This window comes from Haemaphysalis longicornis, unplaced genomic scaffold (assembly GCF_048455015.1).
Source record: "Haemaphysalis longicornis isolate Haplotype H1 unplaced genomic scaffold, Haemaphysalis longicornis Haplotype H1 scaffold_6, whole genome shotgun sequence".
NCBI classification, from domain to species: domain Eukaryota; kingdom Metazoa; phylum Arthropoda; class Arachnida; order Ixodida; family Ixodidae; genus Haemaphysalis; species Haemaphysalis longicornis.
Window position 1 is genome coordinate 51,297,279 of NW_027526407.1, and position 134,038 is coordinate 51,431,316.

A 134,038-nucleotide genomic window follows, 5' to 3' on the forward strand; every position below is an offset into this window, starting at 1 on the left:
ATGCCGGGGCCGAGGTATCTTCCCCGGGGCCGGGGAAGATACGTACGGCTTTTTGTACCGTCCCAGTTCCCCAGATTTCCTTGGTTTTCCCCAGCCCGTAGACGCAGTCGAAGTTGCGTCGCAGCACACGTGGACAATTGCGTACATGTCATTTGTCGATGTCGTGTTGCGCGCCCGACACAGTTTTCTCTTGTCGGGAGACAGGAAACAAAAGCAGAGCCTTTTCTATACTCTCTGACGAGAGAAGTCCAAGAAAGCTGGAGATCCGGTCGGATTTGGTATGTTGCGGTTTAGCTATTCCGTCATCTGGTGTACTGGATGAGAACCCCGGTTTTTAACACAGTGGGTAATGGAGGCTTTCGCTTTATAACCAACTTTTGAAATGCCTAAGCACTCCTGCCGCAGTTTGTAATAATTAACAGCAATGGGGTGATGCGGGGGGATTCAGATACAGAACAGAGGGAAAAAGCAGAAAAGTCTGAACAGAACGAGGAAATGAGCGATTTCCAACTACAACAGGCCTCCCCACTCATGCTCTGACCCGTGCAACTACAAATTGAGATTATTTATAGAACAGATAGAAGTGCCGCTATCAGCTACGTCCTTGGGACCTGCTCGAGATGTACATGCAGTGGTGGACAGGTACATCGGTGATTATCGTCCGAGGATTGCAGAAACCAATTAGGCTGCAACAAGTGAGGTGCACACATAAAACCCCGCAGTGGGGCTGGATGAATGACTTCAGGCATGCTCGCCGTGGAGCTGCAGAAAGAAATAAACAGAACATGATAGCAGAAAAATTTTCAAGCAGAAGTAGAGAGAAAAAAAAAATTAAGAAATCTGAGGACGCCTAAGCACTTCTTGAGGGTTCTGAATGCGAAAGCAGTTTTTTCCGATTGAACGTCTGAGACACTTTGCTTCCGCCATGCATTCTCGAAGGACTTCGTCCTCTTGCTCTGTTTCCTACCTGTAGACGCGTTGCGCCGCTTCTTTTTCCTGCCGCGACGTATGTGGGTTGTTACCGACGATGGTTTTCGTTTAAGTTAAGTGACAATGCGGTAAGCACGATTTTTTGTCTAGAAAAAAAATTAAAGGATGCTCAGGCGTAATTTGGGGCAGTGTAAAGATTTCTAAAGCCAGCGGCCACCAGATCCCCTTAACAAAACTTGGCTCAATAAAGTTTACCTCTCCCTCTCTCTCTCTCTCTTAAGCAGGTCAATGCAGTTTTATAACATGGTGTTCTAACATCTTCTAGCATCTTTGAAGATGAAAAAAAGAATGCTATATTCCAGATTCGGCGTAAATCGACGATGAAATGCATGTTCGGGAGAAGTTTGCGTGCGAACGAGTGAGAAACTTAGTCGGAACGCTTTCTTTTCCTTATGGAAGCGGTGCAACAAACAGTAGCGAGACACTGCACCTGATGTGTGGGCTGAAGAGCAGCGACGATGCAAGGCGTGCGCAACGTGTCGTTACTAATTCCGAAAGCGTCGTAATTTGAACTGTCGCGACCAAAGCAGTAGACATCACAAGCTGAGACAAGTCTGCAAAAAATCCGGATTAGGTAGCGCGCGCACTGGGGACGAGATTTTCTTTTTTGTTAGTACTTGCTGGTCTTGCTTTATTAAAACAACAATACAAAACAGAAAATATAAGTTTACTAACAGTTTTTAGAAACTGTATTCTTTGGCTTGTTACTGAATTTTCCTGTCTAGGGACGCGCTACTGCTGTCGAGGCTTTAGAAACTGCCCGCTGTCCTCACTCTTATCTAGCACGTGAAAGACGAGTTTTCCCTTCTTGCAACTCGCAGCGAAATGTCCCGTCTCGCCGCAGTTCTAACTCGCAGCCCGTTTGCGCGCTTCAAAAGCTTTCTTTCTGCGCTGCTCCTCAGCGTCTGCTCTCTTTTAGTTTTCGTGGCTAGTTTCCCTATCCACGACAACGACTTCCCTTACTCCACCGTCTTCCTGGGGAGCTCTGCCTTTGGGCACTGACTTATCAGGCCTCGGCCTGAACTCTTTTTGGCCGTCTTTCGGCCCCTGCGCACGTCGACGTGTGACGAACTCGTCGGCTAGCTGAGCTGCCTGATCCACAGTATTTACCCCTGGCCTATCTTGCACCCAGAGTCTCAGGTTTTCTGGTAGACGGCGGAAAAACTGCTCAAGACCGAAGCACTCAACTACCTTGTCGTGCTCTCCGAAAGCCTTTGCATCTTTGAGCCACTCTTCCATATTTGCCCTCAGCTTGTAGGCGAACTCCGAGTACGACTCGCCCTTAGCTTTCTCGGCTTCACGGAATTTCTGGCGAAACGCCTCTGCTGACAGCCTGTACTTACGCAGGAGGCTCGACTTGACTTTCTCGCAGTCCTCCGCCTCCTCCTTTGGCAAGCGGGCCATCACGTCGGATGCCTCACCTGGCAAAAGCGCAAGCAGCCTTTGCGGTTATGAGTCTCGGCTAAACTGGGCCCTCTCGCACGTACGCTCGAAGTTGACAAAAAAAAAAAAAAAAACTGATGTCTTCTCCTACCTTGTAGGGCCGCATTAGGTCACACATTCGCAACGTAGGTCACTCAGTTGCCGCAGACTGTACACTTGGCGCGCTGCTGTCACTCTCACGCCTAGATCGAGATGCCTCGATGTCTAGACGCTTCATTTCCAGCTCATGCTGTCGCTCCTATTCCCTCTCTTGCCTTTTTTCCTCGCGTTCCTGTTCTTGTTTTTTCTCCTCGCTTTCCAGTTTCTGCCTCGAGTTCCTGTTCTCGTTCCTGTTTCTACCTCTCGCGTTCCTCACGCTGGCAATCAGCCTCTGCCTCTGCAGCCTGACGCATAGCGGTCTCCCTGCCATTGATCAGCTCAATGCATTCCGACAGCTCGTCATCGTCAGCGCCAACAGCGAGTATAGCCTGTATCAGCTATGGCTTTCTCAGCGTGTCCGAAACATCCAAGCGCAACCAACTCTTTTGCAAGCTCCAACAACTGCGGTTTTTTCAACGCCTTCAAATTCATGGCCGGTCTAGACTACTGCTTCCCACTGGTCCAAAAATGTTTTGCGCGAATAACCCACGAGACAAAAACACGCGCCCTACCAGCTATCCTCAGAAGCCTGGTAAAACTCAGTGAAGAAAAAGCCCGCACTCACCACTGACCGCCGTGAATTCTGCGAAGTCCGAAGCCGCCTTGACGTCCGTGGTGTTGGATCTCGCACCGCTGGCTCCAGGTGTTACGAAGTTGCCATCCGACCACTGCCAACCACTTGTTGCGACCGGGTGGGCCGACCCGAGCCGAGCTCCGTCGCCTCCGACATACGTGTGGTAGCGTGGTGTGAAGAGTGGCCAGCCGCTGTTGCAGCCGTGAAGTCCAGAATCCGTAGGCTAACGTAACTGTTTACTTCATTGCGAGAGATGAACCGAAGCCAAGGAACAACGCCCCGACGGGCGAGGTAACAGTACAGGACTCGAGCAGAGTGACAGCAATGATTCACTGCTCAAACAGGAATAAATCTACAGCGCTTGGGCGGCTCGTATTTATACCCAAACGCGCAACGGTCAAAACAGCGTTCCCTCTAGATTTTTGCATACGCTACGAACGTCACACACACACAACGCTCTTTCCAGAGTTCGTGAGCAGTCGGTATCATCGGCACACGTTGAGTCCGAGAGAGGGGAGAGAGGAGGACTCCGCTGCGATCTCGGGGCCTCTGTGTCCTTGAACAAGTCTCGGCGCGCCTCGCCGGCAACTGCCGAAGTTTGAAACGCCCCGAAAGCGAAGCGTCTGACCCCAGCTTGTCGAAATTTTAAAACATGAGTCACCGACATGGTGGGGCTTGTTTGGAAGGCGCACGTAGTGGCTTCGCCGCATAGCCGAGGAGTGCTGAAAGAAAGCCCGTCGGCGGGCCGGTACGTAACAGGCCGTAATGCACTTTTCGCCGTAGTGAGACTCTCCGCCGTGTTGCGACGCCCAGCCGTAATGCGACTGTCCGCCGCAGCGAGATAGAACCGCAACGATTACCGCTAATTACAGCAGGGGTCTGCGCACTTCCCGCTTTCAACGCACGCCGACTGCGAATGGAATACTCAACGATTGATTGATTGATTGATTGATTGATTGATTGATTGATTGATTGATTGATTGGTTGTGGTATTCCCTTTGAAACGGGGTGATGACGTGTCATCTTACCAAGAAAAAACTAATATATCTATTTTTATGCTATTCGTTTAATACTAGCGCTGCTGTTAGAGGAGGCACAAAATACTTGTTTTTTTGGTTACTAGCGGTAGGTGTCCTAGACAATATTCCCCTCTCTGCTTTTCACCCACCATCATTCTATCTTTTCGTCCCCTCGACAGCCTTGAAGTTAACTCCGTCTGTGCTTCCGGAAGCCGAATATTTCTCTCATGTAGCTTTGGATGGATACCCTCGCATTCTAACACCATGTGCCGCATAGTTTGTTTCCTTTCTGCAGACCACGCATACCCAATCATTTTGTGTCTACTTCCCATCAAAGCTCTTAGTTCTCAAGCAACATTATTTACCCTCAAAAAGCAAAGCACTGCCCTCGGAATTTGAAACGGAAGTTGTCCTTGCGCCTCATCACCGTAGCCGGCCGTTCTTCCGCGTGGCGCAAAAAGTGCCTTGTCGATTATTTTAAACGTGACACGAATCGCTTCCGTGATTTTTCGGACATCAACTGCATTTAAACCACTGCAGCGCGCAGCAGTTTATAAGCAGTTTCCCGCAGTGCATTAGTATTAACGCCGCAATCTCGCTTCAAAACGCGCGCGCGCGTTGACGTTTGGCTCCGTGGCTTGGGCGGAGTGATACACTACACGAGGTATTGCCGTCCTTAACTTGCACACTATACTCGGGAACAAGTTAAGAACGGCAATAGCTCATGTACGGTATCACTCCGCGGCTCCGCCTAAGCGACGGAACCCGGATGTCAACGGGCGCGCGTTTTGAAAGGAGATTGTTTTACTGCGTGACATCGTCTGCCTTTTCTCACATAGTTTGTTATTCGTCGCTGCAGTAGTTTATAAGCACATCAAGTCCAAAAAAATCTTGGAAATGGCTCGAGCCATGTTCAAAATATTCCCAGTAACGCACTAGTTGTGCCGCGCGGGGTAACATCCGGCTGCGGTGATTAGGCCCAGCGGCAACTTCCGTTTGGCGAGAATCGCAGAGTAAAATGTTTCGAGAGGAGGTTGACAGCAATGGATCAGCGTAGGTGGGCAGCTAAGGTGTTTAGGTATACGTATACTTGAAAAGCGTGGACACGCAGTGGTTAAGGAAGACTAAAAGGCTAACGATGAAATACGGGAATTCAAAACAGCCAAGGTAACCAAAAAAGAGGCAAGGCAGATAGAAACGGATAAATGGAGAGAAAAAATGGAAGCTAAAACGTCGTTAGAGATGTACAGGGCTGAGAAATTGGACATCAGAAAGGAAAATTTGTACGACAATTCCCAGGGCAGTGCTTTGCTTTTTGAGGCTAGAGCTGAGGTTGCTTGCGAACTAAGAGCTTTGTGGGGAATTATTCACAAAATGATGGGGTATGTGTGGTCTGCGGAAAAGAAACAGAAACTATGCGACACATAGTATTAGAATGCGAGGGTATCCATCCAAATCTACGCGAGGGAAATATTCGGCTTCCAGAAGCCCTAGGATTTACGGGTAGCACAGAAGTTAACTTCAAGGCTGTCGAGGGGCCGAAAAGAAGATTAGAATGGTGGTGGGCGAAAAGCAGAGAGGGGAATACTGCCTAGGACAGTTACCGCCTGTAACAAGAAAAAAAAAGTTTGTGCCTAATAATTTTTTTGTGCCTGCCCTAAGCAGCGGTAGTATTAAACCAAGAGTGTAAAACATGGGTATTGTTAAGAAATAAAGATGAGCAGGCAGGGGGCGACAGTAGGGGGAGTAGAAGGGGAGGAAGAGGAGGATCAGGGGCACTGCCTCGCTAATCGACTTCATCACCGTATCGGAAGCCAGACGCTGGTCCTCCTTCGCTACAGGTATATTAGTCCTTTTTGGTAAGACGACACGTCATCACCCCGCTACAAAGGGGAAACCAATAGCAATCATCATCATCATCGTTGTCTTTCTTTAAGTTGCACCCGAGTATAGTATAATTCCTCCTCGAATCCCCTTCACACGTACATAACGCGGCTAATGCACGGCGGACAGTTTGGGACTATGGCCCAAATCAACATTCCAGTCTACGCAAACGAGAGTCACTTCGCTTCCGGGCGACGTGTCGGACAACTCGAGCAAGGGCTTACTTAGATCTAACTCCCAGAGTTGTTTATGCGTGATTTTGAAATGCGCGAGCGTTACTATATATAGGTGGCCTTACACGAGGAAACCCGTCTGTCCATCTGTAACGCTTGATGGGTCACACTTCTACCGCATACAAATATGTAATAAAAGGGACCCTGAAACACTTTTCTCAACTTTTCTTTAAATTTTAAACGCGTTGAGACTGTAGTCTCACATCTAATCTCATATATTGCCCCTAAAACATCTTTGTATTTGTATGTACAGTCGAACACGCATATATCTAACTCTAAGGGGATCGCGAAAAAGTTCGATATATCAATAATTCGAAAAATACAATATGCCCATCTAAAGCTTATCTGAAAGCTTCGCACATCACAGAGCTCTTCACAGTTGCGACAAGAGGTAACTTGAGGCGCAGCGTTCTATATATCGAATGTGCCCGTGATCGGGAGCTCTATACACGCGTACAACGCCGATATGCTATTGCAGGGGATTTCGAAGGGGATTTTCAGACTGTTCAATATAGACAATAATTCGATATAGGCGTGTTCGATATATCCGTGTTCGACTGTATTTGTATGTAATAATAAAGGGGCTCGGTGTATAGCGCTCCATTGGTATGGCCGGTATTCAATAGCGAGGCGCGCATGCAGGCAACCATGTGAATGCGCCGTCACTGGTTACGTCGGGCTCCGCGAGATGGCGGTACTTGTCCGTGTCCGTGCTAAGCGCATGATATGGGTTGGACATTCCAACGTCTAGCCTGCCGAACGCAAATTAATGCCTCGACTCAAATGTGAGTGCGATAAATAATAACTCTGTTGGCGCCACCATTGAGAATCGGGTTGAAACGGAGCAGACGACGCACGCCGGTGTTATTTTTGTTCTTCGGCGTGCGGCCGCAGTGGCATAAGCCGCGCCATGTTTGTGGCGCTTCGACCATGGCCGTGGCCATTTCAGTGTTGCCGAATGAAGAAATTGATAGCTAAACTTTTCAATGAATACCGGCTTATGGTGCCCCTAGCAAGATATCTTGCCAGCAGTGCATTCGGGCATAATATATTGAGGCTGACTTTACTTGGGCACTTGTAGCGTGCTCTATAAGGATACAAGGGATCTTATGGAGACATTTAATAACACAAAATAACAAAACTTTATTATATAGGGTGGACACGTCTGTCGACTTGAGAAATAAAGGAATTTGCAGGGGGGGGGGGGTGGTTTGTATTGTCCCCGAAAAAAAAAATTTTAGTAACGCATTTTCTTTCTTTCATCATTGTATTTTCTTCATGTTCCTGCTCCCGGGGAGAAACGGGTTAGTTTTCCCTCCCTGCACAATCCCTTCCTTCCTGCCTAAAATTTTCTTGCGCAATACATTGTCTGTCATTTGTCCCGAAGTGTGACAGTATAAGTCATAACTGTAGCAGACTTCGGAATGAATTTTAACCGCTTTGGGTAATAATGACACTGATAATTAATGCTGTCTCTACTAACAGTTCGTTGAGTGCAGAATAATCGCGTGCGTTGGTGGTCTCGTCTGCCTATTCCCGAGGTCATCGAGTTGATGCCGTTCACCCCTTTTTACGTCAGTCACAGTGACAGAGGGTGCTGGCAACCATGCCCCGGGCTTTCGTGTGGCATTCCCATGATCATGAAACCGACTTCGTGCACTAATTGGAATAATTTTCGAACCGAGCGCATTCACCCTCCGAGCAGCTGTTCCTGTCGCCGGCTCGACCCAGTGACTCGGGCTGTCACAAAAGTTTTGCTGTGCGCGTTGTGCTTTTGCGTTCGAGGCAAAGACGCGGCGGCTCTATTAGAACCCTTCCTCGCTGCGTCTAGGCCCGCTGTAGTTGACGCTTGCTTTTAGGGAACTTCATTCGCACATATGCACTAACCTCTTCGGTTTTGGGGTCCGTTTGCGAAATATAACCGTCACCAGGGGAGATTTATACATGTTCCACCGCCTTGTGGAAAATGTAGGTATCCTATTTTGATGCTATTTTGGCCGCCTTTGACAATCCTACTGAAACTGCAGGATAATTCGAGTGACGTTTATAGTCTGTGTCCTCAGTTCCCATTCCAGTTGACGTTGACCCCTGTGACTCCTCCCTAACTCATTACGAATTGCAATCAACGCGAACGTTCAAGTTCTCCCAGCTCGACTCGTGCTGGACGTGTTTACAGCAGCGCTTTCTCCACTGTTCAAATTTCCCGCTTCATTTTGTCTTTACCAGGAAGCTTCCTTGGCGAGCTTCCTGGTTACGCACGTTATGTAACGACATAACGTAACCCGTGGTTGAGTGTGCTCTGTTGTTTGTTGCAGCCCAAACCTCTTCTGGCCGCTGAAGAAGAGGCCGCCATGATGGATTCGCTGCGCGCGCCAAGTCCAGTATGCAGTATGACCCTCCGCCATCGATTGACCATCACCACCACTGTCACCTTTGCCACCACCACCACAACCAACACCACCATCACCTCCACTGCCACCACCACTACCACCACCACTGCTATACCACCACTATCTTCCTTTGCTTATTAGCAATAAATCAACTGCCACCACCACCACCACCACCACCACCACCACCACCACCACTGCAACCACCACTGTCACCACCACTGTCTTCCTTTGCTTGTTAGCAATAAACCAACCGCCACCACCACTGCCACCACCACTGCCGCTACCACTGTCTTCCTTTGCTTGTTAGCAATAAACCAACTGCACCAAGCCGAAGCGCTGCTTTGGTATTTTGTCGCAGTCTCGAGCGCGTTTTGCGACAGGACGTGGTGCAAGCTTTGTTCCAAATCCGTCCTTGTAAAACGCCGTCTGTTAGGGTTTCAGAGTATCGGCACTCTTTTCTCCTATTTTTCCGTGCCGCCGCCTTGATCACTGGGCAGATCGCATCACGTGACAATTGTTTACACTGCGATGGTTCATGGGCGCCGCCATTTTGTTTATGCGTTTTAGTCAACTCTGGTAGACTTAGCTTGTGCCACCTGCTCTGCGGCTGCGCGCAACTGGCTCCGTTCCGAACGCGAATCAAAGATAACGCGTGTAGCACCATTTCAGCAGAAGTGTGTCCGAATATACCGTTTTGCTGCATCTTCGGCCATGTTATTAAACGACCCGGTCGAAGTTAGCGGTGAGGCCGTAGAAGCGCCAGTCTAGCAACACTGATAAACGCCAAAATGGCCGCCGTTGCTGACTTGCGTGCGTCAGTGGCGGTACCCTGCAGATACCCTGTCTAGTGACACTAGTCTAAGCCTAAGATGAAATCACTTGTCTCGTTATTAGATGCAAAGCATCTCTTGCTCGGGGCTATGTCCCGCGTCCGTCCGTTGTCCGCACCTCTCCCCCTACACTATAAAAAAAAGAAATAGCGGCGCCCGGTTTCAATCCCACGACTCTGTGGCCGCAACGGGAGGTACGCGGCGCTTTCCCCACTGCGCTACAAAACCGAGACAGGAGCAAGTGCTACGAACGCGCGTTATGTCCTTGACTCATCAGCTACTGAGCTGGCTGGGCTGCACGCGGCTTTTCAGTACATTCTAAAGCAACCGGACAATCAATGGGCTGTATTTACAGACTCCTGGTCAGCACTCGAAAGCTTGAAGTCGCTTCCAAAAGAACAGCTGGCTTGGGAAATCAATATTTTGCACTTGCAAGCCATACAAAGGGGACACAGCGTAGGTCTGCATTTCTGCCCACTGCGGAGTTGCCGGCAACGACGCAGCTGACATAGCCGCCTCATCTGCCCACAGTCTCTGCACTGAAGCTGTGCCGATCCCATTCACGAGAAAGGATGCGGCAATACTCGCCCCATCTACCGCATGGAATGCGCAGATGTCTATCTGGACGGATGCAAGGCAGCAATACGCACCTCTTCATGAGATTGATCCCAAGTGCACCTTCAGAATGCCACCTGGACTTAGCAAGCGCGAGGAAGCCATTCTGCATAGGCTGCGCTTGAGTGTGGCCTACACGGGACATTACCTGTACAAAATCCAGCAGGCATCTTCACCTCTTTGTTCTAGATGTGACTCACGAGAAGACATCCATCATGTTATATGCGTGTGTCCAAAGTACACCGTGCACAGACAGAAACTCATATTGTCTTTGTGCAGGCAGCTTGGTCCGGGACCTGAGCTGAGGGCTGTTTTGGGTCCATGGTCGGGTCCCAGTCAGGCTGCACGTGCAATCAAAGCGCTTTTCCAGTTTCTTCGGAGCACAGAACTGGACAAAGTTTTGTGATTGAAAATTTTCGCCGCATCAAATGACATCTTTTCGCCTTCACGTTTTTTTTTCTCTTTTTTCTTTTTGTTTTTCTTCTCTCATTTAGCGTAGCAAGCCAGCCCGACGGCTCGGCTAACATCGCTGGTCTCCATTAAAGTAATTCTCTCTCTCTCTCTCTCTCTCTCTCTCTCTCTCTCTCTCTCTCTCTCTCTCTCTCTCTCTCTCTCTCTCTCTCTCTCTCTCTCTCTCTCTCTCTCTCTCTCTCTCTCTCTCTCTCTCTCTCTCAAACTACGTCAAGAAGCTACTGATACAACGAAGGCACGCGAAGCTGAACGTCAACGGAAACGACGAACGGAAACTTCAGAGGACGGGGGAATGTCCCGCGTCCGTGCCCCGTCCGCAGCGCTTCTGATGATGATTTTGGCAGGATGCCCCTAGGGATTGGCCAACCAAAGAATCCATCACGAGATAGCTTCGCGTTCAACCACCGTCGTCATCTTCCCGCAGGGGAACCGCTGAATAATAATAAGAAGAAAACAAGGCTGCGAAGACGAGGACGTGTACGTTGCTCTCAGCCGGTGCACCAACGTCAACAACCTTTACCTCACCAACACTGACGGAGACTACCGATTCTACCACAGAGACGGCAACATCGACAAGAACATGATGGACGAGTTTCGGCGCCTCGAGCACCACCGCCTACTCACCGTAACACAACAGCACTTGCGTGCCTTTGCCACCGGTGTGGACCCGAACGTGGAATTCCCTCTGGTGCTACTAAACACCAGATCACTCAACATAACGGCAACACGCCAGCTGCACGATAAGCGCGCATGCGCGTCTGCTCTCTCATCTCCCCCTCTCCACTCCATCTGCTCTATATAATAAACCCGGTCCGCGCGCCGCTTCCTCAGTTGCTGCTTCGGTTGAGACACGCTGCACCGTCCGATGAGCTGAATGGACGCCAACAATTCTGCTTTGTGTCACCACATAGTTCCCTTCGGGGAGATGGTGTAATTTTTTTTTTGGTGCCTGGTTCTGTCTCGCCCGTAACGAATGGTTAGTGACAAATACCGAAGAGACGTGGGGTAGGGAAAGGAAAGGGAGGTGTTTATGCACGACTCGGTACTGTTAGAGATGAGGTGCCCTTGGGTTGTCTGACTCGTTCAGGCCCGCAGGTCCCGGCTCGGCATGGTGTCGGACTACTCGAGATGACTGCTTAGGAGGAAACTGTACAGGAGGTTTATTCTACATGATGACAGTCGAGACAGGAGAACAAGAATAACACGAATACAGTCGTTTAAGTTCGTATTCCCCAGATCCCTGGCTAGGGAATTTAACTTCACACAGGTTGTCCAATCAGGTGGGCAGTGGACGACACTTGATGTACCACCCACGACATAAGGCGTGGCTGATGCACACGGACCACTCGGTCGATGGAAAGGGTGAATATCCACGTCATCGATCGTGTCTTGTGCCGGAGTTGCACCACTTCGCGCAAGTCTTCATTTTGGAGGCCCCGTGAGAACGGAATTTCAACTCGGCTCCCAGCACGTGAAGACGAGTGACCTCCTGCTCTCGCCGACGGTTAGAAACCGAAGAGCTTGGGCACTTGAAACCGCAGCTTCCATTCGGTGGACCCTTCTTTCATACGTGTATGAAGGAAAGAAGTGGCCCGCAGCGTCCGGTGAACCGAGGATATAGGAGCCACCTCTTGAAACCGCCGCCGTTGGCGCCAGGGTTTCTTTCCTCCTCGTGCCTCTGGGTGATTCATCCACGAACACCTTGCTCTAGGGCTTGCGAGGAATTCCTGTGTTGGCCGATCCTAACAGTACGCACGGTCACCGGTGACTCGTATCGTCTGATATCGACATCTGGCTATTTAAATTTCAGTTCCGGTTTGTGCGTGCAACGAAACTCCTGCAACCAGCTGCGTTGTAAAACGAAGTTGACAACTCTCTGTTCATGTCACTGACAGCATGGCTTCAATAAGAAAACAGGTAATTCATGTAAAATTAAAAAAAAAAAAAGTTTTCGGCGTTGACAGAAGGCACGTGTTCGCTTTTTTAAATTGGTGTCCATGTACACTTCTTAATCGTAAAGAAAACCCTTCGGTAGTAACTTCTATTTCAATCGTTTTTTTTTTTTAACTTCTCCTCTACATTGTTTTTATTACCAACCACTTGCGCCACTAGGACAATGTATACGTGCTGACGTGCCGACTCTCTTGTTCAATTTTACGCAACACCGCACTGACCGCACCCACGTCGTGCTCTTGCGGAGAGGAAAGTGCACTCAACCTCAAATTTGATTCGTTGTCAGCTAAAACTTCGTTCCGCCGTAATACCGGGTAACTTTTCACAGTGTGTCGCAATCGACCGGAACGGATGCTGTGATGTCGCAGGGCAGTCACGACAGCGAACTTGGTCCGCGCTGTCAGAAAAATAAAAGTGGATCCGTACGAACCTTCTGCTTCAGACAGCGACCGAAGGACGCGCCGTGATTGGCTAGCGCGCGCGTGACGTCACGTTCGTTCGAACGAGTGGCTCCGCCCCCCGCGCGCCGCGGCCGATAAAAGGAAGCCCCGGCTCGGGTGCGCGGTTTCGACCACCTGTTGCCTCTTCTTCCGTCGCTGCCAGCCATGGCCGCGCCGACGCTTGCCGCCACCAGCCGCGCCCGGTTCGCTATCAAGAGCTACAGTGTCGAGGTGAGATGAGTGTACAGTCAGCTCCACGCTAAACGCGAACAGGAAAGTGTCAACTTAAAGGGACAGACAACCGTTTTTTGTGGAGTCAAGGCATCTAGCTCGTATGAAAGCCAGTGTTTTGTACATTGGGGTAACCGCATGAAATTTCTAAATAAACAGGAGGAAATAATCTTAATGTTACACTAAAATTTCTGAAGTCTGAAAGCTGGCAACGCGTACTGTCTAAACGTCACCATACGTTACGTGTCCAAACGAGTCAGTCGATTTCAACGCGTGATTCGAAAACCACATGAAAGAATAGGAAAGGTTGCACGTTGTTGTTGTTTTAGCCGAGAACAAATTTTTAAAATACCTCTTATAATATCACATGCCGTTGAAAGTTTGTTGCCGCACTGTCATGGTTGCTAGCATTTCTTTTGGCCGGACACGTATGGCTGGTATATTTAAAAATTCCGATTTCAAACGTTCAAGGGTGCTATCAGCAAAACCGTTTCGAGTTAGAGTGTTTTAATTGATGGTCTTTCGTTTTAGACAAAGAAAATATACTCGACAAAAATCGGTTCTGTCCCTTTAAATGCGCAACGCTGGGGATTTGGCGTTCAGGCGCAGTTACAGCTGCTGCGAAGGGCGTAAATGCGCCGTATCATTCATTGCCTTTTCCCAGCGATATATCGCAAATGACGTTTTCGGGCTCGTATTCTCGCTGCCACGTTATGAAGTGTGAAAAGCGGGAAACGGGTTTGATACAAATTCCCTGGTTATTCGAAATGCAATTACGATTCTCTGAACCGGTGGAAAAAGGTACCGTGCGGCAGCTTTTTTTTTTTTTTCGGATAATAAAGGGCGTGCCAATTCAGACATTTTATATCGTCTGACATGTTTGGAGTTATAGACAATAAAAATGCATCATCCTCATTTTTTGAATATGTCCCTCTTGTAGTCAGCCTGATAAAAGCAAGAATAAAACGAAGATCACGGCTTGTAAAAGAACGTTCTGATATCTCGGAAAAAAAAAAAAAGACCCTGACAACGTTTCCGACTTATCTAAACCTTATTTGGTATAAATTGCGAAAAAAATTTAATCAAACTTTTTTTTAAAGCCTAGAGGCAAGGGCGTATTTTTTTCGGTTGCTTCCCGAGTTTTAAAGGTTTATTACTTTACTATTAAATTAAAAGCAGGGTTTCGCGGTGTCTGTGATGTAACCACAGCGGCTGCAGGTTTCCGCATTAATTTGAGATGTCTGGTGGCCTTCAATGCTGCTGTCCTTCTCACGCAAGAAAACGACCCGAATCAACAGCATTTCTAGCCAGGCTATCAACCATTTACAAGCCCCTCATTACACAATTCGTCCTAAGTGTCGGCCGAGATCTCCGTTCAAAAGAGGGTGCCAGCTTCTCAGCTGAATTCTTCGAGCCTCGCATCACCCGACCGCGAAATTGTTTAGCCTTAAAAAAAAGAACAGACAACTGATGTTTGAGAAGTGCATACTCTCTATATTCGGTTACAACTCAAGAACGGCACCACCTCATGTAGTGTATCACTCCGCCAAAGCGCCGGACCCGTGACGTCAGTGCGCGCGCGTTTTGAAAGGGGTTTGCTATGAATGCGTGATATCGTCTGCCTTGTCTCACGCAGTTTGTTTGTCGTCACTGGAGTCGTTTATAAGCATATTAAGTCCAAAAAATCACGGGAACGGCTCCCGCCATGTTCAAAATATTCCCAGTAACGCCCTACTTGCACCGCGCGGAGAAACATCCAGCCACGGTGATAAGGCACAGCGGCAACTTCCGGTGCCGTTCTTAAGTTGTCACCGAGTATAGCTCATGCGAAAGCCAGCTTTTTATATAGTGGGGCAGCCACAAGAAATATCGAATACATTTGGCGCTAGGCTTCCTGAAGTGTGAAAGGTGGCGCCGTGTACTGTCAAACCTTGCAGCGCTAATTTTTTTTTATTTCCAGCAAAAAGATTTTTTTTGCTAGATTTTTAGCTCCGTGTGTGCGTCTTCTACTCTGCTTCCCGTTAATTCGCGCTGTTTTCCACGTTTTTAACGTGCACCAACCAGTCCACTTGCTTCCATTCCAATGTTTCTTGTATGCTTTCCTTATTACTGTGATTCTATAAGCTCAGAAACGAAAAATTGAGCTTGTGGTGCAAATAATCAGCGGTTTATAGGCCATACACCTAATTAGGTCATTAGGCAGTTAAAATTTTAAAATCTAGCAAAAAATATTTTTTGCTCGTTTTCCTAAATTTTAAAAATCAGTGAGCCTACATACAAAAAATAAAGCTGGTGTTGAAAGTATTTTTTGCAGTTACAACCACGTAATCAAACTAGGACTTCGGTCCCTGGGGTCACCCCGATGTCAGTTAGGTATCCATTGCAATGTCTTTCTCTATCGTTCAGCTGTAGCAAAAAAAAAAAAAAACCATCTGGTGGAGTTAGATTTTGCCTCTCCATCTTCTTGGCGAACTGATGGAGGCGAAATAGGGATGTTCTTTTGATGCGCGAGCCGAGAGGACGATCTCGACTCGCTCCGATGACCGACGACCGATGCTTGGAGCGGGTGAGGGATGAGGACTGCCTTCCTTGCTAGATATTAGGTTTATTTACATTATTTACATGACTCCACGTTTGCATCACGTCAGAGTGACGGCTACATTGTCACTCTGACAGCAGCAGCCTGTTCGGCCGAGATCTATCCTGAAATAGATCCCCTCTCGACCGACCCCCGACAAAACCCAACACTCCGGTTTTGATAGCAAAAACCCCGCCTCCAAAAAAAGGGGCGTTCAAGAAAGAGAGAAAAACCTTTCAAAACAATTATTACAAACCATTGATTGGCCACAGGAACCAGCCAATCACACACATGTCCCCACCTGCGGTCACGTGACCCAACTCTCTCTCTTATGCACTCAAAGTGCGTTTCCTACGCACGCTGTTACACCCGGCCAGAAAATACAGGACATCTGCGGCCTAAAGTGAACCATCCATTACGTTCAGCGGGCGGCATCTGCACAAACAACAGCCAAGCTCAGGGCCCGGAGGCTGACCTCCCTCCGCGCGACGCCTCCCACGACGTCGGGCGTCTGCGCGCGCGGCGTGACAATGAGGGTTGCTAATTCCCTCCCAGACTAAAGGGGCGCCGCCGGCCACCTGAACAGACCACGGGGAGAGACGCTGCCAGCCGAGGCGACCATCGTCGAGGCGAACGACCCGTCGACGAAGAGCGCCCGCCGCCGGAGTCGAATATTTTCCAAACTTACACCGCGCGCGCTTTCAACACTAAGAGATACGATCATCTGGCCTCCCGTCAGCTTGTTATGCCGAATGACCCTGCCACCTTCGACGCGACAGAGGCACTCAGGCTAATCGCCCCCATCCTTTGACACACAAAAGGACGGGCACAACAGCTCTCCGCGGCTCCGAACTTGGAGTCCGCGCGGCTACATGAAAGGGACACGGGAAAGTAGCTACCAGCGGAGGCGACGCCAATACATGGGCCACCGGCGGCCTTCATTAATTACATGCGGAGCCCGAACTTAACACCTCCGCACTAAGAATGTTGTCCGTACACTAGCTGTACGTACAACATTAACTCTCCTGCAGGTTATGTCTTACGGCAGAGTCAGAACTAAAAAAAAAACACACTCAAGCCGTTACGCAAGTACAATACAACGCGGGTACAATACAGTACAACAACAAAAAAATTAACCCGCTACACACCAACCCAAACAGCACAACGCGCCGGCCAACTGCACCAAAAACGGATACAACACGGCATACTCAGTGCCTTTGCCTAGCCATGGCTTGCGCAACATCAAACAATAAACGAAGGCGCTCAACTACAGGGCCCGTGAGAACAAACTCGTGGCACTTTCTACCATTAAAGGCAACCAACCCCACGAAGGGTATAAATGTTACAACTTGACAACTGGATGAATAACACCATCCATCCTTAACCGTTCAGCGCATGTAGGAACATTCTTTCACTCTAATGAAAGAAAAAAACAACAACACCCGAACAAAACCCAAACGCTCAAAATGAGGCTACTCCTGTACCAATAACAAAACGTTTAAAGAAAGTTCAGCGTTTCTTCACGCACTCGCGGACGCGTGTTCTTTCGGAATGCGACACAGATTGTTCGTCCCGGTTGCGGTTCACTTGTTGTCCACATGCGATACACTGAAAGTTCATTTCTCAGTACTTCAAACACTAGTTCGCACACACGCGCCACAGGGGGGCCCTACCTGTACATTCCATGGCCCACCATGACCACATGCCAACGAGCGCAAATAAAGAAAGGCACTCGCCATTGTACCCAGAGGTAAACTCCCTGTGCTGTAACAGCGGCTCTACTCCTCAGGAAGACCGCGTCAAGACCGCCAGGCTGCGCTTCTCGCAAATCACACGACTTACGACAGCTGAACGCAACCAACATATGCACAAACAAAAAAAATACTAACAACAAGGGGGAGAACTACAGTACAGGTAAAACTAACAATAACGCTCGTCTGGGCGATCCTTACGCACACACAGCAAAACCCGCTAACAACAAAGTGTGCGCCAAACAACACTGAACTGTTCTATCTAGCACTGTACACTATTCAGCGCAAACACCCCTTTCCACGGCGGCACGCACCGACCGTCGCACGGAAGCTGGTTCCGTTTCATGCACCACCAGCTGATTCTAAGCAAACCCTGGTGTGGCTCGCCGTGTCCCGTGCTCCCGGGAGAAAAGGAACAGCCTACGCGGCGGTAACGCGTACGACGTTGTCGCACCTGCGCCGTCACACCTGCCGCCGCCTTCCGCGTTCTCGGGCCTGTCGGAATCGACCTACGCGCACGACGCCGCGGACCCCCTGCGCATTCATGCTTCCCGCACGCAAGCTCCACAATTAGGCGCGCCTTGCATGGCCCCTGCACTTCCTCTGACTCCTCTGAGATTAGCATGCTTTCTGCAGCTTCTCTCGATCTGTGCACTGGCTCATCCACGCGGGGCTCCTCGCGGTCGGCCGCGGAATCTATGTCAGCGCATGGGGCGGTGCTACTCTCGACACCTCCCTGCGCGGCCACGGCAACATTGCCCGCCGCCACAGAAAGAATCGCTGCAGCTAAGACATTTGTCTCACGCGATTCCAAGATCTCATCTGCAACAGTGGGAACGCCAACGTGTTGCCCAACAACTGGGGTGGCTTCGGCCACCTCCACGACATTCCCACTCTCCTTCTCCCTTGGCGCTCGAAGCGCCCACGAGGGAACAAACACCGTGAAAAGATTGGCGTCCTGTTCGAGTTCGCCGATCCTGCGGAGCTTCGCTTTCTCGTAAGCGATCTCCGCCCTCCCTTGGGCTAGTTGAGCACTGAGCTCCTCAGCCGTCCATACGGACGGGCTATCCGCGCCCCGCCTACCCGCTAGCCTAGCTTTTTCCAAAGCGTGCTGGGCATTTTTGAGAGCTAATTCAGCTCTCAACTCCTCGATCTCGAGCACAATGGCACTAACCTTCCGGTCGGTGCCGCGACATCCCGTTAGCATAGTGGCCATGGTGAACCCGGAGAAAACAAATCAGGGCCCACCTGTGCTCGCTCCGGGTTCGGTCGGGTCGCAGTGTCGCTGGCGCAGCAGCTCGTGGACCCGATGCGCCGCTCTCGCCGCTGGGATGGGGCCGTGCTCCCTGGGCCAGAGCCCACGAGGCCTCCCGCTGAGGTGTCGCCCCGTTGAACCGCGGCTTACGCCGCCCTGGGCCGAAGCCCCCGAGGCCTCCCGCTGAGGTGTCGCCCCGTTGAACCGCGGCTTACGCCGCCCTGGGCCAGAGCCCACGAGGCCTCCCGCTGAGGTGTCGCCCCGTTGAACCGCGGCTTACGCCGCCCTGGGCCAAAGCCCCCGAGGCCTCCCGCTGAGGTGTCGCCCCGTTGAACCGTGGCTTACGCCGCCCTGGGCCGAAGCCCCCGAGGCCTCCCGCTGAGGTGTCGCCCCGTTGAAGCGCGGCTTACGCCGCCCTGGGCCAGAGCCCACGAGGCCTCCCGCTGAGGTGTCGCCCCGTTGAACCGCGGCTTACGCCGCCCTGGGCCGAAGCCCCCGAGGCCTCCCGCTGAGGTGTCGCCCCGTTGCCGTTGAATCGCGGCTGCTGCCGCACTGAGCCGAAACTCACGAGGCCTCCCGCTGAGGTGTCGCCCCGTCGATGCTTGGAGTCTGGCTCGTCGCTGGTCGGAGCCGAACCTTGCGTTGAAGGAGTCTCTCCGCAATTCCCCACCAGCTCCAGCCGATGGTCGTGGTCATCCTGTCGACTGCGCCAGTTAGATTTTGCCTCTCCATCTTCTTGGCGAACTGATGGAGGCGAAATAGGGATGTTCTTTTGATGCGCGAGCCGAGAGGACGATCTCGACTCGCTCCGATGACCGACGACCGATGCTTGGAGCGGGTGAGGGATGAGGACTGCCTTCCTTGCTAGATATTAGGTTTATTTACATTATTTACATGACTCCACGTTTACATCACGTCAGAGTGACGGCTACATTGTCACTCTGACAGCAGCAGCCTGTTCGGCCGAGATCTATCCTGAAATAGATCCCCTCTCGACCGACCCCCGACAAAACCCAACACTCCGGTTTTGATAGCAAAAACCCCGCCTCCAAAAAAAGGGGCGTTCAAGAAAGAGAGAAAAACCTTTCAAAACAATTATTACAAACCATTGATTGGCCACAGGAACCAGCCAATCACACACATGTCCCCACCTGCGGTCACGTGACCCAACTCTCTCTCTTATGCACTCAAAGTGCGTTTCCTACGCACGCTGTTACACCCGGCCAGAAAATACAGGACATCTGCGGCCTAAAGTGAACCATCCATTACGTTCAGCGGGCGGCATCTGCACAAACAACAGCCAAGCTCAGGGCCCGGAGGCTGACCTCCCTCCGCGCGACGCCTCCCACGACGTCGGGCGTCTGCGCGCGCGGCGTGACAATGAGGGTTACTAATTCCCTCCCAGACTAAAGGGGCGCCGCCGGCCACCTGAACAGACCACGGGGAGAGACGCTGCCAGCCGAGGCGACCATCGTCGAGGCGAACGACCCGTCGACGAAGAGCGCCCGCCGCCGGAGTCGAAGATTTTCCAAACTTACACCGCGCGCGCTTTCAACACTAAGAGATACGATCATCTGGCCTCCCGTCAGCTTGTTATGCCGAATGACCCTGCCACCTTCGACGCGACAGAGGCACTCAGGCTAATCGCCCCCATCCTTTGACACACAAAAGGACGGGCACAACAGCTCTCCGCGGCTCCGAACTTGGAGTCCGCGCGGCTACATGAAAGGGACACGGGAAAGTAGCTACCAGCGGAGGCGACGCCAATACATGGGCCACCGGCGGCCTTCATTAATTACATGCGGAGCCCGAACTTAACAGGTGGTATGTATCGAAAGTGGAATAATTGAAAAACTATTTCCCAGAAAACTAGCTGTTCTGATTTTGTTCTGAAATTGCTAGAAGAATTTCGGTTAATGTCCTAAATATAGGGCACCCGGGCCGGAAGCGCTAAACGTGACACTACCGTACGTATCCAAAGAGCTCCGTAGTTTTCAGTGCGTGATTCAAAACCACATAAAGGAATATTAAAGACTGCGTTTTATTAGATGCGAAGCATCTCATGCTCGGGGCTGTGTCCCTCCCTCCCTCGTTGTCATTGTCCGCCGTCCGCACTCTACTGCGCATGCGCGTCAGCGTTTGGGCTGACGTCAGCGCAGTCCACTATAAAAAGAAATAGGCGGCGCCCGGTTTCGATCCCACGACTCTCTGGCCGCAACGGGAGGTACGTGGCGCTCTTCCCACTGCGCTACAAACCGAGACGAAGCATGTGCTACGAACGCGCCTTATGTCCTTCACTCATTCACACTACGTCAAGCAGGACTGATACAACGAAGGCACGCGAAGCTGAACGTCAACGGAAACGGCGAACTGAAAACTAATGGGAACTTAGTCGACCCCATGGCTGCTTCGCATACTACTCAGGGTTCCCCAACGGGAAGATGGTGTAATTTTTGTGTCAGCTGGGGACAAGCCCTAAGATACCCCTTTGCGGCTCACGTACGGTTTAAATTGCTGGGCGGCTTTTTGTTATGGTTGCCAGCACTCATTTATGGCCGCGTACCTAAGGCTGGTAGATTTATAAATTCCGTTTTCAAATGTTGTACGGCCCGATCAGGGAAACCGTTTCAGTTCGAATCGTTTTCAGTGATGTCCATTCGTTTGGGACAGAGAGCATATACTCCACAAAAATCGCTTGTCTGTCCCTTTGAACAAGATACTTCTTATGGTTGTGCAAGAGACTTGTTATGGTTGCGTCTGTTAACGCTCAAACAGTCAAACGCCTGTTGCTGGCGATCGGCGAGGCGGTGCGAATGGGCTTGATACATGTCCTTCAGCGCCTCACCAAAACCATACTCCTCATGCACGACATTACAAATGGGGCTACCCGGATCAATCCCCCCGCAGGAAAAAAAGATTAAGGAAAAGCTGACTCGACACACCCCGTATTGCTCAACGACGGCACACCCACCATACTCGGTGGCAACTTAAGAACGGCACCGGAGTTGCCGCTGTGCCTTATCACCGTAGCCGGATGTTTCTCCGCGTGGCGCAAGTAGGGCTTTCCTGGGAATATTTTGAACGTGGCGTGAGCCGTTTCCGTGATTTTTTGGACTTAATATGCTTATAAATGACTCCAGTGACGACAAAAAAACTGCGTGAGACAAGGCAGACGATATCACGCATTCATAGCTCACCCCTTTCAAAACGCGCGCGCACTGACGTCATGGGACCGGCGCTTTGGCGGAGTGATACACTACATGAGGTGGTGCCGTTCTTGAGTTGTAACCGAGTATAGAACCGTGCCACATCTGGCAGTCGTCAACCAAGACCTTACATTGGCCCCAAAGAGGCCGGCGCCTCTTGTCTGCACACCCGAATCTCACGGGAAGTGGTAATCACCATTTAATCATTTCGCTATAGACTCATACACGAAACGCCAAAAAAAAAGAGAGAAAAAAAAATACCGGGTGATCTCCAGTCTCAACTAACCTGAAACCTGTGGAGGGGCGAAGGTGAAACCGTTGGGGGTGGAGGTATACAGCTTTGTGTGAAAGTCTCTTGTCTTTGAAGCACGAAACTCTCTAGCGCGAGGTGCAAATGAGTGTCCGGGTGTTTTTTTTTTGTTTGTTTTTAAGTACGCGTTACGAAGCGCTCCAGCGCGAGGCGTAAAAGAGTGCCCGGTGTGTTCTTTTAATACGCGTTACGTTCTAGCGCGAGGCGTGAATGAGTTTCCCGGTGTTTTAGTACCGTGAATGCATGAAGCGACGATTACGACGACGACAGGAGACGCCAACAGCCCCAGCCCCTAAGGGGTTTCGCCCCTAATAAGTCGATAAGTGGCAAATTAGGACATGTGCGGAGAAAATTTTGCAAATGCGAGTGGATCTTTCATTGATAGGCTTGTTGAGGCGAAATGTACAGCCACAAGAATGATCAAGCTTCGCCACCAGGACCCTGTTCCCGATTTACGCTATCTAGGACTTCGGGCGGCACCTCTTGAAATCAACTCCAGCTGATCCTGCCAAGCGTACTGAACAAAACAAACTTTGCGCTAAGCTACAGCAGTATTCTAGGGGCCTGAAACAGTAGCAATGTACTTCTCTGGGTTGGATGCTACTACGAGCGTAACCAAAACATGGAAAGTTGTAAATACAAATGGCGGGTGGTAAGACATCATGGGAAGCTATAGGCTCCCTTTTCGTTTTAATGGTTGTAGCATCTGAAGAAATTTCGGCGGACATCTTCATTCCAAAAGCAGGCCAAGCGAACATTTCACACCAACGCACATCACGAAGAAGTCCTGTTCATGCTTGCTGAATTGTACGAAGTGCTCGTTGCGTGTAATGCTCGGAGTTCCTTCGGTCCAGGCAGAATTTCATACAGCGCACCTCGGAATCTGTCACGATGGGAAGTTTGCATACCTTGCATATTAAAGGGACGTATGGAGCTCAGGTGACGTCCTAGTAACTTGGGAGTAGACATGTCATTCCGATTCACAAGCCGACCAAAGTTCTTGACGGTGTTCTTGAAGCCCTTCGCCCAATCTCTCTTACCTCTGATAATAGCAAATGTTTTCGAGCGCATTGGTTCCACACCGCCTGAGTTAGAAAATTAAACATGACCACGTTTTCACGTTGGCTCAAACAGGTTTCCGACGACACGTTTCGGGCTCGGGCAGCCTGCTCATGATCCCGCATGACCTGGAAGCGGCGAAACAACCTGGATACTTCGGTACTCTAATTGTAATGGACGTCAAGAAGGCATACGACAACGCCTCAGTGACGACCCTCATCAGGCTTTTTCGTGAAAGAGGTCTGGCGGTCGGCTAACCCGTTTCTTAGAAAATTTTCTGCTCGGGCGCGCTTACAAAATTGGAGTAGGAGGAGTCTTTTCGACTTCAGGAATACCCGAGTGTGGAGTGCCACAGGGAGCCATGTTAAGCTCTCTTCTCTTCAACGTACTTATGGCTCATTTCCGCCGAAAGCTTCGCAGTATCCCGGGGATACGAACTATCATCTATGCTGATGACGTTACTCTTTGGGCTACAAAGGAGGCAGCAAAACGCAGCAAGCAACCATTCAACGAGCCGTGGCTATCGCTGTTAGTTCCCCTGTGACGGAGTCCTGAGGCGTCTTTTGAGAAAACAACGCGCATTATCTGCACGCGCAAGCGTTCACCACCTGACATCCTGTTGAGTCTTGATGGACGTCGCTTAGAAATAGTCAATCAAGACCGGATAGTTGGCCTCGTTCTGGACTCCAACCTGCGTAACCGTGCACATCCATGTCAACGCAGACTGCGATAAATGCTTGCGGCTTCTTGACGCTATCAAGCGGTGTGCGGTATTTGACTGGACTTCCTATCGAGACCTTCCTTCGTCTTCACCAAGACCTCATTAAGTCAAGGCTGCTTTACGTCACGCCTTTCCTATCCCTGACAAAGACCCAAGAAGCCAAGATGGAAGTGTTTAGCAAACACGGCACTAAAAAATGGCGCTGGGTTTTACTACACGGGTGACCTGGATGAAGACTCTTTTTGAGGACCTCGTTCGCACCAGGCTTCAAGCACAGCAACACCACCTCTCTCTAACTCCCTCAGGACGTTGCATAATTAAAGAGCACTTGGAAATTATATTCAGGATGCTCGCTAGGACCACGGAAGCTAATCTCACCGGCCCCATGGACAGTACAGGATCTGTCTTGAGCTCCATTTCCTGGTCGCAGTACTGGACTGAATAGGCGGCGCGCTGGGCACAGAAGAAGGTCCAGAGCATAGAGCATTTCTTGCAATGAAGAAGCTATCGGATAACAGTGCAATAGCGGTCAGCATTTTCACCGACGCCTGGCTATGGACCCTAACACATGAATAACAGGCACAGCATGCGTTGGTCCCGGGGATAATTTCTAACTGAGGATATCTCTCGGCGTGACAGCCGAGTTTTCGAAAATTATCGCAATCCAACAGGCTCTACGGAGGCTTCAGACCAGAAAAAGGTTAAGGAAATTCGTGGTTATCACTGGCTTTGTGAGTGTGCACCGACGGCTTAAACGCGCCGACGAGACGTAACAACATAGGTCTAAATATCCATCGTTGGGCCAGCGCCCAGTTAAATGCCTGTGACCGCCGCTTAACGCCTTCCTGGGTACCTGCGCACCTAAAGGGCAGACCAAGAACACCGTGTGGCAAATCCCATCATGATGGGCGCTTTCGTTACCGATAACGAAGAAAACCTTGACTCTTTCAGTTGCGGCCCCGCTGAGCCAGGACTTAAGCACTGAGCCTGATGACGCTTGTCGTACAGGCGATAGTGAGAGACGAGTTTTTTTACCCGCCGGAAAGGGGACAAAGTCCAGGTTACGGGCGCCATTTGGGGAAAAGTGTTGTTGCTGTTGCTACTGTTGCTTTTGTTGTTGTTGTTGTTGATGATGATGATGATGATGATTGTGGTGAGGACAGGGATGATGACGAAGTCTGTCCAGACCGCGTGTTTGTTTCTGCCAGAACATCACCGCTCGGATCTGTTCTTTTCCTTTCTCGTTCTTTTTGGCAACACTGGACCAAGTACCCGGATGTCGGCCCGAGAGGCCGAGTCTGCGTACGCCAGTGGGCAGCGCGCGACTTGTCTGCCTGCTCAATGATTGATCTCTGTTCACGTGCGGCGCTCCCGAGTTCCGCTTCAGCGCGCTAATATGCACGCAAGGAAAGGACGGAAAGGTGGTTCCCGAATAGAAATAGAGGGAGGGAGACAGGGAGGGAGAAAGAGGGGGAGGGAGGGATAAATGGAGAGAAAAAATGGAAGCTAAACCGTCGTTAGAAATGTACAGGGCGGAGACATCGGACATCAGAAAGGAAAAATTCTACGATAATTCCCAGGGCAGTCCTTTGCTTTTTGAGCCTAGAGCAGGTTGCTTGCGAACTAAGAGCTATGTGGGGAAGTATACTCAAAGTGGTGGGGTATGCGTTGTCTCCGGAAAATAAACAGAAACTATGCGGCACATAGTGTTATAATGCGAGGGTATCCATCCAAATCTACATGAGCGAAACATTCGGCTTCTCTACGATTTAAGGGTAGCACAGAGGAAGTTAACTTCAAGGCTGTCGAGGCGACAAAAAGAAGATTAGAATGCTGGTGGACGAAAAGCAGAATATTGCCTAGGACAGTTACCACCTGTACCAGAAAAAAAAAGTATTTTGTGCCTAATAAGCTTTTTGGGCTTGTCCTAAGCAGCGCTAGTATTGAACCAAGAGTGGACAACATAGGTATATTAGTCCTTTTTGGTAAGATGACACGTCATCACCCCGCTACAAATGGGAAACCAATAGCAATCATCAATCATCGGGGTGCAAAAATAAAAATTCAAACTTCCAAAGTCCAAAGCCAAAGTTCACTCCAACTCGGACTTCGGATGAGTTGGAGTGGACTTTCAACGCCCGCTCAACAAACCCGAAGGAAACGCTTAGCGACGCGAATACGACGATGGCGCAATTGAATAGACGCCGGCTTCAAAACCGCCAAGGACCCGGGTTCGATTTCGACCGCGGGAAGCGTGTTTTTCTCGTCATCCTAATGTGCCCTCCCATTGTGTAAAGTTGGCTTTTATGTAGTGCGTAGTGTTGTCCGCACGCACGCCATCAGTGAGACTAAGAAAGCTTCGCTTTAAAAATTTGCTTGGTGTTGCGAAGCTAATTACGTACTATTGTAGAGTTAGGTTTTAAATGCAGAGCATTTCTTTAACTCACGATGTCACCCGGCGTTGTCGGCGTGCCTCGGCGTCCGCAACAGCCATTCCAGGTGCGCCCTCTCCCCCACTCCTCCTCTCCCGCATCACGCTACCCTCCTCGCTCTCAACAACAGGTCCGCACCCCTCCCCCTACACTATATAAAAAAATAATACTTACTGGCGCCTGGTTTCGATCCCACGACCCTGCGGGCGGAACGCAAGGTACATGGTGCTCTACCCACTGCGCCACAAAGCCGACACATAATGGAAGGCTACGAACGCGCCTTATATCCTTGACTCATTCAAACTACGTCAAGAAGCTGCTGATACAACGCATTCACTACCTGTGGGCGGAACGCGAAGTACATGGTGCTCTTCCCACTGCGCCACAAAACCGACACACAATCAAAGGCTACGAACGCGCCTTATATCCTTGACTCATTCAAACTACGTCAAGAAGCTGCTGATACAACGCATTCACTACCACCAACTCCCCAAACACTAAACGTTAACGCAATACACCCACCCCCTATGCGACGCATTTACTCGAGTCCCCCTCGCGGGGAGATGGGCCCTTTTTGTACTACAGCTCTATCGTTATTTCACGCTCTCTCTGTATATCCTTCACAGGAGTGGCTATCTCGAACCACACGGTTTAGCTAGGTGTCTTCTCTCAAAATTAGTGTGTATGCACTGAGAATTTACCTCGCCTTGCTCTTGAGAAGCCTGCGTAACCTATCTGATGTTTTGAAAAAAAGCGACGATTTGGATCGGCGTCAGTTTGTTTCTTTTCTTTTGCCTTTTTTTTTAACTTTCAGCGTCATAGCCCTCACTTTCTCAAAATTCAGCTGTCTCAAATTACCCGGGGAACTTAGTTCATCCGGTTATAATCGTTTCGCCGCAGCTCCTCCAAAATAGAGGCTTAAAACCTTGCCTTTTGAACTGCTGAGAGCTCTCCCGCATATTCTTTCAATCCGTGGCCTTTTCTCGTCTAACGGCAGCAGGTAACACCTCCAAGCTGTGATGCCCCGTAACTTAAAACAATTACCACCGCTTACACCCCCAAGCAACTGTCAAAACTAGCCTTGATAACGCCGATGCATTGCTCGACCTTGGTTTCTCAAAGCCGTGCAACGAAAAAAAATAACACTACAAGACAACAACCTAGTGCTCAGGCATTCTCACCTAGATGATGGTAGCTACATTTTCAGCTTTTAGAGGGATTAGAGAAAGACGAGAGCACAAAAAAAAAAAGGGGGGGGGGGGGGGGCGACTTCGCGCGAGTGCCTCCACTGCACCAAAAGGGTGCCTGTTGCGAGGGTAACTTTCCGCTCTTCCAAAAGCAACAGTAGAAAGATAAGAAAAAAGAAAAGATAGACAGGGTAGAGCACCAGTTGCGGCAGGTCAGCGTGAGTGGTTCTCTTTCACGCATTCTCGTCGACGGAGTATCCATCGCCGCCCGCCCAGGGTCGGAAACGTCCGGCCAGAAAGCGACACATACGCCAACGCAGACGCGTGGATGATGGGGATGCGGAAGAGAGAGTCTGAAGGAGAGGATGAAAGAGGCTGGGGATGTGGAAGAGGAGAAGGAGGGGGGGGATCGGGGTGGGCAGCCGAGCGTAACCGGAAGGCGACTTTCGCTTCCCGCGGAAGATGGACGGCGGAAGGACCCCGCTGCCGCCACCAGAACCGGCGGCCAGCGGGGCCGGCCATTTCCCCCCATCCCCCGTCTTCCTTTTTTTCCCCTGGTCGATTCGAGGGCAGCCGTACGGACGGCGGCTTAAGCGTGGGGAGATTTTTCTTCTTCGCCAACTGGCAGCTGGCAGGGAAGTTGGTGGACCCCGACCCTTGTGCAACAGGTTGCTTCTCAGACCACGAAACGGATGGCAAGTTGCGTGGGAGGATCGTAATCGATGGCGTAAAGCAGACAAAATTCAAGTTTGGTTCATTCCAAAGACAGCCTTGGTGTGATAACAATAATGGTCATTTTGACGTTAAATTCCAACAACAAAGCTATATATTAAAGGACCATGCATGCAATTTACAATCTTTTTTTTTAATAAAAAAGAACAACAAAAAACTAGCCTTTGGTAGACAACTCACCTCTATTCCAACGGGGATATTGAACCCTTTCAGTCCTGAAATTATTCTTTTGAGCGAAAATTGTTTTTCTGTGTGTTCTCGTGGAGTTTTTTACCTCAGAAGTAGGGAAACCAAAAATTGATCTTAAAGTGTCAATATTTAATAATTTACAGGCATGACAATTATTTAAGTTATTAGGCAATCAACATTTTTATTTCTAGTAGACAAAATTTCTTTCCTTGTTTTTCTAAAAGCTGCCACACCCTGAGCCTACAGGCAAATATAAGGTTGGTAGGGCAAGTATTTATAGATTAATGAACATTTTGACAAACGTGGATCTCAGTTTTCTTGCCCGCCCCATCGCCACACCCTGTGTCCACTGGAGCTTCTTGTTTTCATAGCCTCCATCTCTGCAAAAACTCAACAATGGGATTTCTCTCGAAAGATTCATCCTTAAATAACTCTTTCCCAGAAAACTACTAGTTTTGGTTTTATTTTCAACACGTTATATGATACTTTTTCTGGTGTCGTCGAATGACAACACCAAAGCCGAAATGGTTAAGCAGAACAAACGCAAAGAAGGTCATAAATGTTCAAATTTCGCGCTACATGACGTCAGCCGTGACGCAACAGAGGGAACATTAAAAACATAGATATGCAGTGCGTTAAGTGCTTGTTGGCTGTCAAGCAGTACCGTCAAACGGAATGGAAATCGCGCAGTGAGGTTTCTTGGCGGTGGATTTGGTCGGCCGCCAGTTGCACCCACAAGATTCGGTGACTTCGTAACAACTTGGGGGGAGAGTGGCTTCTGAATCCCCACCTCTTCATACGTTTCCCTTAATATCCATATGTTTGTTTGTCGAGTGCGATAAAACGAGGGTCATTTTTATCGGGGAAATGTAGTATTCTAAAGACGATAGCTTTTCTTGGGCTACTATACACAAAAATTTTGATCTGTCTGTATGTCTGTCTGTATGTCTGTCCATCTGTTACTCGATTCAGCCACCCGGCCAAACTGAAACAGAACCTGCGCAATAGCTTTATATACCCACAGCCAAATCGGGGCAATGTAGTATTCTAAAGACGATAGTATTTCTTGGGCTAATAATACACAAAAAATTTTGATCTGTCTGTATGTCTGTCTGTATGTCTGTCCATCTGTTACTCGATTCAGCCACCCGGCCAAACTGAAACAGAACCTGCGCAATAGCTTTATATACCCACAGCCAAATCGGGGCGATGTAGTATTCTAGAGACGATAGTCTTTCTTGGGCTACTAATACACAAAAATTTTGATCTGTCGGTATGTCTGTCTGTATGTCTCTCTGTCTGTCTGTGACTCGATTCAGCCGCCTGGCCAAACTGAAACAGAACCTGCGAAATAGTTCTATATACCCACAGCCAAATCTAAACGTCTAAGTCGGGTGTTAGTGTTCGCACTTGTCAACAATGTTGTGCAAGATTAAGACATTACGCAAATATAGGACAGAAAATCAATACATGAGTGATATTTGCAGTGTTCCTTCGTTTAAAAATTCATGGATGCTTAGTTTTTGCGATAGCAAGTGAAATACTACATTAACTGCGGAAAACCGCCGCCTGCTGCTGCCCGCGCTCCTGGCGGCGTTTAAGAAATCAAACGGCAATAGCCACGAAGGTTCCACCTTCCACTTGGAACGCTCGTGGAGCAGGGCAATCTGCTTCTATAAACGTTGAAGTAGGGTGCCTCGATTCACTCGTGTCCCCGCTGTACGGCAGCGCTGACATCAAGGCACCCGACCTGGAGCAATAGAACGCGGTAAATTTAAATTGACTTGAGCAAACCCTTAGCGTGTCACCTTGGGAGGAACGAGACGGAAGAGGAACAGAGGCGAGCGGGAAAGAAAATGGAGGCATTTACTTGGCAGGGGCTCCAGTCGATTTCGTTTTTCGTCGACATTTGCAACGAAAGGAGAAGATACGCGGACAATTTTTTTGTGCGCCTGGAGGCCACAGACCTAAGGTTGTGCGATTCTAAGAAGAGCCTTTAGTTGCGTTTGATCGTATCACTTCAAGGCTAACGCGCAGTTAACGCACTAGCACCTCTTGTTTTTAGCACGCTTACGACGTGATGCACTATGGGTAAAGCGCCATCTGAACCTTCTTCCGAAACAGGCGGCTAGCGAAGTCAACGACGCTGACGAGATTCGCACGTGCTGTCTTCTCTAGTCGCCTCCGGCAACAGCTGTACCACGGAAGGGAAGTCAGGCGATGACGCTACTGACGCCAAGCAGGAACATACCCGCGTTCCCACTGCCAAGCAAAGATGACATTTCGAGAAAACGCATTTCTCCGCTCACCTAACCGCTACTTCTGCCGTCAGCATGCTTACATTACTCACGCAAGCCTCACTACATGTCCCGAACCCTCGTTTCTAAGTCGAAGACTACAACGTATTCACGATCTCCACATACAGTCAGCTAGGGACACCTATCGGTAGTGGCGTTGGGAGGTGTGTTGGTCTTGCCTTCCAGAGATCCTAGGTTCGATTCCCACGCAGATACACATTTACCCAGTTTTATTTTCAAACAAAGTTGCTTCTATTTTCATTACAGAACGCGTTGCAGCAGATGGAAGGTTTAGGAGCTGTTTCGCTGTTACGGATGCTGGACGCCTTCTTTTTCGCTTAATTGGCCATTCAATGCGGTCGCGTTAAAAAATTACGACACGAGTACGTTACTGTAAAGCGTGCTCCACCGCAGTGTGATGCTTAATGTGGAGAAGCCAACTTTACCACCTGTTGTATTTCATTTCATTTCATTTATTTCATTTATTCGTCCTTAAGGGCCAGGAGGCATTACATAAGGGGGGGCGTACATCAAGGTTGTAACATCTTCGCAAAAATGTAACAAGGAATAACAAAAAAGAGGAAATAAAAAGACAGAAATCAGCACTCAAGTGATGGCATACATCGGGTTTTCAACAACTGCGTAAAAAAGTGAAAATGATCACAAGTTAACAAGGGACAACAAAAGAGGAAATAAAAAGGAAGGAAATTAACACTCAAATGACAAGGCGTACATCGAGGTTGTAACATACAAAAAAGCGACAATGGTCACACATAGTAACTAGAAACAACACTAGAAGGAAATAAAAGCAGGAATGAACATTCAAGTGACAACAGCAAGACTAAGAATAAATTTTACAGGAGTGTAATAACAGACAAAGAAAGAAGAGTAAAAAAGAGATACGAAGAAGGCAGGTGGGGTCTTTAGGTAGCATCGTTTGGGTAGCTGATATACGTTAGTTTTTCGCGAAATTTTGTGTGATCGCTGCACGAAGCAATGTTGTCCGGCAGCGCGTTCCAAAGCGTGACGGTGTGGGGAAAGAATGAGCTGCTCATCGCCGTCGTGCGGCCCTTTATCGCCGCCAAGGGGCGAGTGTGAGATATACGGGACGATGTCCGAAACGGGCGTTTCAGGAGGGCGTGTCCTGACCGAGTAAAGTAAAAGGTGTGCAGGAGGCAGAGGCGAGAAATTATGCGCCGCGAAGCAAGCGGTTGAAGAGACAGAGTTTGTTTTAGGGCGGTTATGCTGGTTCGTCTTGAATATTCTGAAGCAATGAAACAAGCAGCGCGGTTTTGCACGGCTTCTAAGTCATCGCTGAGATAAGCTTGGAATGGGTGCCAAATGGATGATGCGTACTCAAGTTTCGGTCGAACGTATGTTAAATATGCAAGTTTTTTTTTATTTCGGAAGATGCGGATGCCTACAAAAACGGGTCGTTTGTCCTAATATACATCGGGGCTATAAATGTCTGTGTAGAAAACCACACAGCAGTTGAACCTCGTAACAACTCAAGTGGCGACCCGAAAAGGCGTTGGTAATATAACTAAACCTGCAAACAAGCGAACTCGTAGACGGTAGACGGACAGAAGAGGTACCAACAGCCTTACATTTTTTTAAAAAGAAGCTTTCTATGTATTATTTGTAACGGTGTCAAAAAAAGGAGCGCGCTGCAGAGCTTCACAAAACGATGATGACGATAAGCGAAGGCACATCAAGCGCCTCAAGAAAAAAGCAAATCGCTTCCCGTGGTCCTAATCGAATCTGGGTCCTTCGCGTTATTATAAAGCCGACGTCTAACCATCTCTACCTTAAGAAGGGGGCTTCGATTATTTTAGGGGCGAAACACCATAGGGGCTCGAGCTGTCGTCGTCTCATGTCGTCGTCGTCTCATGTCGTCGTATTCTCATGTAGTCCCGCCACTAAAACACACCGACACTCGTTTTCCAACGCCTCGCACTAGAACGTAACGCGTACTAAAAGAATACACCCGGACAATCGCTTTCCAGCGCCTCGCGCTACTTCTTAGCATACTTCTTAGCTTGCTGCGGCGTGTGACACGGAGACAACTTACGGCCAGTCTGTCTCTGAGTTAATTGCTTAAATGCGGTTCAACGCAAGAGAGGGCGCCACCGCCTCAGCAAGCGCGCGATTGCTCCTCCAGTCGGCGCTTCTCCAGCGCCCAATCAGCGCGCGCCGTGTGGCAAGGGAGAGACTTACAATTTTTGAATACACATACACTGCATGCTTCGCCCTTCCCGAGGTTTCACGTTAGTGGAGATGGCCCGGGTTTTTTTTTTTTTTTACTTCAGCCACCTTACGGCAACTGACGGGCTATCTAGCCTTTTAAGCAGAGCCACGTAGCGCAGCAGCCGTTAGCGTAAGGAACGCTAACACACGCACCCACCCACACACGGGCTCGCACAAACACGCACACAAACACACGCACACGCAGTACGCAATTTCTTTCGTGCAATGATTGAGGAATCACTAGTTTTAAATGCCTGTGAGGTAATAGCAAGTGATTCTACCACGCAGAAGAATGCTTCTAATTTAAAGAGAATAATCGAGGACTTCAATTTTTTTAGACAACACAAGCAACATAAAGAAGTAGCTGTAATACTGTTTTTCTACTTGCAAACAAAACTTACCCGTGAAAAAGTCCCGATACTCTAACCGTTCCTCAAACTAATGGACTATGTTGCTACTGGAATACGTCATACGATGGAATCAGCCGTGGGGATCCAAAACTAGCGGCTGTAGTCAGCGCACTCCCGAGCCTTATCAAGCGTCTTCCCGCTATGGTGACGACACTTTGCACGCAGCCACCTTTGGCATCAACGCCTCATTTACTTCGTTTTGCTTCGCTTCAAACTCCCCGCATTTTGCCGACTGGAATTACCGCATTTCTCTTTCGTCTTCTGCTCGCAGAAGCCTCTCACCACTTACAGGTGCAGTGCCTGCTGCGAAAGGTTTTTAAAGCGGAACTTTTTATGCTTCACTGATGGCTTCGACGTCTGAGTAAAACACATTGCACGAAAGCCAACTTTACGCAGTGGGTTTCACAAAGGGTACGCCAATCATACATCACATAGCATAAAAAATTCCCCGCATTTCCCCGAGGGGAAGAATGTGAAAGTGCGAATGCACGAGTTGAATTTGCGCGGTTCGGTAATGTTCGCGAAAGAGAGATCACTCACACACACACAACTACAAAGAAAGAAAGATGCATTTATTCACAGACACCTATTTGTGTTGTCGTTGTACTTGATTGCTAGAGCGGATCTCAGCTTTGAAATTTCGTGTCAGTACTCCTTTAAGCGGGTGCATTAGCCCTTCTCACGCCCGATTCCTGGCCAATCCCCCACGTGGGTATGTGCCATGTCAGCGGCCAGGCAGCGCGCGCCCATCTCCCCCCGTTGCTAAGGAAGACGAGGAGCGCGCGCACCCGCAGCTGTTGCTATGCGGACTACGGCGGCGGACGATTCAGGCTCGCTTAAGAAGTGCATTCGCACTTAAAATGGGCACACCTAACGGACCTCTCGTAATACTTACAATATAGTCTAGCAGTACACATGGTAAGCAATGACGATGATGATGATGATGATGATGATGATGATGATGATGATGAAGTACATTTTCTAAACATTTCGGCTTTGGACTTTGGGGGTGTGGGGTTGGACGTCGGCTTTGGACTTCGGCTGAGTTGACGTGGGCTTTGGAAGTTTGAATTTTGAACTTTAGGAGATGGGATCTTGGAATTTGACTTTGACTCAGGTTTCACGGGAGAAAGCTTGGCGTTTTAACTCTCTTTCTTTTAAGAAAGGGTCTCTGATTCCTTTCTGTTCAAACTGCAGCGCGACAAAGACAGATTTTCCCCATCGAAAGCTTTTAATATCTTCAGCGGGCCGAAAATTCTCCGCATCAGATCTCTATCAAACATTCTGGCGCTGTACAGCGCAAGAACTTCGGCGCCAAGCGTGGGCCGTTCCATCAACATTAAGCGGCATCTATATGATATACTTCGCGTACGCTAAAACACTCCCACAGCGTACTAAAAAAACTCCAAAGTCCCTAGACGAAAATAAATACACCCGCCATTCAAGCCACGTTCCAATCCTATCATCAGCTATCATCTAAGTACGGCTTCTTCATTTTTGTTGATCCATCGTTCACTGTTACTTTCTACTCCTGAAACACCTGAACGGGATTTTCATCCAATTTTTTTAGGTTACAAATTTGTTTTGGGACCTTGAAAAATACCCCTCCCTTACTTTTTTTTTTTACAGTTGACTCCCATCCTGCACTTTACGGGGAACGCAGACAACACACTCTTCCCTGTCCGTCGATTTTTTCCGTGAGTAAGGCGGCAAGACGCAGCGTAGTCGCTTCTCTTGGCGGCGAAAGGCGCGAAATGGCCTTCTTAGCCGGTCTCCACAATGAACCGCTCCCCCGGGAACAAAAGAAGCCCGAGCTCTCCCGTAGAGAGACAGCCTTTGTGTTCCTCCTTCCGGAGCGCCGAATTAAGGGTCGCTCGGCTGGACACGTGCCGAGATTCTCCGGATTGTATCCCCTTCTCATCTTACTGCCTTGCCTTCATAGCAAACCTGTTTAGAGGCTGTACATCGCTCTCTCTACTATCACCACTACTCCAGCAATATGGTGTAGCCTTTTGACCCGCTCTCATCAACGGTGTCCTTTGAGGCGGAACTGTTTTTTATGGACGCCACTGGCTGTTTTTCGAGCCGGTTTAGTCTATTTCACGCGAGATTATTAGTTGCTTGACTGCCTCCGTCGCTAACCATTTATATCATAACGTTTCCTTTGTACGGGAGGGGGAAATGGGGTCAATACGCTTGAGTGGAGACGAAAGGTTGGCGTAGTGTCTTGGGGTTAATGAGGTCGAGCAGACGGAAAGAACAGCGAGGTTAGCGACTGTTCTCTCTTATCGCCGCCTCCTATCCTCTTTGTTTCTGTAGCTTTTGAGAGCTGCCGATAAGGGAGCGAGGCTAATGTTTAATGAGAGAATGCTTGAAGCATGAAGGACAGCATGTTAGGACAATCTTTTTTCAAAACGCCACTTTCTTAAGCGTTGCGTGTTATATAAATGGTGTCGGCTTACTACAATGTCCGCGCCAATATCATCATCAACAACGCTTGCCTTTAAAGGGCGCTATACAGCAATGACACTTGCGCCGCGGTGAAAGCAGCCTGCCAGGGAAAACTGTCATGGCGCTGGCTGGTCATTTTTACAGCTTATTGCTGGACAAGGCAGAAGCTACGAGTAGGCGCCCCAACAAATAATAGTTGTTTTACGTTTCTGTGATGGTCCGCCTATTTTAAGCACTGTATCGTTGTACGTATAGCCAGAACCTGGCGTGAGCACTATATAAACGAACAAAAAATATTAGCGCTCTCAACGAGAATCTGTGACAGCAATGCGCTATAATTAGAGCTTCCCTCGTTTCGCAATTTTCGCGCGTTGCCGCTTTGTGCATTACGATGAGGCACAAAGTGATTAAAGGTTTAAGACGCATCTTCACGAAAAAAGCATCACCACCAAGCGTCATTACTGCTGCTCGTTCGTTCGGCTTTATGTTTTCTTCGCATAGCCTCGGCATTCTTCCGTCTTCGCGTTTGTACAGGATTAGGCGTGCCACTCCCAGAAGGCGCAGCGCCAGTCGTTACTTCTGACGCCGCACGGCAGAACATAAACGCAGCCACTAACGTGCGATCGTGTCTGGGCTTTCCCGGGATCGCAGTGAATCTGCTGACGGCCGAGCTTACCGAGAGCCAATCCTGTGCGGGGTTGCGCCTCCGAATCTCTTTCATTGGCTCCGTGCAAGATGGCCGAAGTTCACGCATGGATGACTTACTAGACAGGTGTTGCATGCAGAGCATATCCGCTCGTTGACGTGGCTTTCTTGAAGTGACTTGTCCCACTTCCTCTCATTTCGCAGCATGGCTACCCGTCGCGGCGTCGTTCTCTGCTGGACGACGCCAAGTTTGAGACGCAGAAGCGCCGCGAAGCCCAGAAGCTGCAGTCCCAGGATGAAGACGCCCTGTTCGAAGACGTGAGTTCTGGTTCTTGAGCTGCCGCGACCTGTAGGGCGACCACCGTCAACTGGCCATCGTTGGCTTCAGTTCCCGAAGCTTGTGTAGTAGATTTAACGCGAGAGTCAGTATAACTAAATGAGTGTGAGTGTGTTTGGAAATCTAGTGAGCGATCATAAGGCAAGAGCGTGATGAGTGGGCTGATACGCGGCTCGAGCGTCTTTTGGGTTATTCGTTTGATTGATTGATTGATTGATTAATTGATTGATTGATTGATTGATTGATTGATTGATTGATTGATTGATTGATTGATTGATTGATTGATTGATTGATAGATCAATATATTGATCGATTGATTTACGGGAGGATTAATAAACAGAAGAATCGAATAATTAATAATTAACTGATTGATTGAATGGTTGCGCGATTGATGTATCGATTGATTTATTGATTGATTTGTTGAGTGAGTCAGTGAGCGAGGAAACTCAAGGGTTTGAAGTAAGGCACACGCCCTAGGAAGGCCGGTATGGGTCTTGGTAAAGGAATATAAAACCGCGACCAAAATATTTTTCCTAAATTAATCACGTCTCGGCTCCCCACGGCAGCTTTGTTCAAAATATCTTGGTAGGTGCTTTTATTCTTTCATCACAAGTGAGTGAGTGAGTGAGTGAGTGAGTGAGTGAGTGAGTGAGTGAGTGAGTGAGTGAGTGAGTGAGTGAGTGAGTGAGTGAGTGAGTGAGTGAGTGAGTGAGTGAGTGAGTGAGTGAGTGAGTGAGTGAGTGAGTGAGTGAGTGAGTGAGTGAGTGAGTGAGTGAGTGAGTGAGTGAGTGAGTGAGTGAGTGAGTGAGTGAGTGAGTGAGTGAGTGAGTGAGTGAGTGAGTGAGTGAGTGAGTGAGTGAGTGAGTGAGTGAGTGAGTGAGTGAGTGAGTGAGTGAGTGAGTGAGTGAGTGAGTGAGTGAGTGAGTGAGTGAGTGAGTGAGTGAGTGAGTGAGTGAGTGAGTGAGTGAGTGAGTGAGTGAGTGAGTGATTACGACATGCAGGTTCTGTCTCTTGGTGGAGAGGACGCGACCGTGAGCGTGGTGTTTGGTCTCAAGAAGGGTGTCCAGGGTCTGGCGGCCATTCTAAAGGAAGTCGAGGTGAGTGCGATCTGCAGCCGTGTTTTACCAAATGAGATCCCCTTGCTGGGCAGAGAATGTAGTTCTATCGCTTGAAATTAAGGCACATATGGCGGCAGATTTAAATTCTCGCCCGCCATTCTACCGGCTCATGGCGTCGTATCGCTCCACCGCGTGGGACGGCCCCCTTCCTACAAATTTGATTGATCACCAAAGTAAAACAAAAAAGAAACACTGGCAAATTAATGATAGTACCCGTAATTAGGAATAACCGAACAGTGAAATTTGTATCGATGGAAAGAGCGGAAATAAACTGCATTTACAAACTGTGTTGTTAAATACAGTTCATTTTAGCCAGCTTCTCTCCGACAATCAGTGCGGCTGCAGTATTCGCTGATATCGTTCGGTACCTTGATGAGTCAGCCGTGACATCCCGGTGTACAGCATTGATGCTCGGGGCAGGTTAGTGGGGTTTGTTTGAGCTGTGCAGTTTGTATGTTTCTCTCATGTTTGTCTGCCTTTAGTGCTATTTTGGAAGCCGTCGATGCTTTCGAAGGGCCACCCCTGGTGAGTAAGAGGTCCCGTAGACAAAATATTTTGCAAGGTTCGGGGACAGCGATTTTAAAGCGAAGCTTTAAGTTTCTCACTAATGTCGTCGTAGTCCACCCAAAACGCACTGCAGGAAAGCCAACTTTGACGACGATGATGATGATGACCGTATGTGAAGCGAATAAAAAAAATCCCAGTCCATCTCCACTAACGTGAAACCTAGGGAGGGGCGAAGCATGCAGTGTATAAGTGTATTCTTGGCGCCTCGGCGTTTCTGCCAACGGAGGTGGAACCGTTTGGGGGATACAGGTATACAGCTTTACTAGCGCGAGGCGTAAACGAGTGCCCCGGTGTTTTTCTTTTTATTACGCGTTACGAAGCGCCCCAGCGCGAGGCGTGAACGAGTTTCCCAAGTGTTTTAGTGCCGTGACTATCTTCTCTTTCGCACTGTGGCGTTCATCTATTTATTTTTCTTGGGTTGGTGTTGTTACTTTTTTTCCCGTCGTTTACTTTTCATTTTGTTTGAGCGTTTCCATTAACGATTTTCTTTTCAATTGTATTTATTTTTGTCCGGACTCTGTTGGCAACAATCTCTTGTTTTTCTTGTCCTTTTTTTTCATCTTTTTTTAACGCTTCATGTTTGTCTTCTTCCTACTGTAACCCTGATGTCTGATATGCACCACTCATCAACGTAGTCACCCCCCATCTGGTGTAGCAAGCCTTGTCCCTAGCAGGGCTGACCTCACCAGTTCACATTAAAGAGCATTCTCTCTCTCTCTCTACATGAGACGACTATTACGACGACGACGATGTGAGACGTCGATAGCCCCGGCCCCCAGCGTTGTGTAGGCAGGCCTCTCCACGTGCTCTGTCCGCTCTGTCATTCTCTGGCTCCTCTATTGCTCGCCCTGTAGACAGCGCACCGCGAAAACTTAGCCGACATGCCACATCCATTTCTGACCCAACAGAAGGGTATTGTCGCGCGGCCAAGGACGACGCAGGGTGCTTGAAGGAAAGGAATAAAGTTCGTGGGAGCGAACTTCTGCTCCGGAAAGAAACTTAAAGAATACACAAGCGTCGAAGAAGCAGTCAACAGAGAGTGACGTGCACAGACGATCGTCGGTGAAGCGAATGCCGCAGAGTTTGCACGACGGACATTTATCTCTCAGCGCGATTCTTTCCGAAAGCGTCGAATTAGATGGAGAACATTGTGGATCAAATAAGAACAGCCTAGGTTGGGGACAAGGTAGAAACCTTTCGCTTTCAAACCAGATTGCCCGACGTGGCGCACGACAATAAGAGAGAACCGCGCTCAGCTCGAAAAGGATAAGATAGCCGAGTGCTACGAGACGCTGGTAATAAAAACATGAACAAGGCATACTCGTTGCATATATCACATTCGTGAGAAATGCGCCCGCTTAAGGCGAAATCTTTCTTAGTTGGACTGATGACGTTCTGTCAAACGACTAAGGCATTTCCCTTTGACTGGTTGGTCGATCGAAAAGTTTTGATAAGATATCTGTACAGTCATGGACAATTCAAATACGAACCGCGGAGCGCACGGCTGAAGATACCGGTGCCGTCACCTGGCAGCGGCCGTGGAAAACGCACGGACATGCGCAGTTGAGATGACGGGAGCGAGGCTGCGTGTCCCACTGCGATATGCTGCCCTCTCCTCGCTCGCACGCTTGCCTTGTCGCCATGCCGCAAGAGCGCTGCAAGCACTTGAAGTACTACCGTCGGTGTAGCTGAAGGTGTTGGCCGCGTTGAGAGCAATGCGGCACGTAATTGCCAGCAGTTGTGGCCAGTGCTTGCGAGGGAAACGCGGGCACGCTCTTGTAAGGCATACTGTTGAGCTCATTATGCTTTCTAGAAGAAAACCAGCGCACAGAAATGGAGACAAAAGAAATACATGCCTCCTAACTTCTGATGGCACTGTAGTGTTTTACGTTCGTGGTGCAGTGACTCGGGAATTGAACAATGAGCTGGCCGCCACGAATGCGCCTTTGTTTAACGGAGTCATGGCTGAGTCACTTCGCAGGTTCGGTGCTTGTAGCGAACAATAGATATACCACCAGAATTCGTCTCCAATAATATACATGAACTGCAAGCATTGTGTGGGCTGAAAAAATGACTGGCAGCTGGATTCTAACTTTAACAAAAATGAAGAAGATAGTCAGGTCCAACCATTCTAAGGCCAGTTGCCAATGCTCAACCATTTTGGCGGCCCGATATTTTCTTTTTTTCTTTTTTGGCAAGCACCTCAGTGCTTGTAGAAATCTGCGTAGCGGGCAGCACTGATCATGGTTTGGGCCTGCACGACCCAGGAGACCATCGTTTTTTGCTCAAATTACAGCACCCCATACGCAAAGCGATGTCGGCAATGTGACGCTGGCACACACGGGGAGAAGGCACTCGTGTGAACTCAGCAGAGTCAGCACACAGTGGCCGCAGATACTATCTCGCGCCGCCATAGCATTGCTAACAATAGCTTTCAAGGCAAGCATGCGAGCGAGGAGAGGGCAGCATATCGCAGTGGGACACGCAGCTCGCTCCCGACATCTCAACTGCGCATGTCCGTGCGTTTTCCACGGCCGCTGCCAGAGGACGGCACCGGTATCTTCGGCTGTGCGCTCCGCGGTTCGTATTTGAATTCTCCATGACTGTGCACAGGACGCGTGCATGAAACCGGGCTTCCATTGTGTTAAAACGGTTACTTGAAAATCGCGATAAAGGGACGCTTCTAGATAAGGTAATACACGCATCGATCACGAAGAAGGAGTACATTACTAGTATGCCGTTATCTCATAAACCAGGGTGTCGAACCGGAACCGGAACCGAACCGAAAACCGGAACCGAACCCGAATTTTTGCCCGGAACCGGAACTGAACCGGAACCGTATTTTTTCCGCCATTTTGGAACTGAACCTGAACCGGAACGAATTGAAGGAACCGTTCCGAACCGGTTCCGGGGCCTCAAAACTGTGATTTCTAGTTTTCCATCCCGGTACCCTACCTTGCATCCGAAGATACTTTTACCATTCGCCAGACGGCACCACGCAATATTTTGCATAGTCTGCAGTTACGTCTGCAAGTCCGTATACACTATTAGTTTGCTTTAGGTATTGCCCATCTCCCCAAATTATCTTTTTGCATTTACAATAACTTAAGTTAGGACGCATATTCCGTGGCAACATATCATGGGGTATTCTTTATGGTTTCTATGTGCAGTGTGTTTAAAATCGTGTGAAGTTTTCATGTTGTTAATTCGAATGCATCCGTGTCCGCTTGTGAAGGCCTTCAGGGACACCATCAACAATAAATCCGTATCTTCCACTTATTTTAGTTTGAGTGGGCACTTATATAAAAACAGCACTGAGACACAAACACTCACAGTTCTCTACGTCACCATCACTTTTAAGTGCGAATGCACTTCTTAAGCGAGCCTGAAGCGTCCGCCGCCGTCCGCATTCCGCCGCCGTCCGCATAGCAACAGCTGCGGGTGCGCGCGCTCCTCGTCTTCCTTGGCAACGGGGGGAGATGGGCGCGCGCTGCCTGGCCGCTGACATGGCACATACCCACGTGGGGGATTGGCCAGGAATCTCCTCGTCTTCCTTGGCAACGGGGGGAGATGGGCGCGCGCTGCCTGGCCGCTGACATGGCACATACCCACGTGGGGGATTGGCCAGGAATCGGGCGTGAGAAGGGCTAATGCACCCGCTTAAAGGAGTACTGACACGAAATTTCAAAGCTGAGATCCGCTCTAGCAATCAAGTACAACGACAACACAAATAGGTGACTGTGCATGGCACATACCCACGTGGGGGATTGGCCAGGAATCGGGCGTGAGAAGGGCTAATGCACCCGCTTAAAGGAGTACTGACACGAAATTTCAAAGCTGAGATACGCTCTAGCAATCAAGTACAACGACAACACAAATAGGTGTCTGTGAATAAATGCATCTTTCTTTCTTTGTAGTTGTGTGTGTGTGTGTGATCTCTCTTTCGCGAACATTACCGAACCGCGCAAATTCAACTCCTGCATTCGCACTTTCACATTCTTCCCCTCGGGTAAATGCGGGGAATTTTTTTTCTTGTACAGTGCCGTTGTGTCCTTTGGTTACTGCCCTAGGAGAACATGAGAATTGAAAAAAAAATTGGGGCCTTCTCATTTTCACTTTTAATGTAAATGCGATAGCATTTCGATGCATGGATTTAAGTCAATTAACGCGGATTAGCGGGTAGACTAGGGTGGTTTAGTGAGATGAGTGAATGAACTAATGTGAATTAGTGGGACTGCGGTGTTGATTAATATGGATTAGAGGAATTAGCGGGTCAGTTAGGCGGATTAGAGGGTTGGACCTAACATGATAGATTTGGGGTCCTTGGCATTTGCAAATTTTGCACCGTTCTCTTTCTCGCCCAATCAGGAAATTTAGTTACGCACAAAATAGCCGGAAAGTTATGTGTCGACCACCTGAATGCTATAAAAGGCCTTTTTTATGCACGTATTACGCTCTTATGTTATTTCTCGCGTAAGATTTACATCTCGCAATGAAGTTAAAAACTAATTGCCTAATGCATGTCTTATATTCACCAAAAGGTTCTCAAAATGTGTATATATAGGAGGTAAGACTAAGAAGCAACTAAACTGAAAGAAAAAAAAAATGGAACGATCAACTGGTTTGATGCGAAAGACGCCCGATAGCAGGCTCCGATACCTTCTCTTTCTTCGTGCTACCGTTCTGCAGCCTTCCGCAGGTGTAGCATCTCAACCCCAGAACACAGCCCCTTCCAAGCTGAGGAAGAGGCGATAGCACGTGCGCTTAGCCAAAGGGCCGCAAGAAGTCTAATAACAGACTCTTATCAGGCGTGGCGCAACTTTGCCAACAGTCTATTGCATGTTACAACACTTCGAATGAACAAGCAGAGACCACCAACGAGACCAGCCAGGATTGTATGGGCACCAGCTCATACTGGCATCGCCGGCAGACAAGATCACCAACCTCGTGGCTGGACATTTGACCCGCTTAGCCAGCGCTGATGTAGCCGAGCCCGAGCGCATGCATCCACCAGGAAATTAATTAGCACTATAGGCTCTCCCGTAGAACGTATTCCTTCCCGCACAAATCGCTAGCGAATAATCAGGAAAGATTATTTCGTGCACTGCGGATTAACACCTTCCCAAACATCACCAGTCTTCACCTCTTTGACGGGACACAATTCTCTCCATTTCGTCACTTCCGTGGGGAGCCTGGGAACCTCACACACACAGTAGGCGGCTGCGACAAGTCCACCCTAGATCCATCCAACCTACACGTTTCCATAAAGATTTGGGAGAAAGCCTTGGCCAGCTCCGGCCTGGAAGATCAGTTTCTCTTGATGAAAACGACTGTGGACTCTACCTCTCGAATGAGGACGCCTCTCTGAAACTTTTCCTCGATTTATTTAAAGTTCATTTTCCCTCTCTCTGCGAGGGATATTTACTGCTGCTTGTGACTTCACTCAGCTATTATCTTTCGTAGAGCCCAACCGCTCTCACCTGTCGCTGAAGTGCCATTTAGTAAGTTCCTATCTCCGGTGGTTCCCTATCTAATGCCATCCTGTACACGGCGTCCAATGAGTCATTAAAGCCGTTCTTTCTTTCTAATTGGTACGTTAGCATACGAAAGATGAGCAGAAGGAAATCGCTTTAAACGCCACCAGCCACGCTTGACAGTCGGAGGTTGACGCCGACGCGGGACTGTTTTCGACTTCTAGCAGTGCTAATGATTTCGTGTTAAAGCTAAAGCGCCGTTGAAACAAGGGGTACATGAAAAGCGTAGCAGACCAATCAATTTATTTAAAGGCAAAATTATTTGCCTCATTGTGTGGAAACAGGGGTGCAAGCGCGCGTGCGTGCCTAGACATTTGGTAGAACCAAAAAAGATGTTGGGCACTCAGGCTCTCCTGCGCGCCAAAAAGATTTCCCGCTCGCCAGTAAACTACCTGCCTGCCTGGCTGCCTGCCAGGCAGGCGATTTCTGCGAGGATGCGTGATTTCGGGACGAGGGGCGGCCCGCCACGAGACGCCCGGGCGGAGGGGGGGAGGCGGCGGAGACGCAAAATACTGTACCATGGCGACACTCCAGGGTACTAAAAAATTTCTGCAGAAATTCAAACAATTATCTACTAATGCGTAGCATTCCTACGCCGCTTGTCCTCAGTGTGAGTTTCTACAGCCAATTTTTTGGTTTTTATAAATCCTGTCCGGCCAATTATCTGAATTGACGCTGCTATAATTACAAATATAATATTCGCGAAATATCCATTATTGTGGAAATGCAGGCAGTTATACGGCTTCCCATTTTCCTTAATTGCTTATATTTTTCTTATTTTATAGTTTTTCAAAATTTTGTTCGACCAATTATTTCTATTTGCGCCATTATAACGATTACATTTGTAACTCGCGAAATCTGCCTTATTGTGGAAATGCAGGGTGTTACACGGTTCACCAGTTCCCGCAATTATTTTACATTTTTTTATTTTTTACATTTATAAATTTTGTTCGACTAATTATATCCATTTACCCTATATAACGATTACAGGTGAAAATTTCCAATAATCGTCATTATTGTGTAAATGCAGGGTGTCACACAGTTTGCCAGTTTCGGTTATTACTTTTTTTATTTTTTAGTTTTTCAGAAATTTTGTGCGACCAGTTATCTCCATTTACGCTATTTAGCGATTACAGGTGGAACTCCCGCTGAAATCGGTATTTTTGTGGAAATGAAGGGGGTTACACAGTCCTTGCTGTGGGCAAAGAATGGTACGCGTTAAAACGATTGTGGACGGACGGGTCGTCTGCTTAGTAGGACGGGGCAGTAGGCAGTCTGCAGGGAGGCTGCCCATTACCAGAATATTCTGGCGAAGATGCATTGAGGGGGAGGCGTCGGAGGCACCAGTGTGCTGCCCACTGGTCAGGAGGCTACCTGTTTGCCTTCCAGAAGACTGTGGCGTGAACGTATTATTTGGAGACGATGTGCGGCCCGTCACATGTCGGCGAAGGGAGTGGATCACATGGCTGCACAGCGGCTACGTAGAGCCATGCGTTAGAGCGCAGCCCTTAAGCACCCGCTCCTGTGGTTTCGCGTAGTCCCTCAGCGTTGGACTCGTTGTAACCGAGAGAAAGAAGACGCCACCGAAGATAGAGCTGGCAGGAAAACGGAGGTTGCAAGTATGACGAAAGTGTAAGGGGGAGGGCGTAATTCTGTGACCGTGCGAGACGTGCTTCCCAGTGGCGACCCCTTACGAGATAACGACAGAGTATGCCGTGCGCCGTCGTGCATTAGCTGATGATGCGACCACTTCCTGAGGCACAGCATCTATGCGCCGTCGCCGAGAAGACTACAGTTCGCGCTGCACTCAAATTTCGCATTAGCGAGTGTCGTAATCGTCCGTCATTTTCTTCCTCAAGAAAACAACTGCGGGGTATAAAACTGCAGTGTTATGATCCAAGAATAAATTAAATTAAATTATAAAAATGAAAGAAACTAAATCAATAAAAATAAACTTGCGGCCATAAAAAGCAGGGCTTTCAAATTCATACAAATACGCAGTCTTATGTGTCCGAGCGAATTTTTCATTTCGCTTCAGTTAATGTTGTAATCGTAGACCTACTATTGAAAACATTTTGCAGTACATTTTACAGTTAAAGGAACTCTTCAATAGTTTAGATCAACGCTCTCACTCTTATCTTCGCATCTGGAAACACTGCAAAAGTTATAGCTATTGCCAGCACAGAGGAGCAGTGCGGGATTTGCTCGTCCCAGCAGATACGCCTTCCGTTTCTGCTTCGCTGTTGTGGTTTCATTTTAATGTCGCAACTTAAGGAAAGCCGGCAAATAGCCGCTACATCGCTGTAATGACGTCATTCCAGCGGTAGAAGAACGCCAAGACTGGGGAAGAAAGAAAAGTATTTCAAGCAAGTTTGTAAGTTATCTGACGGGGACAGAGCAGTACTTTTTGTCTGAGGGACTTTCCGACTCCCTGATCTAAGTACTGGATGTGTTGGTTGACTACTTTCTGCAAGCATTCAAGATTTCGAACAAAGTTGAAAAAAGTGTTGTAGGGTTACTTATTTTTGGTCAAAACAAAACACTTGCACAAAAACACCTACATTATGGCTTCGTTTTTGACAAGGAAACCTGACAAGGAAACAAAACACTAGCACAAAAAATGAACAGAAAAAAACACGCTTGCTTTTTTTTTCTCTGAACCCGTTCGAACCCGTTTGAACCGGTTCGAACCGGTTCGAACCGGAACAGAATGGTGCGCCGGAACTGAACCCGAACCGAACCCGAAAGGCCTGAACCCGAACCCGAACCGAACCCGAAAAAATACCGGTTCGACACCCTGTCATAAACCACGTATGCTCGTAGGCGCGTTGAGTTAGTTCGCGAAACATCGTCGGATGGGCTCGTTCCTCGTTTGCAATTTGGGTATTGGAAGGTTTGGCGAGCGATTGAACGCACTTTTAGCATTCGCGCTTCTCGGGTAAACTGTTGTTCATATCCTTGTGTGTGCCTGCAGGCTTGCGGAGGCCGCGTGTGCCACCTGGAGACCCGCACGGGACGCACGGCCGAGGCGCCGCTGGAGGCCTTCGCCTCTCTCCGAGGTCTGGGCCGCGATGCCCTGCTTCGGCTGGGGAAATCGCTCGCTCTGGGCTCGCTGGGAGACATGCGCGTCGTCAGGGACGTCACCGCCGCCCTCGCCGGAGGTAAGGCGCTTAAACTGGAGCCGCCGAATAAGGTACACTCACAAACATATACAAAACTTATATGACACCTGTACTCGTGCGTCCATTTTGACCTTCGACTTTTGTTGCGCTATCTATTCCTCAGATGAACCTGCTGTTGTGGTGCTGAATTTCACGGCCCCTTCTCCCTGACCGCTTATACTACGAATAATTCCAAAAATGGTTCATGTATATGAGGTGTTTTTTTGTTTTCTTTTCGAGATGAGCGAGATCCACCTATCGCGAATTTGAGAAACAAGCGAAAGTCTGTTGCCGGAACTAAATGCAGCGCCGTCAAAGCTATTATATGATATATTTTACACATCAGCTAGGGGACGTTTATGGCCACAAGTAATTAAAAATTAAGCGGGGAATTTGAGCAATACTGAGGGAATAAGTTTGTATTTTGCCTCATATCGCATGAATTGGAACACTCAAGTTGATCCGGCATTGTCATGAAAGCTTTATTTAAATTAACTTTCAAACATGGTGCGATTGAGTTTTGGTGGAAAAGGCATTAAAATATGCAACACGGCTTCAAGAACAGTAGAGCTATATACATGGAGAGCCGGTGAGTCCTCTTGGCATCATTAGCAGCTGTTTTCGAATTTTTCCCTAGGATAATTTTTTGGGGCACTCCTGAAGGCACTCACAAAGTAAGCAAGCTCTTCATTGCTTTGCCATGATTTCCCAAAACGCTTCACAAGACTGTTCATATCTTATTCTTCATTTTAATGAATTGAAGTGGTTCGCACTCTCAGATGGGGGTTGGGGGGGGGGGGATTTGATAGGGCTTCTACGCAGCGGCTATTGAGTTAAGTACTAAAATGGTAAATATGGGAGCAAAAACAAAAAAAAACAAATACAGAGTTATTTCGCAGGAACGGGTGAGATGAAACAAAATGATTGATTGACATGTCAGTTTCATTTCGTTAACTTTTTTCTTCCATTCACTTCGTCGTTGACATCTGGGGACAGATCTTTCGCCTATCTCGTAATTACCGTCTGAATTGGCTTTTCGGAGGCAGCTCCGAAAAGCTAAACAAAAATGTCCGACAACACCCACGAAACAGTCTGAACACTATGGGCAAATGCATTTGGCTCATTTTGATCCGGGATCTGGCTCATTTTTTATACGAACTACAATGTGCGTGCATGTTTTCAGGGCTTTATCCACACTATTTTCTAGCCACCCTTTTTTTGGGGGGGAAAGTTGCCGAGTTTTTCTTGTCACTGCAGTTTTATCCGACTCAGTTTCGTTTTCTGGATTTCGGGGAAAGAAACGCCTGATATGTACACTACTACAAGTCCCCGTAAATCGATTCACCACAGCGCTGTAGAATGACCAATCTAAATGATTAAGTGTGATAATTCTGCGAATGACAAAGTCTATGTGATTGGACTAAAGAAACTACATGTGCGCTGCAGGGACAACACGCAAGGCGTGCATGGCGTTTTGCATTGCGCAATGTCCTTGCGCAGATGCTCTTTTTCGCTCAAATTGAATGCTCGATGGTCCACGTCATCCGCCGAATTTGCACTCTAGGCCACTTCGACTGCTCCTTCATTCAACTGCATTAGGGTTAAGATGCCCTACGGGGACTTTTTAGCGTGTATTGCTTGCTTTTCCTTCCAACAATGTCATTCTGCAGCTGCAGGGTGATATGGACAAAGTAATAGTAGTAGAACCTAACTTGCAGTTGTGTAGAAGAATTAAATGAATAAATAAGCAGTAGAACCTGCTTCTAGTGGAACCGCTAATTGAGAGGGAGGATAGAAGGTACACTTAGCGAGTTTGGGTGGTTAGCAGTAGCCAAGGAAGGTTAAGGGTGAGTAACAAGTGGCCGCTTGTGTGCTGAGGTCGATGCCAAAAAGGGAGTCCCGGTGGGAGCACCGAATGAATAATCTCAATTACTTTTATTACCATTCATCGCCCTCTTTCTCCTTTTCAATAATTAGCCCCAAATAAAACCTTCACCTAAACGCAGCTTCGCTGTACTGCTAGTCTAATGCCTGTGCCACACGGTAACTTTCAATTGACAGTTGAACGCTCTCGTGAAGTGCACCTCATGTATTTGCAAAGGGGAATTCGATAGGTAATTTGTTCGGAGGCCTTCGGAAGGCCTTTGAAAAGGCCCTGTGGCACAGGTACAATAGAAACGCTCGCTGGGTGTGCCGGCCCACATTGAGTTATCTAATTAAGTCAGCCTGTACCTCCCGCTTCCGTGTCTCAGAAAGATTTCAGCGCTAACGTGCCACCGCGCCACCTGGCGCAGACATCTGGTTCCCGCTCCATATCTCTGACCTGGACTTCTGCACCCACGTCCTCACCAAGTTCGAGCCGGACCTGGACAGCGATCACCCGGTGAGGAGGAGGCTTCAGCCACCAAATATGGAAAACCATTTATGCATAAACAACAAAATGGCCGTCGTTGCTCACTTGCGTGCCCCAGTGACGGTATACTCTGTATCTTATCTATGGTGACACTAGCTTGGTGCTTGCTGGCGAGATGGGCGCCCTGAGAGAGCGGGCGAATCCCAAGCTTGTGCCAGTGTGTTTAAAATGCGCAGTATGGTGAGAGTGCGTGTCGATCGCCCTTGTGACGTGCGCATGCGTTGTATACGCAGGGCTTCTCGGATCCCGCGTACCGGCAGCGACGCAAGGAGATAGCCCAGATCGCCTTCGACTACAAGCAGTAGGTGGCTTGGTGTCTTCGCCACACTTACCGAGGGTGCCTCGATACCAGCTAGCCGTGCTTTACCGGATAGAGTACTTGCACCGATAGGGGGAGTCGCTTTAGCGGCGCTGGTATCGAAGCCTCTTACTCTCCGTTTGGGTGCCAAGGAGGTGAAAAGCGAACGAGGTTAACTAGGCGTGGACCCCGGTCTGCTACCCTGCAGTGGGGGACTGGGGCTCAGGGATAAAAGGGAGAATAGACAAAAAGGGGGGAGATAGGAGCGGAAATGCTCGCGCACAGCTGTTCTTTTGTCAGGCACCACAGGGTATCCTTCATATAAAATCGGGGACCCGGTTATTAAGCCAGCCAGTAAGTCAGCGAATTAAGTAGTTCAGTAATTAGATGGGTAATTAAATTAAATAAGGTGCGCATGCAAATAAATAAATAAATAAATAAATAAATAAATAAATAAATAAATCAGCCAGTCAATCAACCAATCAATCAATCAATCAATCAATCAATCAATCAATCTCTTTCCACTCTTTCGCAGGGGTCAGCCCATTCCGAGGGTCGAGTACACGCCCGATGAGGTGCGCACATGGTGAGTGCGGAATCACGTCACAAAGGGAAAGCCGCATGCTGAAAAAAGGCTATAATGTCATCACTGTAACGAATGTCACGAACGAAAGGCTTACTTAGTCAACGGATATAGGTCTATAAGAGCAGCGGAGCAGATGGACACAGAACGCGAAAACAGAAGCATACGAAAGAGCGCATAAACAAAAATCAACGACGACGATAGTTGAACGCGGAGCTTTCTCAGTACAGATTCTTTGGCTGTCGTCTGCAGTTACCCCTTCGACCGTGTCGAAATGAAGAATAAAATAGACGGCGGCCTCATAACACGAGGGACTCAGGTTCGAGTCGGGCCACGGGAAGCGTGTTTTTTTTTTTTTAACTTTCACTTCACCCACGATCATTCGTCATCATCTTCAGAGAACTTTGGCTTTCCTGCAGGGAGTCTTCGCGTTACAGACGCCATCAGTGAGACAGGAAGCTTCGCTTTAAAAAGCCACAGAGAAAATTAACAATAACTGCTCATTGAGTGGTTCTAACTATAACCATTACCGTGGTGTTAAAGAGGATTGCGTTTCCTCTCCCTCTGGTCTTTGTCACGGGGTCCTGGTTCGGTGTCGCGGAAAGTGTCGTAGTGTCGCGGAAAGTGTCGTAAGGTGTCGGAAAGTGTCGTAAGGTGTCGGAAGGTGTCGTAAGGTGTCGGAAGTGTCGGAAGGTGTCGCGGAAAGTGTCGTAAGCACAGCAGGACTTTGTTGACGGCTGTGATCAAAACTGGCTGCAAAACAAGGTCGCTGAACCGCTTGCGCGTCCTATAGAAAGAGCTCGGTGAGGTGCGACCTTTGTCACACTCGATCGCTCGCAGGGGTGTCGTGTACCGAGGCATGCGGGAGCTGGTGCCCACTCACGCCTGCAAGGAGTTTGGCGAAGCCATAGCCCGGCTCGAGAAGGAGCTCCAGTACGGACCCGACGCCATCCCGCAGTTGGACGACGTGTCCAACTTCCTCAAACGCAAGTCGGATGCGTGCATCCTTTCTTATATATAGCTGCTGCATGGTGCAGTATCGTTACACTTGCAAGCGTCCGCATTTTAGCTGCCGCTTGTTTTGTAGGAACTGGGGCTGTTGGCGTCTCCTGTCGTCGTCGTCGTAATCGTCGCCTCATGTAGTCACGGTACTAAAGCACCGGGAAATCCGTTTACGCCTCGCGCTAGAACGTAAAGCGTACTAAAAAAAAAAAAACACGGGGAAACTAGTTTACGCCTCGCGATGCAGCGCTTCGTAACGCGTACTAAAAAACACCGGGACACTCGTTTACGCCTCACTCTAGAGAGCTGCGTGCTTCAAAGACAAGAGACTTTTACAGCCAAGCTGTATACCTCTACCCTCCAACGGTTTCATCTTCCTTGGCAAAAAGCGCCAAGACGCAAAGAATACACTTACACACTGCATGCTTCACCCCTACCCAGGTTTCACGTTAGTGGAGATGGCCCGGGACTTTAGTGAGAGCTCTAATTGACTGAAATATTGCCTTATGTATTCATCGCTGTGATCAAAACACAAACACCCATTCCACACCCTTTCAACACTCTACTGAAAACCGAGGGTGTTTTGCATTCGCCCACCACCCTTTTTGCCACACAAAATTAGTGTAAAGCTACGAATTAGGGCGTTGAGACCTTAGAGAAAATGGATGTAATGACCTCCCGGCACCTTTATCACACATATATACTACACGTTTTTTAGAGGATTAGGGTGTAAAAACGTTTAGTGTGCATATCAGAGAGGAGAGTCGGCGCCGCTAGGCGTGCGCAGAGGGGGTGACCTGGGGGCTTCATGCTTTAATATCAGTGCTTACTAGTCCTTGAAAGAGCGTCTTCACAGCAATGTATTTGTGCTTAGTAATGAAGCCAACTTCAGAGAAAACTTAGTGTACACCAATTTAGAGGGATACACGTGGTCGCATGAAGGCGTGATGTTTCTCATGGAAAATGTCCTCCGTGAAATGCACTACTCTATATCAGTGAAGTCGACCTTAAAGGTCTTTATGTATGTCAGGGCAGTGCACGCTTACGCATTATCCGACAATTCTCGCTTTGGTGTTCCTGCAAGTATTAAGTGCGAATGCACTTCTTAAGCGACCCTGAACCTGCGTCCACCGGCGATGTCCGCATAGCATACCCACGTGGGGGATTGGCCAGGAATCTCCTCGTCTTCCTTGGCAACGGGGGGAGATGGGCGCGCGCTGCCTGGCCGCTGACATGGCACATACCCACGTGGGGGATTGGCCAAGAATCGGGCGTGAGAAGGGCTAATGCACCCGCTTAAAGGAGTACTGACACGAAATTTCAAAGCTGATATCCGCTCTAGCAATGAAGTACAACGACAACACAAATAGGTGTCTGTGAATAAATGCATCTTTCTTTCTTTGTAGTTGTGTGTGTGTGTGTGATCTCTCTTTCGCGAACATTACCGAACCGCGCAAATTCAACTCGTGCATTCGCACTTTCACATTCTTCCCCTCGGGGAAATGCGGGGAATTTTTTTTCTTAGATTTCAGACAACTTAGAAGAAAAGAAAAAAAAAAATCCCGGGCCATCTCCACTAACGCGAAACCTGGGGAAGAGCGAAGCATGCAGTGTATAAGTGGCGTTTTTGACGCCTTGATGTTTTTTTGCCAATGGAGATGAAACCGTTGGGAGGTAGAGGTATACAGCTTTGCTGTAAAAGTCTCGTGTCTTTGAAGCACGAAGCTCTTTAACGCAAGGCGTAAACCGATGTGTCCCGGTGTTTTTTTAGTACGTGTTACGTTCTAGTGCGAGGCGTAAACGAGTTTCCTCCGTTTTATCACCGTGACTACATGAGACGACGATTGCGACGACGACAGGAGACGCCAACAGCCCCGGGCTTTGCCCCTAAAAAAACGAAATCCGTGCGCGGGTCAGCCATTGTCAAGTATTCAAACCTAGGTGGTCCACTTGGTTGGCCAGGTTCCATACGGTCGTGAGTGGCCTTCACGCAGGTCGGAGCGGCTTCACCCTACGCCCGGCGTCTGGTCTGCTAACGGCACGTGACTTCCTGGCGTCGCTGGCGTTCCGGGTCTTCCAGTGCACGCAGTACGTGCGCCACAGCTCGTCGCCCCAGCATTCGCCGGAACCGTAAGTGGACAAGGCGGCTATAGGGCAACGCATGGATTCTCGAACTAGGGTTCCACTCTCACATTTGAGCTCATTAAAATGTTTTCTCTCCCTCTTCTTCGCGAGGGTCAATCGGTACATTTTCCAACGCTGAAAAAAACGAGTCCCAACGGAAGGGGTTCCGTAATCCCCCCAAAAAACTGGCGAAGATTGCACTAAGCCGCGCAAGGCCTGAACCATAGCGAAGCTGCGGGATTTCTTTCTACGTGAGCACTGAAGGACGCACTACCGCGCATTGCACTAAATTTGAAATTGTTTATTTACATGTTGCGTTGTCGCTTTGCACTGTGATATCACCGTCATGTGCATCGATGATCATCGTGTTCCTCACGGCAATCATTACACGCGCGGTAGCGATTTACGACAGCTTAAGTGGGCGCGGAGGCGACGCATACGTGCACGGCGCATGCGCGGCGTTCCTGGGGTCGCGTCGAGGTTCCGGGGGGCAGGTGTTGCGCCAGCTGTGGCGCTGTTGGTTGCTAGGCAACGTGAGGCGCTCCTCGAGGTTTTCGCCCGTTTTTTTTTTTTTTTTTTTTTGCCTAAACCTCTGCGCGAGCAGGGGACGCAGGGCGGTCGCCTCGAGGCACGCGCTTACGAGCGCTGGGCGTTTTCTTGGTATTTTTAATGCGTTACACGTTCCACACCCCACATTACGGCCAGCTACAACAGCTACGCTGTTAAAAACCGGTTATACAAAATAGAGGCTGAATTCGGTCGGGGAGCGACTTTCTAAGCCTAAAAGTTGGTATTCTACAATGCTTTCCGCGTAAAAACACGGACTATGCCCAGAGAGAGGCAAAGAAGGTTGTTTTCTTGTCTGTCCGTACTGGAAAAATAGGAAAAAAGGTCAATATTCGGGCAAGCTAGTATATTGGTTAAGCATCTTTAACTGCAGCGTAGTAGACACAGACACGAGGGAAAGATGACAAGACTTTCCCTGGTGTCTGTGTCTATATATATACGCTGCCGTTAAAGATGCTGTAAACACAGGCCCCATCTGAAAAAGCCCCCTCCCCCCCACCCCAGAAAAAAACGGTTAATATAGAAGGGAGGCCTAATAACTCGGCCGAACAGGTGGTTTTAAAACCTGCTTTGTGCTGTCTCCGTGCTGCGAAAAAAAAAAAAAAAATCCCGGGCCACCTCCATTAACGTGCAACCTGGGGAGGGGCGGAGCATGCAGTGTATGACTGTAGTCTTGGCGCCTTGGCGTTTTCGCCAACGGAGATGAAACCGTTGGGAGTAGAGGTATACACTTTGCTGTAAGAGTCTCTTGTCTTTGAAGCACGAAGCTCTCTAGCGCGAGGCGTATACGAGTGTCCCGGTATCTTTTTTAGTATGCGTTACGTTCTCGCGCGAGGGATAAACGAGGGCCCCGGAGTTTTAGTACCGTGGCTACATGAGACGACGCTTACGACGACGACGACAGGAGACGCGGACAGCCCCAGCCCCTAAAAAAACGGGGCCCAACGTAAATGGAGGGTTCCGTGCTACCAGAAACCGGTTATACGGATGAGAGGCCGAATCCAGGAGCGACTTTTTACAGAACACCTTCCGTTTGGGCCCGTTTTTGCATCCGCCGAGAGGAAAAATCAGACTTTACACGACGGCGCGGAAGCTCATCGTTACGCTGAGCTTGGGTCAGGTTTAAGATGGCCAAAAAGTGCCGGAAACACGTGCACGCACGCCTGCAGTATAGGTGAACGGTAAAAAGCGCAAAGGCTCATGGGTACGTCGTCTGTTACCGCCACTTCCGGTTCGAGATCTGTCCTGCGCACGCCGGAGGCTTTCAGGCGCGTGTGTGCGTGTTGTTTATTTGTCACAGGGTGCGTACCTGTCAGATAAACCCCTAGTAGGGTCAATCGTTATTATTTATGGAATGCCCCATGCATGAGCGTTTTTTTTCCCCGGTGGAAACAGATAAACAACCAGCACACACGCGCGTGAAAGCCGACGGCGTACGGGAGGCCAGGAGAGCTCCCGAACCGGAAGTGGCGGCTCTCCGCGGGAGAAAACAATGTACCCATGAGCCTTTGCGCTTTTTACCGGTTACCTATTCGTTACTTAGCCTACAATTCGTACTTAGCCTTCGGTGTTTTAAACACTGAATACATTAACCACGGACCGCGCCGACTTCTCTAAGAAAAGAAGTGGAATGGCCGTTCAACCGCTAATTTAGTGGGCAACTATTTCGTGATTGGAGTAGCGTCTCCACATATGGATGCGTTGCTTGAGGAGCAGATTAGAAGGCGCTCTTCGGGTGACTTTGTCAGTTTCGCCAGAGGTAAGTATCGTGATTGTACACGGCTGCGCCATGATCTGAAATTAACGGCACGGGAAGCTGTAGATTGTGCGTTCTCGTGCGCCATCACTGTCAAGCGCCCCTTTCCGGCACGTCGCATTATTTTCTTAGCTGAACAGTCAAACAGTCTCTGACTGCTCTGCAAAGCGTTCTGGCACAGTTAACGTTTAAGAAATTATTATACCATGGTTCTCGCGAGATGGGTATACGCTCTACGACAGAGGTTCTCAACCATGAGTGTGCCGGGGACTCTTTTCGGGCAGGCAAACAGTAATGAAGTTTGTCCGTATCATATCATTTGAACTGTGTTGGTCCGTATCATAATGTAAGCTGAAGATGAAGTCGCCAACGCATTCAGTGCCCGCTTTTTATGTCTGACTGTCACGCTTATGCGTGTCATATTGTCAAACAATTTGCTCTAGCAGATCCAACTCTCCGAGCCTTTTGTATGTCTAGCTTTTCTGCATAACTTATGTGTCGTGCAAAAAGCCAACGTAAAACTAGGACACGCAGAGAAACACGTTGAAGTCATGTAGCGAAGCCGCCTTCTTGCATTTCCTGCAAGGTTTACAAAAAAAAAAAAAAAAAAAGAGAGCGAGAGAGAGAAATGATCGGGGTTTGTGTAGGGGGGGGTGGGGGTGGAAACGCTACGGAGAGGGCTTCTCGGACCCTGGAAATGCCCTCGTGGACGCCCTGGGTTCCGCGGGCCCCCGTTTGATAACCACTGCTCTACAATAACGGCAGCTCCTTTCAGAAACTGATTACACAAATATTTACCACAGCGTTCTGCGAAAGGTTTATTTCAAGGACGGTATTTAAGGAGTCAGCTTGACCGAGTTTACACAAATCCCGGGCCATCTCCACTAACGTGAAACCTGGGGAGGGGCGAAGCATGCAGTGTATAAGTGTGTATTCCTGGCGCCTTGGCGTTTTTGCCCACGGAGGTGAAACCGTTGCGGGGTACACGTATACAGCTTTGCTGTAAAAGTCTCTTGTTATTGAAGCACTACGCCCTCTAGCGCGAGGCATAAACGAGTGTTTAGATGTTTTTTCTAGTACGTGTTACGAAGCACTCCAGCGCGAGGCGTAAACGAGTGTCCCGGTGTTTTTTTTTAGCAGCACGGTTTACGTTCCAGCGCGAGGCGTAAACGACTTTTCCGGTGTTTTGGTACCGTGACTACATGAGACGACGATTACGATGACGGCGACGGCAGGAGGCGCCAACAGCCCCAGCCCCTAAGGCCCTTCGCCCCTAAAATGCCTCGTCTAGGCTCAGAAAAATGCATCCGTGGAGAAAAATTCAGGGTCCGCCCTCGTTTGTATACGCTACACTTTATAAGAAGTGTTCGTAAAGCGTCTTCACCGCACCGCTCCAGAATGACCAATCGAAGTAATTTAGATTGCAAATTAGGCAAATGCCGTGGCCTAGCATACGGTTTGTCAAAAAAAAAATGGATGTGCGCAGGGAGGACACGCAAGGCGTGCGTGGAGTTTTTCAATGCGCAGTGTCCCTGCGCAGATGCCAGTTTTCAGTCAAATTAAGTGGAGGGCCTATAGTCATTCGCCAAATTCGCACACTATACTCGGGTACAACTTAAGAACGGCAACGGAAGTTGCCTCTGTGCTTCATGACCGCAGCCGGAAGTTACTCCGCGCGGTGCAAGTAGTGCGTTACTGGGAATATTTCGAACATGGCACGAGCCGTTCTGATGATTTTTTTTTACTTAATATGATTATAAACCACTTCAGCGACGACAAACAAACTACGTGAGAGAAGGCAGACGATATCACGCATTCATAGCAATCTCCTTTCAAAACGCGCGCGCCCGTTGAGACCCGAATCCGTCGCTTAGGCGTAGTGATACCGTACATGAGCTACTGCCGTTCTTAACCTGTTGGTTAGCCACCTCGATTGGTTATTCTTGAGCAGTGGGGTGAAGACGCCCTACGGTACATCGCATTCACGCTGAACGAAGGCAGTAATTAAGCGGCGGGAACGTGTGTCGATCTGCACCTCGCAGGGACTGCATCCACGAGCTCCTGGGTCACGTGCCCATGTTCGCCGATCCGCTGTTCGCCCAGTTCTCGCAGGACATCGGCCTGGCCTCGCTCGGCATCGCCGACGAAGACATCGAAAAGCTCGCCACGGTCCGTTACATGCGATGTATAGCTTGAGAGTACCGCTATGCGGGATAGGGTACGCACACTGAAAGACTTCCCCATGCCCTCTCGTGCTTGACGCAGCTCTACTGGTTCACCGTGGAGTTCGGGCTTTGCAAGGAGGGCAGCGAGATACGGGCGTACGGAGCCGGGCTGCTCTCGTCTGTTGGAGAAATAAAGGTATCGGTGCCGCTGCTGTTTGAACTGCACATTAGAGCTGTTGGTGCTGGCCTGATATAATCGAGCATTCGGGAACCTACAGGCCTACAGGCCACAGAAAAAAGGGCAGTGGGGTATAAGGGATAAGATTACTCTAGGAAGAGGCGGGAGAATTAGAGTGGAAAGGGTAATACACCGAGCCATCTCCAATAACGTGAAACTTGGTGAGGTGCGAAGCATGCAGTGTATAAGTGTGTTCTTGGAGCCTTGGCGTTTTTGCCAACGGAGATGAAACCGTTGGGGGGTACAGGTACACAGCTTGGCTGTAAAAGTCTCTTGTCTTTGAAGCACGAAGCTCTCCAGCGCGGGGCGTAAACCAGTTTCCCGGTGTTTTAGTACCGCGACTACATGAGACCAACTACGATTATGACGAGGACGACAGGAGACGCCAACAGCCCCGGCCCCTAAGGGGCTTCACCCTTAAAAGAAATGGCGGTAACTGTTTGCAACAGCTAAAGTTCCTTCAAGCCTTCTCAGTGACTCCAATTTTGTCCAAAAAAGGAAAAAAAATAAAAGGTTCGAAGCCTTATGTTCGGCGAATAAAAAAAACAATAAAAAGAGCAGGAATATTGAACCCTCAGTACTACAGTAAAGACTATATATTGTTTCTTTGTCTTTCCAACTATAGTGTAGCCGAAAGGCCTATTGCCGGTTAGAAAATACGGCGACTTTACCTTTAAAACGGCGCGAAAAATTTATGAGTGACGCTGTGTTATACAGAACAATTGAATACGGCGTGTAGTCTCTGAAGTACGTGTGCCACTTGATGCCACGCGCCGCATCGCGGGGGGTGAAGTGAACTATCTCGGGCGATGGGGGGCCACGTCGAAGGAATAGGGGCGCGCTCCGACAGATCAATAGTGTTCGGATAAAAGAAAAAAAAAAGCACTCTGTCTGAGAAAAGCGAAAAAGCAAACCCTCGCCCGCGTTTGTCACTTTATCACAATACGTGGACCAGGCCGGGAGTCCAAATTGTTTGCCCTCGAGAGCGGTCCGCGCAAACCCGCCTTTGGCTACGGCGATGTGTTGGGTTTGCGAAACTCTGAATGTGGCGTGACCTTCAAGCACAAAGATTTGTTTTGCTTACCGGTTTTTCCCTTCTTCACCGTACTGTGCAGCGACATTTTTCCGGCGAACACGCTGCTGGATTACATACTGGATTACGTCTTGTTGCTTATATTGCCGAAGGGATGAACGATGGATAGATCGACAAATTCATTTTCGAGGAATTTCGTATGATCCTGCAGTACGAATTGTTAGTAGTAAGATTCGAAGGGTACGTGTGTTCTAGATTTCGTCGCACGTTAAAGATCCCCAGGCGTTCAAAATTAATCCGGAGCCCTCCACTGCGGCGCGCCTCATCGCCTGTGTAGCGTCGGCGCGTTAGACATCGCAATCAATCAATCAATCAATCAATCAATCAATCAATCAATCAATCAATCAATCAATCAATCAATCAATCAATCAATCAATCAATCAATCAATCAATCAATCAATCAATCAATCAATATATCGATCGATCGATCAATCAATATATCGATCGATCGATCGATCGATCATTTGTATTACCAGACCAAATAACAGCCGAAGGAGGAACGCCGAGTCAGCTGACTGCCGACTCAAGCACAGTTCATGAATGTAATTCGTTTTTTTAGTCTATACAGCGCCACATCCTAAGGTGATGCATACGTCTCCGTGGGCTTGATCCTGGCGTCGTGTTGACATGTTGGCGGCGTGTTTTCTAACTATAAGTACACCATGCTGGCCAAACGGCGTACGGGTTGCATCTAAAACCTGCAGCCGGGCGTAATCTAAACGCATATCCTGCGGACATTTTTCTGGCGTGACCTTATAGAAAGTATTACTATTCGAAAACGTGCTGTGCCCAACGAGGCGAAAAACTCGGCTTTGTGAGCAGCAGATAGCCAAAAAAATCCCGGGCCATCTCCGCTAACGTGAAACCTGGCAAGGGGCGAAGCATGCAGTGTATAAGTGGATTCTTTGCGCCTTGGCGTTTTAGCCCACGGAGATGAACCGTTTGGGGGGGGGGGGGGGATGGAGGTATACAGCTTTGCTGTAAAAGCCTCATGTCTTTGAAGCACGAAGCGTTCTAGCGCGAGGCGTTGGAAAACGAGTATCCCGGTGTTTTAGCACCGTGACCACATGGGACGAGATACGACGACGACGACAGGAGACACCGACTGCCCGAGGCCAAAAAAATTTCACGTGTCTGTAATTAAAAAGAAAAAAAGAACCATGGCAGGAACGGAAATCGAAGCAATGGCAGACGCGCGGTGACAAGCGGGCGTCATGGAGTTAACTCATGCAATTTGAATGCGAAGGTAGTACGGCTTCGCCTGGCAATATCATGCTGGTTCAATGAAGCTATCATATAACAGATTCTTAGAAACTCAGCGCGGGCTTCTGAATGGTCTTCGAACTTCTTACACACCTACTCAAGAGAAAGTTGGTCAATGATAATGGCAGCTGCCGCCAGGAGCTGTCAGGAGCCTATCACAGGAGCCGTTCAACGCCGATGAACCAATTCCAAATGCTTTAATGCTTTCACATTCACACCACGTGAGCAGGTTCAGATGCCCCCGTTACTTTTCAGCACAGCGCTATTTTATGCGAAAGGCCTCATTCGAGTTAGAGCACGCACTCCATTTCTTAATCCAAAAGTGTTACGAATGATAATCCACAAACAGATAGATACGGAACACATTAATTTCGTCCTCCTAATCGCTATCCGTGGAACGGAAGACGATAGGTGTAACATTAAGGGACAAGAAGAGAGCGGAGTGGGTCAGGGAACCAACACGCGTGAGAACATAGTAGAAATTAAGAAGAATAAATGGACGTGGGCAGGGCATGTAATGCGAAGGCAAGATAACTGATGGTCATTAAGTTTAGCAGAGGGGATCCCTATAAGGCAAGCGGCAGAAAGTTAGATGGGCAGATGAGATCAAGAAGTTTGCGGAGATAAATTGGTCGCAGCTAGCACATGACCGGGATAATTGGAGATCCATGGGAGAGGCCTTTGCCCAGCAGTGGGCATAGATAGGCTGGTGGTGGTGATGATGATGATGATGAATCGCCATCACTCTTCGTATCTCCCTAACGTGTGGAGCGGGCCGAGAAGACTGTTTCACACATTCCGACGTTGGGCGAGCTTTCTATAATGATTATTTCACGCCAGCTTACCGGACTACTTTCAAGGGACCACGAAACAAGATCTGAAGATCCCCGTGTGCACCAATTCGCGCTATTACTACGTTGTCCACAGTTGTCCATACTCTGCATAAAAGAGACCATCGGCGTAGCCAGGGGGGGTGTTTCGGGGTCAGAACACCCCCGAAATTTATGCATTCTGAAAAAACGACTAAGCCAATGTTTGGGCGTCCGGCGCAGTTTCTCTTTGTTTTTATTTTCTTTCATTTTCCAGGTGGCGTATAACGCCCCCGAAATATATTTCTCGCTACGCCACTGACAGAGACACATTGGTGACTTGTAGCGCACGCACTGCGCCGTCTTCTCGCAGCACGCTCTGTCGGGCAAGCCGGCCGTGCTTCCTTTCGAGCCGGAGCGGACGGCGGTGCAGAAGTACCAGGACCTCGAGTACCAGGACACCTACTTCCTCGCCGACAGCTTCCTCGACGCCAGGGAGAAACTGCGGTGCGTACACTGCTGCCTTTCTTTCTTTCTTTCATTTCTCTTTCGTTGTCTCTTTCTTCCATTCTTTCTTTTTCTTCCTTTCTTCCCTCTTCCTCTTTTTCGTTTTGCCCCTCTTTCTTTCATTCTCTCGTTCTCTCATTCTCCTCTTTCTTTCTTTCTCTTTGGCTTCCCTTCTTTCTTTCTTTCTTTCTTTCTTTCTTTCTTTCTTTCTTTCTTTCCATCTTCCTCTATTTCTTTCTTTCTCTCTAGTGTTTTCTCTTGCCTCCCTTCTTTCTTTTTTCTTAATTTCTTTCCCTCTTCCTTTCTTTCTTTCTTTCTCTTGTTTTCTCTTTCTTTCTGTACCTATTTCTCTCGTTCTCTCTTCCTTTCCATCTCTATTTTTTTTCTCTTTCTTCCCTTCTTTCTTTTTTTCCTTCCTTCTTTTCCATCTTCCTTTATTTCTTTCTTTCCGTCTTCCTTCCTTCCTTCCTTTCTTTCTTTCTTTTTTCTGCGTCGTCCTGACATTGCTGGGAAGAGAGAGCTATAGCAGAGTTATCGCTCCCGCGAGGCTGAGCTAGGTGGCGGCAGAATGTTGCTGAACAGGACGCATTGCAGTCACCCGTAAATGCAATAGCACGTACAGTCTTTGCCAAAAGTTTCTAGGCCAAGCCAGAAGTGATAAGCCACGGAGAATTCCGCTTTCCTCTTGAGTGAAAATAATTACGCCAGAAATCCTGCGAAGAAACGCTTCATTTTTGCTGTCACCGAATAATTTGGTAACACTTGAAGGCTAAGCCCTTGCTTTGAAACCTTTGTGCCCCAGAAAGTTCTGGAGTGGCCTTGAAAACTTTGCACATATGTCCGTCACGGCATCTGCCTTTAATCTGATTTGTGTTTCCGCCATTCCGCAACAGATCTGCTGATGAGGATGCGAGGGGTATAACATACCCGGTTTTCCCATACACTTAGTCAATTAAATTAACACACGCTGGTACTGTTTTTGAGCATGATGCGCAGGCGCTTGCGCTGAAAAGGGGCCTTGCAGAAAACTCGGAAAATCTTAAGCCTTCAGTCGCTAAATGTCCGTCGACTCTCTGGTGAAGCTCAGCTGGGCTCCAACTACAATTTACCAAGGATAGTCGCTTCAATTGTTGTCACAGAACGTGTCTCTGTACACTCTAAAGAGTCCCCGTAGGTCATCTTCACCACAATGCTCCAGAATAACCAATCGAAGTGGCCTAGAGAACAAATTCGATGAATGACGTGGCCGAGCATTCCATTTGAATCAATAAGGGCATCGGCCTGCAGGGACAGTGCGCAACGCACAGCGCCATTCACGCCTTGCGTGTTGACTCTGCACACGTGCACTTTTTGAAGGCAAATCCTATGCTGGGCTTCGTCACTCGTCAAATTTGCTCACTTGGTCACTCCAATTGGCCATTCCGGGGCGCTGTGGTAAAGTCTACCTACGGGGACTTCTAAGAGTGTATGGCAGTGCGCTAGCGCGCAGTGCGTTTGCAGTTTGGCTGATGTATGAATTATACACCTTTGCATTCGTTAATCTTTAATAAGATCAGGACATGTCCTGGACTGTGCTGCGCATGCGCAGTGACATCTTCCTGTCGACTGCGCCAATGATAGGGCCGCTAGCACCTGATAAAATGGCAGATGCCAGGACGAAGAAGTTAAAAAGGTACATTCGGCAAAACGTATTTCTATAACACCGTATACGAACTTCAACTAGTTACATCTCAAAGCTTTCGAAACGTACTCTTTACAAACATGTTGGAGGCAGAAGGGGTGGGCTTTGATCTCAGAACGCCATGCAAAGTAGTTTTCTTCAAATCCCTCTCGGGCGGGGCAGGACAAGGCTAAAAGTACGAAAGCTGTGTTTTAGGGGCGAAGCCCCTTAGTACTTCGCTTTGTCCGGGGCTTGGCGTCCGGGTACACAGTGTTGCGCATGCGCGAGGAGCATTGGATTGGATTGGATTGGATTAAATTGAATTGTGTAAGATCGGATTGGATTGGAATTGTATATATACACTGTACACACACGTTGTCACTCATTTACATGCGCGAGTGGGCCATGCCACGGGTGATTTACAGTAAGAACGATCCCCAGTGCTTCTCCCACTCGTCATGATTCACTTCGTGGAGGTGCGTGAATTTTTTTACCGACTGTATAAGTTTCAGCTCCATGACATGCACGTCTGCGCGTGTTGTCCCAACTGTCGCAGTGCGTACGTGACCCGCTGCAACTTCCGGCCCTTCGAAGTGAGCTACGACGCGCACCGGCAGTGCGTGCTCGTGCTCGACTCGCCCAAGAAGCTGCTCGCTGTCGTCGACTCGCTCCGCTCCGACATACAGTCGCTCACCAACGCGCTCGGCAAGTTGCACTGAGCGGCAGCGCCCGAGTTCGGCAAGCGTCGGCCGCTCCGCGGCTGTTCCCTACGGGTCTACTATGGCGACGACGCCAATTCCACTGGTCCACAATAAAGAAAATACTATGTTACTGCGTGCAATAACCGTTGTTCTGTGTCCATTTTCAAATTGAAGATAATGTAACAGTCGGAGAATCAGTTTAAATATAATTGCAGAACGCAGTCGACCAACACATCCAGTACTTAGATATATTAGGGGTTCGCAAGGTACCTCAGCCCAAAATTACTGATCTATGCCCATCAGGTAACTTCGAAACATGCTCAAAAGATTTTTCTCTTTTCCGGTCTTGGCGTTCTTCAACCGCTGCAATTACGTCATTACAGCGGTGTAGCGACCATTGACCGGCTTTCCTTCATTTGCAGCAATGAACTCATTCGACAGCCACTCTAAAGGAAAGCCACAAAGGCGAAGCAGAAACGGAAGGCGTGTCTGCTGCGGCGAGCAAATCACGCGGTGTCGCTCCGTACTGGCGATAGTTTTCGCGGTGCTTGCAGGCGCGAAAGAAAGAGTGAAAGCGTTTATCAGAAGCGTTGCAGGGCCCCTTTAAAGGGGCCATGAAGCTAAATACAACTTTGGCTATGGTACCAATTTTATCGCGAACTTCAAGCAAATAATCGATGTACTGAGGAAAACATGTGAAGCAGTGGCGACTCACCGGCCACTTTCCGTTGATTTCTTTATGACGTCACATAATCTCGTTTGTGCGATTGGCGAACCCCTGTCTAAGCCACCCCCAAGACACATGACTGGGCGATCGCAGTGGGACATCTAATTCCGTTTGGTCGTATGATTTGAATGAAAACGTGCAGTTAACCCAATCATAACTCCTTTTTAGTGCTCGTCCATAATACGTCACTCCTACCCTTATTACGTCACCGTAGCGCGAAATTTAAGCATCTTTTTAATTAGAAACGCGTATTTGGGGGCTGGACTGGAGCTGAATGACCTACCAAGGATGGCTCCGTCAGATTGAACGAAGTTGCATTTTGTCTTTGTAGCCTCTTTAAAGGGACCCTGGAACACTTTTTTAAACTTTTTTTTTCTGAAATCTTAGATGCTTGCAGAACGTAGTCACCCAACACATTCAGTACTTAGATTAGGGTGTCGCATAGTACCTCAGCCAAAAATTACTGCCCTATGCCCATCAGATAACTTGGAAACTCGCTCAAAAGATTTTTCTCTCTTTTCCGATCTTGGCGTTCTTCGACGGCTCGAATTAGCTCGCTAAGGCGACGTAGCGGCTATTGACCGGCTTTCCTTCGATTGCAGAAATGAACGCATCCCATAGCAACTTTAAAATGAAAGCGCCAAAATCAAAGCACGAACAGAAAGAAGGCCTACCTGCTCCGACGAGCAAATCACGCAGTACCGCTCCGTGCTGGTGCTTCCAGGCGCGAACGAGAGAGTGAAAGCGTTAATCGGAAGTGTTGCCGAGTCCCTTTAACGGGGCTCGCACACGAATGCTTTGACCCTAAGGGCAGATTACTTTTGTGCGTAGCTGTAATGCGTATGCCCCACTACGCATCTGGAGCACAGTGTGGGGAGAGGGGGCGTGAACGCCCTTCACGCGTCACTTATTCCTGCTTGTTTGTCCGTGTTGCCCGCCGTACGATCCCTGCACTACTGGTGCCGCCAACATCACCGGCATGCCGCGCCGGCCAAGGGAGATGCGAATATCGGTAAGACAGAAGAAGTCATCAATAAGGAGGTCTTTCCTCATGCGTTTCCAGTTCGCAGACTTCTACGTAAAGGTTGCGACGATCCCAGGGTAGCGTATAATGGATAAAAGCTGCCTGTATGTCCGAGCTGCACGTACACAGGCGGTGACGCACTCGCAGCGTTAGCCGCAAGACTGATCCCCCTGATGTGCTAACGAACAGTCTCACTGGAACCTCACGTAAGTTATCGCTCGCCGCCATACTTGACAGTTGGGGTGGTCCAGTCGTTCAAAGAAGCCTCGCCGCTTCGCCTGCCGCGGAACCATTCCAGGCTTTGTTGCGTTCATCGTCATTCCGCCTCCCACCAATTTCCAAGACCATATGCATGTCGATGTATCCGGCATCAGTCGCTATCTTCACTTTAGGCTTAGGGTAATCAGCGAATGGTTGAATCTAAAAACGTTGATCTGAAGCAATGCTGACAGATGAGGTGGTGACGAGATGCACGGCGAACGGCCTGTCGGAAAGCAGGTTTCGATCTAATGACAATGTGTGCCTGATTGGGGAAGATGACTGTGTATTTTGTTTCAGTACTGCTCACACCTCCTCCTCCACTCCCCTGTTTTTTGCGTGCCCGTCCTAGACAGCTGGTCATGTCGATGACGTTTTCGTTAAGTTCACTCAGCTCTAGCTATAAACGTCCGCCAGGTGCGTGAAGCATCAAGTTTAAATTTTGAATAAACAAGTTGACGAGAACTGTTGATGATGTGCAAGTATTAGTGTTGTTGCCCATGCCGTAGAGATCCCTGAGCTCACGACGACAGCATGAGAGGGGAAAGAACTGGTCCAAAAAGGACGCTGGAAAGATCGAGCACTTGGTATATTAGACTTCAAATGAATAAAATTAGTATTATAGTACGCTTGTATGTAGAACAATGTAAAGCTACTGAAGTGAAATAATGAATTAGCAAACAGATACAGTGACCGACCTTTTGAATCGGGCGGGCAACTCATGGAGCGGCTTCTGCTGGCTTGACTTCTAACTTCCGTCGGCTTTTGGTTGTTGGCTCATTTTGGCTCATTTTGGATCGACATGACTTTCTTTGGGAGCGCAACGCAACTGCCAACAGAAGACAGAAGTGCACGGCGAAAACAGTCAAACGTGCAAGGAACTCGCCAAGTGCTCAAGAAATCAATCTGCCCGCGTTTCAGCGTTGCAACTGCGAAGTTTGTATGGTCGCAGTGCGCGTCCGCAACTAAATGTAATTCCAAGTTATCTTCGCGATCGTTCTAACTTCGTGAACCCCCAGCCGGCAACATCATCGTGCTACCGGCGTCTACGGCGGTAAACACGGTGTTCGGTAACGTCAACGCAAGTACGTAGTTTATTAGCGCCCGGGCGCTCAGTACTGTACTTTGCGCATTTGGGTTTTCATTCTAATCCCGTGCTAGGACTGATGTAATTTCAGGGTGATGTCTGTGTAAATTGTTTGTTGCAGAGTTGACCGGTCTGCCGGAGAAGCGATGTCGGACGACGAAGATCTCGCGTACGTTAAACGTCAGAAGGTCGTTCACTATGGAAGTCTCGAAGAAAAAGAGCGCCAGAGGCTGGCGGAGAGAAATGCCGCTGCATCTGACGATGGAAGCGACGAGGATTCTCAAAACACGGACGTCAAAGCTGCCATGGCCTCTGGAAATATTCACATATCTGAGGGTAACCTTTTTCAGTGCATCTTTATTCGTACTAAACTGCCTGCGTGGGGACCAATACAAAAAGTAATGGCTTGGAAAAATTGTTTCATAGGGTGTTCTTATGTTCGTACATACAACCTACAACCCCCCAACTTCGTTTAGCACTCCCGCTAAAACGCAAAACTGGATGTAGAATGTCTCTTGATTTCAAGCCTTAAAGGAAATAAAGGCCCCACTTTACACATCAGGCAATACTAAATACAGGCAAAGGGACAAAACTTTTTTGTTCTGAACAAGAGGGGTCCCAAATTGCACATAATGAGGAAGTTTGGTTCATTCAGAAGACTGTGCTGGACCAATAACAACGATGGCGACTTTAATGTAAGCTTCCAGCAACTAAGCTAGATGTTACAGAATATAGATGATGTTTTTTTGTGCCATCAGTGGCCACCTTCCAAAGCCATCACCAGGAAACACAGCTGTGCGATTCAAGTTGTGCCTCCTCTAGTTCTGTTGATTGTGTCACTTGAATGCTAATGTGTAGTTAACAGTTAATGATAACTGTGTTTTCAGTATTTACCCTGTAACGTCGCTGATGACGTCTTGTAGCGGGAAATTGGAAAGTTTTCAATATTGCCCCCCCTTTTTTTTTCGGTTAAAAACGACATATTTCGGGGTTGGAATGGAGTTCGAATGTGTTACCAAAGGATAATTCTTTCAAAACAAACATCTGTATTTTGTTTTCGAGGCACCCTTTAAAGGGTGGGCTCATACAATATGAACGTTAGATATTAGGTCAGCGTATACATGATTAACTTCTTCCAGATAGCTTTGTGTACTATCAGCAGCAAGGATGAGCCTTGTGCAACATGCTTACATGCACTGGTTTTTATCTTTCAGAGTACATGGAGATTGAAGACGAAGGGGGACAAGATAAGAAGCAGCTTCTTGAGGAATTTGAGAGAAGAAAAAAGGTGTGTACTCATTTTCAACGAGTCCACATCCCAGCGTCCTCTACAGTTTATATTTCTTGTGCAGCACATTTTGCTTTCCTCTTTCAGGCTCGCCAGATTAATGTTTCAACGGACGACACCGAAGTGAGGTCCACCTTGAGGGAAATGGGCCAGCCAATTTGTACGTAGTGCTCCGTCTTCATTCGTCCAAGTGTTTGTTTATTTTGTTGGAATTTGGCAGTCACTTGCTACGCGGATGACTGTGGGGAGGGGAGAATTGCGTAAGGAGACAGTGCAATAAATGCAGCTTGTTGGTACTTCATTATGCAGCCTTGGTAATCAAGTGCCGTTTATCTCATCATGAGAGAGTTGAAAAACCTGTCCCGGTACGGTACCGGGAAGGTGACTGGCGCTACTGCACGTGTGCAGATGCAGAAAAAATGGTTGTGCGCATGCGCGGGTGTACCGGGTACCGTACCGGGACGGGTTCTCCGCTCTGCTATAACTCTCTATTAATACAGCAGAGGAACGTCATTCATGAATAAGCTGAACAAAAGAACCATAAAATGTCGGTTGTAAGGAAAGTGGTCATCTTTCTTTGCTTCAAGAATTGAGGTTATTGTCAGCGGGGAGCTTGAGTTAGGGGTACTGGTACATGGTCAGTGCCAAGGCACTTCTTCACGTGCACTGGTACCAGCCATGTACCAGGTGCTGTCCTAAAACTGCTCACTATCTAGTGTTTACTCTGCAAGGCTACAGCAGCAACACACAGTGGACTGTGGTCTTGTATTTCATTTTCGTTTTGAAAATTTCTGTCGTAGTTCCTAACTGCCAGAAAGCTTTATTGCTAACACAGTATAGCACTGCCCTACGTTGTGCATAGCTAATTAATGCTAGTATTGTCTGCCTGTCATATCAACCTAGCCCTTGTTAATGAGTCAAACTGAGTAATCCAGTGTCTCAGCCATTGATGCTGAGACACTGGATATTACAGAGGCCCATCTTGTCACTCACTGACGTGATGGGGCTCAATGTACCCATTTTGCCACTCAACTGTGTGGCCTACCTTGTGTTACAAAAGAGGGATTCTTTGATTCTCTTTCTTGGTGAAGCCTTTAAAACTCTTAGTTGGCACTGTTGTACCGTATGGGTGAAAACACGAGAGCGTTAGATTGTATCGCCGCTGCTGCTACATTTCGTTGTGGACTTTGGATGTACTGTTGCATGGCAGTGCGAAAAGACCGCTACTGAGGGCACTACGACAGAATGAGTAACGGCAACCAAATGTGTTAAGCTAGTCCTACTAAAGCAAGAATAAATCCCTGCAAACCGTCACTCACTCACTTGAAACTGCTTCTCCCGCAGGTCTGTTTGGCGAGGGCCCCGCAGACCGGCGAGAGCGCTTGCGGCAGCTGTTGGCGCAAGTGGGACAAGACGCGATCAAGAAAAAGCAGGAAGAGGAACTGCAGCGGGAACGGGAACTTCGGAAGGACACCTGCGAGAGCACGTGGTACGTGTCTTTTTCTTCACACTCGCCTCTGCCACCTCAGCTGGCATCCTTGGAGGAACAACGTCATTGAGTGGAAATGGAGGTTACAAAGTATATGTTTGCTATACAGTATACGATAATGTAGTACATGTACACTAAAGGACCGTTTTTCCCCCTTATTTCCAATGTTCTGAACAGTCCCACAGCAACAGCAGGACCCATTGCTTAGAAGTTCACTGCCCACTTTAGTGAAGGCCAACGGCACTAAAAATTTCAACCTCTTGAAATCCTTATTTCTGTATAGTGTGCCTACCATATTTTCTGGTCTATAAGTTGCACTTTTGTGCAAGTTGCACCCCCCTCAGAACGGCAGTTTTCAAAAAAAAAAACGTATATAAGTTGCATCGGTGTACAAAACACAATTGTTAATCAGGTAAACTCATACAGGACCAGTTCGTTAAAAAGTGTGGCGAAAGTACATGGTTGCAGCGGCCACCACCTCTGAATGCATCCCCCGGTAAGCAGTGCTAGACACGTGCATCTAGCGTCCAAAGTCTAGACAGAACTAACTTCTCAAAAATGGTTTATTGATACAACCAGATGGCATGTACTTACAGGCAGCGTTTAGGCAAAACCATCGAAGCCTTCTTCCTCCAACTCATTAACAAATAATTCATTCATTTAGACCATAGAGCTGTGTCTCTTAACGTGTGCTGACATCACGCAGAACACAGGCACCTTTTCAAGCGCGGACCACTCGCGGCTGCTGCGTACCAAATTTATTCCATACATAAGTCGCACTGGTGGGTAAGACGTACCAATGAAAATTTCAGAAACAAACCGCGACTTATACACTGGAAAGTACGGTAAAGGACAGCAAGATACGACAGCTGAAATATGCTTATGCGCGGCACATATGACCACAAAAATCTGCAATTTTGAAACTAAAATTGAGAAGAGCGTGACCATTACAGCCAGGCTGAAGTGATGTTGCAGCCGGTGAACGAGCGGTCTGTGGGCCGGAGCAAACCTGCACGCAATGTCTTCCGTGCTCACAGCAGCTTTAAGGGAAGTGCTCTCAGCTGTGCTCAACCGGTTCCCCTGGCTGGCCGGAGAACCAAGCACGTGGCCTGCCAGCATGTCACTTTCACTTGATGACTGTCTACGCGATTCACTGGCAGGGGCAGTGTTGTCTGCGATGGAGCTATTTTAAATGTTTCCAACTGATTAACAAGGCATTTCACCGGGCTGCCAGTTATGTCCCAGTTGGTTTGGTGGTACGCACTAGTACTATACGTTCATAGTAAATTTTGCCGAGGTGAAATTTGAGTGCAGTTGGCCTTTACTGCTGAAATTGCTGCTGCTGTTGGTGGTTACTTTCTACCATAGGAACGTCCAGAAAGGTGCCTGATTCATAGGGATAAGTGTTTTGTAACGCATGTTCCCACCGCGCATGCGTAGGTCATTGCTTGAGTAACTGATTATCTGGTTGCAGCTGAAGTGCAAATTTGCTTGCTGGAAGTTCATTGTTTTGTTATGGCTGCTTCTTGAAAAGCAGCTCCATAAAAAAAAGGAAAGGCATGCTGAATTGAGTGACCGGTGCTTTTGAAGAACAGAATAGTGATGCTTGGACGGGGGTTCGATTCCCAGCCGTGGTGGCCGCTTTCCTGATGGGGGCAAAAAGCAAAAACGCCCTTGTGTACGAGATTTCGGCGCACGTTAAAGATCCCCAGGTGGTCCAAATTAATCTGGAGCCCTCCACTACGGCGCGTTAAACCCCGCAATCAATCAGGGATTGTGATGCTTACTCCAAATGAGAAAATTTTTGCAAAGACAGCACTCTCAATTTTCTTCCAAAAGCACACCTACACCCCTGTCACACCGGCACTTTCAATCTGGATTGAAGCGAAGCGTGATTGACCTTTCGAGCATGCTTGTGCACTGCCGCTGCTACACGGCATGTTTCAATCCTGATCGAGAAGTTGCACTGCTTGCACTCGCGTACCCCAGACAGCGCCAAAAATGTACTTCACGGCCGGCGTCTGGTAACTTTGCTTCGTCGTAAGTATACGTAACTATATAAATGTTACTGCACATTTATTTGGGACAAGTTATTTGATACAATTTTGTGGCGTTAGTTGAACTTGTCAACTTCTGTGCCATTACGCAGCGGGGACGAGGGTATCACTGTTTTCGTCCGATCGCGCTTGGAAACGTCGATCGCGCTTGGGGAATGAGGATAGAGTTCGATCGAGATCGGGATCGATCGCGATTGAAACTGCTTTGTAGCAGCACCCGATCTCGATTGAGCTCGATCCGGATCGACTCAATCACGATTGAAAGTGCCAATGGGGCAGGGGTATTGACAGCTTGGGGGCAGGCGAATTCACTACCCTAGGCTAAATGTTTCCAGCCATGTGTCCACGTTCCAAATGAGTGACGGTACTCTTTCTCTGATGCCAGGTACCACGAGAGCACGGACAAGCTGCGCGAGTGCCGGGTGTGGCTGGCACAGTTCTCGCTGCCCCGTGCCCGCCACCGCATAGCCAGGGCCAAGGAGAAGCTCAAGGCCCAGGGACCCGCGGGCTCCGACTCCCAGTTGCACGCCAAGCGCCAGGAGCTGTACAAGACCCTCCGGGTAAGAAAAAAGGACAGGCCGATAGGCCTGAGGGGACAGAGCGAGACATTTCACACTAGACCGAGCATGGTGACCTGTGTGCCATAGTTTTCCAATACAGTTAAACCTGGATGTAACGAGCCTCTAAGTATCGAATTCCTGGTTTTAATGAGTTCTTCAATTACCAATTGCCACCGCCATTGCAGCCCATGTGTTTGCGAACTGTATGTAACGAAGGCGTTGCGATGGTTAACTTTGATGTAACGACCTCTCTACGCTTATGATCCATTGTTTTTTCCCATTTTTCTGAAGAATAGGCTAGAGAAATGCACTAATGTAGCGAATTTTGCCCACACCGCAAGCTACTGCGCGTTTCCATGTGTGAGTGCAGTGTCGCTAAGGTGCTAGGCCTGTCTGTCGTCGTGTAGTTGCGCGTCGCCACTGCTACCTGTAGTGTCGGTTCTGCTGTCAATAAACGAAAATTTTTGTCTTGTCAAGTCGAAATCGAAATTTTAAATGCCATCTCCACTGGCAAAAAAGAACATCACCGCCCGGTAAAGTATCCCAGCTAGCGACCTCTCAACAATTTTGAGTGTGGAGAAGTTCACAAAAGGCGCCCTTTCAGCATAAGATTGGTCCTTGAAGGCACACCGAAAAAGTGTCAAAAGGCAAAAGGGATACTTGAGTTACGTTTGCGCACATAGTGGTAAGTAGGCGCATACTCCTTTGAAACGCTGTGTAGTGATTTAGCTCATGGGAAAGCAGCAAGCGCGAATCACGCAGTTTTTGACCGTGAAATAAATCCTTTAATGGCGAGTTCACCATCACTGATGCCTAGCATATTGGTTTCGTTTCTGCTTCATTCCCGCAAGCCTTAACTCGAAACCTGCATGTAACGAAAACCTGGATGTGACGAAAAACTGCAAATTCTTGTCAACTTCATTATATCCAGTTTTAACTCTAAACATTACCTGTGAAACTTCGCTTCGGAATCCAAGCCGTGCGAGCACTGCTGCTTCGTTGAAGCTGAGGAACAAGTGTAGTGGCAGTGTACCCAAGGGACAAAAACTAGACTTTGCTAAAAAAATAAGAACTCGGCTGTGTGCATCGTAACTGCCTGTTTCGTTTGTCGCGCATTAAAGGGGCTACAAGGACACAGTACAAGTTTGGTTCATTGAAGGGCCGCTTCATTTTGGTAATGGTGATTGCAGCTTTATCACAAGCTTTGAACAAATAATCTAGATGTGAAAGACAATAGGTTATGGAGGGACACTGATATCAAAACAACTTCTTTTAATTTTCAAGTAAACTCTGTGAAACTTGTCAGTCTTGCTGCTTTTTCCCCACTGATTTCAAATATGCCGTTATTTTTTGAGTAAGTCACTTAGTTACCAAGATAGTTAGAGATAATAAGCCGTTTTTTGAGGCACAATGGACAAAACAGTGTTGGTCATAAAACTGTAATCTTTACATTTTCCAAAATTATGAACCTTGGTGAATGCGATAAGAGAAGCGGTTTCTTGATGCACTGCTTGGAACTAATTTTACAGCTCATTAAACTTCAGTGTTTGAAATTGGCACTCAAAATGGTTCCTTGCAACTGGTGCCACCAAGGTTTAATCAGCTGTAAAATTAGTTACAAGCAGTGCATCAAAAAGCCACTTCTCTTACGGCATTCACCAAGGTTCATAGTGTTGGAAAATTACAGTTTACAGTTTTATAGTTTTGTCTATTCTTTGACCGAGAATGGCTAATTATATCTAATTACCTTGGGAACTAATTGACTTACTCAAAAAATAACGGCATATTTGAAATCAGTAGAAAAAAAAGAAGCAAGACTGACAGATTTCACAGAGTTTACTTGAAAATTAAAAGAAGTTGTTTTAAACGTCGTGTCCCCCCTTAATCGTACAACGTGAGTATTAACATGCAGTAACACACTGGGGCTCTTCGATTTACAGTCTCAGGCTCACCATGGATAGTCCGCTGGTAGTCCGAGGATTCCCCGAAGCCATAGGGATACATTAGAAAATCGAATGCCGGACTGCTTCTCGGGGAGTCCGCGGTGAGTCCGAGACTGTAAATCGAAGAGCCCCACTGATAACTATGCTTTCAGTGTTCCCTTTATTGCTTTACTGGTGATGCCTTGTTGCGCAAAATTTGTGCAAGTTTTTTATATTTCTTGCGTTTTCAGGGGGGGAAGAGGGGGGAAGGAATGCATTTCGTGACCTGAATGGAGCTAAGTAGGTGGTTACCAAAGGCTGGTTCTTTCAAATTCAAAAAGGTAAAAAGGTTCTAGTCTATCTTTGTGGCCCTTTCAAGTGCCACTTTGGGAAAGTTGGAGGAAAAGTTAAGCAGCTTTGTCATTCCCGCCACGTACCTGACCTTCTTTATCACTGGCATGATAGCTTTTGTTTCAGTCATTCATGTATGTAATCCTGCTCCTAAAGATTGCACTAAACGAAATCCATAGTGTGTAAACACTGAACTTTGTACTCTGTGTGTCTGTGTGATTATTTTGTTTTTGCTGTTGGCTGTATAAGTCCTTAGTTCTGGGAAGATTCGAAGTGGTGGTAACTGTCTTTGACGTAGTTTGAGAACCACGTTTGAAATCCCGTTTCTCCCACCAGTCGCTGAACATCAACTGCAGCCAGATAGGAGACACAAGACCAATTTCCTTCTGTGAGTTCAGCCCGAACTCTGAGATTCTGGCCACGGCTTCCTGGTGAGTGCTCGACAGCTTCTGGTACTTCTACTGTATTTTCACTGCATAAGCTAAGAAATCGTGCCGCTGAGCACGAAGATGCGGGTTCGATTCCCGGCCGCGGCGGCCGCTTTTCTGATGAGGCGAAAAGCAAAAACGCCCGTATGTTCAAGATTTCGGCTCACGCTAAAGACCCCCAGGTGGTCAAAATTAATCCGGAGCCCTCCACTACGGCGCGCCTCATCGCTGGTTTTGCGTCGGAGTGTTAAACCCCATAATCAATCAATCACAACTTCCTGCACACGTACATTTGTATGTATAGATAAGGTCAAACACCATTCATTCATTCATTCATTCATTCATTCATTCATTCATTCATTCATTCATTCATTCATTCAAAATACTGTAAGCATAGATTCTTACAATCTTACAAAGAAAACCCGACAAGCCAAGAAATCTACACCCATTTTTTGTTGGGGTGTGAAATGCTATGTGACACCCCACACAATTAATGCTTCTGGGCTTATAACAAAGCTCCATGGTCTGCTGCGGTGAACCGTATTATTGTTGGCGGTTTGGCGCCAGTATGGATGGCTATTTTGTGAAAATTGGGACTTGTAGCCGGGTACTCGTTGTGGGACGAAAACAGGGTAGGTATGACTATTCTGTTGGTATACTGCCCTGAGCTTACAGGGGTTAGTCTGAGTGTTTTGTGCATACTTGTAATCGTAAAATTTTATCATGACACAATGTTTTCCTTCTGGCTTTTTTATATTGCTAAGCCCCAGGGTTGTTCAAGTTGTATTTGGAGCTATTGGATATGTTGAATCAGTTTTAGAATTAGCATTGTGGGTGCTAGCATGAAGCGTGGAATACTTGTGCAGAACGCGGCAATGAGGTTACTAATATCTTTTTTGAAATTTTGTAGGAGCGGATTGTGCAAGCTATGGACGATTCCAGACTGCAACCCCATCAGGACGTTACGAGGTAAGTGGTATCAGTTTATTTGAGAGTGACTGTCGTTGCTGAAAGGGTATTGTTGCAAGAGTGGGCAGCAAACAAAGTCTAAATGCAATGCAGTTTAAGTGCAATACACACAACTTTACACATTTTCACAAAAAACAAAACTTTAACATTTTATTGAGAGTAAGCAGTAGCGAAAAGAATACAAAAAGAAAGAATAACAGCGTGTATCGTATGAAACACTAAGTAAACTAAGTGGTGAACTCTTTTTTTCTTTTTTCTACTTTCTGTCATTCAGTAATTCCAACTTTTTCTCCTTCAAAACAAAAACATCCCCGCTGTAAAATTAGTAATTAGTCTGCCTTTCTTTCCCTTGTGCATAAGTTAATGAGATGACCTATCATTATTTTTGTCAATCATTTGTTTACTGACTGATAAGGACCCTTCCGTTTTTGTTACTGTGTATGTTTCCAACAGGGTCTGCCGTGTCTTAAGCAAGCCAGGACTTAATCGTAGACTGGAACTTCCTACCATTAATGCCGAACTCAGCAGTGCGGTCGTAAGATAAGAAACGTCTTGAAACCTTTTTTTTTATGTGCGGGTGGGCATTAAGGCATCAATTAAGACAACTCGGGTGCAAAGAGTGGATTTGGGCAGCAGAGAACAGGAACAGCTAAAGGTCAGTGGAGGAGGCCTTCGTCTTGCAGTAGACATGATGATGATGATAGTGATCTTCTGCGTCCAGGGCACAGCTGCAACGTGGGTGCCATCACATTCCACCCCCGGGCGACGTACCTTCAGTCGGAGACTTCGCTCAACATGGCCTCCTGCTCCGCTGATGGCGTGGTCAACCTGTGGGACCTGAAAAGGTGCAGCAGCCAACCAATTTTAAGTGCAGAGCACCTTAGGGGCTCGCCTTGCCGTCGTAGCTCACTCGTTGGACCCATGTAGAGCCACACGGCGTTCCCACGTAGTGGCTGCCATCGCGGCGTAACCCAGAGGCTTCGAAAGCCAAGCGGTTTATATAGTCATAAGCGTTCGACACTCTTGAACCGCTGGCGCTTGTCACACATCTCCCCGTTGTTTAGCGCAAAGAAAAGTGTAGGAACATTTTAGGCAAAATGTACATAATTAATTAGCAGTGCCCGTGTTCATTTAGTTCAGAACGCTTGTTGGGTTGGTTTTTGCGATAGTACTAAGCGAAAAAAAGTGGCACTGCAACGCCGGCACGTACGGAGTGAGAAGCGCCAAGAGAGCAGAACTCCTGCTGGTGCAGTTTCAGACGGGGTGTACAAACACTGCGAAGGCGGGAAAAGCCCATTATGGTGAATCACTGCTCTGCACTTCCGACAGCTTTCACATGGAGTGGAACAGCTTAAATTTTTTTGTTTATCCCCTTGTGGTTGTTTGTTGTCTTGTTTTGTTTTCTGCGAAGATGCACAGTCGAACACGGATTTGTCAAAAATCGAGGGAATCGGGAAGTACTTCAATATGATTGATACTTATTTGATGTGCAAATGATGTTGCCATAGTGGATACGGGGCAAAACAAATAAAAAACACCGAAGAAAGGCTGGAATGAAGGCTTGCTAACACAAGCCGCTCTTCTGACGTAACGAACTCCCGCATGAGGGTTTGAGAAAAATGTTGTGTAATCTCAGTACATTTAAAGGCCAACTGCACTCAAATTTTCGGCAACGTAAAAGTAATGCCACCTAATAGTACACGTAAAAAGAGTGCGAAATGCAAAATACCCCGTTTCAAACATGAACGTGAGCGACGCAAACAGCTCACAACATTGGCGTTTTCGTAACCGAAACTGAACAGCAAAAGCGGCCATTACGGCGGCCGGACGTGACGTACGTGATGGAACGGAAGCGGCCGCGCTAGACGCGGCGGCCGCTCAGAGCCGCTTCCAAATGCGCGTGGTAGCGTCGCGTTTCGCACTGTTAATTTCAGAGGAGAACTCCCACTAACGTTTGCCCAAGATAATGCAGTTAGGCGCAATTCCGACATCGCGTTGCCATCAATCGAAATAAAGTCGTCCGTAGGACAGTTATTTTTTTCCATCAGAATAACTGCCGTTGCAGAGTTATTTTTTTCCATCAGAATAACTGCCGTTGCAGCAATCTTTGGCATTGCGAGTAAAAAAGCGGGCCCTAATTTACAAAGCTAGTTGCTCGTACAACATCAAAAAGCAGCTTTAGTTAGCCGGCGCCTCGGCTATCCCATCGCTATCTTTGAAGGGAATAAACCGCACGCGGGCGGAGATCAATCACTATTTTTTCTATACATTACGTGCAACCAGCTTCGCGAATATCAGCCCAGTATTTTTCGCCTTGCTGCACATCGAGAACCGAATTATAAAAGGGATCTGAAACTATAAGCCAGCTTTCACAGCTAAATGATGCATTAAAACACGGAACAAGTTACACAACTGCTGTTTTTTTTTCTACTTTCACCAGAGACATGTGCTGTTGAAAACATTTTACTTTCAAGTAAACTAAATCTAGCGCTCCACAAAAGTAAATAATTCATTTGGGAATTGAAAAAAAAATCAAGTTTTGGACAGGATGCAGTTTTGATAGCTTTCTCACTTCGCGAATACGACGGCTGAGATTTGTGCGGATGTATGTTACCACGAGCAAGGCTGATTTTGGTTCACTTAGCGAGTGAAGCAAAAGTCCCACAAATGTGTATACCCGCGTTTACAACAGCTCTAGTTAGGTCGCAAAACTTTGGACAGGTCTAAGGGATGGAGGTGGCGTTGGCCCAGGCCAAATATTGTGAATACTGGATGCGGAAGTGCACGTGGTCAATAATTTATGAAAGAATCCTCTTTTTCTGTGATAGATGCCATAGGAATGAAAACTGTAAAGCAAGTGTGCGTGTCACAGCGGCGTGACCTCCGAGCAGCGTGACCTCTGTCACAGCGTGACAAGTTCCGAGCGGTGTGACCTCCGTCACAGGCCGCTCGGAACTTGTTTCGGTGACTCCCCGCCAGGTGCAAACGTCGTCTGCACGGGACTACTTTGAACGACGGTACCTAGTGTTCTGTATGCTTACGAAGCTTAGGATTTCGCCATAGTGATTTTAAGAGCATTAACTACTAATTTGGATCAAGAAATATTTGAGTGCAGTTGGCCTTTAAACCCCGGTACAACAAAACTGACGCGACGTGTGAAAAATTTCGTTGAAGCGGAAATTTGTTGTGTTGAAATCTGCCTCGACACACCGCAAAAGGGCACAAAAAATAGCCCTGTACGTTATCTGCATCATTGACTACATAATGCAATCTTTAGGCAACAAAGTGATGCGTAATTGCACCGTGTTTATTCGGATAACAAACCTGCCAGTGTTATCAAACTGTTTTTGATGCAGAAATGCAGACACAAAGCATATTGCTGGGCAACAAGGCACATCTACAGAGGTGATTACTTTCCGAAAGCTGCTAGGTCATGGTCCCCCTCTCGCTTGTGGCAGGAGCCCTACCCCTTATCATATTCTCTGGCTGGGAACGGCCGCATCTGACTTTGGAAAGCAAGCGAGTGCCTGCCTTTATCGCGAGCGCTTGCTCGCAATAGGGATAGGGTGACACCAGTTCGAGACTAAAGAGGAAAACATTATTTTTGCTTTGGACTTTGAAGAACGGTAGAAGGAAAACTAATGACTGCTGCTCACAACGCATACATCACAGCTCAGCGCCAGCAGCGCTCATTCGCGTGATTTCAACTGGATACGGATTGGCTGTAGCTTGGTTAGCTTGACGAACCGGGCCTGTGCCTCGTGTAAAGACCGCCAGTCACATCGATATCGCGAACAAACAATGGCGTCCATCTATGAGTTTGTTTTTGTTTACGGGTGGTTGTGTGGGTTTTGGGTGAAACTAAGCGCCCTGAATTTATAAAAGTGCAGATGGCTTGTGCTATGCTTATTCTGTCGTAAAATAAATGTTCACTGAGCAAAAGTTTCATTGAAGCGAAAACAAGTTTGACAAATGGTTCCTTGCGGTGAGGGCTTTGTTGCATTGACTTTTATGGCTAGCTGATGAGAAATTGGACATATTTCATTGAAGCGGAGTTCGTTGTAGCGGTGTTCGACTGTAATCGCTATGCTGCAAGTTAGCCCTGGTTGTTTCTTAAGTGTTGGCTTGACATAACAAGTTGCTGTTTCCTGGTTCATACACTTCCTTAACTCACATTTTTGTCTAGTATGTTCACCCGTGCGCCCCTCGCTTACAGCCCCCTCTTTTTTTTCCTCTCAAACAAGGCTGCCGCAGGGGTGAGACAGCTGCGCATATTGCGCATTTTTGATACAATTCCATTTTCGTGCGCCAAGCTGCTCCAAAAGCACGAAAATGGCGAAAATTGCGCCGAACTGCTCCAGAAGAGCCTCAACGGCACGGATTTTGATGCTCATGTCAGTTTCGGCGGGGACGAAAGCCTCCCACATCCCGGTCATCGCTTTTATCGTCGGTCAATCGCAAACACAGAAATGGCACAAATAGAAAGACTGAAACGAAGCAAGCGATAGCTTCTAAAACTCGATTCGCTTTCTGTCCGGGTTCGTTGAAACGGCCTTCTCGATTAGGCATCGCTGGGGCAACAAACATGGCCGCCGCCTGATCTGGCTGCTACCAACGCACTCAGTGCGCATCGCCGATATTTTCCCTGGTTTATGTTACGCTATCAGCTGGGTTCCAGTATATTCATTCTATCTGTTGTGGCTCTGAACAGTGACGTTAACGCGGGGATATGGTTTCAGATTGGTGCCAGATTACGGGAAGTTGCGCGGCTCGAAAAAAAGTTCATTGAAATGTGGGGCCTACGACTTCGGGGTGGTTTGTCCTTGAGTTGCGAAACGTGGTGCGCGCGTCTATAATCGGGTTTGTGAAGTGATTTTTTTTTTTGGCTCGTTGTGGTGTTATAAAATGCTGAGGTGTTGCTGTGCTTCGAAGCGCGATCGCGAGCCTCGGGGATGGAACGGTCGACACGAAAGTTGCGGGCTGTGCTGCGGCGCCGCGACCTGTTCAGGCAGCGCCCAACAGCTGCAGGACTACACGGTTGCCATAGAGCATAACACTTGATGTATGCAAAGTGAAATTTAATGCCAAAATCTAGATGGCTAAACAGTAACGCTACTCAAATGACCATAGGGTGAACCTGCGCCCCGGGGACTGAAACGGGTAGGCTGGTTGGGCTATGCGACCGTTAGCTCGAAGTTGCTCAACTGTTGCCGTGACTACAGTCGTTTGTACAACGCAGCTTGGGATTACAAAAAAAATTAATTTTAGCATTAAAACGGCAAAAAAAACGCCACAATTACGGAGCCCTTAAATTTGATAAGAGTTTTAGCAGTCCGTCTGTTCCGTCGTGTACGTAGTTACCGTGCTGACCGGGACTCGACTGGGCACTTGGGCATTCGTAGCGGTAGGGGGAGTAGTTCCGCGGGCCTGCCTTCGCCTTGTCCGCGCCTCCTCGCCCTTCCGCGCGCGCAGGCGCAGACTGGTCCTGGTAAACCCGGTAACAAAGTAACCAACAGAACAGACGGACTGCTAAAACTTTAAAATGTTAATGGCAGTTTTGTTGTCAGTGTTGCATGCAGCCGCAACACAATATCACTAGTTAGGAAAAAGGTAGTGCAGTTAGTACTTTGTGATACTCTTAAAAACTCTTTCAGGTAAGGCTGTTTGAGTGTTCTGTGTATTCAAAACTGATTGAAATGTGCACTTGACCCTGCAAATTGCTGAAATAATGATTTTTTAAGCGCACAAGACGATGTATTAAATGTCCCTAACTGCTCCAAATCAAGATTCTTCTGCTCCAAAATCGAAATTTTGCTGCTCCGAAAACTGCTCCCAAATCTGTTTGGGCTGTCTCACCCCTGCTGCCGGGATGTTTAATGTACGTGTTGACTCACTGTGCCGGTATTGTGCTCTTTTGCCCTTCAGTGAATCGCCGATCAGTGTGATGAATGGAATGCGGCCCCATCGGGTCTCCAGGGTGGCGTTTCACCCTTCCGGACGTTTCCTGGCGGCTTGCGTGTACGTGTAAACCTTTGGTTCTCTACCTTTATTTTCTCTCAAGTGCCCTATTGCCCTATGGCCCTATTGCGTGAAAAACCGGCGTTGCTGTGTTTGTTCGGTACAAAAAATAGGCGTCGCTGCAAAGAGGGAAAGGCCTGATAAGTCAGGGCCAAAAGGCAGACCTTCCCAGGAAGACGGTGGAGCTAGCAAAGTCATTTTCTCAGATAATGAAATGGGCTGGGAAAACAAGAAGGGTGCAGATGCTGAGGAGCAGCACCCAAAGGAAGCTTTTGGAAACAAACACCTTTGAGTTCGTATGGGAATCGAATCTGGGTCTTCAGAGTAGGAGAGGAATGCGTTACCAACATGCCGGCTCAGCACGTTGCCAGTGTTGGAACAGAGTTGGCCTAGTGCGGGCCACGTGACCGGTGAATGTGATGGCATGCGAGGGGAACAGGCGCACTTTAGCCACGGACAGTTCTGATTCTGGGGAAGCCGTCGCGTGAAGTGTCGCCAGTCTGGCTGTCGAAATAATTTGCGCCAAAAGATGAAGAAATGAAAGCGAAGAAGTATCACCAGGGAAGGTCATAAGGCTTTCACATTGAAAGCACGTAAGCGGACAGACTTAAGTCTTAAACCAAAAAAGCTTATATCTGCAGTTATGACGATGAAAATTGGGGGGCATATGTAGATTTTCACTCTGATTGTAGATATGAAATTTGTTTGTGTGCAGTACGACTATGTTCAGATTTATTAGGATTTTTATGTTTGATTTCTTGACAGCCTTTGTAAAAGAACTGCTGGAGGGACGGAGCTAAACAAGGTACCAGTGAACTGTGCACCAATCAAGGAGTGCAATGAGACTAACAGTATCATTCTATCTGGCCTGTAGCACAAGTTACGACCGTTTGACGTTTGGTCTTGAAAGGTGGCAACCAGAAAAACCGGTTTTGCCTTCCAGGCCCAAACTTCAAACAACCGTAACTTCTGCTACAGACCGCATAGAATGAGACTGTTAGTCTCATTGCACTCCTTGATTTGTGCACAGTTTACTGGTACCTTGTTCAGCTGCGTCCCTCCAGCGGTTTTTTACAAAGGCTGTCAAGAAATCAAATATAAAAATCCAGATAAATTTGAATATATACAGTCGATCCCGCATTTATTGAACAGTCCAAACGTCCCCTTGGAAATCCTATGCAAAAGAAAATATTTTATATATCAAATATCGATATATTGAACTATTTTGTAATCCCCTTAGAGTTTGATATATCCGGGATCGACTGTAGTCGTTTTGCAAAAAGTATGTATATTGCAGATATAAAAATATATCTGCAATCAGAACGAAGAACTGCATGCGTCCCGCAATTTTTATCATCACAACTGTAGAAATAATGTTTTTGATCGAAGACACATGTGCCCCTTTCAGTGCCCCGAGGAATTTTTTAACTCTGAGTCTTCCTGCCGGTTCCTCTTCCCAGGTTTGACCATTCCTGGCGCCTCATCGACTTGGAGACGGAGACCGAGGTCCTCCACCAGGAGGGCCACAGCAAGGCGGTCTACGACATCAGCTTCCAGTGTGACGGCTCGCTAGCGGCCACTGGGTGAGGGCTGGTCATGTGACCTCAACGTGTGGCGGGGAAGTGAATCTTGAGCATGTGCCATTGGGGAGACAACCCTAGGCATACTGAATCCGTTCCCCTCGTACCTTTTTATTCAATAACCCAGTGCAGTGGCTCGGTGAGATGTAACCGTTAGAGTGCAGGCTTAAGGGGAGACGTGGGTCTTGAAATGAACTTTTTTATTAATTGGTCTGTGATCATGAAAATCACTGTGCATATGTGTTTTGTCTTCCTCATTTCAAATATGTAATTAGTTTTCAAGTGGTAGAATTATTTTGTGAGTTATAAAGAAAACACTGGAGCCTAATTAAGTAATTTCTTACGGGCCTTTAAGGAACTTTTTATTCAATTTTTTTAAAAATAAATGGTGTGGATGTGTAGCTTAAGACCTGCCATGCATGCTGAAGCTATTTATATTCCTGTAAAGATAGTTGATTGGATAGAATTAATCTAATTATGCCAAGAACAGTTTTCTGAAAACTTAATGACCTCTAATTATTACTCATAACATTTATTTGAGGCAAAATGAGCCAATTAAAATAGCTTCAGCATGCAGTTCATTTTATCCCGAATTCAACGGTATAACACTTGTAGAAATCCTTTGAAAAAAACTACCTCAAAACCCCTGTAAGGCTAGGCACATATGCAAAAAAAGGGAAGCTGAGAAAATCGCAGTTGAAGTTTTACTACAAGTGACAGTTTTATCTATTAAGCATATGAAAAAAAGAAAGGTTCTATAATGTAGCTCGCGTTTCGCTCAACACGAGCATACCAAGTTTGCTGAAATCAGTTGGTGGGAAAATTATGAAATCCTCTGTCTACAGATGGCACCTGGCAGAAAAACTGAACAAAAGCAAAGCCAGAACGTTGCTTCAATTTTTATGCTGTTGGCATCGCGCCGTCTCTCTTTGGCGACTAGGGCTGAGGTGCCGAGCGTGCACCACAGTTGTAAACGCTATTTTGTTATGTTACTGCTTCATTTGTAGCAATCAAATCGGATTTGCATCGCGTGAAGTGAGTTGCAGCGAAGGGGCTGGTAACGGAATGCCCGCCACTGTTCTGTAACGTGCATGCGCTTGGCTAGGTGTAATAACCACGTTTTCGGTTTAATCTACTCGTAAATCACGTCGCCAACGCACATTGTGCACAGTGCGAACATTTATAATTCTCAAATCGCTCATCTATATGGTAACCTGCCGACGAGGAAGCGCGCGCCGGAGTGCGGGCCGAACCGCCGCAGCATCGTTGATAACAGAATGAACACACTTCCCTTGCGACGTCGGCATGCGGCATCCTCCACTTTATCATTTCTTTTCTTTCTATTTGCTGCTGATCGAAAGATAGACGCACCTTAGTGCCCCCGCAGGCGTAATCATATCGCTACGGTGTCGTCTCGGGAGCCCGCGCGGGCGCTAAGCCTACCTCCGTCTCGGCGCCGTTCTCGCGATAAGTCGTCGTCACAGGAGCAGAAAATCGTATTTCAGGCGCTTTTAATAATGCCTGTTCTTCCTTTCGGTTATCGATAGATATCTTTACTTTATTTTTACGCCATGCGGGGCTTTTGCCGGTCCTCGCATAGACGAATACATGAGCCGTTGCCCTGTGATGAGAGTGCCGAGCAGACGACCCACGGCGCCCAGCCAATGAGGTTGCGCCCTGCAGTCACGTGCAGTCAGTAACCAATTAGGCGGCGCGATCCGTCTCTTTTCTACCCCGGTTTTACTCGCAACCAACGGACGAAACGGAGTGGTTCTGGCGGGGAATTGAAAACGAAAAGACGCGCTTTCGAATGAGACCAAGATGGACGCCGTGGCGCATGTAGAACCCGAGGGGCGAGTCGTCGAAAAAATGCTATTTTCACGTCGAATCTTGGCCGATTTTAGAGAGCGTCGGTGCTATAAATTGATATTATGGCTCAAATACGTACTCCCGGGTCTGGATATTTTGCTAACCGGTAGAAAAATAGCTCTACTTTCCGAAAATGGCGATTTCTAAAAATCGATTTTTTGGCCAAATTTCGGGATTTCAAGACCCGCGTCTCCCCTTAAATTCCAATCACCATAACCATTTTTCTGCTGATGGTGGCATGGCGAAAATGCGCGTGTGTGGGAGATTTCACTGCGGAATTAATAATTCCCGGTAGCCCCTGTGTCGCATAACTCCGGGCATTGTTTCACCTCGAACACTTTGTTGAACGAATGAAAATAGGTTCGAAAGCAGAAAAATTCAGACCTAATTTTTGCGCTCGTTTATTGCGGCACCTGTTTTTGGGAAAGTGGTGCTGTGGGGGGTTGCATAAATGACGTAACCATTGTTACTTGATACAGTTATCTGCTGAAGCTGTCTGAAAATAGGACATTGCCATTTTGACTCCCACGCTTAACCCACACACTCGCAGCGGGATGGACGCCTTTGGTCGTGTCTGGGACCTCCGGACAGGACGCTGCATCATGTTCCTTGACGGCCACCTGAAGTCTGTGTTGAGCCTGAGCTTCTCACCAAACGGGTATGTGGGAATGACATCGCCATTTCCTAAGCTGCGTTGTTTATTCCTTGTCTGGCTATGCGTCTGCAACCTGTACGGGTTTTTCAAACTTTGCGGAACCTATTACTAGGGTGGTTTTTAAGGACATACGGCGAGATGAGGTGAACGTTGGATCAACTTATTGTTTATTACGGAGAAGGGAAACAAGATACGAAGTGTTGTGGAACACCAGCCAGGCTTTTCCCAGGGTTTTTCTTGAGCTTGTTTGACAGCAGCTACAATATTGTGTATCCTATAAGTGCAGAGCACTTTAGGGGCTCGCCTTGTTGTCATAGCTCGCTCACTGGACCCAAGTGCAGCCACACGGCGTTCCATTGTAGCGGCTCTCGTCACGGCGTAACCCAGAGGCTTTGAAAGCCAAGCGGTTTATATAGTCATAAGCGTGCGAAACTCGTGAACCGCTGGCGCTTGTCATACATCTTCCCGTTGTTTAGTGCAAAGAAAACTGCAGGTACACTTGAGGCAAAATATACGTAATTAACCACCACGCCCGCGTTAATTTAGTTAGGGACGCTCATTGGGTTGTTTTTACGATAGTGAGCGAACTAAAGTGCCAGTGCAACACTGGCACGTGCGGAAGGAAAAGCAAGCACAAAAAGAACAGAACTCCCGCTGGCGTAGTTTCAGGCTGGGGGCACGCAAGCACTGCGAAGGCGGGAAATTTGAATTCCATTGGGTGGTAGCAGTGAGCGGATAACGAGGCTACAGCCCATTATGGCGAGCCACTGCTCTGCACTTACGACAGCTTCGACATTGAGTGGAACGGCTTTTTGTAATTACTTTCTTCCCACTTCAGCAAAATAATTTGTGGGTCTCGGTGAATTTTAGCTGCAGTTTGACAGTACCAGCTTTAGCTGCAGCTCTTGGGTGCTAGCCCAAATTTAATTGATTGAAAACATTTTGCCTTGCATGGGCATGCTACCTTTCTACGGAAGTGGTGTGCAAGAGTTTGGAGAAGGTTGGGCAGGAAAGGCTTCTTGCAAGCACATCACTACATCCCCGAGTTTGAGCTGTGTGAAACTGCGGTTGTGTTCAAACACCCCACTCAACCTTCAGGCAGTATTTTAGTCACTTATCTGTCGTTTGGCTTGGGCTGAGACGTGTTGTTATCCCAGATGATAGCATTTTTATTTTGCTGAAGCTGGTCTGTGTTGAAGCATGCGGAATAGATTGCATACCGGCATAAAAGTGAAATGACGCTACTCATGTCTGCATTGTCGATTCTTGTGATTGTTTGAGCTTGGATGCCATGGCCTATTAGACACCAGTATTTTACTACTGGTACACCCCGGTATTACTGATGTCACTGGGTATTTTATTACCAACACTACTGGCACCAGTGCACTGGTATCACTGGGTATTTTAGTAATGCCGTAACACTGGCATTACTGGTATTACCGGGTATTTTAATACCGGTACTACTGGTACCGGTACATTTGGACCTAGTGACTGCTTTGGACAAAGCTACTAAGTGTCCAGATTGGATTAGTGAAGGTCGCGTGCATCCTGTAAGTTCTGAATTTTTGTTTTTTCCTCAAGTTGGTAGTTAATGCATTGCTGAGGAGTGAAGATACACCAGCCTTTTGCAAGAGCAGCAACAGCAGCATTTTTTAATGATTTTGAAGTTGAGCTAGCGACCGTTCGCATCCTTTGCCCCCCTGCAGATATGTCCTGGCCACTGGCAGCGAAGACAACACCATCAAGGTGTGGGACCTGAGGCAGCGAAAGTGCGAATACACCATCCCGGCCCACCACAACCTGGTGTCCAGAGTGATCTTTGAGAGTGAGTGACCTCTTAATTTTTTTGACTGGCCTTCTTTCACTTTTGCGCGTTTGCCGAATCTCGAAGCCGCTTTGGAATATCAGAAATTGAAAACAGGCACATTCAGAATTGGCAAGTGGTAATGAAAAGAAGCAGGTTCGTGATGTTTGTTACGCATTGTTGAAGTGTACGGACACTGATTTTAGAGTTACAATTCGTGGCAAAACTGACAATATTTTTGTACCAGAGCACTTGTATACTGTGTATAATTGTCGTTAAGGAGCATTTTCTTTTACATTTGAGAAGTTGAGCCGCTCTGTTGGAAAAGTGCAAATTTTGCATCAATTCGAAGATGCCGCCAAAGTTGCTGCTGTTGCGGTGTTTCGTAAGGCGTACTGGTTTTATCCCATAGACATTGTCGTTTTATCGCTCCGCGATAAAACGATGTTGATGACAGTGTTGAATAATTGTGTGATCGATTATTCCGTGGGTCGTTCGTCTGAGGATTTGCACTGGCTCAATTGCAGCTCTTGAATTAGGAGAGAAACAAACCCTGAGGAGCCAAATTTCGCTAACAGTTTGTTGCCTTATTTTTTCTTTTTTGTGCAGAATTGTCTGGAGAGTACCTGGTCACCACGTCATACGACAACAACATCAAGGTAACTCTGATGTGTACTGCATTAAAAGAACACAAAAGGCCGAACCACGATTTTTTTTTTTTTTCTGAAAGCTCACATTTTTTTAATCCTCTCTGGCTCTTCTTTTTTTTTTTTTTTTTGGATCGAAAATGATGGCATTTAAAAATAAATCCTGGTAGCTGGCAATTTTTTTTTTTTCCATTTTTCCGATACTTAGAAAACATGAAAAAGCCAGCCAGATCCTTGAAATGAACGGCTTTCTTAGTCTCACCGAGTAGAATGTGTGTTTGAGGGGCCGTAAGAAAAGGGGCGGATGTTAAATCCAATCTGATCCAGTACAAAATCGGGTTGATTTGTGTCCTCCAAGAAAACTAGTCCTGGTTTCCTGACTTTGACAGGGTTCATTCAAACTAATTTTCGTGCGATGTGTCAAACTGTGTTTCAAGGTATGACACAGTGATGTTTTATCTGTTATTTGCAGACTTGAAAAATTGTCGTAACCTTATTTTGGTGAGAGAGAGATGAGGTGGTCACCCTGCATTTCAGAAAAATCTTCGTGGATGTTGTCTTTGTAAATTAATATAGGGTTAACACGCCCTCTAGGCTAGCCTTTTGTTTGACTGCTAAATGCAAGCTAAGGAAACAAATTGTGACCGTTTTAGGTTAAAATTGGCTGGCTAGATTTTTCTTGACGTCTTAGATTGAGTGCTTATGTCGGTCAGTACTACTGGTATAAACCTTTGCTGATTATTATTCAGTTGAGCCTATCAGATATGCTGTAACCCACACTAGACAATGTGCTGAACATGAAGGTAGTAAGCAAGAATTCAGTTTGTCAACAGCATGACTATCTCTATTGTATTGTATTGTATTGTATTGATATGAACATCTATTGTATTTTTTTTACCACTTTCACTTTCAATCAATGACTTTCAACGCTGTCAGCCAAATCCACTCTACTGCGCTCTCAAAATACCTGACCGTTCTGTTCCAGATCTGGTCAAATCCTGAGTGGACCCCGATCCATAGTCTGAGTGGCCACGACGGCAAGATCATGGGTGCGGACATTTCACCAAGTGGCAAATACCTGGCGACGTCATCGTTTGACCGCACCTTCAAGCTCTGGACCCCGGAATAAAACTGCTTTTCTTTTTTATCATTTCGTCGTCTCTGGCTTCTCAGTCAAGTCGACTGTTATTTAGATCTTATTTGGGTAATTTCACTGGCCTCAACTCAGGCTTTCATTTGAGGATTGAGGTGTTGCTAATTTTGATGTCTAGAATGCATTCACGCATGACTTCAAATTTTCCTGTGACTTCTACAGGCTCTATCGGCCGTCTGCATATGCCATCAGAGCGGGGGTAGCATCAGTCCACACAAAATTATGGCTGAAGATGTCATCAGCTGCGGAGTACATCACAGGCTCATCATTGTAGTCTTTCATCAAGCTCTGAGAACGTGATCATCAGCACCCTGCCTTAAATAGGAATGTTAACAGCCTCAGCTACAAAGAGTGCAAGTTGCTGCTACCTACAAAAATGAGGTGTCCACAGTAATATTGTTTGAATCGAAGACACAGTACTGTAAAGTCCTGATTATAAACTTCTGAAATGGTCATTCATATGGCCCGGACAAAGAAGGGATGGAAGCAGCCATGGGCCCTTTAATTTTTCTCTGCAAAGTGACACTGCCTTTCAACTTGCAGGTTGTGTTGTAGCCCACCAGACGCTGTGTGGTGGTTGATCAAGCAGTTTGTGCAGAGCGGTGGGTAGTGCAGTGCTGTATACATAGCAGCCTCTGTCCAGAACAAGAGGCCAATAGAAAGAAATGCATGCATGCAAAATGTTGCAGTGTGTACACATGCTAGGGCTACTTCGCTTTGGAAAATCATGTCCATGTCTAGCGTAAAGAATTGCATTTGCATCAGTGAAAGGCTCCATAGTTACCCCCCGAAAAAGAAAGATTCCTTCCTGAAAATGCATGGGTGCACAGTAGTAAAGCCGAGTGTAAAGGGGCTCAACGCATAGCAGTCAGACAGTGACATGAAACTTCTAAAGTTGACTTTCTCACATTGCTTTTATGTATTGCAGCGAAGCTTACTCGTAAAGAAAAGAATGCTTTCTGGGTTACAAACGGCGCCTGTAAGAGGCAGGCTATAAGCAGAACAAAAGAAAACAAAGACAATGTATCCCGACAGTGAAGGAAGCCTGAGGGGGGGGGGGGGGGTGGAGCGTAAACGCGATGGTGGGATGGTGGCGGCAAGAATGCTCTACGCACTAGCGACGTACGAATTCTTCACAGGAGTTTTTTTGCGACGATTTTTATGTTAAAAAAGTAAGCTCCAAAGGCAAGCACTCGAATTTGATGAGACAATCCAACTTCACCACAAAGTATGTGCGTCATTATCATCATCACCGTCATCGCAATAGACGTCACAATACAAGCACCGACATATGTGCGCTATTGCCACGTCTAAAGTAAGTTTCGTTGTTTGGTTTTGTCCCGTTGATGGCTCCGTTCCAGCAACGCCGGCACCGCCTTCTCTCGTGGTTACCCCTGGTTATCCGGCAACGGGCCGTTTGTGGCCTTGGCCAGTGATCGGACTTAGCCACTTAGCTATTAACGGCAGCGGGAACTCAGTCCGGCAGAGATGGCGGCGACTCGACACTCGCTGCAGCTCGAGCTGTTCCGGCCGAACGACGAGCGGCTGGTCGACGTCGTGAACGTCGTCGCCGCCACCAAACGCAAGAAGATGAGCCTTCTGTGCGCCGTCGTGAGCACGGACAAGCCCGTTCGCGTCACCATATACCAAGTAAAAAGCTCCGACAAAGACCTGTACAAGAAGAAGCACAATTGGGCGCTTCGGGACCTGCGTCTCGTCGACGGCCGAAATCCAGATTCCGCCGAGTTCGATCTGCACTTCGACAAGGTCTACAAGTGAGTTGACTAGCTTACTTCCGAAATTAGAGGCAGTCCACATCCGATCGGAAGTTACTTCCGTTTATTGAGCGCCGCTTGGAAGGTCTGGACAGTATACGAATCCCCAAGGGTCTACGATGAAAGAGAAACTAAAGATTTCTTTTTTGCCCGCTCAGAGCAGTTCTGAGCAGCTCCTAGCAGCCCAAAACTGCTCCCGCCATAGCGTTTTATGGGCCAATAAAATACGGAGCTGCTTAAAGCTGCTCAGAACTGCTTTGAGCAAAGCAAGAAAAGAGCGAGTAAAAAGTATAAAACCGTCGAGCATCCGCAGTTTGATGCCGCTTATAAATGTGGCGCCGCGTTAACTTCGTGCCTCGGCTCCGGCGTTCTCTTTCTTTCCAAAAAACGAGGAAGGGAGTAAGATTGTCACGATGAGGAACCGACTTGTTCCTTGATTGTTCCTTCTTCCTTCAGTGCCTCGCATGCCCGTCGTGAGCGTCCGAATTTCTCGCGCTTTTGCAGATGGCAGGCACGGAGCGTCCAGGAGAGAAACGACTTTCTGCGCTGCCTGTACCGCCTCTGCGTCCACTACGCGCCCCAGCAGGAGCGGCCGCACTTCGAGAATGTGCCGAGGAGCCTTCTGGAAGACGACGACCGAACGCTGGTGCCCGAAAAGGCGGTCGCCGAGGAAGCGGACGACTATCAGGTGAGTGGTCGCTCGTAGAGATCACCGTCCGGTCACAGGCCCGTCCCGTGTAATAGTCATTACAGCCACCGGCAAGCTTGGGGGCAGTTGTTCAGAGTCGGATTCATTTTGATGTCTGAACAGCTTGAAACACACAAAGGACAAACATTGGTGTTTACATAAGAATAGAGTTGGTTTAGATTCATTTCGACTTCTGAACAGTTCTAAACACAGGAAAGACATACATTAGTGTTTGCAGGTATACCCCTTGTATGATCGTTTAAGGAGCAACTTGATGAAACTATTTTGGCGAGCGACGTGATAAGCATAACTGTGTGGTTGCAGTGACTTGGAAGTGTTGGTGACAGCGGCCTTGCTTCACTTTTGTCATGTCGCTCACTTCTGGCTGACCAGTGCCGAACGATGTGACTGAGGTCAGCGATGTAGGGCCCTTACGGCAGTGCTGTCTGGCGACAGTGACAAGCGACACCGCTCACATACAGTTATGCTTGTTCGGCAAAATCACTTATGTGGTTAGCCCTTTATAATCATCTTTCATCTGTTTCCCACTGTTCGTACAACAACGTATGAGGAGCTTGTTTACTGAGTTCGCTTCTATACCAAAAATGAATAGGATGCACTAGAGCAATATGTATATATCCTCTCTCATTGGTTTTTTCACATGCAACCATCATTGCCTAGGGCCTTGATGATGCGTGTGCCGAAAGCAAAATTACAAACAATTGTTAGAATGACCTAATCTGAGTGAGTTGGTACATAACTGGTGAAAAAGAGCTCAAATTTGGACGCAAATGGGCCAGACAGATAGAGCTTGCTACTGACGCCATCTATATTTAATTTGAAAGAACTAGAATTCAGTATCTCACTCAGTTCCATTAGAGCCACAAAAGATGTTTTTTTAAGGAAAAAAAAGCAAGAAGTATTTAAAAACTCAAATTTTGCGCCACAGTGACGCGTTATGAGCAAGAATGATGTCATACGGGCCAACAATAAAACATAATTTTCAGTGCGTTAACTGCACGTTAGCATTCAAGTGATGCGGTCAAATGGAACTAGAGGCCCCATTACAGACGTCCAGTCATGTGTCGTCGCGACAGGTCAGTTAGGCGGCCGCCAATCGCACAAACAAGGTTCCATGACGTCATAGAAAAGTTGCGGGAAATTGGCTAGGGGGTCGCGACTGCTTCACACGTTTTCTTTAATATCTCCGTTATTTGTTCCAAGATTACGATGATATTGGTATCATTGTTATCGGGACTAAGCAGTCTTTCTAATAAATCCAACTTGTATTTTGTCTTCATGGCTCCTTTAATGCATCTTGGCAGCATCTTTGTTGTGCATGTTGCGAGCTCGATGGCATGGGTCAAAGTAGCTGGTTCACACAGATGGCAAAAACTCATTAGCGGGCACAGAGATGTAAAAATGACTAGTAGAATAACTTTCTTCACAAGTTTGATGCAGCTTTGTTGCAGTTTCTTTAATCCTACTGTTAGCTGCCGTGAACTTTTCATGCTTTCAGCTGGGGTGTTATGCCAAGGGAGTTTTCGCTGCATTATTAATACCCCACTGCATTTCGGCACCAATCAGTGAATGTCAGCATATTTCTCTCTGAAATTGAGCTACTCGACTTGTGGTTTTGCTCTTTCAACGGCGAGGCTGTTTAGCAAATCGTAATTTTTCGTGTCCGCAGTTTTAAAAAGAAATTTCCGAGCGGGCGCACGTAAGCGCGGGCCTCCCGGCGACCGCCTGGCAGTTAAAAAAACCAAGAAAGTGCCTAGCGCTCGTGTGTGCATGCCTCCCAACGACCACCCAGCCTCCCCTGCTTACATTTGTCAAGCTAAGCATAACCCACTTAGGGAGATTGGCCAAGATTGTGGCGACCACCCGGCAGTTAAAAAGAACCAAGAAAATGCCGAGCACTTAAGTGTGCGTGCCTCGCAGCGACTGCCCAGTGTCCCCGACGCATGTTTGTCAAGCCAAGCTTATTCACTTAGTGAGATTAGCCAAGATTGATTGGCCAAAAAAAAAAACTGCAGCGTTCGCCGTAATCGTGGCAACACTTGCTCGAAACGATAAAGACACGTCATAGCATATTCCCCTCTAAGGTGATGCTCAGTGGTTATCACGTCCCAAAAAATGAAAGCAGCTCACAGTAATAGCAACAATGATTGAGTAAAGGTTGTTGCGGCCACAAAGAGGGAGGAAATCGACTGAAATCGTGGACTCAAACATTTGTGATAGTTGGAAGGGTTGCATACAGCTTTGCTACCTTCAAGTCTTGCGCGTGAGTGTAAGCTTCCTTCATTTTTTTTTTTTTTTTTTGTGCCATCATTCCTTCTTCATACTGGAATGCAATGTTACACGGAAGAGAAAGAAAATAAGGCATTGGCTCTGAATTTATAAATTTGTCTCCAAAGTTGTAAGCTTCCGCATCATCACAGTTGTCTCGTGGTATTCAGCAGAGTTTTTGTTTGGTTTTACAGCATTGCATTTGAAAGTGTTTGCGCGCATGTTTTTTTGCAAACCAGGCCCTGACTGCGCAAGAAGAAGCCAACCTGGAGAGCCTGATGGCCAAGTATGAGTACGCCATCCACAACGCTGAGGCCTTCACGGAGAAGCTGGCGCGGGAGTTAGCCACGCTGGATGCCTCAAACGTCCACACCATCATGGAGTCCGAACGGCGAGTCCAGGGACTCATGGAGATGACCCAGGCAGCACTTGATGAAGTGGGTTGCTTTCATTACCTTTCAAAGTGGATTAAGTTTTTTTTTTTTAAATGAAAGGTTATCCACACAACTGCAACTATGCAATGCTGTTAAACAGTTTTGGATAATTCAATCCCGTCTGGCGACCAGTAAGTCTCTTTCCTGCAACGTAAGTTTAATACCCATGCTACGCGAGTGTTTGAAAGGGCATTTGGGTCAAATGGCCTTTGGAATTCCAAATGCCTCCTGAATTCATAGCGTGCCAATCGATACGATAACGCTGAAAGGGAGTTGATAGTTCCCAAGTTCACTTGCCATGTTTTGGTGTCGCCGCTGCCGTCAAAGTTCCTTCTCATAACTTAGCAAAAAAAATCCAATTTGAAAGTTCAGCAGTACCAAAAAACACCTTCGCGAGTGATAAAATAGGATAATAACCTACATACGTGCACAAACATGCTCAATATAGAATGGGCAATATGACTTCTGTAGGCCGTTCTTTTTTTCTTTCCTCGCACCACAGATGTCGAGAGGACAAAGTTGCTTTGTAGTCGTAAATTGAGCAGTAGAAAACAAACAGCAAGTGAGAAATTAGTAAGAGCATGCTCTTTGAAGACCAAGTGGGGAAAACCAACTCCTGTACAGTCAATCCCGGGTATATCGAACTCCTTGGGGATAGTGAAAAGGTTTGATATATCGATAATTCGATTTATAAAATGAGCCCACCTGGAGCTTACCTGCAAACTCATCCCATCACTGATTCATTCCTCAAAGCACGGAAAATTCGAAACTCATCGGAAAAAAAGTTCGTCAGCTTCGCTTGCTGCATATTCTGCGTCAGGAAGTTCACCAAACTGTCCTCAAGCTTACTAACGGCGTTTAAATGAGAAAGCCCAGCGCCGTCCACTGCGCTGGCAAGGCTGCGAATTACGGAAGCTCGGTAGCCGTAGGCGATTGGGAAGGTCTTCACGGTCGCTTATAAGGTTGGCTACTTCGGTAGCGACGATCTCCGCCGCGATCACCGCATTGTTGCAATGGATCCGCCCACTTTTGATCAACACTTCCGAACTTACGTGGTGTTGCAGCATCCGGAATGGCGCATGGGAATGTTGAGCGCTGTCGAATTCACTCTCGATGTACGCAATGCTATCGTCTTTTGGGTCCGCACTACTCTCGTCTAGAGCCGTGACAACATCGCCCTTCTGAACCAGCTGCAGTAACACGCATATGACACACTCCAGAATGGCCGGACTGCACTGCGTTCGCCGTATACGTCAGCTTGCTACGACGCGTCGTGCTCAAAGGTGCTGTGAGGAATTTCGAATTTCGAATGCCTCTGCAACCGACGACTACTTTTCACTGGCTTTCCCCCATCTTATGGTGTCCCCCTTCGTTGCCAAGTCCAAGTTCCGTTCTTTCCGCGGCCGTGGCTCCGAAGACACAACACCGCTAACAAAACAAACACGCACCACGCTGCACCGGTCTCCATCAGAGCCGCCGCTGGGTCACAATTCGCCACCCGTCGGTTTCCCAATGACATCCTGCGGTCGTGCTAGCGCATCGAGAAGGTCGAGCAGGTATTGAAGGCATGGAGTTTCTGCGCAGGTATTGTCAGCCACCCAAGTGTGCGATGGGCGGAGAGTCATCATCTCCTACGACTCCATCAGGAGAAGGGCACTTGCAGGGAACTTTCATCACGCTATTCGATATATGGAGTTTGACGGCAAACAAGAGTTCTATACACGAGTACAAAAGTGCGATACTTTTGCATAGAATTTCCAAGGGGGTGTTTGCGTTGTTCGATATATGCAATAATTCGATATATCTGAGTTCGATATATCCGGGATCGACTGTATAACTATTTTTGTTAATGTGGCAAGCAGAAACTGTGCCCGAGAGTATGAACGCTCGCGTTTCGAAGGACTTTGAAAGCCTGAGGGGTCAGTGGTGGTGCTCCTTTGACTCAAATAGCATTTCAACCCAATGCCTTTGTAGAACGTCTTGTAGCAGCTGAATGGTGGAATTTGAGTCCAATTATATTCAGTTCAAAGGCCTTCGAAATGCCCCTGTAACACGGGCATACGATTGTATCAGACTTAGCCCTGTCATCTCCGGTGGACTGCTCCGGGCTTCAAACTGCACCTCTGAACTTCGGCAATAAAGTGCAGGCTGGTGTATTTTTAGATAATTTAGGTGACTGAAATGTAGTTTTAAATCGTAGCGTGAATAGTGTGGTCTTTGAGGCTGAATGGATGTCGGACAGCACACACGAGCTATTCTATCGTCATATGTTTCGGCTCAGTGCTGGCTAGGTCCTACAGTAAAATCTCGTTAATTCAAACTCGATTAATTCGAACTTACAGTTAATTAGAACTGACACCCTGGTTCCAGCACAGCCCAGTATAGGTATTTAAATGGGGAAAAACTCTTGATAACTCGAACTCGGTGGTACTATCCAGAACGGTTAATTCGAACTATGATCCCCTGGTTTCCATCGCTCCTCCAAGAAGAAATCGACACTGAGTGATTATAATGTGTTTCAAATCCAAACCAAACCAAATTTACTAGCGATGTAAAAACATCAGCGCTACACTGCTGCAACAGATTATTTCACTTTCACAGGGGGCGCCGCGCAGCCGCTGCAAGTGCTCCGATGCATGTCGTTGCAGGTTTTCTTTGGGCCACGGTCGCTTGTCTGGGCCTGCGATAACGTGGCGTGCGCAACAAATGTGTAGTAGTGCCTAGTTCGCGATAACGAGTCCAGAAGTGGCTTCTTTGTGTTCTGCCCGCTTAGCATGGCGTGATGTCCATTCAATGTCTTCTGCCCGCCCGCTAATTTGAACTCCGCTTAATTCGAGCAATTTTGTGGTTCCCTTTGAGTTCGAATTAACGAGCTTTTACTGTATTAGGGATGACCTACTCGTCTGATCCGAAGGTGATTTAGCTTGATGTCACCTCGTAGGCCTGTTTGCACGAAGTAAAGGTTTGTTCGATTTGTTCTATTGGACTCCTCCCAACTGCCCCAGAGCAGCTCCATATTTTTTGTTACCTTATATAATTTTAATTGCGAGAGCAGATTTGGGCTGCCCAAAACTGCTCAGGACTGGTAAATAAACGAAAGATCGTAAGACGCGTCCTCCTCTTCTCGCCAGGTGTGCCGTTTGGAGCGTCGCCTGGATGCGTACGAGCACCTGCTGCGAACCGTCCGTGACAGCGTATTGCGCATGGAGGAGAAGGACGCTCTTTTGCACGTGCAGAACGAGAACAATGCTCGACTGTTGAAGGAGCTGGAGAATCTGGTCAACCAGTTGGACCTGTCGCATGCCCACCAGGTGAGGAGGAATTCTTTGGTTTTCCTTTAATTTTAGTGTTTGAAGGTGTCCTCCCATGCCTTATTGCCAGAGAGAGAAAGAGAGCGAAACAATCGAGTACAGTGGTCAAATTGGTTGCCCATTCATGTTTTGGTGTACAGTCGCACACAATTAGAGCCAGCAGTCGTTTTCTACAAAGCTCTGCCACTTTTTTGCAATGGGCCTTGCAATGTAGAGCCATGGGTGCATTACTAAGGTATTGACAAATGAAGCCAAGCCTGCTTCTGGCTGACAATTTTTTCATTACCATAAACCCCAGGGTTGCTTTTGTGGTGTGGCATGTTCATGTAAAATGCTAAGGGCAATATATTGTGTGCCTAGCATATAAGCTGGCTTATATTAAGAAGTTTAGGTTAATAGTAAAAGCAGTAAGATTAGCTCTGAACATCAGTTCATCAGGCCGGACAAAATTTTCAAAATTGTGATGTCATCTTGCACGCAGTGTTAGGAGGCTGAAAGGTGGGTAATTTTTTGGTGGATTAAATGGAAAAACAACAGACCCCATGTTTCCCATGGCAATAGCGGGACTGTACAGACCATTGTTGCAACGTAGGGAGCATTGCACAGTGTTTTACGAGAGCGGGTTGAATGAAGACTTGTGGTGCAGCGCTGCTTCATCCTGCTTTGCACTGATGTAGTGAGTAGCATCATGATCACGCTTCTCATGAAGGACCACAGCATTTCATTCCTCAGTTAACACGAACAGAAAAACGTGGGCCCGTTTTTTCATCTGGGATGCAAACTTGCAACTGAAATCATTTGACAAGTACATCAGTAAGCTAAAAAAAAAAAAATGAAGTGGAGGCTGTAGCTCTGGTTTTTACTTCTTACTCATTCTAAGATGTAAAATTCTAATTTCGTTGCACTGTTGTTTCTGATGTCCACATAGGCTTACTTTGTGAAGTGCTGTCATAGCGTTCGCGGGTTCTATTTCCGTCCACGGCAGCCACTTTTCTGATGGAGGCGAAAAGCAAAAACGCCCATGTGTACGAGGTTTTGGCGTTAAAGAACCCCGGAGTAGCCAAAATTAATCCGGAGCCCTCCACTACGGCGCAGCTCATCGCCTGCGTTGCGTCGGCGCGTTAAACCCTATAATCAATCAATCAATCATAGCGTTGGGTCTGTACTGATACGTCTTTCGCCCCTCTCTCAGGTCGCTCTCCTCAACGGGGACCTGTCCAGCCAGGACGGCATCCGGGCGTGCACGGCCGCCGCGCGCGCCCTCGAGGACGCGTGCAGCGCCCAGACCCACCCGGGCCTCTCCAAGATGGCCGCCGTCCAAGAACAAACCAAGCTTCTGGAGAAGCTGCGCGACAAGTTCGGCACCACCCTCTCGCACCACCTCAACAAGCTCTTCCTGCGGCTCGCCTCCGAGACAAGCCAGTGCGGCGAGGTCACTCTGGTCAAGCACACGGGCTGCCACAACGAACTACGGCCGTACAGCGAGCTCATGCTGTGGCTCTCGCGCGCCCCCGACAACTCCCGCTTCGTCCAGCTCCAGCGAAACTACACCAACACCATGAGCAAGCTGTACGAGCGCGAGCTGCACATCTTTTTCGAGCAGGCTAAAGACCGACTCACCTCCAAGCCGGTCGTCGGAACCCTCGACCGCCGCTTGTCGAGCCTACAAGCGGAGATGCTGGAGCCAACGGAGAACCGGTTTGACGCAGTGCTGGAGCGCCTCCTCAGCATGCTGGAACCGGTGTGCTTGGCGGAGCAGCAGTTTTGCGCCGCCTTCTTCGGCCTTGGCTCGGCTCGGATTCCGGGCTCGGTGAGCGGCCAGCCCCCGGCGGTTGCCATCGGCCAGGCAACGCCCGTGCGGGCGGCTTCGGACGAGGCTTTGGCTTCGGTGCACCGCAAGGAGCGGCAGATTAATGAGGAGCTGCGGAGGATGATGTCGGCACTGTTCCCCACGCTGGAAGGCAAGCTGCAGGCGTTTCTGGAGACGTACGACAAGCTGGACGGGGTGTACTCGATGCACCTGCTGGTGCGACTGAACCAGCACGTCATGTCGGCGCAGGACACCGGGTCGTTCCTGAGCATGGCCTTTGGCACGGTAGTGGTCCAGGCCAAGAGGAACTTCGACCGGTACATGGCTGATAAGGTACGTGTGTGGTGCTGACCGGTGCTGGTGGCAGCTTATGTCTGTCCTGATCTGCACACATTTAAAATTTGGAGCATGGGCGAATGCTCAAAACGAGTGTACCAGAAAGTGGACAGGGACAATGGAATGAGTTGGCACCTGTCCTTGTTTGCTTTTGCCAAAGTTGCTTAGGTCAGTATTTTGTTGGGCGAGACCCCAAGATCTGTCAGCATGTGGGTTATGCGGTACTGTGCAGAGGCTTGGAGGTTGAAGTTATGTTCCGCCTGCGATGGCGACAGAGTGTAGCAGCAATGAAAGGGTAGCTGTTCCCGTCAGTTATGAAAGGCAGTTTCACAAAGAGGAGACCATATAAAGCTGTAGCGATTTGTTAGCTGATGATTTAATCATGTCTAACCCAGCCAACTGGCTGATCTCAAAAGTCGGAACCATGTACCATTAGCTGCCAACCTTGTCGCATACCAGGCCACCGCAAAATAGAACGCAGAACCTTTCCCTTCCATCCTTAAATGAGACGTAGCTTTCTGTTGCTGTGTTAAGGTGAGGGACAGCAACTCTGAACACAAACTTGGAGGTCTGCTCTGCTACAAAACTAGCATCGGCTAGTGTAACCAGAATAACTTACCTGCGAAACTATGCGGGATGCAGTTTTTCAATTATTTTCTACCAGAGGCTACTAGTTCACCGCGGTTGAGGGCATATCTGCACACAGTTGGGAGTGCTGAATACTTACGGCTGCTTACCACATAGGTGCGGGCAGTGGAAGAAGCCAAAGCGCCGAAGAAATCCAAGTGCGGCCTGCTGCCCTTCCTGGCCAGCTTCGAGGAGTTTGCCCAGCAGGCCGAGGCCATCTTCCGCCAGTCGGAGCGTCGTGCCGACCTCGACAAGTGGTACACGCGCCTAGTGCGCGCCATGTTCGACGCCATCGGACGCATTGCCGTTGAGCACCAGCGCACACCTCCCGAGGTGAGAACCTCTTTTTCATTTCACTGCGGTAGCTTCTCACGCTGATAACTTGATGCTTTTGTAGGGGCCGTGAAGACGAAATACAAGTTTCGGTCACTAGCAAGACTGCTTTGTTGTAATTGTCGTAACAACGATGCTGCCTGTTTTTATCGCAAACTTCGAACAAGTAATCCAGATAATTAGGAAAGCAGACGAAGCAGTGGGCCATTCACCAGCCACCTTCTGGCGATGACTCTGTGATATTATAGAGTCTTGTTTCTGCAATTGAATGCCCCAAAACAAAGCCACCACTGAGCAACATGACTGAAATTGTAGTGGGGCCTCAAGTTCCCTTTGATCTCGTCATTTAAAGGCTTGAATTCTAACGTACAGTTCACACGCCGATAACTACGTTTTCAGTTATCTCTTTCTTTTGTCACTGCTGACATCGTGTAGTGCAAAGTTCGAAAAATTTTCAGCACTTGTTCGGCAAAAGAAAAGTATTTTGTGGCTAGTATGGGCTGGGTTAGTTACCAAAGGCTCATCATCATCATCAGCAGCAGCAGCAGCAGCCTGGTTCTGGCCACTGCAGGATGAAGGCCTCTACCAAAGACTACCAAGAAGTGCCAAAGGCTAGTTCTTTCAAAATGAACAATGTTGCATTTTGTCTTCGTGGCCCCTTGAATGGAGCAGGCCAGGCTGGATTGTGTGCTGCTCACGCGTAGGCAAAAAATTTGTTGGTTCCACGTCACTTGCCGCTTATCCAGGCCAGATCCAGAGTGCATGCATATCTTTAAGTAGATGCAAAGACTGAAGCAGATATCTAGGAAACTACAATGGAACTTGCAAGTGTACGTATGTGTTATGCAGGGTTTGAACCCACTGCCCGGTTTTGAAAGCAAGCAAGCTATGACAACTTATGACAGGTGTCTTTTTTTTTTCATGAGTAATTACAAATGGCACTATGTTTGGAATCCATTGAGTCTGTAAATGGCCTATCAGAAACTTCCAAGTGATATGCCAGTGTTTGAATGATTCGTGGTGTGCCACTCATTTCTTCTTTCGTCCCTCTTGTTTGAGCACTTTTATCACTGTGGCAAATTATGTGCGGTGTGACCGATATTGCTTGCTCTGAATAAGAAAATAGGCATCCCATCACCAACTGTGCTGTATTAATGAAAGCGGAGGTGGGGCACAGAGGCAGAATTGTGGGACTATGTTATGTCTCTTTGGCCGATTTGTCATTCAGTAAGAAACTCAGTTTTAAAGCACTCGAGTGTGGACACAATCAAGAGTGCACAAAGCATCTGACCTTGTAAGAGCCAGCAAAATCGATTTGTTCTCGAGCAGTTGGGGTGAACGGTGTAAGGCAGCTTCTAGTGTGGGGAACACATCCATGCCGATGTTTTTTTTTTTGTTTTGTTTTGGAGGAGGCAGTGTAAATGTGATACCATTTACACTGGGCTGTGCTAGTCGATGCCAGGCAATGTTGTTGCCTTGCCGTCTGCCTTAACCTAGCTGAGGCTTTAGCATTGCAAAGGCAAGAGAGAAGGAAATGAATGTAGGAGGTCACCAGAGTAGCTTGCGGGGCCACTCAATTGGATGAACAGGTGGGGGGTGATAAGTACCGGCAAATTCATCACTCCCTGGCAGATGTGCCCGCAGTGAGGTGGCAGGAGAGGGAACAGTGCAGAGACAAAAAGCCTTCGCTAGGAGTAGGGGGAGAAGATTGCAGTAGGGTGTATAAACAAGGGTAAAGATAAATGCGCGGGTTATCGCTGGGCAGGCAATGTCTGCACACACACAAAATGGCATGGTTGGCTGCATCGTTGCGCAAGCAATCTAATCCTCTACTGCTGAATGGGCACGTGAGACAAATCAATCCTTCATTGCCACCTTTCACCCTGCAGGAGGGTTGCATCAACCAAGCCTGATAGGGGATACAGCTTATGGTATTATACACTTTCCTAGTCCTTTCTCTCGAGTGGGCAAGTTGGCAGTTTTTTTTTTAATTGCGATAATATGCCCTTTGGCATAACTTGAAGCAGTTTTGGAGGTACAAGATCACTACTGTTTCCCGGAGGAAGTCTAGAAGAGAGCGGTGGTGGGGCCCCCAAAGCAATCGCTGGAGATGAGGAGGTCTGCCAGGATGAAGGCCTTTGCCACCAAGGTGTCGTGATCTCACTGTATTCATGGAAAGGCACATCCATAGTAAGGGATTTAGTGTCTTTGGCAGGAGCCTCTTTGTCGAGTGGGCAGTATTGCAGTTAAATCCAGGCATGTGGCCGTAGGATGTAGGAGCAGTTGGAAGAACGTGGGAGAGGCCTTCGTCTTGTAGGGGACACAAAGGTGCTGTTGCTGTTGATGGTTACGATGACGACAGTGGCGGTGGTGGGTGCATATGGAACTGTGGACCAAGTGTTGTGAGCATTGCTACTCCTGTAACTGGCCTCTCTGCTCACAGTTGTTAAGAACCCGGACCAAGCATTCTAGTTTTCCCATCCGTCACGTGATGTCTGCCTGCAGGTGGTGCGTCTGGAGAACTTCCACCAGCTGTTCACGCTGCTGTACCAGCTCAAGATCGGTTGCCTGGAGGCCGAGCGGAGGGAGGCCAAGCAGCGCTACAGTGAGGCGCTGCAGGCGTACGTGACGCACTACTTTGGCCGGCCGCTCGAGAAGCTGAACCTGTTCTTCGAGGGCGTCCAGGGCAAGGTGGCCCAGGGGGTCAAGGAGGAGGAGGTGGGCTACCAGCTGGCCTTCAGCAAGCAGGAGCTGCGCAAGGTCATCCGCGAGTACCCGGGAAAGGAGGTCAAGCGGGGACTCGAGGCCCTCTACCGCAAGGTGGAGAAGCACCTCTCGGACGAGAGCAGCAGCAGCCTGCTGCAGGTGGTGTGGCACTCGATGCAGGACGAATTCATCCGCCAGTACAAGTCCCTCGAGGCCCTCGTCCAGCGCTGCTACCCGGGCTCAATGATCACCCTTGAGTTCACCATCGACGACATCCTGGCCTTTTTCTCGGACATTGCCCGCTCGCACTGATCGCAGTCGACGACAATTGCGAGAAACAGGTGCCATGCGACGTTCTGGAGATGTTGTGTGGATTTTCTGTGGATGTGGGGATGTTTGGTGGGCATTCTTGGGACATTTTGTGTACATTGTGGAATCGTTATCGTACAAAGGCGGAAATGTAGAGTCTGCAGGCGCAAAATATTTATAGATGGAAATGGATGGCTTGCGGACATTTTGTAGAGATTTGGGAGTGTTGAGTAGACACTCTGTAACGCTTTATGGGTGCTGATTGAAACTAACCAGTGTCTAAGCGTGGGGACAATCGCCGTTGAGATCACCATCGGCGACATTCTGGCCTTCTTCTAGGACATCGCCCACTCCCACTATCGATTGACCTCTTGCGAGGAATGGGCACCGTACAGACGTGGAGACATTCTGTGGACTTGCTGTGGACAATTGATGGAATGAACTTTTTACGAAGAATAGGTCATCTGAGGATGTTCTGTGGACATTCAATGCAATTGCGATTGGACGAAGGCTGTCTGGATGGAACCCGAACAGCTTATGGACATTTTGTAGAGATTTTGGAGCGTTTAGGGGACATTCTGTGGAAGCTTTATTGGTGCTGATTGAAACTAACTGTCTGAGCTCGGCTATTACCACCTTGAGTTCACCACTGACAACATCCCAACCTTCTTGGACATTCTCTTGTTGCGTTGATTGACCTTGTACAATGGATGGACTGTGTGCAGACATTCTAGGGATCTACAATAGGTGGAATCGTTAATGGGTGAAAGCAGACAGTATGTAAAAAGTCTGTAGACATATAGAATATTTAATGGAAACAGACAGTGTTCATTGGGGGTGTTGAAAAAGCATCCTGTAGAAACATTAGGGATGCTGGTTGAAACTAACCAATGTCCTACTTGGTCTTATTTCTTAGCTGCAACGTGGCTCATTTAGCATGGTCAGTCGTAAGATGATGTTTCTGGACTGAAATTGGTCTCAACGTCCCGAAATTCCCGAGCTCCATCTTCGCTTGGTTATTGAGCAACATTCAAGATGACCGGAAATGGACAAGCGGTTTGAGTTTTTGGATAGAGGGAGGCCTTCAAGGAAGTATGGAGCTTCCATAAATGGACTTTGGCAAATGCCAGCTGAGGCGTTCTACAGGTTTCAAGATAGTGATTAGACATGTGCTAGGGTGTGCTACGTCGCCATGCCAACACGAACTGCTCGCACGTTTACCCTAACGAATGTCACTATGTGAAGATATTTTGGGATCATGATTTCACTTTAGGCTTCGGTGGAGTATCAAAGTGCATTTCATGACAATCATTTTCATACCGTAATGGCTATTTTCCAAGGGCAGTGATGCTGGAAAGTAGAAAAGGAGCTTCGACGTTATTGGAACGAGACGTGTTCGCTTATTTTAGGTGCAAGTGAGAGGTTGTCCAGGTTCATGGGTTGAGTGAAGAGCACACAGGAGCTTTTTCTAGTGCGAACATGCCGCTTACTGCAGAGGTCACAGCCCTACTGGCAATGCCAATTCATTTTAATTTGGTGTCTGTATTTAGGAATCGCTTACGTCCATTGATATTCTCCATAACAAATAGTAATGTAACTAACGCAGTGGTGATACAATTCATCGTGGCTTCTTCTTTGAGGAAGCTTACAGCTTAATATGATGTGTGATATATGGTGCTCATTGTGACAGCCTGTTATGTATGAACTGTCATTGTGATTATTACAGTAACCAAAGCAAATTGCAACATCCAAGACCAGCACATCACATTCATGTGTAAGTCTAGCATGCACTTGTGCAGTTATAACTGCAATTTGATGCGAGGGGGATCGGCCCAAAACCCTGCCCATCTGCTTCATATAGGTTGAGTTCAAAGACGAATTCAGTCGACTTTTTCTGAGGTGAAATGGGTGCACAAGACCATGTAAAGGAGTTGTCCCTTGTACAGACTTCTTTTTTCACATTTAATAAATTTATATGCAAGCAGTTCATTTTTCTGTTTCACTTAACGTGTTTAGGGAGCTGGAAACAACGAAAACCTTTTGAAGCAACAGGCATGAAAAGCCTCATAAAACTCCAAGTTATTTTCCAGGGCTTCTCCTCCGAGCCTGTAGCGCCCAGGATCTGACCCCTGGTTCTCCAAGCGACCGACTCAGCTATGACGATGGACACTACATTTATTTAAAATCGGGATCACTACAGGAGCACTACACATGATAAAACAACAAAATTGCTACAGGAATACAACACACGACAATACGACTGTACGACACGCAAGAATACGACAAACGACATACGACAAAAATTTTCCTGTTGTCATTTTCGACTGGGTACCAGTTGGGACCAGCTGGGCCCAAATGGGAATTTAACCATGCACCACCTGGGACCAGTTACATTTTCTCTTGGGTTACCTTCGGAGTCGAGGTATGGCGATGGTCCCGGGGACGTGGGCTGGTCACAATCGGGTACACCGCGGTTCACCTGAAGTCGCTCTATATATACATGTCGCAGGGCCGCCTGGAGTGCTTGGAGCTGGGCGTGCCTGCTGCCTGTTTCGGGCAAAGGTTCTGCGCCTGGGGAGCCCCGTGTGCGGACGTGTCGGATCGCGAGCACCGCAGATTCACTGCTCGACCCAGAAGGTAGTGCTGGTAGCCCATACATGCCTGGTAATGGAGAGGGCTCATTGGTGTGAGTACCCCCTGCCCTTGCCAGCAGCTGGTTCACTCCCTGTGAGATGCACGCGATGTGGACCAGATGGGCTGGTTCGTAGCCATTTGCGGCACTGTTGCGGCAATGGCAAAGCTTACGTAAAACACCTCTCTGTGGTTACTATGCACACACAGGCTCTCCATCGTGGGCGTCAGACTTGGACTGCGATATGCGAAGGCCCTGCACGCGAGGCTGGGCGCTTGGTAGCCGCATCAGCAGTCTCCTGGGATGCTGCAGAGGCGCCTGCCAGCTGCAGCCCCCTCTCTACCTTCTCGACGTTGTCCAGGAGGCGCATATCTATAGGTACGATGCTCCTTTGGTGCGCTCCAGTTCCAACGTAGTGAGGCTCGCCAACCCCGTATTCGGAAAGCCAACTTACCGAATGACATAAGAAATTATTTCGTAAGGGCCGTAAAAGGTACATCAGAGAAAGCCAGCGTGCATTTCAAAAGTCATCCATATGAGAATTCAGTGGCCTTGTCGAAGTGGAGAAGTGAGGTTCAGTTAATGCAGGAGGAATTGAACCTTAGGGGGTTGTGGATAGACAAGCAAGTTGGCTAAGGCGGTGGTCTTCGAGGGGCTGGGGGATCGTGTTAACGGTGCCAGTTGAGAGTAAGCGTATTGTAGAGGGGTTGGCTGGAAGGCGAAGTGTTGCTCTGTATACCCTGCGCTGTAAAGCTTGATTGATTGTATCGCTTAACGCGCCGACGCAACGCAGGCGACGAGGCGCGTTTTTTTAGGTGCGGAGCACCTTAGGACCTCACAATGTTCGTCCGCGTCCGTGCGCATAACATATAAAATCGCAAAAAATCACACAGGCACCGGCAGGATTCGCGCCTGTGTTTGGTAGACCAGACAAAGGTAGTGTCAGTCGTCTTACCCATTGGGCTACGACCGTGAGTTAGTACCCGAGAGCCAAACGGCTTACTCCCTCGCCTCTAAGGGTGCGGAGTACCTTAGGTCCTCCCAATGTCCGTCCGCGTCAATCCGTGCGCACACCACCATTAAGCGAAAATCTGTGCGGAAACTATCTAAAAGGGTACAAGAGCACTCCAAAACACTCGAAAACAGGCACTAACATAATCTAGCAACGAGAAAACGCGCAAAAGCACCAGTGTAGTCAGGTTGTGATCAAGTTGTAATACAGTGACTGCATCGAACTACGCTAAATGGCGCTACGCGGAAACACGAGATGGCGCCGTGGTGCACCGCGTATGTAAGCGGGTTCTGAAAATACCATACCCTCTTCCCGCCATGGACGGAAACGAACGTAAGACGCGTCACGCTGCTGCTAACGTCTACGAAGACAACGAGCTTTCCCGAATACGAAATTAACCGCGGCAAGCGGAGGCAAAGTGACTAAAATCGAATGACGGTCGGGGCGCAAATCGGATTTCACTCGGGGTGCAACTTGGATGTCACGGTCCCCGTACTCCGCACCCTCGCCATTATCCACGGAGTTGAGATGCTGCCATTTTTTTTAACGTGCGCCTAACGTGCGCCGAAATCTCGTACACGCGGGTGTTTTTGCTTTTCGCCTCCATCAGAAAAGCGGCCGCCGCGGCCGGGAATCGAAGCCGCGACCTCGTAGAGGCATGACTGAAAGTCTATAAAACTAATTTCATGTAATATATGGTGCCTAAGGATGCTTATCGGCCTGCTCCCGTCCCTACTATGGAGCTGTAATAAACCGGGTCGCCAGCCCGCAACTGCTTCCGTTCCTGACTGCTGCATATGTGTAACATTTGGCTTTTTATTCTTGTTCTTCATTGTTTTTCAGATGATGCATTCACTCAGCTTCAGCACGCTGGCCTTGTTCGAGAAGTCAGGACACCTCTTTGAAGTTCCAAACCCGAAGCGCGTCCAAGCCTGCCCGTGATCTGTACAAGCTTGCAATCTTTCACGCCGCCAAAACATGACGTCGTAGCATCTCGCCATGTCGCTCATACTCCTTGCTTCAATTGCGAAAATAAAAGAGTTTTCTAAATATTTGCTGCCTCTATCAAGGCTCCTGAGCTCGCTGGCTACGCCAGCTTGAGCACAGTGGCGTGCATGTACAGAATTGAAAAGAAAAAAAAATTACAAATATGAATATAAAAGGGAATTTGGATGGGAAAGTATACGTGTTAGAACAAACCCTCACTCACTAGGATCTCTGAATACGAATAAATAAGACATGAAAACTCACGTCGAAGAGAAAACTTACACACGTGATGTGAACGTTTCCCTCAAAAGGTCTAACATTACGCTGCACGCAAGGGAGCAAATTCTGACTTTCCTAGGCCAACCTCTCCAATAAACATATTTCTCTCTCTCTTTCTCTCTCGGGTGCAAGGACTGACACCCTTCTGCGGGGCTTATACTTCCACAGTTCCAGTGAAAAGTTTAGCTAAAGAACGTTTGAAAAGACCCCCTTTATCAGCAAAAGATTTGCCCGATAACATGAAAGTTCTCACCCTTCGAGCCGAAGTATTCTGCACTATGGTCAAAAATACGGCAAGTTTGCTGAAAGGTCCGCGGATTTCTAAATTACTGTCTCCGTTAATGAATTACGCGAAACTCGGTAATGTGTGGCTAATTACAGCTTCGCAGGCTTGTGGATGTGAAGGGGCGTATATTTTGAGCGTACCGAAAATCTTTGGCCTGAACGGGCGTTGTCTAACCATTCTGAAGGCACCAAAAGGCGCAAGAAAGGCGCTAAGAGGCACGATTTGCGTCGCCGTTATCAAGAAAATCTTTTGCTGATAAGGGGGGTCTTTTCAGCGAAACTTTTTTCCCTCGAAAGGTGTAGGTATAGTCCTGCAAAAAAGAGTCAGCACGTACACCCTCAAGGGAGTCAATTTACACCTTTTCGCGCAGCCTAATGTTACACCATGGTTACACCTTCGAGTGAAAAGTTTTGCTAAAGAATGCTTGAAAAGACCCCCCTTATCAGCAAAAGATTTTCCTGATAACGGCGACGCAAATCGTGCCTCTTCGCGCCTTCCTTGCCCTTTTCGGCGCCGTCGGAATGGTTAGAAAGCGCCCGTTGAGGCAAAGACTGCATGCAGGCTGAGTTGAGACGTACGTATATTTCGTCCCCATTAGTACACCCGTGGCTAGTAGCGCTAGTTCTGAAGCTTTCAGCCTTAGCTTGACCAGGCAAATTACTAATGTGTTTAGTTCCACACGCATTAGGGAACATTATTATAGCCATTTAATGGCGGAGTCTGTCCGTGAGAGGGCGTTTCTCTGCGCCAATGACGTGTGGAGGTTAGATGGCGTTATACAGTGGCCGGAAGATTTCGTCGTCTTGTCAGAGATTAAGCCCCGCGCATAAGCCGTAAGCCTGATTCAGTACCTTTTCAGTAATTTTTTTCACTTTTGTTCCTTTCCCTTTCATTTCTTTTACTTGGTCTGTTATAGCATTACTTCAGTACATGTATTTCTATCGTCGAATAGGACTCCTCTGCTTTGAAGCGAAAATATGGCCGTATGTGAACATTATTTGTTTACCGCTGTGCTTTCGGTGCCTCTGATTAGTGCTGAACGCTTTGGTGAGTGGAGCAAGGGAGGACAACAATCGTGAATCATTTTATGCATTTTTATTGACCACGAAGGAAACATATTCTCTGCCAGGGCACACTTGCTTTCGAGATGAAGGAGCCCGCTGGCCAAGCAAGTAGGCGGGAGACATAACCAAACGTCTTTTGACTCTTGGCAGCGTCAACAGACACTGACGCCGCCATCACTACGAACACCGGAACACGCGCACACTGTTTATTTCCGGTGAGTTTGAAGCAAACGTCCCTCTGGGGGTGAAAACTCAGTCGGGGTTCCCCACAGGCTCACATCCTTCGCACAGGTAATGCACCACTCTGGCAGGGCTGCTAGGCTCCTTTGTGACGCTTAGCGTCACTGAGGCGCTTTGCGACAGTTTCGCGCATTGCCGCCATGCATAATCGAGCCCTTCACTGCACATTTACGTACAACACTTGTCGATACTGAATCGCTAATCTTTGAGCAGCTACATCTGATAACACTCTGGTATGGCACGCCATGGTTTATCTGGACACAAATTGGTGCAGTTAGAGCCACTGAGAAAACTAAACAGTACGCCGAGTATTACACTCAACTCTACGAGTGACGACAAGAACGGTCAGACTTCTGTCTGCATACTACTTTGCCGGCGGCTACGCCGAACGCCCCTGTACAAGTTACACACAACAGTCTGTTTACCTTTTTCGCCGTCCGGGGCCAAATCCTGGGAGGACACGTTGCCTAGAATGAACACTTTCACACCAGCCAGAGGACAAAGTACCCGGGTAAGAACTTCGCTTCATGAACGGAACGACGTTCACACGGGGTCAATGGCTGTCCTTATAACCGCATTCCTAGCGAATCATTTTTGGAATTATGCTCACTAGGAGTGCGAACTTTTTTTTTCTCTCCCAACTTTAATGAGCGCCATTATGACAACTAGGATTTGCTAAAATACTGTTCGAAAATAGGTACAAGAGACCGACACAGTACTTGATGTCGCTCGAGCCGACAGAGCCAGCGAGCCGCATCAACTGTGTACAAACGACAAAGGCAGTACTCCGGTTTCGAACAGGGTTTAATTCCAAGACAGGCGCAGCGACGGACAGCTCGACTCGAACGGCATCCGTGAAGGCTCGATGACGGCACCGTCCTCCAAGGTGGTAACCAGGACGGATGTGGTCTGCACCAAGAGGCAAATCACGTTAAAAATGTTATGTTTAGGGAGATCACCATTCCTTACCGATAGCAAACAGGGTTTAATGATTTCAAGACAGGCGCAGCCATGTACAGCTCGACTCGAACGGCATTCTGGACGGCTCGATGACGGCACCAGTCCTACTCGGCGGTTGCCGGGACGCATAGACAGGAGGCGAACTGCAACAAAAGGCAAATCACGTTAAAAATGCTACATTTTGCGAGGTCATCGATCATTGCTTACCGAGTGCGGGGTCCAGGATTACGCCTGCCAGGAACGGGAAGGGACGCTGAAAGGCAAAGCAACACAGACGAACAGCGACAGAACCACTTTTATTACCCGAAAACACCTCTGTACAGAACACGCGTCGTCGAGCTAGATAGGACAGATGGAGACGTGTACCTGCCTAGCCAGAAGAGTAGTGCATGTTTGCGCGAAGGAGCAAGTGCAATAAGACACGACGCAAGGGTCAGGGAAAGGGGAGGGCGGAGGCGGTGCAGGACGCGAACCTGAAAAGGAACCAAGGACACCAATTCCATCACTCGCCTTTGCCACGACCCCAATTTGGAGCCGCGGACCGCAGAGCTGCGTTCCGTGCTTCAGTGATGCTCGTTGAAGGTGGCGACTGTATTCCGAACGCCGCGCGAACCGAGGACGTGCGAGCGGAAGGCATTATCGAAGTGCATATACCTCGGCTACCGCGGCGTTCGGAAAGGAAGACCGACTATCACCACAACCTAACGGGGCTTCCGAGCTGAGTCCGACGCTAGAGGCAGTGGCGAAGGGCTCCAACACCGCCACTGCGCCGCTGTCCCGAAAGCTACAGCCTAACGCGCACCGCAAAGCTTTGGCGACAGTCGGAATCCCTGCGTCGCGACGGCCCAGGAAACGTCCGGCTCCGAGGCTAATGTGCGCTCGGTTAGGAAAATTCAAATACGCAAACGTTCAGCGTCGCGAAAAAAATGATACGAAAGCCGGTTTCGTGGGCACGCCGCACGTCGCACCGGGCCTTCAGCCACGGAACTCACCACTTGGAAGAGTCGTCGGTGAAGACTGTGAAGTCCGTGAGGCCCTCGTGGGTATACGCTTGTCCGAGCGAGCCGGTTGGGAGCGGGGATGGCACAGGCACAACGAAAAACGACTGAAGGAAACGAAAACGACAACACTTATGGCATTAAAACACCTCTTAGCGCGAACCAAACTTCCCTAATAGACAGTATACCGCGTGGAAAAAAACTCACCTGTCCATCGCCGCCGTCACCGCGCCGCCAGCTACCACAGAACCAGCTACTCTGCGCCCGATGCGCAACAGGATAGGCAAGATGGCGTACCCCTTGTTCTAAAACGCGCTCATCCTGGCATTACAGAGCGCTGCTATTGGTCGGCTACCGCCTACCCTTCCACTCTCTTCCACTCTTTCACATTGATATCGTCTTCCAGAACATTCTGCCAGTTGTAAAACAAAACGAAAAAGTTATCGCATCAAGTCGCCGCCGCGCGGCCACCGGAGCATGCATGACAAGGCATTTTATGCTGCGTCACGGCGCAAGATAACCTTCTTGCTTGGTGGTTCTTCATGTCGGCTAGGGGCTTCGGCTGGCGCGATTGCACGGCCCTATCGATCATGCGGCCGTTACCGGCCGTCTTCCGCGGCTTTTGAAACCGAATAAATCACGCCACGTCTTGAAGAAACAGTCGATTGCGCGGGAACACAAATGCTATTGCGTACGAGTCATTGATTGATTGATTGATGGATTGATTGATTGATTGGTCGACTGATTTATTTATTTATTTATTTATTTATTTATTTATTTATTGTAAGGTTCAACGCGCCGGCAAAATGCAGGCGATGAGGCGCGCCGTATAGTGGAGGGCTCCGGATTGATTTTGACCACCTGGGGATCTTTAAAATGCGCCGAAATCTCGTATATACACGGGCGGTTTGGCTATTCGTATCCACTAGAAAAGCGGCCGCACCCGCCGCGGTGGCTCAGTGGCTAAGGCGTTGCGCTGCTGAGCACGAGGTCGCGGGTTCGATTCCCGGCCGCGGCGGCCGCTTTTCTGATGGAGGCGAAAAGCAAAAACGCCCGTGTGTACGAGATTCCGGCGCACGTTAAAGATCCCCAGGTGGTCAAAATTAATCCGGAGCCCTCCACTACGGCGCGCCTCATCGCCTGCGTTGCGTCGGCGCGTTAAAAAACCTACAATCAATCTAGAAAAGCGGCCGCCGCGGCCGGGACTCGAATCCGCGTCCCCGTTCTCAGCAGCACAACGCCTTAGCCACTGAGCCATCGCGGCGGGTGCGTACGAGTCGTGGCTGTAAGAAAATTAGTGCCCTTTCCACTCTGTGAAGAAAAATGACCTGCGAAGCTGGACGCAGTCCACGGAGTGCATGAAAGGAAGCACGTTTGTTCGTAAACAGCGATTGAGCATACTTCCTAGCCAATTAGCTGAATGAAACTTGGAAGGACCCAAGGTTCAGTCTCGCGGACAAGCTAGGAGCTGACTCCCGCTTCGTAGGCATCTCACTGTTCGTGTAACACACCAACCTGATCCGCTCGATCACTGAGAGGACACCGGACAAGTCGCATTGGGCCGTTTGCCGTCCGCGTTTAAACCTCCCGCCAGCACAACGGAGGCGCCATCAGTAAGGACCGCGTGCACGCACCCCTGCGGGCTTAGAAGTGAAAAAAAACCTGAACACGGGGGAAGAACCTGAACAAGTAATACTGCCCCACGTCGGCGTTTTAAGCGGGCAAGTTGCCCTTCATCCGGGAGGTATTCGCAGCTACTCGACGAGCTGGAACTAGAGGGCGCAGTGCAGCGGTAGCGGCTTTCTATACATGGCGAACGAAGTTGCGCAAAATAAACAAGGTCAAAGAAGAAACGACAAGAAAGTGCGCTTGTCCTTTCGTTTCTTATTCGCCCTCGTTTGTTTTTGCGCAACGTTGCGATCGATCGCCTCCAACTTGGCCGGCTCGCGGTACGGCTTCCTATTCACCTATTCGCGCTTCTGTTCGGGCCGACGCCATTCCCACTGTTCCTCGAAGCGAACGAAATGCGTCCATCCTATAGCGAGTTCAAGCTGGAAGGTATCTAGCTTTATTCTAGCGGACAAACATGGAACCGTCTGTTTCCCGTCCCCGTCGTCGGCATCTTACTGTCTAATACACCAACCCAGACCCAAACCGATTACGAAAGACAACAGACAGGACGCATTGAGACATGAAAATTGCACATCTAAATGTCGAACCAGCACAACGGGCATTATCGGAAAAGGCATGAAGACCAACTGTGCGTGCAAGCCCCCCCCCCTTCCCCGCGCGCAACTCGTGCACGCATAAACCGGCAACCGGTGATCTGCGCATACGTATGCATGAAATGCACCGGCGAAAATGCCGCTCGGAAAACCTTTCCAGTTGAAGAATTATGGGCTCACGCCGGCGTCTCAACCGGGCACATACTCGGCGAGGTGGAAGAACGTTAAACGCTTTGATATGCCGCACCACGTACGCCCCTAAACCGACCTATATACCAAGCCACCCATATTTAAAAAAAATAATGCGTAGAATCATTTTACAGCAAAAAAAATATGGCTGCCGCAAAAATAAATTTGCGCAGCTTGCACCAGTGGTGCAAAGCTAGAGAAACAGCAGAAGAGCTGGCGGCCCTTCTCTCTTCGTCGGAGACCCGGCTGTTGCACCTCACATGAACTTCTGAACTTGCCACTGAAATTTGATTGATTGATTGTATACGTTTAACGCGCCGACGCAACGCAGGCGATGGGGCGCGCCGTAGTGGAGGGCTCCGGATTAATTTTGACCACCTGGGGATCTTTATCGTGCGCCGAAATCTCGTACACACGGGCGTTTTTGCTTTTCGCCTCCATCAGAAACGCGGCCGCCGCGGCCGGGAATCGAACCCGCGACCGCGTGCTCAGCAGCGCAACGCCTTAGCCACTGAGCCACCGCGGCGGGTGCCACTGAAAGTTCTCGGTGACTGGCAGGCCCGGATCGTTTTGTCCGTAGGATTTCACATATCTCCCAAAGTGGACTGCGTTAGCACGAGCTAGAACCCGCGGCAACCAGCTTCGTGAACTTAGCAGTATAGCGCGAACTCGGCGTCTGCGCTCGACTTTAGAAGCGAATGCACGTGAACTGGCGAGGAGAACACCATGAGAGAGATCACACCACAAACGCTGGACAGAGTGTTCTTGAAGGTCGAGCTGGCCGACGCCGAGCGCTCCTTACGAGGCGCATGCTCACGTGCGCTCCATATTTTTTCTAGTAACGCTGGACGGCGGAACTAAAAGCTTAAGCAGCTCTGCTGTTAAACGTTTTTACTGCCGGGGCTCCAACCAAGGCCGTCCGAGCCAAAACCTAAGCTTCTACCAACTGGGCTACTGAGGCCGAACCACGGGTTTTTAACACGAAAGTGTTTTATTCCGGGATTCACGAAGATTTCACTTACGTCATATCCGTCACGGAAATGACGCCAGTACAACGAAGCAAGCGGCCTGTAAAGGGTGCACCCCCGCACACAGTGTCTTCTTGCAGGGAAGCAACCTTTAGTACTAAAGAGTACGTTATACTTCGGGTTCGTTTTCGGGTTTTGTATTTAACACGAAAGTGTTTTATGCCGCGGTACACCAAGATTTCACTGACGTCATACCCGTCACGGAAATGACGCCGGTACAGCTTTGCCGAAGTGACCCGCCAGCAGGACGTCGCTCGCCAAGCACATCCACAAGACAGCCGCCGACCCACAAAGCATGCTCAGCTACAGATTTCCCTGCACATATCACTTTCGTGTTTTATCGATTTCTATGACAGAGGAATCAACCACAGTTTTTTAGCAGTTCCTCAAAAGAACAGCAGCAGGGTTCGAAGGAAACGTGCACTAGGCGGCGCTGAGTGCGGAAAGGAAGGGGCGAGCGTGTATCCACAGGGGAACGGCCGGAATCTCGCTCCCCCGACACACCCATCGCGCCCTCGCAGGGGACCCAACGAATAGCAAGGAGAGGTGCGCTTGACTGACTAGTGCGCAGAAACAAGGTCTGTCAGAGGATGTAGGTGCCACCCACACTGGCCTGAGTAACGCCAACGCAAAGAGCCCTTTCGACCAATACTCGCTCGCATAGGCGGAGACTACACGGGGGCTCGGGGGCCCGCGCCCCTCAGGTGTTCTCTGCTCCCTCCCCCGTCTATGCTGCCCCCCCCCTCCCGTACTCCCCAAAGTGCTATTACCAGTTACTTTAGAGCTGCCTCTACCTTTTCATTTAAAACTTTATTTGGGCTGAAAGCTTAGCGCATCATTGAATTGGCGCAGACTTGACGGTTTACTGTCATACTTTCCATTTATTCTTTTGTATCCTGACCATAGGAGGAGAAGGGACGTGCTACAAGCGTACTAGAAGCATGCACGCATGCATTCAGGCATGTTTGTGTGAATGTATGTATGTATGTATGTATGTATGTATGTATGTATGTATGTATGTATGTATGTATGTACGTACGCATGCATGCATGCATTAATGCACGTATATGCCTGTATGATGATGGTACATATTATCATCATCACCAATGTGGGCTGCAAGTCGGGGGGGGGGAACGAAAACCGTGTCTCCGCCTATGCTCTCTCGAACACCAGACCCAATTCTCACTGTACCTGTACGGCTATCAATCGCCGCGGAAGGTATAAGGTATTATCCCAGCCATAAATCGCCACGGAACTTAAGGCTATCCGTGCTGTTTTCCAAGCCATAAATCTCCAGCGCTTTGCCATTTTACCTAGCCATAAATCTCATAAAAGCCACCTAAGGTAGTGCTGTAGCCTTGAAATTTTCCCAGCCTTCAATCGCCGCCGAAGGTACGGCTATAGCCTAGCCCTGTTACCTCTTATAAATCGCCGCCCGAGGTATGCCCTTGCAGTTTTCCCAACCAAGAATCGCAGCCGAAAATAAGGCGATAGCCTTGACGTTTTCCAGCCATAAATACCCGCACGAGGTAAGCCTATAACATTTTCGTTTTCCCATCCATAAAGCGCCACCGAATTTAGGACCATAGCCTTGCCATTTTCCCAGCCATCAATCGCCGCCCGAGGTAGGGCGGCGAATGATGGCTGGAAAAATGGGAAGGGGGCGATCTAGGTTCGGTGGCGATCTAAGTCTGGCCGTTTTCCCAGCCCTACATCGCCATCGAAGGTAAGGTTATAACCACCGAGGTTATAACATTGCCGTTTTCATAGCCAACTGACGCTAAGGCTATAGCCTAACCATTTTCCCAGCCATAAATCGCCGCCAAAGGTGAAGCTATTGCCTTATCATTTTCTCGACCAGAAGTGGCCGCCAGAGGAGAGGCAATATACCCTTGTCGTTTTCCCACCCATAAATCGCCACCGGAGGCAAGGCTATATCCTTGCCGTATTTCCAGCCGTATATCGTCACCCAAAGAAAGGCCATACCGTTGCCGTTATCCCAGCAAAAGTCGCCACCCATTGTAAGGCTATAGCATTGCCCTTCCCCCAGCTATATATCGCGCCCCTGGAGTATATAGCCTTGGAACTTTTGCCAGTCCCAATATTTTTTTCCGCCATCGGTTCGCCTTGGCACTTTCACTGCCCCAAAGTATCCGCCACCGACTGGCACTTTCACTGTCCCAATATTCCCGCCATGGGCTAGAGCATTGTGGCCTCTGTAGCTGCCCCAAATTTCTCCCATGGCCTGGCTTATAGTCTTGGCACTTTAACTGCCCCAAAATTTCCACCATCGGCTGGACTATAACTGCCCCAAAAATTTCCGCCCTTGGTTGGACCATTGCTGTAATAACTGCCCCTAAATTTCCGCCATCGGCTAGACCCTTGGCACTCTAACTGCCCCAAAATTTCCGCCATCGGCTGGCCTATAATTGCCCCAAAATTTCCGCCATTGGCTGGACTATTGGTGTGGCACTTTACCTTCCCCAAAATTTCCGCCATCGGCTGGGCTACAGCGTTGGCATTGTGGCTGGCCCAAAATTGCCGCCGTCTGCTCGATATACCCTCGGCGCTTTCCCTGCCCCAAAGTTTCCGCATCGGCTGGTCTATTCCTTGGCCCTTTAACTGCCCTAAATTTCTGCCATCTACTGTACTATAGCCTTCCCACTTTAAGTGCCCCAAAATTTCCGAAATCGGATGAACTATATATAGCCTTGGCACTTTAACTGCCCCAAAATTCCCGCCATTGGCTGGTCTATGGCCTTGGCCTTTTAACTGCCCTAAATTTCTGCCATTAGCTGGACTATGGCCTTGGCCCTTTAACTGCCCTAAATTTTTGCCATCTGTTGTACTATAGACTTTCCACTTTAACTGCCCCAAAATTTCCGCCATTGGCTGGTCTTGGCCCTTTAACTGCCCTAAATTTCTGCCATTAGCTGGACTATGGCCTTCCCACTTTAAAGGAGTACTGACACGAAATTTCTCGCTTTCAGTTTTTATGCTGTAAAGAATACCTATGGTCCCAGTAATTACGAAAATCGAACCGAAAGGCGTCAGCCACCAACATATAATTAATTATAGCACGTTTATTGCAACCACTTTCAAATTCGGTCGCCGCGCGGGAAAATGGCCGTTCGAAGGAGAGCCTGCAAGCGGACTGCCTGACGTCACGGTCTCCGTGACGTCGGACCGTGACGTCATGGTCTCCGTGACGTCAGGGACGTTCGCTGCATCGTCTGCTACGGATTGCACGCGGTTCACACTAAAGCGCTGGACACATGTACGATTTGTACACTCGATTCGCATGCGACTGATCGTTACGACTGTCACCACGACTAGTCGTACGCGTGAATTTGAGACACATGACCCGATGCGTGCATGCGATGCGTCGTCGGCGTCGCTCCGCCCACCGTTTTTGCTCCATGGTCAACTACGACTATCGCTGAGCTGAATTTGTAGATCCCGCGCGTTTAATCGCAAAAAATGGATAAAGCAGGCAATCGTGAAGCGTTTCCTGCCTTCGGAAACAGTTCGCGCACACGCCGGCCGCGCCTGCCAGCTCGGACACTCAGCGGCTCGATCCGGCGCAGACCACGGTAGCAAGACGGTAGCAACCGCTTGTCGCTGCTCTTCTGAATCAATCTGATCGTTAAAATGAAGTTCCACATGCGAGAAAGTAGGTGTTAGTGTGGTGAAAAATTGTGCTTGGGATTGTTATCAGGGCTTATTTTAAAAGCGGCGATCAGATATCTGCCGCGATGCAAGCGTATACGCTGACCGGCCCCCCGCGGCGCGCGGCGGGCGGTGCGCCGACCGGTCGAGAGATGGCAATACCTGCGCGGAAACGTGAAGTGCGCACTTCGCAAGCCTTGCTCACAGCGGTACCGCAGCCAAGCCAAACCTCCTATCGAAGCGAGACCGCCCACAACAACAGCGCAGGCTATCGCTTCCGGTTCCGGAAACAACTGTATGACGTCATGCTGAATCGGCCGCAAAATCGCGGATAGCCTGACGTCACACCCTAAGCGATTTCGCTAGTGCTGCCGATTTGTAATAGTTCGCGGCCAGGGCAATTAAAATCGATTTTTGATGCGTTTCCAGCCTCGGATCGCTCCAAAAATTTCTGTGGGTAATCTGTACAAACTACTGAAGCCAATTATATCGTTATTTAGGCCTCTAAATTTGGTGTCAGTACTCCTTTAAAGGGGCACTGACACAAAATTTTGAAGGCGAGATAACTTCGGAGATAGATTGGTGGGAACACATATACATCATCTGCAAAATATCGACGGCGAATACAGCCTAGAACATATTTAAAATCAATTTTGAAGTGTGCGAAACGCAACCGAGCAGCCAGGAGAGGACCACGCGCAATTGTAAATAAACAACATCCAAACACGTCACGAGTTTGTGTTTGCCGCTTCCGCACTGTCGGCGCTTTTCGCCGGCTCGGCCGGCTCGCCGCTCCAATCGGAGGGCCGGAGGGCGGAGCTTCTGCTCTCGAGAACAAACGACCCGATCGTTGGCGGCGGCGGCGCCGTGAATTCGTCAGCTCATCGGGCAGCTTGTAGCGACCAAAGTTCTACAGCGATTCCAGGCACTCTGTTTCTATTACTTTTGATTTACATTGGACGCGAAAACGCGCCGGAGGCACGAAAAGCTCACTGAGCTAGCCGCACGGTCGCTGTGCAGGCGGCGGCCACGGCCGCGAAGTGACCCAGGCCGGCGCAGGTAGCTCGAGTGATAGCTTGTTACCGCTGCACGAAATTGTCCCCAAGTCCCGACCATGGTGGCTTACATGAGAAAGGAGTTAATGATGCGATGGCGGGTTGCATTAAAAATTGTCATCTGACCGCTTACGAGAGCGGCACTCGAATATCCACCGCAGTGCTGAGCCGAACACATCTGTAGGCGGACCTGTAGGCAGACCGGCCGGCTGCTCCCAGCGCGCGTCTTGCCACCCACCGTCTCGAGCGTCGCGCGTCGTTCTTTAGCCGCGGTAGCATTTGCACTCGCAGCGCCTGCGTCACATCCACGGTCGCTTTTTAATTAAGCGCCTCACGAGATCAGTACGTGGGGGCATTCGCAGAAACTGCCGTCGATGCGGATTCGACAGTGCTACGGCGGCTCTGCTCTGTGATATCCCTCCGATGGTCACGTGGTCAGCTTTGTTCACACAAAATCCACAAAATCCATCGTTTCGCGGCACTCGCTGAAACCGAAACTGCGACTGGCCGCATTGAAAATTCCTCTAATTAAACAACCGCCGCACGTTGAAGCAAATGAGGTTTCTACAGGTTATAAGTAGGTAACTAGCTACTTATCGCAACAAAAAAAACAAGATGCAAAATTTTTGTGTCAGTGCCCCTTTAAGTGCCCCAAAATTTCCGAAATCGGATGGACTATGTATGGGCTTGGCACTTTCATTGAACCAAAATTTCCGCCATCGGCTGAACTGAAGCATTCGCACTTTCACTGACTCAAAATTTTCTCCAACGGCTCGACTATAACTTTCACTGTCAAAAATTGCCGCCATCAGCTGGGATACAGCGTTGGCATTGTGGCCCTTTAACTGCCCTAAATTTCTGCCATCTACTGTACTATAGCCTTCCCACTTTAAGTGCCCCAAAATTTCCGAAATCGGATGAACTATATATAGCCTTGGCACTTTAACTTTAGGGCACTTTTACTTTTTTAAAAATTTTCGCTTCGGCTTAATTATAGCCTTGGCACTTTACCGCCCCAAAATTTCCGCCATCGGCTGAACTACAGCCTTGGCACTTTAACAGCTGCGACATTTCCGCCATTGGCTAGACTATAGCCTCGGCTTTTTAACTGTCCCAAAATTTCTGCCATCGGATAGTGACATTACAGGGAAATATTTATAGTGACATTTGACGTTAACAGAGAGCAGCGGTAACAAAAGTTCGAATGGTCGGTCAGACGCCTCCCCACAACGAATTTTTATTGGCGCGTTTCTAAACGCTGTGAATGGCTTTTCCCAACAAAATAATTTTCTGCATTTGAAAAACGATCTATATAGTTTCAAAAAAAATTTGTCCTCCGAGACATGAAGCCGGCTCGCTGTAACTTCTGGCAGCACACACTACTGCTCGCCAGCTTTCATTTCTTTTTCTTCAGCCCCTTGTTGCGACTGGTCATGTCAGGTAGATGGTGACGTCCTTGCCCTGGACCATCGTCACGTTCCGCAGCTGCATCTCGGTCGTGTAAATTTCCGAGGAAGGCGAGCTGATCTTTGGGGGGAGCCACGTCCTCGGCCGACGGCCCAGCACTCGTGACCAGCGGCTCCGGGAGTTGTGTTCCGGCGATGGCCACCGAGGATACCTCAGCCGGCGGTGGTTGCGCCACATCGGCCCGCACACTCCTCGCCTTGGCGGAAGTCCTTTTAGCTCGGTCCTTTCCCTTGCGTCCTGCGCGGCGGCGACTCGCGGGGCGAGATGCTTTGTCTTTGGCTGTTCCAGTGCTGCTAACTGACTGTGAGCGCTGAGCTCCCTTCGACGTCTCGACTATGCCGTATTCCATTGCCGCTACCGTTCCTGTGCTGCTAACTGTTTGTGAGCGCTGAGCTTCCTTCGACGTCTCGACTATACCGTCTTCCGTTGCCACTACCGTTCCTGAGCTGCTAAGTGATAGTGAGCGCTGAGCTGCCTTCAACGTCTCGACTATGCCGTATTCCATTGCCGCTACCGTTCCTGTGCTGCTATCTGTTTGTGAGCGCTGAGCTCCCTTGGACGTCTCGACTATGCTGCCTTCCATTGCCGGTACCGCACGTGTGGACTTTCGTTTCTTGTGGCGACGTTTCTTCCGTCGCCCAAGCTTGTTCCGGCGGCTCGTCACTGTAGAGCTTGAAGATTCCGAAGAGGCTTTGCTGTGCGTCCTGTCGGTCGTGCCTTCATCCAGTTTCTCCGCTTGCTTGGTCAACGTCCGACGTGTCTCGGTGACTACATCCCTGGTAACTCCAGAGCCTTCGGTTCCTTTCTCCGACGAAGCCGGTGAATCTTTCAAGTTTGACAGGCGAGAGGTCTTGGCAGCGGGTTTCTGACCTTCTTGTGCAGTCTCGTCGCGGCTAGTGCGCAAGCCGACCTCTTGGCTCCTGACTAATGTTCCATTGTTGCTCTGCTTGGTGAACTGAGAGGAAGGTTCTAAACTAAAGTCCTCCAGCACACCGAGAGGTCTCGCGCTGCCCTTGTCATCGGCGGGAGCTCGCGATTTTTTAGCTCTACCGGAGGAAGCTTTGAGTTTGTCCTTCCTCTTCTTGTGCTTGCGTCTAATTGTTCGCTTCTCGATCCCAGATGTTTCGGACGTAATTTTTAACAGCGAAGTTTCCCCTCCTTCCACTGGTGTGAGTCCCTCTTTTGTGGTAGGTGTGAGCGAAACCGAGCTTATGCTTGGCAAAGACTCCGGCTTAGGCCTTTTACCACTGCGTCGACGAAGGCGACGGTTTCGCTTTGCCCTTGACCGGGACTTTTCAGTGGAGGCTTCTCTCGACTGTCCTTCAGAAAGTGAGCCATCGGCCGCGCTGGACCTTTCGGTGGTCGGCGTCGCACCACTCTGCTGTTCCGACCGCTTGTTGGCAGCGGCGGTCTGCGCGGCGCGCTTTTTGCGGCGTTGAGTCCCCCTGAATGCTTGCCGACTGTCGCTTTTCACTAACAAATCACTGCGACTGTCTGTCTGAAAAACTTTATTGCTCTTGCTGCTTCTGAGCGTCTTGACGTCGTCAGCGTCTTCGTCTTCCAAGAGGTCGCCGGGGGAACCCGAGCCGCCTATCGTGACGGTGCGTATTGGAAGTGCAAACTCATCAACGTCGCTCAGCGGTGTGCCAGCACCTCCTAAGGTCCTGCGGAGGCTTATATCCCTTTTCCGCTGCAGCGACCCCCGGCGGCGCGACCCGCTGCCCCGCCGCGACCCCGACCTTCCATCGCTGCTTCCTTCCAATGACCTCTTGCGCACCTCGTAGATTTCCCTTAGCCGCTCCGACTGCCTTCGGCTGCGTCTGAGCTGCGTGTACAGGTCGCCCTGAAAGGCCAGCTCGTTCTGCTGCGACGTGCTCGGCTCTGGCGTCGTGTCCCATGGCTCCTGGTTCACCCGCCTCATGGCTTCGTCCTCGGTGGACACACTGCAGTTGTCTGCCGCCACTGCTTCGGCCTTTTTGACCTCGGTGTTGGGGCGCAGTGGCGCCATGCCGGACGCGATGGCGTTTCCGATGTTCTTGGAGAGCCGCCGCATTGGTTTGAAGAGGGCCCCCAAGGCGCCCGAGTCCCATAGCTGCACCAGGCCGGTGCCGTACTTCTGGTAGAAAAGATCCGGATGCAGCGTCCACGCTATTCCAGCCATGTCGGTATAGTCTGGCGAGGGTCTTCCAGGTGATGATGATGATGATGATGATGATGATACCCTCGAAGTTTTTGGCACGTACCCACAAGAGGGGATTGGCCAGGAAATGGGCGCCTTACCGAACGAAATTATGTAGTTTTTGTAGGGAAAAAAATATATATATATGTAAAACAGAAATAGAAATTATAGGAGCTTGTAGAAAGGAATAAAAAAGGTAAAAATGAGCAACATTGAATGAAAATAAGGAAGTAAGAATCACGAAGAGAAAGGCGTGCGCTTGATCGAGGGGCCGTGGTGGTACAGACGAAGCAGCGAGCTAGGCGCTTATAGGCTTGACAGGGGAATCCAGCAGGGCCAAATGATGTCTAACGCAGCAGGCGGCCTGATTCTAAGATGAATTAGTGCAGCGCATGACAAAGATCCACGTGGCAGAATCCCACTTCTTTCACTCCGAATGACAAAAGCAGTGTAGCAGACAGTGGTAGGTTTAGCCGGTTGCGTGTGCGTTCTAAGTACCTTCGTCTTATAGGTCCTTCTGAACTGTGTACGTCAATCAGCGGGCGGATACAGAGTGGTCGACTATTGGTTCGTTGGCGTCCTGTTTCCTGAAGAATTGGCCTTGGATTCGCGCTTTAAAGGGCCCCTGAAATGGTTCTCCCAATGACACTATTTTTCCCAGAAATGGGTTACTTGAGAAAAAAACCTGCTCATATTTAACGCAAACCTGGCATAAAAATTTAGAGAAAAAAAATTACACCATCTTCCCGAGGGGAACCCTGAGGTGATGCGAAGCATCGCAGAGTACCAATCCAATCCAATTCAATCCAAGCCAAGCCAATCGAATCCAAGCCAAGCCAAGCCAATCGAATCCAATCCAATGCCCCTCGCGAGAGAGTGTTCGCTATCGGAGAGGAGAGGAGGTGAACGGCGGAGAGCGCAGCTGGCGCGGCGAGGAGAATGGGGGAGGGGTGGACGCCGACAACGCCGACAACAACGCCGGATGGATGCAGGGACAAGGCGAGTGAATGAGATGCGTCGCATCTAAAAATTACCCTCCCCCTTCTCTGGAATGGAACTTGCGGGGAAACGCGTCAGATACTTGAGAATAAACTTTACAGTTAGAACAACCCCGGCACCAATACTCTTTGTGTCTATTTTTTCATGCATCTAGAGCAGACTTGGCAGTAATGAAATTGCAGTAATTAAATTACTTATTGCTGAGTGAGTAATGTAACGAATTACTTTTGAGTGTTGGTAATTTAGTAATGTAATAAATTACGTCAGGCCAGTAATTTCATGTAAAATACTCATTACTTTCCCAATTACTTTTGACTACGATATAGCCTGTTCTCTTCTCTTACGGCATAAAAAGCTGGCCAAGAAAAGTTGACCAAGTATAGTTCCAATGCCCAGAGAGTCTTTGGGCTTTGGAACTCTACAAGCGCGAAGGATTACTGTTCTTACTGTTTTCGAAGGGTACCCGAAAATGAAAAAAAAGTTCTTTATTATGTGCAACACAACGCTGCCCTCATCCGCGCCAGCGGAGCGCCTTTTAATCATGGCAAAATACACTCTGTCGTACAGATGGGGACACCTTTCCAATGCCCAATTTGAATCGCAGCTCCTGACATGTAATAAAGATATCTAACATATCAATGCATAGCGCTGTAAATAAACTGTACATAAGTTGGTGTATAAAGAAATATTTTTGAGATTGCAGTGTATGTGTATATGAGTGTAAATAAAAAAAAGTGTTATGAGTTGCCAGTGTATGAGTGATGAATTTCGGTTGAAGTAATTTAAACTCATTACTTTTGAAAATAATAGTAACGTAATGTCATTACTTTCGGCCGCCAGTAATTTCTGATGTAATAATTTACATTTTAGAAAATTCTAGGGAAGTAGTGAGTAATGTAATTTAATTACTCCTTAGAAGTAATTTTTCCATCTCTGACCAAGAGCATGTTTTGTCTTTGGAAATGCCACAGCTCTCCCGCCTTTGAAGGGTGCGTTTTTCTCCGCGGACGCCCGCGGTAGAAGTGAATCAAAACCTCATCGGATCGGAGGGGTAGGGACGCATTTGCTGTGCTTTTTGAAATCCAACAACACAGCTGAGCCGGCAAAGTAATGAAGGCGTTGGCATGTCTCTTCATGTTCCTCCAGCGGCAGCCCGGACGAGCACTAATTCAACAGTTTCAACGAACGGTCATCACCACACATGTCGAGCCGCGAGCCCCGATCCGAGAAAGAAACACCGAACTACATAGACGCAAAAAAAATCAAAGCCTCTTTCTTAATAGAAAGATGGTGATGATGATGATAACTTTAAAGGAGGAAGGGGAAGTGGGAGAATTCCTGAATTGCTTCCCCTCAGGTGGTGGCCTGCAGCCCTTGGGCGCGAGCGGCATCTTCGGCCAGTTGGGCGACCTTGACCAGTATTTCGGTGACGGAGCTAAGCAAACAGGTCTCCCACTGCTCCACACTGGTAATTCGTAAGCATGCTCGTAGAGTTCGTGGCTGAGCATCACGAGCCCAAATCATGTGAGTGGGTGTGGATCACTGGATGCACCACTTGCACTGATCATTGTAAAGGTCGGGATTAACGTGACTCAATACTGCAGGATTGGGGAATGCATTAGCCTGAAGCTGACGCCAGGCTACAGATTGACGTCTGGTGAGCGTGGGATGCGCTGCGGGATATTTCTGGCGCTCCATGCGATAGTGTTGAGCGATGTCCCGGTAGGCAGTCACCAGCATATACCTAGCCCCCTGGAGTCCGAGCCAGCAGTGTCGTCAGGGCAATCCCGGGAGATGAAACCTCGGGCCGCCTCGTGCACACCCGGTTACAACTCAAGAACGGCACCACCTCATGTAGTGTATCACTCCGCCAAAGCGCCGGACCCGTGACGTTAGTGCACGCGCGTTTTGAAAGGGGTTTGCTATGAATGCGTGATATCGTCCGCCTTGTCTCACGCAGTTTGTTTGTCGTCACTGGAGTCGTTTATAAGCATATTAAGCCCCAAAAATCACGGGAACGGCTCTCGCCATGTTCAAAATATTCCCAGTAATGCCCTACTTGCGCCGCGCGGAGAAACATCCGGCTACGGTGATAAGGCACAGCGGCAATTCCGGTGCCGTTCTTAAGTTGTCACCGAGTGTAGCTCGTTGCCTGGGAGAGGTGCATGGGCCGGTGTCCAGATTATTTGCACGTTGCGCATAAGGGCGGCTTGGACGGAGCGTAAGATGCGTAGGGCGGTATTAGAGATCTGCCAATCTCGTAATTCCGCAGAGCTGTTTTACAGTCGCTCACTATGGTTTTAGCTGTTCAAAACGCGAAGCTTTCACCCACGCAACCTAAGCAAGGACGGGTCCAGGATTCTTCTGAGTGGTGGGTCGGCTACTATAAGTGACGATGATGACGATGGTGATGATGATGAGGAGGATAGTAGCCTTTTTATTCACCGAAATTTTTGATAACCAAGAATAGAAGAAATAGAAAAAAATCATCAACTAAACTTTTTATACCTGACGGGTCATCTTATTTGGGGTATCAATTCCAAAATTAAAGGGGGGGGGGGGTCAGGACATCCGAACCCCCCCCCCCCCCCTGTGGGTCGGCCAATGAACCGTACTTAGTCAAAATCTAAAATGCAAACTGCTTCAACCGACCGCGTCGGAATAGCGCAATTGGATGGGCGCCGGTTATCATAACGCGAGAGTCCCAGGTTCGATTTCGACCACGAAGGTCGTTTTTGTTAAACCCATTGTGTAAAGTTGGCTTTCCGGCAGTGCGCTTTACTCGGACGCACGAGTTCATCAGTGAGCTATAGAAAGCGTCGCTTTAATAGCTGGAGAGAGTCGATGAAATAAACTCGAGTGCGAAACTTTTAGCCTCCCACTGATGATTTACGCACGCGAAAACACATTGCAGGAAAGCCAACTTTCTCTGCCAATGATGATGATCGTGGGTGAAGTATTAAAAATTAAAACTCTTCCCTGCTAAGCTTGACAACAGCTCCTTTAGTCCTCCTCCGCTAAAGGTTGATGAGCAGCAGAAAGAGGTGGGGACACAGCTGTGCGAGAACGCGATGTAGGCATACGTCATGTTCTGAGGTGATCACGTCGACAGCCGTTACGCACAGCTCGACGTATACGATGAGAATGATGTTGGTCTGCATGCCGTGAGGGTGTTAGGCGCAGTACGTTAGGCCTAACGTCGCATTTCGAGGTTTAGGATGTTAAGCCTAACGGCACATTTTAAGGTTTAACACCGATGCTGTTCGATTTACGATCTAGGGCTCACCGCGGATAGTTCGCGTGTAGTCTGAGTATTCTTCACACCATAGGGATATATGATGGGAAAAACGAAAGCCGGGCTGCTTTTAGAGGAGTCCGCGGGGTGCCTGAGACTGTAAATCAAAGAGCCCCACCTTGAACCGGCACCCACTCGAAGAAGTATTTACTGTACGCCATGCAGCAGGTACCGATTTCCGCCGCAGACCCCAAGCCCAAACGTTAGACCTACGAAGTGCATCTTTGTTGCTGCGGTTGCTCTAGAAACGTAGAGCACACCTCCAGAGCTAGTAGACATGCTCGCAGTTGGGGATTGGCCAACCAAGGAATCTATCACGCGAAAGCTTCGCGTTCAAGAATCTTCGTCGTTAGACGGAGGAGTGCATGGTTTTAGATGCGACTACATCTCATTCACTCGCCTTGTCCCTCCATACGGCGTTGTTGTTGTCCGTCCATACCTCTCCCCCATTCTCCTCGCCGCGCGAGCTGCGCTCTCCGCCGCTCACCCCCTCTCCTCTCCGATAGTGAACACTCTCTAGCGAGGGGCATTGGATTGGATTCGATTGGGTTGGGCTGGCTTGGGTTGGCTTGGATTGGATTAAAGTGGATTGTGTTGGATTGTGTTGCGTCATAGCCGCGCCACGTTGCGTCATAGCCGCGGTCATTCCAGCACCGGCGTTCCGATTTCGGGCACGTGCATAGACTTGATCTTCGTTGCAAATTGCACGGTGGTCCCGTTACTTCCCCATCCACTACCCGTACACTTCAGCGACCACAAGGCCGTCATCGTTAACGCTAAGCCGCGTACGTTAAATAAAGAATACCTCACACGCGTTCCTCACACGTTTCTCGCAATTAGAGAATCAACCCAACGGAAACACCAAGTGAACCCCCAAGATGCGTCGCATCTCCACAGGGTTCCCCTCGCGGGAAGGTGGGGTAATTTTTATTCTGGCTGTCACCTGATCCCCGCAGTGGGACTGCAAGGAGTAGAGGCGTGTGCGGCCTTCCCAACAAGGGGAAATACTAGGTGCGGTGCATTTAGGCTTCCTATTCTCAACTTCGGGCGAATTTTCTCGCCAGAGGTGTTCCGTGCGCACATCACCGGAACGCGCCGTTTCTACGGACAGAGTTCGAAGCGCGTCTGCCCGCAAGTGGGAAAGATCGCTCGAAACCGCTGCGCTGACCGAGCAACGGGCCGTCGGTGCGCATTTTCTACTTCTACTTATTTAATGAACGCATTTGCCTAGCCGTGCACATCACAGGGTGGGCACATTCATTCTTCAAATTAAAATTATTATCCCGATTGACAGTCTTCGAACATCATAAATGCAGAACTCTTTCCGGAGTAAAACGAAAACTGAACCTTAATCCAATCACATCCAGGCTGCAGCGGTGTACAAGTAGAAAAAAAAAAACACGCAACTACACGAAGTGAATCGCGAGTGGGCGAAGCACTGGGGATCGTTCTTACCGTAAATCACCCGTGGCATTGCCCACTCGTGCACGTAAATGAGTGAAAACGCGTGTTTACAGTATATACAATTCCAATCCAATTCAATACAATTCAATTTAATCCAATACAATCCAGTTAAATCCAATCCAAATCCAATTCAATCCCATGCTCCTCGCGCATGCGTAACACTCTGTACACGGACGCCAAGCCCCGGACAAAGCGAGGTCCTATGGTGCTTCGCCCCTAAAAAGGCTGCAACCATCTTGTGTACAGACGAGGGAAAAACAAAATATCAGGTTTAGGATGTTACTGTAAAAGGTGTAGTCTGCAGCTGCATAGAGGGGTAGAGTGAGTATGAAAGAAAAATCTGTTCGCCGGCGGTTTTGAATAGAGTTCAAAGCTTTACTGTTCTCATGAAACGCAAGCAGAGGTCGGAGAGAGGACTTCAAATCTCTGAAAGCATCGCCCTGTTGTTTGTCGTAAACACTGTTTTCGCTAGGTTTCACTAGCTTGAAATCCCAGTGCTAAAGGCATGAGAAAGGGCAAACGCAACCAGGTTTTCAATCCCACAGAGACTAAACAGCTTATGCTTTTCAGCCCTGCCTCCAAATACATAGCCAAGGCCGCAAAACGCCAACTTCGAAACCAGCTGAATATTCCCAAAACCGGGACTTTAGGGAAAGGAAGAATACGTTTAATGGCGGAGGCGATGTTGGCCAAGCCGTCACGCCCTGCTTGCTTCGCCGACAAGGAGAAAAATATTTTTAGAAATGTACAGAATTTTAAGAATTGCCTTCTTCAAGTCGGCTCCACCACTACGCACTAATGCATTGCTAGAAATACATTTTGCCAAGCGTAAGCAGTTTTGTACACCGAGTGGCTTTGAGTCGGCCTCTCCTAAACACAAGTGCATTGCAAGCGCAAATTTTTCCTAGAATGCGTGTGGTGCAAAAAATTCGTAGTGAGGTACACATAATTGTTAAAAAAAGGAAAAAAAAAAACTGACGAGGCTTGGTTTCGCCAGGCTTAATTGAACCATATCGAAGCTGCAGAATTTTTTTCTACGTGAGCACTGAAGGACACATCCCGAAGTATTTGTACAAATTTCAAATTTTTCATTTATATGTTCCGTCGTCGCTTTGCTCAGCGGCGGCGCATACGCGCACGACGCATGCATGGTGTTCCTGGAGTCGGGCGACTCCAGGAAAGCCGCGCATGCGTCGTGCACGTACGTGCCGCGTCCAGGTTCCGCAGAGCAGGTGTTGCGCCAGCTGTGGCGTTGTTGGTTGCTATAGGCAACGCAATGCGTTCCTAGGAGTTTTCGCCAGTTCTTTTTTTTAACACAAAAGTGTTTTATTCCCGGTTACACCAATATTTCACTGACTTCATATCCGTCACGGAAGGCGTCATTTCCGTGATGGATATGACGTCAGTGAAATCTTGGTGTATACCGTCATAAAACACTTTCGTGTTAAAATATAAAACCCGAAAACGAACGACCCTAAGTATAACCAGAATAAAGTATTGAATGACTCTGGTATAACGTACTCTTTAGTTCTAAAGGTTGCTTCCCCGCAAGAAGACCCTGTGTGCAGGGGTGCACCCTTTACAGGCACGACAGTACAACGAAGCAAGTGGCCTGTAAAGAGTGCACCCCTGCACACAGCGTCTTTTTGCGGGGAAGCAACCTTTAGAACTAAAGAGTACGTTATACTTAGGGTTCGTTTTCGGGTTTTATATTTTTACACGAGCGTGTTTTATGCCGGGATACACCAAGATTTCACTGACGTCATATCCGTCACGGAAATGACGCCAGTACACCTTTGCCGAAGCGACCCGCCAGCAGGATGTCGATCGCTCTACAAACACGCCCACAATACGTCCGCCGACCCGTAAATCATGCTCAATTATTTCGCTGCACATTTCACTTTCGTGTTTTACCGATTCCTATGACAAAGGAATAAACCAGTTTTTACTTTATTTTTTGATAAAGCCACTGCGTGAGCCTGCTCCGCGGTCGCCGCGAGCACGTCCCCACGAGCGCTCGACATTTTCTCGCTCCTCGGAGTTGATCACCTTTTTTGTTTTTAAATCACTGCGTGTGCCGAGTACGGTTGGTGGTCGCCGCAAGCACGCGCTCACGAGCGCTCGGCATTTTCTTGGTATTTTTAACGCGTTACGCGCCACACACATTGAACTGTTGGATTTGCGTGAGCTTGGGATCGCGCGCCGGGAAACGAAAGCAGCCGTGAGGTAGGAGGGCTCCGACAAAGGGAGACGCAGTGTGCGCCGGGAAAGGGAAACAGCTGCGCCAAATGTACACCCTACCGCAGCCCGCACGTGTAGTACGAGCCGCCTTGTATATTCTAGGGACAGTGCAAGTACCGACGGGCGCGAACGGATGCTCCTGGCGATGTCTAGAGAGCGCGAAGAACTTCAGAGGGTGCTGTCCAGGGGTATGGGCAAGTGGTGACGGGCGCGGCCAAAGTTCACCAGAAAGTTCGAAATTCAAAAGCAGATCAACAGGAGGTCCAACTTTATATTCTTACAATGTTCTAACATCCCCCGTAATTTTTTTACTGTTTCTACCCGATTTTGAGCGTGCCAATCACCTAGATTTGCGCAAATATAATGACTATTTGTATTACCACGATCAATTATGCATTTGTTTTTCAGATGTAAGGTGTCGCTCTAAGGCACGACTCCCTGAAACAAGTCCCAACAAATTTTTGTTAGCTTTTTTACCCGCATTTCCATAACTATATAATGACTGTGTGTGTGCATTTATTTTGTAAGCATGAGGTGTCACGCTCAGAGGCACTCAAATTCTCCGTCATACACATACACACAGCATCGCCCTAAATCTCATAAACTGCAACAAGAACTAAAAAAATTCATAGGTTGACCAGCTAAGCTGCATTGGCGACATGATGGCAGGGATTTATACCCCCCCCCC

At 48.5% G+C, this 134,038-nt stretch overlaps 3 protein-coding genes and 1 long non-coding RNA gene across 7 annotated transcripts; 3 read left to right on the plus strand and 1 right to left on the minus strand.

The window, feature by feature from the left end:
* The first annotated feature begins 13,099 nt into the window (after positions 1 to 13,099).
* Ple (tyrosine hydroxylase ple) lies at positions 13,100 to 64,708 on the plus strand. Its single transcript, XM_077674296.1, has 13 exons — positions 13,100 to 13,211; positions 36,886 to 36,999; positions 38,020 to 38,115; positions 47,212 to 47,398; positions 49,693 to 49,781; positions 50,045 to 50,112; positions 50,645 to 50,695; positions 51,533 to 51,678; positions 53,689 to 53,824; positions 58,184 to 58,310; positions 58,407 to 58,502; positions 62,083 to 62,216; positions 64,433 to 64,708. Exons 1-13 carry the CDS (start codon positions 13,146 to 13,148, stop codon positions 64,593 to 64,595), a joined length of 1,473 nt encoding a protein of 490 aa, XP_077530422.1. The 5' UTR covers positions 13,100 to 13,145; the 3' UTR covers positions 64,596 to 64,708.
* Positions 64,709 to 67,399: 2,691 nt separating this feature from the next.
* On the plus strand, positions 67,400 to 90,460 carry U4-u6-60k (U4-U6 small nuclear riboprotein factor 60K). The gene is made up of 15 exons (XM_077674297.1): positions 67,400 to 67,671; positions 67,795 to 68,009; positions 68,888 to 68,961; positions 69,049 to 69,121; positions 70,306 to 70,450; positions 72,893 to 73,067; positions 75,677 to 75,771; positions 76,679 to 76,737; positions 77,459 to 77,582; positions 82,663 to 82,755; positions 84,216 to 84,338; positions 86,755 to 86,862; positions 88,566 to 88,684; positions 89,273 to 89,322; positions 90,296 to 90,460. The coding sequence occupies exons 2-15, from the start codon at positions 67,820 to 67,822 to the stop codon at positions 90,437 to 90,439; spliced, it is 1,572 nt and encodes a 523-aa protein (XP_077530423.1). The 5' UTR covers positions 67,400 to 67,671; positions 67,795 to 67,819; the 3' UTR covers positions 90,440 to 90,460.
* Positions 90,461 to 91,801: 1,341 nt separating this feature from the next.
* On the plus strand, positions 91,802 to 107,063 carry Sec3 (exocyst complex component Sec3). Its single transcript, XM_077674298.1, has 7 exons — positions 91,802 to 92,238; positions 92,743 to 92,926; positions 95,455 to 95,652; positions 98,781 to 98,960; positions 100,153 to 101,103; positions 101,851 to 102,066; positions 104,572 to 107,063. The coding sequence occupies exons 1-7, from the start codon at positions 91,952 to 91,954 to the stop codon at positions 105,082 to 105,084; spliced, it is 2,529 nt and encodes an 842-aa protein (XP_077530424.1). The 5' UTR covers positions 91,802 to 91,951; the 3' UTR covers positions 105,085 to 107,063.
* Positions 107,064 to 112,369: 5,306 nt separating this feature from the next.
* LOC144142647 (uncharacterized) lies at positions 112,370 to 113,833 on the minus strand. Of its 4 annotated transcripts, none has more exons than XR_013317013.1 (5): positions 113,747 to 113,833; positions 113,052 to 113,646; positions 112,749 to 112,794; positions 112,551 to 112,684; positions 112,370 to 112,490 (listed from the first exon to the last, which is right to left on the minus strand). It is a non-coding gene; the product is annotated as an uncharacterized LOC144142647 (long non-coding RNA). The 4 variants fall into 4 exon arrangements; XR_013317016.1 differs by having other exon boundaries at positions 112,908 to 113,646; XR_013317015.1 differs by having other exon boundaries at positions 112,749 to 113,646.
* Positions 113,834 to 134,038: the final 20,205 nt, after the last annotated feature.

Bases quoted from the DNA above. Each gene is read 5' to 3' on its own strand.
- Sec3 (XM_077674298.1), top strand. From the start codon at position 91,952: ATGGCGGCGACTCGACACTCGCTGCAGCTCGAGCTGTTCCGGCCGAAC. The intron at 92,927-95,454 runs GTGAGTGGTCGC...TTTGCAAACCAG, and splicing joins AGGAAGCGGACGACTATCAG to GCCCTGACTGCGCAAGAAGA. The intron at 95,653-98,780 runs GTGGGTTGCTTT...TCTTCTCGCCAG, and splicing joins CCCAGGCAGCACTTGATGAA to GTGTGCCGTTTGGAGCGTCG.
- Ple (XM_077674296.1), top strand. From the start codon at position 13,146: ATGGCCGCGCCGACGCTTGCCGCCACCAGCCGCGCCCGGTTCGCTATC. The intron at 50,113-50,644 runs GTAGGTGGCTTG...ACTCTTTCGCAG, and splicing joins ATCGCCTTCGACTACAAGCA to GGGTCAGCCCATTCCGAGGG. The intron at 51,679-53,688 runs GCAAGTCGGATG...GCCTTCACGCAG, and splicing joins CGTGTCCAACTTCCTCAAAC to GTCGGAGCGGCTTCACCCTA.
- U4-u6-60k (XM_077674297.1), top strand. From the start codon at position 67,820: ATGTCGGACGACGAAGATCTCGCGTACGTTAAACGTCAGAAGGTCGTT. The intron at 75,772-76,678 runs GTGAGTGCTCGA...GAAATTTTGTAG, and splicing joins ATTCTGGCCACGGCTTCCTG to GAGCGGATTGTGCAAGCTAT. The intron at 89,323-90,295 runs GTAACTCTGATG...GTTCTGTTCCAG, and splicing joins CATACGACAACAACATCAAG to ATCTGGTCAAATCCTGAGTG.